Genomic DNA, 144179 nt, shown 5'->3' with positions numbered 1-144179 from the left:
CATTTATACACTAAGTTTTTCCTAACAACATAAATTATTACTTTCATTATTCTCACTAGGAGAACACGTGGTCAAAACGTGATAGGCAGTAAATGAACCTTACTGCAATGTTTTGCAACTTTTAAATCCTGCCTGTGTTCTCCCTTGAGAGGCTATTCCCATATGCCGGATAACAGTGAAAAATACTGAAAATTACTGATTGCATCTTTGGCGGATTCCGGTAAAAGGTTTCAAGACCTATACAGTCCCCTCAGCCTTCCTAGAGATCGCTGAATGCCGCGGTTAACGTGATCGGAAAATGTGAGGTCCTTTATCAAACAGAATGCCCAGCGTTTTGAATCTTGTCACAAACCTCAAGGCTTGCCTTTATACGTCACCTTCATACCACGCTGGCTGAGGGACTGTTGTGGAGCTATTTGTAGAACTTAAGACTTGCTGATGTCCAACTTGAAGCCGTTGCTGATTGACCATGTCATGATTTTGTCTAGATCAGAAGAGATATCAGCAACCGCGAGTTCCATATTTTAAATTTTATATAAAATATGTAACTGACAGTGGTCTGTATATAATGCATCTTCAGTTTGACATTTCGAGATGACTGTCGCATGCTAAATCTACCTTTATGTTGGCTGAGCCTGAAGCGAAATTTTACTATGGGCAAGGTAAGTAAGTTCAAATTATATAAACACTTTCTATTTAAAAGCTGATATATTTCTTTATTTTATGTTTATTTTATTTATAACTTACAATGCCTCTCATGTTGTTAAATCTTGTTTAAGCCAAAACCTTCTAAATATATTTATTTACTTAACTACATTCTAACTTGTTAATCTTCCGTTTTTAAGTCACTAATATATTACAATAGTTATTGAATTTTTAATTGCAACACAGAAAGTTTTCTTCAATTTATCAATGCAGCAGGCCAAATTATTAAAAAGTTGTATACTTTTATTTGATATGAAAATGTAAATACTTTTTTTTAGGCTTATTTAAATCAGTATCAATTTTTAAATCCATATAAAAACTCACCAGGTCATGTGACATATAGTAACTAAGACATGGTCAGCTCTTGTAGGTAACAATGTCAGCAGGTGCAATTGTGTTGACTTTGACAGAAGATTTACACAAAGCGTATAGGCATTACGAGATTGGATTTACTCACAGGTCCTAGCATATTAGCATGTATATTGCGCAACTCGGCTTGTGGAGAGGCTATTGGGAAGTGTATTCCTTCCACATACCTAACACGAAAGAAGTAGTTTAGAACTGCTTTTCTATCACTATGTATGATGTAATTTTTTATGCAGTTTTGGTCATAATTTTTTCATCTCAAAAATAAAGTGAAAGTTTCTTGTTAGAGACATGTAAAATTTAATGTGCGAGTATTTAAGACTTGAATCTTATCTTACAAATGATTTTGATAAGTGTAAACACGTTGGAATAGTGTAAAGACAATTTTAAGTCCCAAAAGGCTGTAAGACTAAGTAATAAAAGATCGAATGCGGAAGATGTATGTTTTATTGTACTGAGAGGTGTTTACATGAATACGATTGCTCAGTTCAGCTGGTTTTTATTTGTATATGGCTGAGATACAGAAACAAAATCAACAATAACAAGTTAAATTCGTTAACACAAATTCAATTTTCTGACATTCATAGACGAATTTTCACTAAGAAAGAAAGCGATCGTTGGTTGCGCTTTTTTAATGCATGTGGTCATAATAGGACATAAAAAGAATTTTAAATGGCTAATGATAATGCCTTTGTATGTTTATGACTTTCTTTGCTTGTTTTAAGCTATAATAGCAACCGTTAGGCACATAAATATATAATGAATCAACCAATACAGTATAGGTACTACATATAACTGTATGATTGTTATATCCATATTACTATACGAATATCTTAATTTTTGTGTTTTAAAATTATTATTTTATACAATCATTCAGATTAATAGCGATAGGAAGCTTTTACACTCTAAATGCGCCTTTTCTGGAATGGAAATTTATCCGAATTTAGGACTTTCATGGGCATCCAAAGATTCAATCGTAACCTTAAGATTGTTATATTTCTATTCCGTTCAAAATACCTTATAATTCACGTGCTAAATTTCTCTGGCAATTATTTTCAATCCTCTAAAATCTTAATATCAGCTGATTTAATTTATAGCAATTAAATTCCTTCAGACCCTAGTAAGGTCGACGGGGATGTTAATCCTCTTTTAGGAAGTTTTGGGAAATATGTCTCAATGGCTGCAGGACATATAGTGCTCCCAGCTCACAGGAAGCGTTTGCGCAGTAGGGTAGACTAGGAAGATTAACTTATCGAATATTTTCTTGAACAGAGGATTTCAATAAAGAGGCGATAAGGTAGGATGGCCAATCGGTGGTTCAGTGATGTCCGGGTAATGATGGTAGTCTATAGGGCGGGTCGTCCAACAGTGACCTAGGGCCTCTGCAGTTTCCAGGGTGGGGCACCCCTGAAGTCAACATGTGGCCCTACTCAGACTATTCCGGCGCTGAGTAGAGCCGACGCGTGGGTCCTTGATGTAGTTGTGGATCGATGGTAGACGCATGGTAGGAAGTACCACTGCGTTTCTGACATACCATGGCGACCCAGTCTAGAAACTCAGTGTGGAGTTTTGAAACCATTCTAGCCTTTTTCTGGTTGCTACAGATGTTGCAGCGTACCAGGCAGCCGCGGCGTAGGTAAGGACTAGACGAATGATGACCCTATACATCAGCAGCTTATTCTTCTCCGGAGAGGTAGGCTACAGCAGCGAGGAGAGCCTGCGGGAGGCTTTCCCCAGGTGGGCAATGGCGACCGGTGTGGTGACGAGGGTACAGTTTAACACGATTCCCAAATATTTAGTTTTAGTGTGTACCGTTATTATAGTACATATATTTATAGAGTCTGGAGCTAGTTTTCTATAAATCAGAACAACCTTTCGGAAATACTTAATTTATTCCGAATTTAAACTTCACCCAAAATTTAACAAAGTTGACAAAATCTTGATTTGATTTTCCTCAAAATTTCTCTCAATCAGTCAAATCTAATTTAGAGTCTGATCAAACTTAAAATGAAACTAAAAATGTATACTTCTCCTAAATGGTTTAAATTAACAAAATAAAATAGAAGGTTCTCTTTTCAAAATATTAAAAATCAAAATAACACAAAACTTGATGTTAACTTTACGATCAAAATCTAATTTACAATAATTAAAAAAACTGAATTAATTATCCAGACTCTGTTATATGGCAAACTTTAGTAAATTTAAACACAACAGTATAAAATAAAAGATGTTATACTAAACGCTGGTACGGGACTTACTACTTTGAAGACTATGGAGGCTGAAAAGAAACTATTACGCACTTAAGTAAAGAAAAGAAATTTAAAAAACTTGACTTAAATTACACCGGGTAAAAATTTTACTGTATATCCCAAAATGTATAGGATTAGAGGAAGTACTATCGCTTCTAAGCTGCACGTCTGGACGCTCTGCTCTCCACTCGAAAGAGTGCCCCTCTCTCCCCTCAAACCAACCGGCTCGGGAACGTATCACCGTGTAGATCTCTAACAGCTGTTTTACTTCTCTAACCAACAAAACAATGTCCACGCACCGCGTCTAGTTAACAAAGAGCCTACTTCCTACCGCGATTCAGCAGAATGATTATAACTACGGTACAAGTGGTTCACCGTAGCCTTTCGCCCTGGAGATAAAGGTTCTCACGAAGGACTGATCTCCACTTCTTCCTAGTGAAGCATATAGCTTCATATGGCAGTGTTCAACTATATTCTTCACTTCTTGAGCCACGGTATCAGGAGCTCGAGTTTTTACAGCATGGGCATGCACGTTTGCCGAAGATGATCAAATTCCAACTAAGCAATACACGAATAGTTTGTTTACATGATTAAAAATAATATTGAAAGGTGAAAAGTATAATTATGTACTCTGTATAAGCTGATATGACAATTGCAATTAATGTCATTGATCTTGTAACACTTATAAAGTCTATTCACGTGACTGTTTGGATTTTTGTGCTTATGTGAAGCAAAAGTTAGTATGTTTCAAAGTGTTGATATTTTAGATGTAGTTTGATTATAAATAATACCTTCTTCGTTCTAACTTTATTTAAGGGATACATTATATTATGCTACCACACAAATGATGTACCATCTATCCACAAAGGCATAGAATAGTACAAGTTTTACTGAAATTGTTGGGACAATTCCATAAAAAATTTATAAATGTTACATACAGATTTGATCTATATTAATTGTGCTTGTAACAACACTGTTTCAGTGTCGGCCATGAGGGCAGTGATACAGGGTACTTGTATCATTATAAAATGGATCAGGAATATCTCTCAGTGACCGTCACTTAGAAGTGAACATTTTCTTGTATTTAAAAAGATATGCTATTTTGTACTAGTAACACTATTATTTGTTTCAAGGACAAATTGCTCCCAAGCTTTATTCGTCAACCTTTCCCATCCAATGAACTACCAACGTCACACAGCTAGCCCCAGACTTTTGAGGCTGGGTTACAAAGTTTCACGTCAATTAGCCTTTTTTCGGGTCTTCAGCCATTCAAGCTTCAGGAGGCAGGTTCGTTCCATTCTCCAGAATGATGATAGGCCCTGAGCTGTGAGGCAGGTTTGGGAGATGATAATGTCGCAGATTAAGATTCACGAACGCTGTCTAACATCTTTATCTCATTTATTACCGATTTTCTTTATTATATTTGAGAAGTTTTAATCTATACGTGTTGCTAGTCATTTATCAAATAATCCTTATACTGTTATCGTTTTCATAATTTTTTTATCTTATATACTGCGTTAGGTCTGTTTTACAAGATAAGAAAACTATAACGTAAGAAAATTGTCGTGATATTGTTTAAGCAATCTGACTATAAGATATACAATTTAATTATTATTTAAACAGATTCTATTTAATTTTGTTTTATTTGTGACGCAAATTATACAAAACCCATTTGACTCACTTTGCAAATTCCTTAATTCTAATTACTTCCAGATACACTACACGCATAAATTAACACAAATTACTTAGTATTAATGATGCCTAAAATTTAGCGGAAGGGTTTGCATAAAACTTTAAGGTAAATATTATAAACCTATCAAGTCAATCTGTCGCAAGAAAGCTTAAAATAGATATAACAATGAAAATAAAGTTGTAAATTATTTGTTTAAAGTTCGTTTTTGGACGATGTAAAGGTTGTGAAGTTAACCGGGATCTTTAAATCTACTTTTATAGATTTGTAACCTACTTCTAGGCTGAAGTAGATTTAAATGTTGACACATAAGTACAATCTAGTTTAAAATAAGCAAATTATACCAAAGCATTGTGAGACGCATACGTCAGGAATCACAATAAACATGTGTGCCCTAAACACATTGACACTATTAGAGATTCACACAATCACGCACCTATTAAAAAACACAACTTAGTAAAACTTAACTAAAAAATATAGGTTAAAAGGGATCTGCACTCAATTACCAACCAATAAAAATTGATCATTGGCCAGTAAAAATAGCGATCGTTACGGCAAAAACAAATATTATTCCCTTACAATTGAGTGAATGTAACATACCATAAAACATTTCTTTAACATAAATATTCATACTAAATTAAATCTTAATTAAAATCGGTAAAAGGTTTCAAATTAAAACAAATTACGGCGTAGGCAGATACAGGATTTTCAATAAAGATTGGCTCACTGATCATAATAGTGATAAATATTGTGTTTCACTCCAGTTCACATTCCTCTTAGTACAGAATTTAGAATCTGACACTTTCACGGACTTGTCTCCTGAAATCTGAAGTCATGTTCTCCTGAAGAGATCCAAAAAAAGGACGGCAACAAAGAAGCAAAAACTTAACTCTTTACATAGTTTCGACATCAGAGACACGTAGACTACAGTTTAATCTACTCGAACATGACACCAGTTTCTAGGGGATGTCTATGGAAGCGTCAGATTCTAGAGGAACAGGAATGTAAACTGCAGCGAAATTCAATATTTACATTCAATCAACTCTTTTCATCATAGCTACGTTCTGTGTAGTACAAATAATGGTAGTAAAGTTTATGTTTGCACTACATTTGTAACAGACATTATGTGCCTAATGAAGCAGGTTGAGGTAAAAATATGTGTATCTAGTTTTTAATTAATTAAATAATATTAAATAGCCATTTAATATTAATTATTGTACAGGTACATTGGACCGGTAAATACTTTGGTATATTTTACGCTTTAAATAATACAATAAATTAACAAGATATGGTATGTTAACCCATTTTATCAATTCCTCTTTGATGTTGTAGTTTAAAGTGATTAGTGAGATCATTAATGATAACGTTGCGAATAAAATTAACATTTTCAAATATAATTACAGGATGTATATTTGGTTTATCTCATAAAACTAATATTTGGTTTTCACTGATGGTGGAGAATATATATGATCATTATAATACAACCATCAGTGGTAATTGGTGCATAATCAACCCTTGTGTATTGTACTAATTGATATAAATTACTACAAGTGGAGCGGTTACGATATGGTCTTCTTGTTTACTATATTTGAGGTTTTAATTAAACACTTTGAATAAAGTACCGGTAACACAATTTTCTTTAACTTCTCTATCTGTTTTTGTTATTATTATTATTTAATAAAATTAGTAGATTAGATTAACCATCAATATACATGCAATCGCTTAGGATGAGAGTTTTTTTGAAAGTTTGACAATAAGAAAAAGAGGTAATTCAACAGTTCCAGTAAATATTAAATTACAATAAATTAAAATAAGGTATTATGAATATTATTCACACATAACGTGGCTATGGTTGGAAGGGTTGATTCCAGTGTAACAGTGTCAGATTTAATACGCAGGACTAAGCGGAATGTAGGATGGAACTTAACGCAATATTCGAAGCTATTATTAGTTTTAGGTTGAAGAAAGGTTCCAATAGTGTTGTAGTTTATAATGATAACATTATAGACTACAACACTTCTTCTTTAAAACCCCAAACATACTTCCATTTTAAAATGGTCTGTTACATCTCATTTTCATCTCCATTCTGAGAAGGTTAAAAATCAAATTCATTGATTTTTTTTAAAAGAGAAGCCGATCTCCTTTTATGCCTTACTCTGCCCGTCCTCACGGGCCACTGGCGTGTGCGAGGATCTTATCAAACAGAATAAGGGAGAGAGTCGATGGTACTGATAAAAAGTGCAACGGTCACAGACAGGATTCGAACCTTCGCTATCTCTAACCCATACTCAAAGTTCAACGTCTTAGACCACTCGGCCATAGGCACTCACAAATAGAATTAGTAAACACTTCAAAAATTTTACTTTTAAAACACATAAAATTATCATATATGTCCTTTTTCTATAATTAGTACATTGAGCTAGATTTCTGAAGCTTTTACAGTATTTCCATTCATTTCCTTAAATTAAAATACAACTAAGACGTATTATTTGGTATATGATACAATATTTTACTTTTATTATTTGCCAAATAATTTCTAAAACAAATAAAACTTAAAGTAAGAACTACAGTTAATAAAAAATCTACAGTTCTTTCGTATTCGGATTAGTACCTTGATTGATACGTCTACGCGACTGCTATAGTGAAAAACAGAAAATCACCCTTCCTTGTACATAATAGTGACAGGTAGTTCCCGGTTGTGGTCAAACACAAACTCTTTAACGGCTATTATGAACTGCAAAATTCAACTTTTCCCATTCACTGTGTAGACTGCAGCTAAATAAATAAAGGCAAACGAATGTAAAATTAATTCCGTAAAAAGGATAAGTCAATATTATTTCAATAATCAAGTAAAATGGTTCTTAATAGACATATAATTCTAAGAGACAGGATTGTACAAACTTAAAATAACTACCGGTAGTTTACTCGTGCATGCTACTTTTAAATAAACAATCTTACAAGTGTATAAATGTTCATACTGAGCATTTAAATTATAAAGTATTCCTCATATTAATGAAATCTACATAAATCCCTTAATTACCCTTCGTAATTCAGCACTTAAACGGATAAAACCATCAGGATATACGTGAAAGGGTAAAATAATATATTTCTTATTAACCACCGGTTAGTTTTATGTGTACTACGATATCAAACTGATTTTAATTTTGCTGTGATGTATGAAATACAAGATAATGAATGTTACAAGGCATTGTTAGGTAAATATCTGAATTACATACAAAGTATCAAGCCCAGATGATATGATTTAAACTGAACGTAGACAATGAAATTAGCACAATTTTAAAAATTGTAAGGTTTCTGATACAGTATATGTCTACAGAGAAGTCCAGCCTCAGAGCTTCCTACATATAACGTATCTGTGTGTGAGTTTTTTTTTAAGTAAAGTAAGTTTGAACGTCTTAATTACACATGAGATTACACTGCTGATGTTTTAAGTTAATTTTGAACGTCTTAATAACTCAGAGTATCAATTCAAGAAAGTTAATTTCTCACTGGAACATTGTTCTAGCATTGGGTCTTATTTTGAGCTTGTTATTTTGATTGTGCTATCCTTATTGAGGATTTAAATACACAATAAAACCTTTACTTTGTAAGTAAAACACTTACTTTGTAAGTGATGACATACAAGTCTATGAATTTGACCTAAAATATTCAGTATATTTTCTCTTTATATCACAAACGGTAACAACATTTAAGATAATTTAGATTATTACGAAACTAATATAAGTACAACATGTGCATTAAAGCTAATAAGAAAGGTTATAATAATACTACTAATTGGTAAAAACATCTTAATGATCTAATAATCAGAATATTTAACAAAGAGAACATAAATGTTATGAGATAGTCGCGCCTATTGCCGTAACTAACAACCGAATAAAAATTTGATCAATATAAAGTGAATAGGACAAGTTCTAGTCGTCTAAATATTTTTGTAATAGAAACAGTAGACATATCTTGATTCGCCTTTATACATTTTTTGTATATAGTCAGTTGTCTTGCAAAAGAAATTTCAAACGTAACCTTAACATACAGAAAAGTTTATACCTCTATGCTCAATATTCCTTGATACACTAGTTCGAAAGGACTTATGGAGTGTGTAGTTCTTAGCAAAATATTCATATTGATCTCTCAACTCCCAATAAAACATCACTCGGTCAATGCTCAACACAGGTAATCGATAATAGTAAGTTTGCTAATCTGCAAGTACCCATGGAATATTTAGTGCCAAGCTACATATTACCAATCAATTCATACTGAAACTCTCAACTCCCAATAAAGCATCACATGGACACTGCTCAACACCCGGTCACCTACAAAAGTAAGTTTGTTAATATGCGAGGACCCATTAGGTGTGAATTTCCTACCTAAATATTAACGATCAATCCATTTTCATTGCTACATCAATACAAAATTACATAGTTAATTAGTTTTCAACTCGGATCATCTGCAGGAATGTGTTTTATTAGATAATACTTGTTTTAAATCTATACCTTGATGATTTGATTCAACATTCTATACCAAGAAATCATAATGAAAATAAATCACAAATTGAGGTGATTATCCACCATACTAAAAACCTTGGCGAATAAATATTGTATACAATATATTCTTGTTCATAGCATAACCAATGGATTTTACTGACTTTGATGACAATTACATAAACATTACAATAGAAATTGGATTTCTCCCTTAACGAACGTGATAATGACTCAAAGCCTTGACTATCACATAATTAGCCAATTATGTGATAGTCAAGAGATGAAAAAATTAAAAAAGACAAATTAACTAAGGATAAAGAGATATATCTTTCCTGCGGGACATATCTTGATTAACGCCAACCACACAGTGCACTGGGAGCATCCAGCAGACTCCAAGCAGGCCGATTAGACGTGACCATATGCAATGACAATCGGCAAATGGGGAAATGCAACTCAGCCCAGCTTACAGGACATTTTAGACAGAAAAGGCAAATACAAAACAAAAATAATAAAACAAAATATTAATCTAATCAAACATATTTTAATATTAGATACTCATTCTACATTAATAAAATATATGTAGTTGGAATTTGTAAACCGTTTTAGATACCAAATGGTACGAAAATTCAAATATATAACATAATTAGATGTAGTGCAAATGAACGATGTTAATAGGTAATATCTCCCGCTACTCAGAATATATATATTACAAAATAAGCATTCACTATATACTCAAATATAATAAATCAATTTGTTGCTTTATTGTAACATGTGAATGCCTACGTTATTAACTATTTCTAAAACTAGCATTTACTACTGCAACGCATTAAAGTTAAACTTTATTTTTATTGCAAGAGTTTGTTTTATTAATTCTGTTACTATATCGCAAAATATTCAATGATATTGTCATAAATTCATAATGCATTATTATTAGCAGGATGTAGCATTTAATATCCTTAATTGTTCTAGGAAACTACAACTGACGGTTTCCATTTACCTTCCAATAAATCCCAATAAATCAGGAACCAGTAATTGGTTTATTAATTTTCATCAAATCCGTTGACATAGTCCATCCGTGCATGTCATGCACCGTGTCAGAGTATTGAAATAAAACACTCGTATAGAGTGAATTATTGATATAAACTTTGTTATGTACAATGAAATTGAATATAGGTTCCATCCAAACCCAATTAAAATACTCTATTTTGGCTAGTGCATAATTAAATAACCCTGTGTGCCTTATCTCATGTTTTTTGAATTTTTTTTTAATTGACTGAAATTTTTAAATAATCATTTAATCTTTTCCTGGTGTTTATCACCCATTAAAAAATTAAACAATACTCTGAAAATGTTTTCTTAAAATTACAATTATTACAATTTTATTTGTATGTAATGCAATTTTTTCTATTGTTAAATATATAACATTCTTTTTACTAATACTCCAGAGAAGTAATATAAAGTAACTAATAAATGCTTGTTGGCGTCTGTAACCCCCTCCCACCATCGTGCAGGGGAAAATTAGAACGACTTGAAATTCTTGGACTAACGTAAACTCAGCTGACGATCAGTTACTGGCCTGAGTTGATAGCAAATTTTCTCCATCAAAGTCAGAGCCAACCGGGATTATGATAACATTCATCTACACTTCTCGGCTGACATGTTTAATGAAATTACCACGTTTTAAATTTATCTTGTACAAAAACTGGTCATTGGATAAGGATCCAATGGTTGGAGTCATAAAATATGTTCCTGCTTCACTATTTAACACCTATCTGTTAAATTTCATGTAAAATTGCACGTAAATAGTTAATATGCACCTAATCGGGTTTCTAGCTAATTTCATTAGATCTATTACTACAAAAGTATTAGTTCTACTACTCAAGATAGTTACATATGGCCCATCACAAGCTTTATGACACGGTTCATAAAACTACGTATTCGTTTCTTTAAAGGTAATTTTTCAGGATAAAATTATTATTATTTGAAATAATAACAAGATTTTGAATACGAATATTGAGTTATAATTGTTTGTGAAACATTTCTTTCATTATTTATAATGAAACACAGAAACACTACTTTTTGAGAACTGCTATCTTTCTTCTTATTTAGATTTTTAAAATTTGTATTTGTGTCTCAGCGTTACTTGTTACAATTTTTAAACAGTGTTCCACAAATCGTCTCGAAGCTTCCTTTCTTCCTGAATTATGTTCAAGGATCTTGAAACTAATTCATTCCAATTTACTAAGAAAGGTTCACATAAAACATTTATCAAATACTTAAGTTTGCGGACCATTTCAAGGTTTGCTTAAAAGTATAAAATGATTGATTTTGTACGTAAATGTTAGAAGTTACATATTCAATTACAAATGTTAAATTCAAATATTAAAATTAAAAAACTTAGTCGTAGACTTTGGTAAAGTCATTTTGAAGCAAAAGCTTATCCTAATATCTTTGAGACATCAACAGAATACTTGTAAATTAATTTAATTTTTTTATTAATATTTGCTTTATTTCGTCTCTGTTTTCACATGAACAAATTGCCTTATTTCGTTTTTACTTACATGTACAAGAAAGTAACCTGTATTCAGACCAATAATCAGTTTCCAGCCTCATACTGCACTAAAGCTCTTTGTAAATAACAAACCGTAAACATCAAAGACACAATATGTATATTGAAAACACAAACCTTAGAGGAACATCAAAAGGCTACTATCGGTTGTGTTTTGTTTTACAAGCATACACTGGCTGGTCGATTTTCATGTGGTGAATTTTAATTTTTTTCTTTGATCATTAATGTTATTGATAAGCTATCAACAGAATGTGAAGCTTTTAACATATTGGTCTCTAGTGTTTTTACACCTAAACAAATACTTTCTAGCTATTTTTAGTCATCAAAATATCCTTTTTACGTATCATTAATAAAATAATGAAAGGTAATTGCATCAAGCTAATTGTCAAAAATAACTCCATTAGTGGCATAATTAATTATTTCAAAATAATTCAAGTCAAACATAAAATAAAATCATGATGATGAGACTGTTGACCACATTTTTTACTTATATTTACACAATTTTAATGATGCTTTGGTGAAGTTTCCTGTATCGTCTGATTGTAACGGAATGTTGTAATAGTATCTAAATTTGCGTGAACTATATTAAAACAAAGTCATTTTTTACATACAAGTATACATTATATATTACAACATTATATATTATACACAAGTGTTTCCGAGAAGGTAATAACTTCGACTTTCATATTCCAGTTAGAGTTTCTCTACATTGGCATAAATCCCACTGTGGGAGAGTTCTAATGCAACTGTAATCACTGGAACTATCTAACAAAATATCATAAAATATTGAAGAGAAATGTAATAACATTCAAAGGTATAAAAACTGTTATCCTATCAGATTTCAGGGCCCCATATTTAAACCTAAATCTGAAATGGGCAATTGAAATATATTTTAGTTACTATCACCTATCTCAGGATTTTTAAACGTTATTTAAAATGAATATATTCAAGGTGTCCCTATTTTGTTATATAATTCTATGAAAAGACCTGGGTAATGGGTAGTGCAATATAATAATAGACGTAGGCCTACTGATTTAAATTGCACAGGATTTACTAACAATAACATTTTATTTGCTTTTGAAGCTTAGCAGGGGAACAATTACGAATTCCCATATCAGGCATTAATTTACTTCTTAGGAGACTCACAGCAGGAGGAGGCAGTCCAAGAAAAAAAATAAGGTCTAAACCTAGAACGGCCTTGTTAAAAATTTTTGATATCACATAGAATCCATCCACGACTCTAACATGTGAAATTGGGTTCATGAATCCTCGACCTCAGATGATTTAGGAAGCTCAGTCCCAGTGCAAGATAACATCTTTGGCTTATCTCAGAGGGTTATAACTCAAAACGGAACCTACATATTATTAACATGTATGGCGCAGTGAATGTTAACGTCGTCTGTTACTCTTTACTATTAACACCCTGTCTTTACCATCCATATTTCTGTAATAATTTTTTTTTATTCTGGTAAAAATCGAACAAAGATAAAATATTTTATTGGTTTCTTACATTTTTTAAAACATAAAACATATTATTGGGAAATCTTCTGCTATAAAATTACTCAACACTTTGAGTATATTGACTTGCATGTGGAACAGTTTGAAAATGAGTTATTGCAAAGTTAAGCTCTGCTAATTACATTCACGAGAAATGCAGAACACAATGTTAAAACTATTTATTCACAATCTGCTCATATCTGTAGAGAGTTACCTAGGTTAGAACCAAGTAGTAGTGTTGCAGTCCGATCAGCTCTATATTACAAGCGTATTAGTTACTGGTCTGATTGGCCCATCCACATTACTATACTGTTGGAGGCAAACTTCCTCTTCCAGCAACTTCTACACTCTCTTGTGTTTTCCTCTGGAGTGTTACTACAAACATTAATGTTACTGACTTCAATTAACTAATCAATTTTATAAATATGTTCTTCAAATCAATAAATAGTTTAAACAACTATCCATATTTTCTTGTTATAATAGTGATAATATATTTTTGAATGTAAAGGGACGCCTTACATAACATAACGTAAAACAAAACTATGAAACAAACATTATTAATCCAATATTTCCCAAACATCACACAACGCACACGACAAAGAGAACATGTTATTCATTATGAAGTGTGAATATCAAAGGGATCAAACTAATATGAATTTGATCAATGTTAACTCTTTATTGTCACTGTTAGTTAACTCCCATTGTTACAATCTATTTGAAATGTACACATTCACACATATTGTTCTCAATTGTTTACTTTTGATTTTATGTAGGTGTTGTTGAACAATTACCATATAATTTTCTTCAGTTGTTCTTTTTCAAAATGACTACTACTTTTCTTTATTATGGATGCACCATGAAGAAATTCAACCCACATTTAAATAATCATAACTCATTAGTATTTAATCTATCCTATCAAAACCTGCTCAGATCTGTCAATTATAATAACATAAATAATTTGTATTTCAGTCAATTGTTTAACAGAATAATGAAATACCTCCTTAATCGCAGTGTTCAAGGTATTTATATTAGATCAAGTTAAAAATAGTTGACGATGTTTAATCCAAGAATTTTCTGTAATGCTATCTAACTTTGATCCTAGTCAGTATTTTTAATCATAATTGAATTAAAAGTGTTTGCACATATGGTATGTTTGAATTTGAATACTACTGCCAAGCATGTATAAAGAATATATGTATATAATATGTATATATAACATTATATATAACAATAACTAAGCGAAACGTAAAATAAAAAAATTACGACGCAAAGTGGCTCTCGGCACCTGTTTCTTTGGTTAACGAATGTTGCTTCCTATTATTGATATTTTGCCGTATTTCAGCCAGAAGCAGTCAAAAAATAGTGGCATGAGCTATTTTATTCCTGTAAACACATTGATACAGTAACCCGTACATATGCCGCAGTCAACGTTTTATTATTCAGAACCGCAACCTTCCGAACTTCACTCTCTTAACACTACTCCAACGTCTTTGTACAACCTGTAGAATAATTAATATTCATTATATGGTGTTCTGTTTAGTCATATATTACATTTAATATTTCTAATATTGTTTATAAGATGAACAAATATTTTAACAGTTATTTCAATACTTGCATCCCAGAATACAATATTAAATTCCTAATAACACGGTATGTTTATTTTATTTCTAATATGAAACAACTTTGCAAACGTAGATTTAGAACAGCGCATCCATTTTTAACTTTGTTTATAAATATTCAAGACATCCATGATAATTCCTTGTAGCACAATAATGTTTTTTCTCAAATATATCTGGATAGAAACACAGTGTTCAATGTTTCAAACGTTTTGAACAATAGTAATAAACACCTTACTAGACACTCCACCACAGCCGAGTTGCGCAATATACATGCTAATAGACTAAGACACGTGAGTAAATCTAATCTCGTAATGGCTATACACCGTGTGCAGTTCTTGTGCCAAAGTCAACATAATTCCATGCCCTGGTAAGCTACTTACACTGACTGACTATATCTATATTTCACACAATTCTCGCATTTTCATGTGTATGTAACTGCTCATATAAGATACATATAGAAGATTTAAATCATTGTTTGAGTTTGCACATATGGTAAAAATATTACGTTGTCTATAACTAACCCTGCTATTGGTTCATAAACTAAAAAATGAAGTACAAATGTCTTATTTGCAATGAACATAATAATTAAAGCATATTCAAATCTTAATAATTATAAATGTACAATTAGATAGCCATATACAATTAATAAATATAAAAGGTTTTTACATAAAGCAAGACAGATATAATTTGCAGACGCACTTTGCAGATAATGTAAAAATCAGTCCATTTAATACTCTTCAGACAATTTAAATAGCCATGATATACGAGTAAAAACTCTCCCAATAGTCTATGAGTCATAAATTGACTGACACAAAGAGACATATACAGCCAGAAAGTCGGTCTCCCTGTTGTTAGCTAACGCTGATTTAACTTTTTAATTACACGTCTCCCTGTCATATTTAAGTTGTTTAAGCTAAGAAAACTATTACAAATACATCAAGTTAATTATTTTAACCTTTCAAATTATGGTTTATTTACGATTTTATCCAATAATATACTTTCAATACGTTGATTTCTTCTTTTAACACGTGATTAGGCAATATCAGACCGTAGTTACTAAACCAAGCAAACCTATTTATTACATGAGAATAGAGAACTTTAAAAATAATTTAGAAATAACGTACATTCAGCAATGAAGACATTATCAAACTGTCAAACATCTAGCAGTCTGTAATAGGTAAAATCTTTTATCGCTATCAGCTTTATTTTTACAGTTTTATTCAGTTACCCAAATACAGTAACGTACCCTCCACCATTGTAGGCAAATTTGCAGCAATGACTCAGTTTCAGTTTAAAATCTATTGTCAGAAGAATGTTCTTTACAAAGAGTTCTATGTAGCTTAAAATTTTTATTGCGTTAACCATTTTTTTGCTTGTTTTGAGCTTAAAACATTTAGGTGACGATATTGTTGTGTACACTTCAGAAGGAAGTTTAATGAGCACTAGATTATTATGCCATTAGGACATTCTGTTTAAAATTTTAATGAACTATAAGTAAAATCATTATTACTTATATGATAAGAAATAAAAAATTCTAATATCAGTCTTAGTATGGATTTTAGTATTACGACAGACTATTTCATGAAGAGCTTTATTCTAATATGTTTAATATGCACGAATAAAATTAAATTACATTTGTGATTTACTAAATTAAAATTAATTTAGATCCCACCTAAAGTAATACATAAAACAAAAGCATAATAAGATCCTTAAAGTTAAGTATGAATGCTTATATTTTCATTACAGGCATTCTAAAATTTAGGTGACCTAAATCTATCAATGTTGGCTACAGAACGTAAATCAAGATCTTACGATAGTAACTGAATAATTACTCATGTGATATTGATAGGTCTAAAACAGTCTACCTCAACAAGGATAAGGTTTTACTTAGGTGTAAATTATTTATTATTATAGAATAATATTGTATTGAGTACTAAAACAAATATTAGATCAAGTTTTATAGAAAAATGTGAACGAATTGTTGCTTTTAATGTGAACCTAAACTAACAAGTAAATATTCCGTTACAATAAACATGGTTTTATTTTAGAATCCACTATGTAAGTGAAAAAGACCTATAAGTGACTATCGTTAATTCTACTATTGATTTCTGTCATTGGTTTAGTTTATTATATTAAGTTTAAAAGTTATATTTCTGTATTAAAAAGAATATCACAGCTTATCATTAAATTTTGTTTATTATGATCTACACTGATTCTCCAACTCCCTGACATCCCCAATAAGTTTATGCTTGACACATGTATACCCTATGACATAGACAGAACAATTTTGTAAAGTTCTAACATTCATAAGGGTTAAAATTCTGTTGAATCCCCTGGAATCTAACTTTTTTGTTTTTCGGATTTTCTAGTGTCCAAGGAAGATGCAATTTTACACTCAAATTTGTCTTGGTTTACATAGAAAAATGCATTATAATGTATATCAACCACCCATAGGGGTTGAAATATGGCTCCAAACCTAAAAGAACCATAATTCTTTTCCAATTCCCTTTTAAGATTAAACTGAATAAATATTTTCTTACGCTTTCAATAGAAAGTAAAATGATTTTTCTTCCATATAAATCAGTCATATAGGCTGATATAAAACTGTAAGCCCTAGAAGAAATCGATTATTGATTTCCAATTTCCTGCTGCCCTGGATGATTAAATGTAACACGCACATTCCTCATCACAAAATAGAAAAACAAAAGCATTTTATTAAGGATCAACCACCTTTAGGCAGGCGTTTAAATAGAGTTGTAACCCTTTAGAAGTTATTCTTTTAATGAAATTCCTGAGCCCCTTGGACGATTAAATTGAAATAGACGTGTTATGGTTTATAGAGACGAATAAAATATTTCTTAAATTTAACCACCAGAAGGAGCTGAAATAGGCTTGCCTCTATAAGCACAAGATTTTTTCTCAACTGCCTGCTGTACTAGTAAGATGATATTTTATACATATGTGCATTATGACATAGCTAGAATACCCACACCGAAAATACTGTAGAACTGTACCCAGTTACTACAACTGGAAGTAGTCACTTTTGACGAAAATAGTCCTTTTTGGCTAGTATTTAAAACTTAAACTTCTGTTGACATTACTGTATATTTATATTTTGTGTAAACGGATCACGAAACCATACTCCAGAGATAATAATTTTAAAAGTATTTGTTAGCCATATAAAAAGGACATAACTACGTTGTACCACGCCGTGAATAACTGTTATTGCCAATATAAAATCATTTCTCTTTAAACTAAAAACATTGTTTTAATTAGTCTTCAATTGTGACATAATCACAGATTTACGTTAAAACATGATACGATGGCTTAGTACCATATTTCGTATAAGTAATTCTACAACTATATTACTTTGGAACAGTTATTTTACTTTAACACGAGTATCCAGATGGTAAAGGTATTAATTTGGATATGTAAAACAATCTTAAATTTCTCTTCTTAACAACAATAATAGAACTTAAAAGCTAAGTTCAAAAATGATTAGAGTTTATACACAGTGTAACTTTGAATGCCTAGACTACAGCACAGATGTTCTCAGTTACTGTTTAAAGTTTCATTGGCGCTGACGTACAGTTAAGTAATTAAACTCACATTACAGTAACATCTAATGTCTAGTGTGTAGCGTATAGTTTCGTTGTTGTCAGAAAATCCGAAGTAAGTAGCGTGTGTTAGTTTGTAGGTTTAACGCACGTTAATAGTTCTGCAGAAATGGTGTTATCTGGAGCTTATTTTATGGGAAAGGGGATTTCGAATGGATTTTATTCCTTCCCTCAGGGATGGTAAGCGATAATCAGGTGTTCATTTCAGTCCTCTTACTAATGCCCGAAATTGTAATCCAGCACCTAAATACGTATATATTATATATAAGTAACGATAGGCTAAGTTACATTGTAGTTGATTTTTGCTGTTCCAGATGACATTTTTATTTTTGGAAGTCACTTGTAACATGTCTAGGAATATGTGTAGTATGATGAATTGCCTTATGGTGTGCATGCAAATATGAGAGTTTCTCCCAATACTTATACTACTTTAACCATAAGAATAAATACAGTTTTTGGTCTATGTAGGTTAACACCGTCACCTCTGAAACACCACAGTTCATGTTACGTGTTGGTACGTATCATACGTATGCAATTGCTGTAAACTCAAAAATAAAAATTAGGAGTTGTCATATTCTCCAAAGAGAATCTTTTGGCCATTATGGAAATTACGATTAAGTTCTGTGGTGAGTTCCTATCCCCAAAAAATAATTTGAGGGGTTTAACTTTCAGTTGGTTTTCGGGAAAATAGACAATAAGGTACGTGTTTTAGAAAAATCCTTATTAAAATCGGACAACTTTATAAGAATTGGGTCACCTTACACCCCAAGAAGGAGTCAGGAGGTAAAATGATACAGTGTGGGGCAATAAAAACTCCACAATTTGTTTATGCTGTCATATGAAAAATTTTGCAACAAGCAATCATCTAATGTGTTTATAACCCTTCCAGATCGAAAAAAAAAATAAAAAAACGATTTCATCCTTATAATACTCAATTTGCGTAAGAACACAAGGAGCCAGACTATGGCAGAAGAATTCCCGCTATTCGCCAAGCCCCCAGCCCACAATGGCAGAAGCTGGGAGTTTGGAGTGCCCTGCCTGGCAGAATTCATTGCCTAATATTTTAACCTGTTGTTTAAATCAAATTAATCACATTTTTATCCCTCTGGCCAACAATCATAACAAGCGTTACTGGAGTGATCATAACGCCAAAAGCTTTAACACAGGCCTTTACAATGCCCTAACGTAACAGTAAGTTGTGCAATTACGACAGAGCGAATTTACCTCTTTGAAGATAACGGGGGAAAAGACGGTTACTGTGAACTCAGCGCGGCATATTGTAATGTTAAATACATTTTTTATTGCATTAATAGAGGAACTGCATATTGATACAGATGACCTGTACTTTCAGCAAGGCTGGACCACTGCAAACACTGCAGGCCTATCCATGACTACTCTCAGAAATGTTTTTAATAGCCGTTAAATTCCAAAATTTGTTTATATAAACTGGTCAGCTATATCACCAGATTTATCTGTTTGTGATTTTTTACATATTGTGTTACGTGAAGTGCAGGCTTTTTTAAACTCGTCTAAGAAATGCCTGGGCTGAAGCAAAGGATTACAGGGGAAGTTTAGGCAGTTTCTCAAGAAATGCTGCAATAACTGTTTGGCGGCTTTCTTAGCCATCTTGAGGAATGTCAGCGGTTTCAAGGTCGTAATTTAAAGAATATGGTTATCAAAAAATGACTTTCATGAAGTAAAATTCCTCAGTATTACCTACGCCTTTATATGATATAGCAGTAAAATATTAAAAGTATTACATTTTTGATATGACAAACATTTAGGATTCTCATTGCCTCATCCTGTATATTTACTACTGGGTACAGGAAAGCACCTGAAAAATTTCAAAAAGACCTAATTATGGGTAATAAGCTAACCCCCAGAATCTGGGAGTCACCTTTACATTCAATGGCATTTACTTATCTTTCACAGATACTGTACCAGGACAACTGTTCTTTGTTTGTGTAAGATTTCCAAGTGATTTTTGGAGGCAGTTAGAACGGTGTTACTGTGTTTTAAATATTAATATTTTAGTTGTGTATTTTAGTACAACAGTTATACAATGATTTGTGTACAATGGAATCTTGCAAAATATTGATGTGATATTAAGTAATTAAGCAAAATAACAAATTATATATCTTTAGTTTACTGTTCAGAATCTATGAACCATTCAATTATTTTTATAACAGTATGAGATGAACCCAGTTCGAAATATGTTTATGTTTATTCTCATTTTATGCATGGCTTATCTACAAATATGTAGAGTGTCAAGCCAATATACTTGACGTCCAATCAATCTAGCCCCAAACTCAATGAACCTTAACACAGTTAACCAATGCTTAGACAAACATCTCTGGTATGATGGATGGTGGAAGCTTGTTTATACAGGCCTTCAATTTTGCACCTAACAAATATGTTATTTTGGAAATTTATCACCGTCAGTTTTTCATTGCTCTTCATTTATTTTTTTCATATAGCCTATATTAATAATAAGTAATCTAATAAAAGTAAATGTTATTAAATCAAAATTTTTCCAATATACTTATAGTTTATTTTTAGTCCAAATTGCTATTTTAAATTTTTTTCAATTGCTCCAACAGTCTTCAATAATAAAAGTATTTGTAATTGTATTCCTAACAACAATTTCCTAAATATCATGAAGATTAATTAAATGTCTGTCTTACTATAAAGAATGAAACGAATAAATTTATTTTAAATGACTATATTCTTAAATTTAATAATTTAACAACTATTGTAGTAAAAAACCACATAAATGTAAAAAACTACTAATGAGTAATTCACTTGGCATTTTATAGTTTCTTTCAATGCCTGGTGATTCAGTGACGTAATATTAAATACACTTTACTTATAATTAAATGTTACGCTAACATTATAATGAGTTTATTATTACCTTTTGTCTTTTACGCTTCTACGGATGTATGGCAAAATTTTCCTTTTATTGTATGGCAAAATTTTCATATTTCCATCGCAGTGGAATATTATTTTATGAAAATGGTTTATATTTCTTAATTATATGCAATATATTTTTATACTGGATTAATAGGGAATGAAACATAACAAAGGAATATTTTTAATATTAAGGGGAAGAGAACAAATATTTATAATAAATGCTTTTAGGTGTTGGTATCGAAGAGCACTTGTTTACAAAATCTGAATGACCGAATGTTACATGAACACCAAGTACTATTTTAATTTGCAACGTTGTAAATATTACTGGATAGAACTTTTGGCTCGGGGGTTAATGAAAAGAAGCAATGTTGTGGGTTGAATAACTATGCAGCTTCAATTACGTCCGTGGCAGCCGAGTGTAACTAAGTTTAAGGATCTAAGTGGAGGAGTTGTCGAGTTGGAGGACAACTTGCAGACACTTCAGTTAGCTAGCTCGGGTTGTCAATCCTTACAATGATTAAAGTTACCGAGTCCCGAATAGTCACACATTATACGTCACATTCCTCTCTTGTATTAATTAATGAACGAGACTCGGATAACAAATAACATTCGTCTCCAGTGTATGAATAACGTGCTTGTTTGTAACTCCTCATCGTATTCGTCAGCAACTTAGTTCCTAGCGTGTTTTAATTCAAATGGAGCTACGTTTTTCGAATGGTATAATTACAAACCAGGGTCGTAGTTTTTTTACTGCCGCTACGCATAACAATATTTCTTAGTAAACGTGGGATAATAACTCTTCATACATGGCTGTGTCTTAATACATTCACATAGCGAAGGACATTGAAATATTTGAATAAGAATACATGAAATGTGTAACGTACATAATTTTAAGGTGTATTATCAACAGTATTGACGCAAAATAATTACTCACTTGGACAATAGTAGTAACAATAACAATTTAAAGGTTTATATTCTTGAAAAAAAAAAAATTCTGCACTATTTTTACTGACACTCATGAATTATGCATCATAGTCAGCTCTGAACTGTACACGAGGGCCACTTGTAACGGATGTGCGTTTTATGGAGAAATCGTCTCTTTCAAATCTAGCTGAAATAAAACTATTATTATAAATATTGCTATTATAATTAGATTGAATATTAAAGCTTAGTCAAAATAAAACTATACAATTACGTTTATGCATCATCGAATTTACAATGTCGTATTTAAATATGGGGAGGGGCCCACAGGTCTGTTTTAGATTCACTTATACTCTTTAAAAATATAGTTATCAAGGCTACGTTCCAAATACCCGACATACGTAAGATACCCGACAGTCTTCTATATATATATATATATATATATATATAAATGAATGTTTGTGTGTTTGTCCTTTATGGAATCGCAAAATATTAGACAGACCATTATGAAAATTTGTATTTATACGTATTTTTCCACGGAGAAGGTTTATAAGCTATGCCCATTGATGTAACTCACCACCAAGCGGCGCTGCAAAAGATAAAAGGTTTCAAAGCGCCTGCACACCTTAAACTGCAATTACGAGACAGTTACGTATATTACATAGCCAAACACTATTTGAAGGCGCTAATTTATTATGTATATTTGTCTTTAAGATACATTTCTGATTGAACTTAAAGTTTGAGTGTTAGACCACTTTATAATAAAGTACATGTACGTGCACAATGGCTATAAACATAAACATATTTTCTTGATCGTGGCAACAAGGCAAACTCTACATCGGCGTTGTAAATATAATTCAATTAAACCAGAAGTTCACATACACGGGCAAAGCTTACGAAAAGCGTGCAAAGCCGCGGGAAACAGCTAGTGCTTTATAAAGAAACATAATCGTTTCCGTTCGGCAATTATATATCGCTTGTTGGTTTTCGCAAGGAGTCACAGTCTTAGACCTTCACCTATGTCACAGATAGAAATTTTACAAGGAATTCGTTAGCGTAGGCCAGCAGGCCACCATAGTGGTAAAATCGTATAATTATACCAATCCATTATACATTGCAAATAACTTACTCATACATAGTCCGCAACACATACGAGACCTGTATTTCCCGTTGTCTGAATACAAAAATGTTGTCTCTATCCGGCTACCACTGTTCTCCTCTAATTACTACAATAATATTTTGATCTCATCTATTTACTGGACTAACTTTTTATACAACACGTAACCGCTCGTACTGTTTTACTATGGCCGTCTTGCACCATATCGTCTACCTTCTTCAATGGTTCTTAATACTTCTAAAATAAACTAAATCTACCTCTAATTAACGTAAATAATTACATATTATAATTCAATAACAAAACATACTCCTTTCTATCTTCTTTCATATATTTTTATATAAATATCATTAAATTAAAAAGTATTTGTGTCATATTTTATGAGGTCTGAGGTAAAAAAATTACAACTGCTTATTTTTTTAAATTTAGTTTTTATATATAGTAAATATTTTGATACAAACTTGTTTATTTTTATCAATGTAATCATTGTTATAATAATACGTATGCACATCGACGAGAAAATACACCGCGCACAAGACACTAAGGCCCATGTGGGACTAATTTCGTGTACATAAAATGTAGTGTGCGTGTTAAATTACAGATACAAATATTTTTTTAATATTATTTTATTTCATTTAAATCTGCCGATAAACTGCTCTGAATAAAATCAGCTGTCAAGGAACGTGTCTTCCGCAATATTCTTTTTGCCAATTTCTATACTACGCATCTATAAAATAGCCTTATTTCTTTAAATTTATTCACTGTGCACATTCCACAAAGCACAAAGTAAGAGTAGCTCCAGGGAAAGAGATTTGTAGTATTCAATTGGATTATTAACACTTCTCTCCCTTTCTCTTTATATCAAACATATCGTTGTACTTTATATTTGTTATCGTAAACTTACCCGAAACGGCAATCCCTAAAAATTCAAAGTCTGAGGCAAATACCAGACTTGTTTCTCATTTTCCTGTCTATGAAATAAAAAAATCCTTCTACGGCGCTCCAAAGCCAGATAAAGCGCGAGGTGCTTTTGACCATCTGTGTTTTATATGTATATTTATCTTGACATAGTGACGAATTAAACTGTATTCACATAAGAGCTACCTATTTTCAGAAGAACTTGGGTGTGCAGTAGAATACCATTGTAATTACCGTAGTCACACCTCAGCAAAAAGTTCATATTATGACCATGGTCATATTAAACAGCTTTTACTTGGTACAGTATGATAACAAAACCAACTTTACTGCACATTTTTAACCAGCAAACATCTCTAAAAACAAGATACAGAAAAAGTACGACGACAAAAGTTTAATAAATTACTTAAGATGTTTTCAATACATTTAATTTATTAGTTTTTAAATTGAAGAACTAGACGGGTTAAAACTTTTCAATTAATACAATTGGTCTCGTCTTGAATAATGTTATGTGTTAGCACTCATTAATTAATTTCATTACAAACTCGGTACATCTCCTTAAAGCTAAGATGTTCAAAGTTACTCCTCTTAAACAAACAAAGATGCGTCGCCTGGAAAGCTGTGAGATTCGAACTGTCGTTCCGTATACTAGTTAGAAACCATACCACTTTTTAAATCGAGCTAATTAAATTAGACCCCTTTACTATCGACAAATTAAATCTAAATACTTTTGCTTCATAAATATTTCATGTAGAATTATACAAAACATTATTACTTAGAAGTGTCTTCTAAAGTTCATATTCTGTTATGTTTATTACAGACGTTATAGAATGTTAGAAATCCTTTTATTTCGTAGTACAATACATGTAGTAAGTTATAATCAAAGTCTAATTGTTCATATTGTTATACAAGCAATACAAACATTGTTAAGGTTACATTATTGAAGCTCTTTTCTTATTGGAAATTATATATTAATTAAAAAAAAACTCTCCAATAATATAAGATTTTTTAATAAACAATTTAAATTTTATATTTATATTATAATAAATATTTATAAAAGCCTTATATTATTGGAGAGATTGTTTTAAATTAATATATTATTAAGGTGATTTATTTTGAAAAACACCCATGAGTAAAATATCGATACCAATTTCAAGCCTGTACTAATTCACATATTCATATTGAGATTGGGAATAGTTTAATTATACCTTAACTAAATTAGATTTAGTTTTGCATATTTTTCGATAATATAGAAAGACATACATAAAATTATAATAATTATAAACATACTTTAAACTAAATGAATTATTTTTGTAGAATTATTTGATAATTGGATTATGCAAACATAAAATATCATGCGAACTAGATATGGATTATTTCTAACAGTTTCAATAGTGCACAAATCATCGTAAAACTGTTGCACTAGAAAGCATAACAAAGGTAACCATATTTAAAATACAATAACTTCGTTCTAACAGCCTCTAACAGTAAAAATCGTTTGGAACTCTTACACAAACAAAGAAAAATGCCCTAATACAAATAAATGGAATGTGATTGTCATTGAAAATAAAGATGTCTATAAGCTCTTACAACGCATGTGTATTGGGGGGGGGGTACAATTTCTTATAGTTACAAAACCAAAAGACCTTCTCTTCGGGGAATACTATGATCCTTCATTTTTAAATTGTTGTGTTTATACAAAATTTTTAAATATGGTTTAATCAAATTCCTTGTGGTGTTTGCCCCTTTAAAATATACTAATACACTCTTTCACAACAGAAAAAAGATTTTAATCTTTAGCTTACTGATTTTGTGTCACCGTTCTTATTGCAGTTGTTGTATGTTTGTAAAAATGTAACTTAATATGTATCTGAAGCAATGGTGTATATTCCAAGTTATGACAAAAACATTGATTTCTAATTCCAAGGCCAGATAATGTTGTTCTACTTGACATCCAATACGTGGCGTTGGGTTCAATTGTCATTGATTACTGATGATATAGCGAGCGCAAATACAGGATCGCAGTGTGAGATAAAATCATTCATTTATCTCAAAAGCTTAAAGGATAACAAATCAATACAGATAGATCAGGTATTATTTCGTACAAGACCACCAGCAATGACAACTGCTTATCTGATGTTTATCTTAACACTATCATCTGTTACTATTTTTACAAACACACCCATTTACCTTCATTTCCAAATTAATTCGTTACAAACACATTTTTGTATTATTTTCTAGTATTGTTATAAATGGTTTCATCTACAGATTATCAGACACAAAACACATATTTTGCTAAACTTCTATGATGAAACTACTTCACTTATTGACATACTTTACTGGCGTATATGACACAGTTTGTGTTCATTACAAAGTTAAGCTCAAGCTGATAACATTCAAGAGAAGTAGAGCAACAATGTCTGAACTATGTAGTCACAATCCGCTTATGTCTGCAGAGAGTACCTAGTGTCAGAACTAAGTAGAAGAGCTCCAGTCCGATCACCTCTAGCTTACAAGGATGTCAGTCTGAACCACTCATTCTCATTATTCTTGGAGACAAACTGTCTCTTGCAACATCTGCTACACTTTTTGCGATTTCTTCTGTACAGTCTTGTTGAACATTTAAATAAAATTCTCTTAATTTTTTAACACAATTCATAAATATGTTAACAGTATCAACTAATAGGTTACAAAAAAGCAATTACAAAATATCCATTTATCACCTTTATTTAATAGTGATAATAAATTTTAGAATTTAAATATATACACTGAATAATACACCGACAACTGTCAAACAACCTTCAATATCCAAATACATTTCCAAATATAATGCAGAATGCACACAGCAATGAGAAACGCCCTGTTCGCTATGTATTATATAGATTAAAGAGATCAAATTGGTGTTAATTTTACCAATTGCGCTCTCACTTTCTCATTGGAAATTAGTCTCCAGTAGTATTATCAATTTTAAACATTTACACTCATACTGTTCCCATTTGTTACTTATGAGTTCATATTCGTGTTTGAGTCATATCATATTGCTTTCACGTGTGATAAAGTTATCAGTTTTCTTAATGTCTGTTATATCCTATTTGATTACTACAACATATATTGTGGATTATTATCATGAAGACTTGCTTTTTTATCCCACATTTAGGCAATAGACCTTCAAAAATGTAATCTATACGATATAACCTACTGAAATATCCAAATAATACCAATCTTATTTATGCAGTGTATTGCACTTTTTAAAATTAAATAAATACTCTGTAAATTTAATTCATAAGGCTAATCATGTTAGGTCATGTTAAATATATATTTAAAAATCGTAATTAAATAATTACTTATAAACCATCTCACTTCGATGAAACTCAGTATTTTATTAACAGTTCTTCTGTTAGCCGACGGTATTTGTTGTTTTTCACGTTATTTCCGTATCCCAGCCAGATTCAGACTAAAACCAGCTTACCTGAGTTGAGGTGTTTTATTCAAGTAAACACTTCGGCACAGTAAAACGTACATTTGCCGCGGTGCTTTACTTATTCAGACGCGCAAACTTCTGAACTTCAAACTGTCTATACTAACCCGACGTGTTTTTCCAACAAAATATGGGATGAGAGTCGACAAAGGATTCACTTTTTAGACTTAAATGCATTAGGTTTGCTATGTCTTACACATAATGGTTTCTTTATTTTTTATATTTAGTATTGAGTATTTTGTAAAAATAACCAGCTGGACTCTCAAACAATTCAAAATGAGCTGCGCAATATACTGTACATGCTAATAAACTACGTCACATAAGTAAATCCAATCCCCTAGTTCATATATGCCCTGTGTAGTTCTGAGAAAGTCAACATAATTACACAACCTGGCAATGCTGCTTACACTGTTTGAACACGTTTTTATTACGTAATTTTACATACGTTTTTGCATTGTATATGCACGGGACTCTTAGTGTTAGTTTAAGAAAGATTTTTTTAATTTTAATATAAAATGAAAATACTGATTTTCTGATTACTAGGACTACTATTGATTGATAAATGAAAAAGGTAAAGGTAAACTTCTTCATCATAACATATTTGTGACTTAACCTAATAACTGAAAACTACAAGGTTTTAAATAAAAGCAAGAAAAATGTGTTTTGCAAACTGTCCTTACTCATAATAAAGAGATCAACTCATTAACCCTTTTTGATGTTTGCCGACCACTAAAGGTGACAAGAAAAGTAGTGTGGCGGCAGGAGTAGGCTAACCACCCTGTCGTCTCATATGTCCTATCTGTCCTTAGCGATCCTCCAGACACTCAATGATCCTCTCAGGCTCAGGACGTTAGTAGGGCACCTATATGAGCCGTCGATTAAGTTTGCAAGACTTATGACCAATGTCCTGTAGTTCAAACCTAGCCCATGATCACCTCAGATAATCCGTCATCCAAACGTATCCGCCCACAGCATCTGCTACTAGTATTTCCCAATTATATTCTTACATGCGTAGCAAGGATTTGGGAGATAAATTACAATACGATCCGTAAAAACTCACGATCCCCCGTGTTTTTAATATGGTCAAGCAAGCTAATGCTAGCTATACAAAGCTACAGCAAGTCTATTGCTCCTTGATTTTTATTAGATTTTTATCTTTTTCCATCTTGCTATGATGTGGTATTTTGCATCTGTGCAACAAATCAGGTGAATAAACACTATTGAGTTGGTAATGATAGATCAACAGCAAGTGTAAAATTATAATGTTTACAAATGAAAACATTAAACTTGGTTTGTACGGAGTTCGTATCATAACCTCCACAACAGCAGCATACACTCAACAGCGACTTGCAGACCTTACAGTTGTACGCGCGTTGACACTATCAGCTTTAACGAATTTCGACAGGCAATATGTGCATATTAGAATAAACTATAAGAATAAGAATAAATTTATAGAATAAGAATAAATTTATTTTCTCAGGATAACATAAATACATACAGTAGTTACAGAGCGTGAAAAAAAAAACAAAACAAAACAAAAACTCTCCCAGGTCTGACCTTAATGAAGAAAAAAAAATATCAAATTATACAAACTAAAAAAAAAACCTTTGTCCAAATTGTTAAGTCTTAACTACTATGTACATTACAGCAACTACAATATGAATGTTAATTAAAGTATACATCAGATAAAAGGTAACAAAATACACAACTAGAGGAAGAAAAACTAATAACATTTTTAATATGTACATATAAAACAATATTTTAAATCCTGAGAAAATTTAGGGCCTCCAAGGCAAAGCCTGTTTAGAGGACACCGTGTAATTATATTATTAAAAACTAAAAAAAATAAAAAGTTCAGACAGTTAAATTTAAAAAGAAAAAAAGTCCCTATAAGCTATTTTATTGAAATTTTGTAATCATGTGTAAGATAATACATGCTACTGGAATCTATTTCAGGGTAAATTTTGTGGACCATGCTTGGAAAATTAATGAAAATTTAATTCATTTTATTCCTGAAACCTCAATTAAAACCTCAATGTCGCAGAAAGAAAACAACCATTGTTTTTAATGTCTTCAAAAAACAGAATTTTGACTTTTTAAATTTTTATTTCATTAGGAATTTTGTTAAATATTCTTGGGGCTAAAAAAAAGTAAGTTTTAGTAAAAAATGTTTTTTGTGGTTTAGGTGTTCTAAAGTTATTTGCATTGCGAAGTTTAAACCTATACTCATTAATGTCAACATCCGGTAGGTTTCCACTCTTATCGTAGAACAACTTTAAAGTTTTGTACACAAACATAAATCTTAGAGGTAAAATATTAAGGCTGACAAATAGAGGGAATGAGGTTTCAGTTTTAGGTTTGTTTACTATAATTCTAATAAAATGTTTTTGAAGTTTCAAAATAGGCTGTAGCTTTGTCTTGTAAGTGCCTCCCCAACACGAAATACCATAGTCTAACCGACTGTTTACCAATGAAAAATAAAAAAGACGTAATATCTCTTTGTCACAAAAATTCCTCAGAAAATAAAAACTCGTAAATAATTTTTTAATTTAGATTTCAATACTAATATGTGGTTATTCCAGTTTAATTCTCTGTCTAACACTACGCCTAGATATTTAACTTCACTTGCTTCTGCAACCGGTTTACAAGATAGATTGCAAATAGAATTATTGCAAAGACAATTAAAACATTTATAAATAATTGCACCGGCGTCAAAAGGCACTTGACCTCTTAAACTAAAATTAATATAACTTGTCTTCTCAGGGCTAAGAACCATTCTGTTTTTACAAAACCACCACTTTAGCGCTTTGAGATCAACATTCATAGCAAGCTCTATATCACCCCAGCTGGAGCTGGAATAACACAAAGCAGTGTCCCGTCAGCAAAACAAGTTATACTACCTGAAGACTAGCATTACAAAGATCATTGATGTAAATTAAGAAAAGAGTAGGGCCTAAAACTGATCCTTGAGGTACACCACACTTAATTTCACCCATTGCACTGAAAACTCCATTAATTTTTACACACTGTCTTCTAGAATTTTAAATAATCTTGAAACCAATTTAAAACAACTCCCCTTATCCCACAGTCAAACATTTTTCCCAATAATATTCCGTGATCAACAGTGTCAAAGGCTTTTTTTATGTCCAAAAACAGCCCACTAACATGTTTGTTTTGGTCAAGTCCCTCAGATATCAATCCAATGAAATTTTAAAGTGTAGTTTTTCGGTCCTCACACGCCCTCTCTGAACCCATACTGATTGCGACTAAAAAAAACTCCGTCAAAGTGAGGAAATTAATCAATTTTCGCTTCATAATTTTCTCTAAGACCTTAGATATGGTAGAAAACCAAAGAGATAGGGCGGAAGTTGCTACAAATTGTTGAGGGGCCTTACTTGTGAATCGGAATAACAACTGCTGACTTCAATTTTTCCGGAAAAAAACTCCTGTTTCAAAACTTAAATTTACTATAAATAAAAGAACATAAACAAATTTTAGGAAATGTGTGTTTAATTAAAGTTGAACTAATTCCGTCTAATCCGGGAGACTTGCCATTCTTTAATGAGTTGACAGCGTCTTGCAGGTCCTGTAAGAGTACAGGTTCCAGAAACATAGAACGCATTTCGTAATTCTTAGGGAATGACCCGGCATAAGGCAAAAATTCACAATTTGTCGGTTCTTCAATACTGTCGGCTAAGCTATCAACAACCGTTAGGAAATAGTTGTTGAATTTATATCAGCTATTATTTTAGGATCTCTAGTAATTTCATTTTTGTCCTATTTCCAATGAATAATCCATTTGTTTACTTTTTTGACCAGTTATTTCATTTAAAATATTCCAAGTTTGTTTTGGGTTACCTTTGCTTTTTTCAAACAGATTTTTATAATAAGCATTTTTTAGCTCTTTTATGTCTTTGTTCCGTTTATTTCGAAAGCGAATGAAAAAAAATATTAAACCTGTCACCTTGTTGGTTTCTGTGCTTTTTAAATCTCTTAAACAGTTTATTTCTAAATATGATACGCTTACAGATTCCATCGTTGATCCAAGGTTTCAACTTAACACATTTATTTCTTAGTTCAATTTCAGCTTTACTTGCACTAATCGCAACTTGCAACAAATCATAAAACTTATCAAAAGCATCAGACGCGTTTTCCGTTCCATACACTTGTGCCCAGTCCAGTTTGGTCGAGAACATCGTTAAGATATTTATAGTTGATGCGGTATTGTTTACTTGTGATATCAGCCGTTCGAGGACCGGGTGAGGAGGGGCGCCCCCCCTCAACCCACCCCCACACGGCTGTCAGCGAGTGGTCGGTTATGTGAGCATGCTCTACCGCAGCACTGATCATTGTCTTGTCTTTGCAGGCAAGTTTAACATAAACATGATCAATGCATGTCTCAGAACGCTCTGCAATTCTTGTAGGCTCATTGATCATCGACTCAAATCCATGACTAGCCATCAACATTTCGTAATCGTCTACTGCACTACTATTGATTAGTAAATTAATGTTCATGTCACCAATTATACAAGCACTTCTTTTTTAATTTTAGTTCATTTTCTAAAAATGTTTGTAGCTCAGATAAAAAACGCAGGAATAGAATAATGTTGCAACCTGTATATAGCCATAAAAAACCATTCATATGAATCAATTTTAACGGAGAACGATAAGACATCTGCTGTTTGAAAATACTTAGTAGTTGAAATAAAATTTACACTTTTTAAACAAGCGAGTCATGAACATAGACAGCGAGTCCACCACCAGCTCTATATTTATTATTACATTTTAAAAAATAGCGTATAGCCATTAATTTGGTACAGATTCGCTTCGGAATCTTTAATCCATATCTCGGAAAGGAATATAAAATCGGGTTCGTCTTTTTATAAGAAGATAGGTGTACTAGCAGGCTATCAAAGTTATGCCTCATGCTGCGAATATTTTGATGAATAACCATAAAAGTTCTATCGAAACAATTTATCTCCTTCAAAACTAGTATCATTAATTAAGTTAAATTTTTTTTTATTATTAATAAAAATTTGTGGACTGCCTTTAGAGAAAAAATTAAACTAAAATATTACAATACATGTCACAAAAAAATTCATAATTAATTTCATCAATTACACAGCAAATTAAAGTTATGGAATCAATAATTAAATACATACTTACAATACAAGAATAGTACTAAAGCCTTTCAAGGTCAGCCTGGTTACATACTTGTATGACAGGTGCATTGTCCTCTTTTCTTAGGAAAACTTTTCCTCCCGGTGCCACACATACTTGTACCCTTTGTCCCTTTTTCGCCTGACGAGCGAGCGCATACAACCTCCTCCTTGAAGGTGTCAGTGACTCGTTGAGGTAGATTGTGGAGTCCATAGCATTCCAAGATGCCGCGTTGAGAGATCCCTCTTCTGATGCTTCCTCTTCTGGAGTTCCTCCTTGTCAAGCCGACGGGACAAACTTCACAATGATGCCACGGGGTCCTCTGCGAGCCGCATCATTCTTTCTTCCCCAGACGGTGACAAGCGTCGATCATCGTGGCGTTGATGTCCATGTTAACCGCTTTCCCAACTTTAACCACGATGTCAACCACGTCGTCGACAGTCTCTGTAGGCTCCTCAGGGATGCCCTGGAACTCGATGCAGTTCCTCCTGGAGTACATCTCTTGTTCCTCTACGCGGGTCTCCAAAGCAGCAATCTCATTCCTCAACGCTTTATTCTCCGCCTCCAACTTCTCCATCCCTTCCCTATACTTCTTCATTTCATCCACCTGGCTCCTCAAAATAGCAGCAGTTTTCGGCGAGCTTGGTGTCAAGGCTCTCATGTGATTTATTGAAGTCAGCAATTATTACTTTCTGGTCAGATTTTATTTCATTGATTGCCTGCATGACATCTTCAAGTGACAGTTTACCTTGCTCAGCCTGTACTTCCAGTCTCATACTGCGACGTCGGATTGCAGCACATGGGTTGCACCTCCAGGCGATGTCCTCATTAGTGAGAGTCTCGATATCCACTTTGCTCATGTTAACACAGTTTCCATGAAACAAAAACGCCCACAGTCAGCACACAACAACTTTAGGTGTTTACCGGTGACGGCCTTCACACAAACGCCACAACTCGACATAATTAACAAATAAACAAACAAATTAATAAAAATATAGACAAATTGACGCTTCCTAATTTGCAATGTATTGTACGTAAGAGAAAATTAAAGTGTTCTCTGGCTCAAGTGTGATATTGATGAGGCATATCAGAAAATTGTTCATTACTGTCGTTACCAACACAACTTTGGAGAAGTTCTATGATATAATTGGTGAATGGACTGGAAAATGTAAAGTGTAAAGTAAATTGTAATGTGATGTGAATTACTGCAAAATCTCAAAACAGAAAATGTATGGGGTACCCATTGTTCTCGTTTAATAAGTCTTAAACAATGCTTCTCTGCACAAGACGTACGCAGAAGCCACGCCTAAGGCAGAGATTCCATACTGCAGCAAGGACTCGCAAATTAATTTCCGACAAAATCAATACAGAGCCTGATGAACTTATACATAATATATTTTTAATATACTGTATTTTTACTAACTTCTACTTAGTAACCATTGTAAGGACTATATATACTACAACTGTACAATATGTATACCATTAGTTTTTTTAAGTCAAAGTTATAATATTTCTTAATATAAAACGTATATTTATATATTTTTAAATAAATTTGAAATTATTTCATTTTGTATAAACTATAATTTTAAGCAAAATGTACAATAATTAGAAACTAACTGATGTATGTAGTTCTTTGTAGTATGTCACTTAATTTTTTAATTCTTTCATGAGCTGACATATTACATACAATTTTAACGGTGTCTGTCTGCGTGTGCCTTACTCAATCTTCTAAAAAGTACTAGAACTATTCGAAAAAACATCATTTATAACATCATAAGTGTGTTAGCTGAAAATCTAAAATTCAAGTTCTCTCTTCAACTTCAAGACGCAATATTATTTTCTAACAGGGGCTATCACTTATCTCAAGATGGTTAGAATCACGTTTAAAAATAATATGTGAATGATGTACCTCTGTTACACAATGTAATTGTGTGCAAAGACATGGGTAACTGCTACCTCTTTTATACATTTTTGTATATCTGATTTTTTAAATTACTCCAAGCATAAGATTAAGTTCCGAAGTTTTACAATACACCGAGCTAGAACTGTGGGGGTTAATGAAAATAACGTCGCAAAGTTAATTAGGTCTGAATAACTATGAAGCAACAATTATATCCGTGTCAACGGAGTGTAACTCAGTTGAAGGAGTTGTCGAGTTGGAGGACAACTTGCCGAGACGTCAGCGGAGCCAGCTCGAGTAGTCAACCTTAATATAGTTAAAGTTACCGAGTTTCCAATAGCCCTCATACGTTATACGTTATTATACGCACATTATACGTTACATAATTATTAACGTATCCTCTCTTGTAATTATTAGAGTATGGAACTTCTGAACAAAGAAAATTCATCTCAAATGTACGAGTTTTTGTGTGTGTTCCATGTCGTATCCATACTGGATGAACAACCCAATTCATAGAGTATTTTAATTCATATATTACGTGGAGCCACAATTATGTGACTGATAGAACAACTTAACAATCAAGGTTATATTTGTTTAATTGCCACTACACATAGGGATATACCATAATTGGGTCAAAAAGCAAGATTATAATGAGCTTAAATGAATTACACATAATCATTTTCAATACCAATAACATTTTTAAAGTAGATTACAAAATTCATCAAACTTTGTATTGACAGAGTCATTTCGATAATTCCACGTAGTGTTTTTAAAATGTCTCTTAAAATAAATTATACCATAAACGAAATTACTAGTTGATTCTGTTGTGGAAACTAAATGCAATGGAGCACATCAATATAATAAATCAAGATGCATGGTATTTAATAAAATAAAAGAGACATAAAAACGAAAAATTAATTCAACAAAAAATTTTTACAAAATAATTGGTGATTTGACATGTAATACGAAAAACGTAGTGTAATTAATCAATTGTAAAATATGCCAAAAGATTATATTGGTATCATTTCAAGCATGATGGTCAAGCATAATGATAAAACAAAACCATTATATATGGTACGATTTTAGGGCTCAGCCGTATAACACACAGTCCGCAGTACTGCTTAATGAGGATTTATGCCTAAAAATTACTTCCTGGAATTCTTATATGATTTCTTTTTGATTTTATACTTTGAGTCAGACAATACTACTAAGTTTTAATATTATTGTCTTAAGTAACTAGTACATTTCATAAATATATTCTTGAAATCAATAAATTGTTTAAAAACAGACAGCAGCTACAAATTATTCACCTATTTTTATATAATTGTGATAGTATATTTTTAAATTTAAATGTATACATTGAATAACTTAAAAGTCTACTGCGAAACAATCATAATTATTCCAATATTTTCTAAATACAATACAGCATACGCATGGGAAATGAAAACGCGTTATTCATTATATTTTAAACAAAAAGGATCAAATTATTATTCATTTTAATTTTAACTCTCTTTTTCACAGTTAGTTAATTCTCAGAAGTTCGATATATTTTAAAGGTACGCATTCACTCATTGTTCTCAATTGTTACTGATGAGTTCATGTTGGCGTTTGCAACCAAGTACCATATTATTTTTCTGTATTATTGTTGTTTAAAATGTCTATTATATTTCGTTATCAAACATCTTCATGGATTGCCATCATTTACAACTTGTATACCACATTTAAATACCCATAACGTAATAATTTCCTATATATCCTATCAACGCCTGCTGCAATTTTTCAGTGGTAATGAAACGAATATTATGTAGTTCAGTCATTTGTATTACAAAATCACGTAATACTTGGTCTATGTAAGTGTTCAAGATGTTTATATTAGATAATATTTAAAATAGTTGATAAAGTTTAATTCCAAAATGTCTCGTAATGCCATATGACTTTGATCTGAGTCAGTATTTTTAATGATAATTGAAGTAAAGTCTTTCCTAACATGGTATATTTGAATTCGATATTCTTTTATATTCGCCAAGCATGTATGAACAAAAGGACAATTTTCGACAATAAATAAGCGAAACCTAAAATAAAAATGTACAATCAAAGTGGCTCTCAGCACATGTTTCTTTGCTTAACGAATGTTACTTGTTATTATTGATATTTTATCCGTATTTAGGCCATATGCAGTCACAAACCAGTGACGATCTATTTTATTCCTGTAAACACATTGACACGGTAACACGTACATCTGCCGCAGCCGGCGATTTTTTATTATTCAGACCCGTAAGCTTCTGAACTTCCAACTCTCTTAACACTGCTCCAACGTCTTTATGTAACTCGTATGATGAGAATCAATAGACGGTTTGATTTTTAGTCTGAAATACGTTACATTTAATATTTCTTTATCTCTAAACTGTTGCATTGTTAATGAAATGAGAAAAATATGTTAACCGTTATTTCATAAATTGCGTTAAAGAATGAAATATTATATTCCAAATAACACGAAACGTTTACTTTATTCGTGAAATGAAAATATTATAGAAATATAGATTTAAAAACTTACATGCATTTGTTTTTCAATAATTTCATTCAAATATTCATAATATCGATGACAAGTCAATGTAACACACAATAATGTTGTTTCTCAAATAAATTTCGATAGAAAAGCACTGTTGAGTATTTCGAACGTTTTTAGTATGTGGTAATAAACGCTTCTCTACACACTCCACCAGTTCGTCAGACTATCACAAGGTGATTGTACATGCTAATAGACTAAGACGCGTGATTAATCCTCTCTTGTAATGGATATACACCGTGTGCAGTTCTTGTGTCAACGTCAACATAATTACATGCCCTCGTTAATAACACTGATTGATCCTATCTATATTCTATACAATTTTTTATGTTTATTTATGTGTTACTGTTTATATTAGTTTCGTATAAAATGTTATATATCATTGTTTGAGTTTGCACTTACAGTAAAAATATTGCTTTATTACTTTGTATATAACTACTCCTGATTTTGGTTGCTGAATTAAAAAGGTAACAACAAATTTCTTTACTACCATGAATATAATACTAATGCTTATTCAAAACTTAATAAATGTAAATTTAATAATAGGATGGTCACATGCAATTAATACATTTAAAGGGGTTTTTAAATACAAGCAAGAAATATATATTTTGCGTTCTCCCAAAAATATTTGATAGTGCAGAAATTAATTTATTTATTATTCTTCTAAATTTTGCAATGGGCATGCTGTAAAAGCTTTCTCAATGGCCTTTAAGTCATAAAGGGACTGACACAAAGAGAAATATACAGCCAGAAAGTCGGTATTCCTGTGGTTAGTTGACGCTGATCTGACTTTTGATTTCCGCGTCTCACAGTTTGATTTTGTTCAAGTTTTTGAATAAGATAAGAATAAGTTGAAGATGTAAAGATATACAATGATAATAGAATATTCACTTTAGATAATAACATACTTTTCTGACTAACATTTAAAACTTTAATTTCTGTTGACATTATTATATTTACCAGCATTGTTACACGTTAATATTACTATTAATACTTAAATACAATTGTACACGTATGCTAATATGATAATAGTAAGTAGATTTAAGTTTTCCCTTAATAATCAATTAGGTCCAGAAGATAATAGCCAAAATATTGGCATATTTTTACTTTTGTAGCAATATGCCAATGGCGCTGTGTAGCGGGTACAGCGGTTATCACAAGATAACCGAAGCAAGCAACGTCGAGCGTGCTGCTGCTTGGGTGGGTGACCGCTGAGTGATCCTGTTCTTGCCCGCCTGCCCGACCATTGGTGGTGGTTCGGAAGTCACCTTTAAGCCGTTGGTCCCCAGGTTAAGTGTTAGAGAGAGCTTTTTAGCCCTAACTTCGCCTGGTAAAATAAGACATCTTTACTTTACTTTACTTTGTTTCAAATGAAGGTTATATTGGAAATAATACTTCAGTACTACGAGTTTTTTTTTATTTTCATAATCATGATTTTCATTGGTATTTAGAAAAATTCTTACAATCTCAGACTTTAGGACCCTAAAATATTGCTCTTCAAACTTAAAGTCTACATATCCTGAAACGGATCACGAAACTGGAGTATCTTCCTGAGATCATTCCTTATATTCAAAAGTGTTTGTTTATCCTTTACCCATTTAAAAAGTACATAACTATGTTGTACCACGTTATTCAGTAGGCCATTACGTGTAAAACCGTAGATAACTGCTAGTGTCAATATAAAATCCTTCCTTATGAAACTAAAATTATTTCTTTAACTAGTCTTTAATGATGTTATAATGCAGCATTTCACATATTTGTGTTGGGAACATGATACGATGGTTTATAAGTAATGTTATAGTAGCAATATTTTGTATTACTAATACTGCAAAAATATTATTTTTGGATATAAATTGTAATTTCACACGCGTATCCAGATGATTAAGGTATTAATACCTGGATATTCTCAACAATCTTAAGATTCTGCTCTCAACAACGACAATATAACTTGAAAGCTAAGTACAAAAATGATTCGAGTTTATACACGATGTAACTTTGAACGTCTAGGATACAGCTAGAGATGTTCTCAGTTACTGTCTAAAGTTTCATTGGTTTTGGCGTACAGTTAAGTAATTAAACTCACATTACAGTAACATCTAATGTCTAGTATGTAGTGTGTAGTTTCATCGTTGTGAGGCAACGAAAAGTAAGTAACCCTTGAATGATTTGATGGGTTTAAACGTACATGAAAATTTGATAGAAAAGAGCTCATTGTATAGGAAATGGGATTTAGGATTTACCGCAGGGTTGGTAAGGTATATATAGGTGTTAATTTCAGCCCTGTGACTAACGTCCGACAGAATATTTTCGTCGTAGAGTTATTTATTTATTTTATTCATTTACGATTTAATTGGTAACAACAGAATATTATCCAATTGAAATGAATAATGCTACAAAATACTTAAATTACATCGCTGACTATACTATTATATTAATTTTAAAAATAGTTTTATTCTGTACATCACAAAAAATCTAAACGGATAAAATTGAGTAAAATAATAATAATAAATTTATATTAAATACAAATTTAAACACTTTTTTTAAAGGAGAAGCCTATCTCCTTTTTGCCTTATTCTGCTTATCCTTATGAGCCAATGGCCTGTGCGAGGATCTTATCAAACATAATAAGGAGGAGAGTCGATGCAGTACGAGGTCGATGGTACTGATAAAAAGTGCTACGGCCACAGACAAGATACGAACCTGCGCTATCTCTAACTCAGACTCAAAGTCCAGCGTCTTAGATCACTAGGACATCGACACTCCCTGTCGACAAACAAAAACTACAAAACAATATTCAGAATGATAGGGGATTAATTATCAACAATTTTTTAATCAGACTCACAACATCTACAATATCCGAAGGTGCCATCTGGACAAAGAAGCTTCTATATGTTTTTTAAACTTACTGTCTGACGGAGAAAAAAGTATCAATATCCATTAGTGAAAGGGCAGTATTATAGTTTCTTATTATAGAATTTACTGACGAATTCAAAGCATAACTAGTTCTGGTCGTTCTCAATACAAAAAAAAAATAATTTCTCTCCTGTAAAATTGCTTAATATGAAAACAATCTTTTTTGAGCGCTTGAAAATCATCAATCTTAACAAAACCAGATTTTTTAGATACATTATACATCAAACGTTTCTTCTAATTTTTTTATCGTTGACAATAAATATTGGTTTCAAATTTGTGTATAAAACCGAATAAGTATAAAAAGAGAAGGCCCTGTAAAACAAGTACCTTAAAAATCTTGTTGGACATTTCTAATAGTATTTAAATATATGTCGTTAAAAGGAATCCATATTGCCTGTTAAAAATTCAGGCTCAGACCTAAGCAAGAGCAACATATAACAATTTAGTACTTTCTGCTTTTTTATGTATACAGGTTCTAATGATGAATAAGCTGCCAAGAGACAGTTCTTTTTGTAAGACCAAAAATATGTTCTTTAAACTTTAACTCAGAACCCATTATAATACCTAAGTTTAAAATTCTTTCTTTGCGGATTAATTATAAATACTAACCACGATAAATATGCATACAGTATCTTTTTAGAAAATTCGATTAAAAGATTTTTATATCTATTTAAAAACATATTTTTTGCTGCTGACCAGCGCAGAGAAATCAACTGATAACCCCCTGCAGCGCTCGCGTATTCTCTTCCGAACTTGCATGCCAGTAAATCGTTAAGCTATCAGCGTAAATTAAGGCCTTGCATTCATTTAAATGTAAACGTGTAAATATATGCAACATTCAATAATGATTCAAACATCATGATGTACGTAGACATTATGTTATGAAAAATTAAAACTGAATAATTTCTGTGAACTTAACACTCAGAGTAATTCAATGTTATTATTTTAGTTATTTTATAAATAAATACTTACAAGTAAAATTAAAACAATTAAATCAAGTTTTTCTGTCATTATTTATGAAAATTGAATTTTACTATAAATTTCATAAACGCAAATTATTTTTTATCATGTAAAAGACCTAAAAACTTTTAGACAGGTAATATGAAAAAGTAACAATATGTCACATCCATCTCTAATGACTTCATAGCAAAAATTGTTCTTTAATTTCAAAAACTCAGTTGTCATTTCAAAATTCAAAAATTAATTACATTCTTGAAAAGAAACTAATTAATGTGTAAAATTAAAACTCAAAGTAATTAAGTTATAATATTTTAGTTACTCTATTAAGAAAGAATTACATGTAATAGTTAAAACAATTAAGTAAAGTATATTTCTGACGTTATTTAATAAAAATTGAATTTACTATCAATTTACTACACAACAGTTATTTTTTGTTAAATAAAAGACAGAAATCTTTTAAAACAATAACACAAAATGTAAAGAATTTAATATCCAACTCTAAGTATTTGATTTTAAAAAATATATGTTATTTAACTGACAACACTAAGTTGTCCTTTTCAATTCATAAATTTACTTACACTATTGAAAGAAAAACTCATTGAGATTATTATTATTACATTTAAATTTGTGATATAAAACACATGTAGGGTTCTTATTCCCTCATATTTGTGTACAGATATATACAGATATTCCCTTACCCTGATACAGATATTTACTATCGGCTACAAGAATGCACCAGAAAATTTTCAAAAATATTTAATCATGGGTAATGGGAACCATCATTTACTTTATATGACGTTTACTTATTTTTACAGATACTAGGGCATTTTTCTTTGTTCTTGTAAGATTTCAAGTGATTATAGAAAGCAGTTAGAACGAGTTTACTGTATTTTACATAAGAATATTTTGGTTCTGTGTGTGGTGACAATAATTGTAATATTATATTCTAAGCCGTCTGGTACCAAAAATATTAACTTTGAATACTACAGTTATAGTAGCATTGGTATTTAGCGTTTATAACACATTTTTAATTAGAAAGGTTTTGGAAACCCAAGTGGCCGATTCTCTGTTTAGCTTTATTATGGTCCTACTTATGGGCTAATAGCCTGTGGAAGTATCTTAATAATAACAATACGTAAGAGAGACGGTACTGTGCAACGCAAAAATTCTCATTTAAAGTGTATTAGTCACAGAAAGGACTTAAATCTTCAGATTCAGGAAAACTCCTTTGTAACTCATAAGTCTGATATATTGAATATTATGTCACTGAATCACTTTGTCATTAAAAGAAACGACAATATGCTAACTTCATTACTAATGAGTAGACTGTTTTGCTAGAATTTACACGTTTGTAAGGTTTGATTATAATAATTATTATATAATTAAAATATTATGATAATTCAAATATTATTGGTTTTCTTCGTTATACTAAGTTACAATTGAATTCATTGTAATGTTTTGTATGAAATCGTTACACGAAATAAAATTAGAAACACCTATTATACTAAATTAATAATATGGGCTATTTGAACATGATTAAATAAAGAGGGTGAAAATATTCAAAATACATATATTTACTAGGTGTAACATTGATGAACTGTACAAACATTAACCTGATAAGCGATCGCAATATGTCATAGCCGAGGGTAAGCAATGATTAACAGTGAGAAGGTTCATTGAGCTTGGGGTTAGATTGATTAGACCTTAAGTCTATTGGCTTGAAACTTTACGTATTTTTACATAAAATAAGATTTTAGACAAGCCATAGATAAAATTACAAAAATTATAAACATATTTTGAACTGAGTTCATCTCATACTTTTTTACAACATGGTTTATAGATTACGTAAACATAAAACGTTAGTAAAACTATAGATTGGTAATCTGTTATTTTGATCTGTTAAGAATTAACCCATCAATATTTTTTAGATTCAATTGTACACATATTGCTATAATATATTAATATTATAAGATTAATATAACACTGTATTAGAACACTGTAAAACTGTTGTGCGAAAATATGGAATTAATAAAATATTTTCAAATGGAATACACTTATTTAAAAAAACTGAAGAAAAAAAAACAAGGAAATAATTTACTAAAAACATTTTGTGCTAACTCTTATGGAAATTCCAAGCTATACAAAAATATTCATAACAATTTGTTTGAGTTCTAATTTTGAATGCTTAAAAATTTATATTTTTTGTTTTTAAAATATAGTTAAAATTTGTAACGAAAGCGCTACTAATTATTACGTTAACCCACCTCAGAATTTTAATGAGTTGTTAAAGCATTTGTAACTTAATTTACCTTGAATCTATTTATATATCTGTCTAATGGTGTCATGTTATTTTGTTAGACTTATTGAAATGAAGACATGGCCAACGATATTGTAAGTGTCTTGAGGGTTTGTCCAAATGGTGGATTGAATCTAATAATGATAATAATAATAAAATCTAATAATGAAAACAATTAAAGAAGATAAAGAGAATTGTGTAACTTAATTTCAAAACAGACATCATTAATACGTCAAACGATATCATAACCGCCCTATTTGCAGTAAATTATGTATAATTTTCAATTAGTGCAATACACAAATGTAAAATACTCAGTGGTTACCATTTATAGCTGTATTATAATGTGTATCAATCACAATAATAACTGGAAACAAAATATTAGCGAAATAATGAGTTAAAATCAGAGTGAAATCTTCTAATTACATATGAAAATTTTAATTTTATTCGCTCTTAATAACCATGCTAAGCCCTTTAATCTAAAACATCAAAGAGAACTTTATTTATATTCTTTAATGAAAATGAACGCAAAGTCATAAAAGGTTTTTTGTTTATTTTCATTAAATTGGTATGTTTGTGCGCACATAAAACAGGCAAATGGGATAGAAACTAATATTGTTTTATTTGCTAAACTTATTTATTCCTTATAATATATGAAAGTATTTTCAAGTCTATTTCTTGAACACAATATCTAATTAATATCATTGAATAAGTTTTTAAATATTAGTTAAATATATATATATATATATGTGTGTGTGTGTGTGTGTGTGTGTGTGTGTGTGTGTGTGTGTGTGTGTGTGTGTGTGTGTGTGTGTGTGTGTGTGTTTGTGTGTGTTTTTACGTACAAAACGTATCAGCGTACTAACGCGATCTGCTCCATTGGTTACTTTAGCATATAATAAACCAATGAGAATTCCCGAAGCAACACTGAAGACAAGATAAATAGCAAATTTGATTTTTATGGTTAGGTATTATTGTTCCGCATTGCTACATAAAAAGGTTAAATCCAAGATATATTAACTAAATTGTTTTAATCCGGTTAGTTCAGACGAATCTGCTCAAAACTGTTTTTTTTTTTTCGATCATTCTCATATAGCAAGAAGAGGTGTAGAAATTCTCGGTCACAGTCAGTGCTCTAATTTGGCTGATTTTGGAAACCCTTGTGTGCTCGCTGTTATATTTTGTGAATCTCATTATTCACGCACGTATAATCCGTTATCGTTATCGTATGTGGCATTAAAATGTATCAGGTTTGTGAGATTCAATTATTAACCATTAAAATCAGTTATTAATTAAAGTACACAGGAATAATGACGTTGATAAATATACAACTATTATACAAAATTATACAAATATTTGCTAGGTCAAATATCGATGTCCTGTATAAACATGTAACAAGATAAACTTCCACCATCTATCATAGCCGAGATGTTTGGCTAAGCATTGATTAACTGTGCGAAGGTTCACCGAGATTGAGGCTAGATTAATTGCAACTTAAGTATATTGGCTTGAACTTTGCATATCTGTAGATGAGATCGAAAACCATACATAAAATTATAATAACTATAAACATACTTTGAACTGATTAATGCCCTCTTTTTAAGGAATTATTTGATATATGGATTATGCAAACTTAAATTTTGATAGAGCTAGTGATTGATTATTTGTTACTTTACTGTGTAAATGATGACCCCTAAAATATTTTGAGCGTTTCAATACTACGCATGTCATTGCAAAACTGTTGTACAAAAAAACTATTAAGCCATCCGTTTCTAATACAAATTTACCTCGTTCTAACTGTCTCCCACAAAGATAGGTAAACAGTAATTTATCATCATTAATATTAAAGATGCCGCAAGGTCCTTACAACCGTTATTATTGGGGGTACAAATTCTTATACAACGTTATTACAGTCCGAGTAGACTATACTCAAAAACCTACCCTTTGGGGAATACTGACTCAATTTATTTAAGATAGTTTGATGTTTACCAAATCTGTAATTATAGCTAATTCAAATTCCTTGTAATATCCCCTGAAAAATGCACTTAAATCGTTTTAATCTTTAGATTACTGATGTTGAGTCAGCGTCCCTATTGTTGTAGTCTACGTTGTAATTTTTTTTAATATTTAAAGTTATAACACAAAAATTGATTTGTAATTCCAAGGCCAGATAATTTTGTTCTACTTCACTATCCAAAATATGGCGTTAGATTCAATTTTCCTTGACAATGGATGATTTAGCGAACGCAGATACAGCATCGCAGTGTGAGATAAAATCTTACACAAGACAATACAATTTTATTCGTTTCGTCTATAAGTCCCAACACATGTTAGGCTAAACTTCTATGATGAAATTACTAAACAAATTGACTCCCTTGATTGTCGTATGTGGGACAGTTTGTGTTCATTACAAAGTTAAGCTCTGCTGATAACATTCAAGAGAAATAGAGCAACAATGTCTGAACTATGTAGCCAAATCCGCTTATGTCTGTAGAGAGTACCTGATGTCTGAACTACGTAGTAACTACCCATCCTCATTATTGTTGACGACAAACTAGCTCTTTTAACATCTGCTGCACTCCTTTTGATTTAATTTGGACAGTCTTGCTGCATATTTTAATACACTCAACTTTAATAAACTGCAAATTTTAATTTTCTAAACATTTCATGAATATGTTCATGGAATCAACTAATAGTTTAGAAAAAAAAATCTGTTTCAAAATATCTCTTTATTACCTTCATTTGAAAGTGATAATAAATTATGGAATCGAAATTTATTCACTGAATAACACACAGGAAACTGACAATCATCACTATCCAAATATTTTGTTCAAAATATCATGGCAGCATAACCACAGCAATGACAAACGCGCTATTCGCTATGGAATATAAACATCAAAGTGATCAAATTGATTTTCATTTTATCAATTCTATTCTCTCATTCTCATTGGCAGCGAGTTCACAATAATAGTATTATTTATTTCAAAAGTTAATTTACACTCTTTCTGTTCCTATTTGTTAATGATCAGTTTATTTAGGTGTTTGATACCTATCATATTGCGTTTTGGTGTTATGAAACCACAGTTTTTTTTTCATAATTTATATTACTTTTAATTTTATTATTCAAACATTTTTTGTGGAGTTTGATCATGAAGAATTGCCTTCTTACCCTACATCAAAACAGTTAGACATTATGACAAATTTCATCCATATTATCGAAATCTCCTAAAATGTTCTAATAATATCAATCTTATTTATGTAGGGTAGTGCACTTTTTTTATGATTATATAAATACTGTATCAGTCTAATTAAACATTCTTATCACGATAGATCATGTTAAAAAATAGTTTAATCTAAGAATTACTGATAAACAATCTCACTTGATTGAAATTCAGTGTTTTTACTAAAATTTATTACCTTTATGCAAATTTAGTATTTAACTTGATTTTTTTCCTGAGTTAATAAAGATTTTTATTTCACGAAAATAAACTGAACGTAAAATTAAAAATATAAATGCAAAGTGTCTTTCGGTTATTGAGCTATAATGTTTCTTGTGTTAGCCGAACGTTGTTTGTTATTCTTCACGATATTTCCGTATCCCAGACAGATTTAGACTGAAAGAAGCTGACCTGAGTTGAGATGTTTTATTCAAGTAAACACTTCGTCACAGTAAATCGTACATTTGCCGCGGTGCTTTACTTATTCAGACGCGCAAACTTCTGAACTTCAAACTGTCTACACTACATACACTAACCCCACGAGTTTTACCAACGAAGGTATTGGATGAGAGTCGACAAAGGATTCACTTTTTGACTTAAATGCATTAGATTTGCTGTGTCTGACACATACTTACAATGGTTACTTCATTTATAATGAATCTATGTAAGCAGGAAATCAAAATCTTGAACCAATTATTAGATAAATATTTCTAATAAATCCGAAAATGTATTGCTGTACACAATAGAATTATTTTAAAATACACAAAAATTACATAAATATTCCAAATAAAACTGAAAATATATTTGTAGGGTAGGAATAGGCTAACCATCCTGGGGTCTCACATGTCCTATCAGTCCTTAGCGATCCTCCAGACATGTAATGATGGTCTCAGGCTCAGGAAGTTAGTAGGGCAACTATATGAAATTTCGATTAAATGTGCAGGACTAATGACCAATGTCCATTACTTCGAACCTAGCTAATTCTTATCGCAGGTGATCCGGCAACCAGACTTCCCCGCGCGCAGTACTTGGTACTAGCAATTCCCAATTATATTACTACACGCTTAGCAAGAGGTTGGGGAATAAACTGAGTCTACAATACGATCTGCAACAAGCATACATGTATAACCCTATGGATGGCATTAGTTCTAGACGAGCAGTATATGTGCAATATGACACAATAATTTACAGACCTACGACATGTATCTGCAGCCGACGCATTGGTCATGATTTCTAACTGTAATATTGCCAAGCAAGCTCAAGCCCGTTATATAGGCTAAAGAATTCTGTAGGAAAATCTATCATTTTAATCTTAATCGAGGAGCAATAGAAATAATACTCCTTTTTCCAGGTTGATCCATAATTTGGCATCTAGCATTAGTGCATCAAATCAAATAAATAAACACTAGTGAGTTGGTAATGATAGATCTACACCTTATAGACAATTATAAATTGATTCGCCTTGGATTGTACGGAGTTCAAATCAGCACCTCCACAACAGCAGCGACTTTCAGACCTTCCGGTTGTACGCGGCTACGCTGCTAATCTCAGCTTTAAAAAATGTCAACTGGCATTTTGCACAGAGTAAAACGAACTTAATGCTTCATATATTGCACCTTAATTTATTTAAATGAAAATAATTATATTTTCTGAGTGTAGTGTGATATTAATGAGGAGAAATTTGCATTACTGTCCAATAAACATTTGGAGAATTTGAATGGATATTATGTGAAATTTCATGACTGAAAATCTAAAAACGGTAACTATGTGGGGTACCCATTGTTCTGTTTTAATAAGTCTTTAACAATGCTTTTATGCGCAACACAGACGCTGTGATACGTACGAAAATGCCACACCTCAGGCAGGTATTCTATAGTGCAGCAAGGACTGCACACAGGGGAAGTGCACTACACAAATTAATATCTCACAATATCAATAGAGAGCCTGTTCTACTTATTGATATTGGTTTCCTAAAGGTGTTCCAATATTTTTTTATTTTGTTCTAGACGTAGAAATGAGCAAAAAACTTCATATGGAGGTACGATCGTTTAGTTTTCCGTCTATCTGTCTGTATGTGATTTTTACCAAAAAGATATATATATATATACCAGTAAAGATAAAGTTATGAAACTTTGCAGTTGTTTTGGCCTTTTTTATGCCCATTTGAGAAAAGAAATATGAACAAATTATCTTTACCCGTTTCAAAATGGCAGCCAATCATAAATTTTGATGTTAAATTCCGCAAAATCGATACCCTGTATGAAAATTGTACAGGGATATTAAAATGTTGTAACCTTTATTCTAAATCTAACAGTGGTTGTTTCATTAAAATTGGATAACAAACAACTGATTAGTTATCAGTGCCATAATGCCATGTTTTACACACTACACAACAGGAAGTATAGTTTTCTAAACTGTTTTACTCTGAACAGCTGATTTAAAGTCAATGAGCTGATTAATGTGAACAGCTGTTTATTTAAGCTATTGAAAGTTGTTTAATTCTGAGTTGGTAAAATTGGTAATATCATTATTTGCCATTCCTGTTGCTAATAAATGAAAATAAACTAATTAAAACAAACAATACATTATACTAAAGTAATTGGAATGGAGACAAAATAACTTTTACATTACAGAAGAAATACACAGCTGTTCACATTAATCAGCTCACTTTTAGGAACACCTTTAGGAAACACCCTGTATATCATATATTCCCATTATACTGCATTTTCAATAAATTTGACTTACAATGGAAAGGAATATGATTTTGGAGTCTGTAAAATATCATAAATCATGCTTTTTAGGTTTATGTCGAAACTATAAAGTCTTAGTAAATAAATTATGTATTTATATATTTTTAAGTAAATTTGATATTATTTAAATTAATAGAAAATATAAATTTTAAAACCAAATGAACAATGAATAGAAACTAACTGATGTATTTAGTTCTATGAAGTAGAAAAATTCATTTTTTAATTCTTTCATGTGCTGATATAATATTTTTAATATTATATAAAATTTTCATGATGTCTGTCTATGTGTGTGTCTTACTCAATCTTGTATAAGCTACTGGAATGAATTGAAAAACGCCCTGATTTAAGTGCCATTGGTCTTAATACTCAATTCTTTACTTAATCAGCAGATTTTAAATGTTTTTTCAATCGACTGTTAAGATTAAGAACAAGAATTGTAATAATCGTTGCTCATTTAAGTAGATAATACTAAATGTTTGTTGGTATTCGTGTGACAAATCAGTTGCAATCTAACAATTTCATTTAATGTGCATTAGTATTTTAATGTATGGGTTGGTTTTTTGGAAATTTTAATCGATTGCAGTATAATGCTATGATTCGTTACATCTTAAGTGTGTTAAATTAAATCCTAAGAACTTCATCTTTATTCTCCCTTTTGACTTAATATTTCCCTAAGCTGACGTAAAATACTTTAATTGTTTCTGTAACTCTTTGTAGCTATTCAATAGAATATTATAAAATATTGGAGAAAAATTAGAAAACTTTCGTAGGTACTTATAAAAATTAGTTTTCTCTCTCCAACTTAAGGGCCGCATATTATTATTTTTCAGTGGCTATCGCTTACCTCAGGATTGTTTCGAATCTCATTTTAAAAATAATATGCTATCGGTGCCTCTGTTTTTCAAAATGAAATTGTGTGCGAAGACATGAGTAACTGCTACCTCTTTTATAAATGTTATTATGTCTTAGTTTTAAACATTACTTTAAGCACAAGTTCATGTTCTAAAGTTTTACAGTAAGGCTAGAACTGTGGGAGTTTATTAAAAGAACTAAGCAAAGTTAATTCGGTCTGAATAACTATGCAGTAACAATTACATCCGTCTCAGTGGAGTGTAACTAGTTGAGAATTCTAAGTGGAGGAGTTGGAGGACATCTAGCCGAGATGTCAGTTGAGCTAGCTCGGGTAGCCCATCTTAACAGTGATTAAATTTACTGTGTCTCCAAACAGTCGCGCTTCATATGTAACATTCCTCTTTGGTAATCATTAGAGAACGGGACTTTGTTTGCAAACAACGTCCATCTCAAATGCATGAATAATCTGCTTGTGTGTATTCTATGGAATCAATGAAAGATAATTCAAAGCAACTCAAACTATGGTATTTTAATTCAAGTTTTTAGGTGGAGCCACATTTCTGTGACTGTTAAATCTATACTAATATATACTAATAAATCAACGATACAAGTTTTTAATTGCCACCGTACATAAGAATATATATTAGTAAATGTTTGTTTATAACTCCAGTGTCTAGCTACAGTATACTTGCTGGATCAGACGATAAAAAATGTATATAATTAGACGATATAGTCTATTATAAACAATACTGGGTCACATTGGAAAGTAATCTAATGTTTCTTCTCAATATGGTCATCAATATTTCACTGACATGAAATAAAATGCATCATAGTCTAATGTGGACTGTGTACGAGAGCCACTTGCCCTGGAGACGAGTTTTATAGACAAATTGTCTCTTGGAAACCTCATCTGTGATTGAACTGCTCTGGATGAAACCGGCTACACAGGAACGAATATCCCAGTGCATGCTACTTGCCCATCCTGTACGTCCTGGTCATGCAGAAAAAACGTTTGCGCGCCTAAGGCGTTCTAAAGCGTCGATTTGATACTTGTGACAATACGAGTATGTGGGGGATAAATCGATGTTATAATACAAAAGAGGTTATGAATGAAATATAACTATCAAAAAATGTTTTTTTTCATATTTTAATTATTAGTAATAGATTTTTTATTAAATTGAATTAGTAAAGTCCATCTGGTAAGGACCTTATTCTCAATAGATAGTTCCTGAAAACTAATTAATAATACAATTTCTAAACCAATAAACTGTATTAACGTTTCATATGAATACATTAATTTATTATTTAAAGTTTTTAAAAACTCCAAAAACCGGTAGGGACAAAAAAAACTATATAAGTTTTGTAAACTCACGGCGTATAAAACTATAGGCATCGACAAAAATGTGCGTTTTCTTCAGTCCATGGAAAACTTCAGTCATGCACACTGCTTAAACTCGACCTTATCATGGAACAACATAAAATGGTTTTTTGTGATTGTAAACATACTGTAAATACGGTTGTCGTATAACACACAGTGCGTAGAACTGACTATCCTTATATGAAATCATTCTGATTAAATATTTTGTAGTCAGGATATTCTTATACGTTCTGTGGATAGGAGTGACATGGGTGTAAAATCGGAGATGAAAATTACTAGTAATAAATTTGACTTGGGTTAAATTTTAAAATTATCCTCATTGATCAAACGGAAGAGGAATACCTTGTATCCTTAGTAGGGGATTACTTTTTTTTTTTTTTTTTGTCAAAACATCTGAACAGGTAGAATTTCTAGAAATAAAACTGAGTTTGACACTTCAACCTATTGACATCACATTTAAGAAACTGAAGATACAGGGGATCAATACAAACCGTTGGTAACCAGTTGATTAGCATCTATTTTTTTGATATGAGTACAAATTTCACTTTAAAATAACAAAAGTTTTACAGCAGTAATTACACATATTTTATGTATCTATATCTTTTTTAATGGGATATCCTAATACTAAAAGTCATCTTCATATTTTAAATTCTATGTGCATCCTTTATACGTTTACCAACTTTAAAATTTTTTTAACGAAACTAAACCGTATTATTTAACATCACTGGTATATATGCATCCTCTTGCTGCCACACTTTTAATATTTGCTATGGACGTATAATGTGATGATATAATCACTGACCAAAATTCAGTAAAGTGCCAAAAACTATGATTACAACAACTAGTATATTAAATAAGTTATTTAACGCCACCGTCTCCCTACCCAACCCTGCACATGCAATATACATGCTAATACTCTTGTACAAAGCCAATCACTTTATGTCTATATACTTCCACAAGTGTGTATTCTTGGTAACTCTAGATACCATCCCTAATCAACTCTTTCAAATAAAAGCTCGTCCCTTATTCCTTTTACGGCTTCATTCTTTCTTTAGGATTGTGTTTAAGCTAATATATTACTCATCAAGGTTTTTCAAATAGTAAAGCGTTTAAATTTAACATTAGATTTCTCATGTTTATTTTTTTTCGAAATATTTGAAAAACTCTCACAAACGCTGCCTTCTCACTTTAACATCGATACTATAACGATAATCATGTTCTAGTAATTTTGTTACTACCGTATTCACAACAGCTCGACTTGATATTGTCCCTAAGGTGTACAAAGGTAAACTTGAGAAAGATACACATTCGAAATTGATTTTTGGTTTGGTGATTGCGTGTATGCAGTAACAGGATCTAAAATCTTGGCCTGTGCCATGCCATTTTGCTATTAATTTTTTATTGTAGCAATATTCTTTGATTATTCAAAGTTCCGTGAATCGGCTCGTATTAATCAACGGCGTCTGTGTACCGACATTTCCCTTAGCATATGACAACTATTAAAAATATTAATTGCCTGAAAGTCATATTTATATAATCAAGACTAATAGTAAAATCAATAAATTTTATATAAGGTAACATGTGGTGACTGCCCACCACATATATCAGACCGCCGAATTAACGGTTATGACCGGTCTTTCTGATAAGCCGCGTGCTGATGGAGGACCGGTGGTCTGATAAGGGAGTCTAGATTGAGTGACGGAAGAGCGAAGACGTCTGATCGGCGAGTGGCGGTGACGGAGATTTTACTTACCTGTCGCAAGTCTTAGTTACATTATTTGTTTGTGGTATTGTGTGTTACACTATGGATTGATTTAATAATCAAGGGGGGGGGTTAGGTGCCGGAAAATTATAGGGGGTGATTGTAAATTCTAAATTGTTAGTATGTTGGGGCGGGTTTTGTCTTGATGGGAGGTCGGCGTGGGGTTGGTGTTGATATGTGTAATTATCTTGGCGGTTAATAAATTGTTTTACGATTTACTTTTACTGATTCGTCCTTAAATTATAACTTTAAATACTTATCAAAGCTGGCAGGAGGATATTATGTAATTAGGATTATGGTCGCTCCACAGCCTTCATCGTGCAGGCGGCTACAAGCCACTAAACAAGGTAATATCAATCTATTTATTTTACAGAATATTTTATTATCAACAGATTATTATTATCGCGAAACATTTATTAGTTTGCCTTTTAAATTGCCGTGTTGTTAGTGTTTAACAATTATCTCCTGCCAGCAATTAAATTATTTAGCCATACTTACGATTTTTATGTATTTCATTACTTTGATTATAATACAAAAATCGATATAATTAGTTTCAAACACAGCCGACACCACGCAGACAATGGAGAATTGGCTTACATTTCAAAATTATTTTGTTTAAATTAATATTAAAAAACCTTTCATTTTGCATTACAAACATATTAATAATGAATAATTTATTTTGGAAAGTTTTCGACCATATTTTAATAGAAATATATACGAGTATATAACTAATAAAAATGGGGAATTAGCATTATAACAAAAGTAATTACATTACAAAATTATTTTGTTTAAATTTGTACTAAGAAACTTGTATTTTGCAAACATATGAAATATTAAATATCAACACTTAATTTCGGTTATATTTGGTAATACTTCTAATAGTCAGATATGTAATTAATGTAAAACAATTGTTCAAATGGCATATTTTCAAATTAAATCAAAATTTCAATTCCAACAGCTATGCTTGGATAAGTACATATACAGACAGTACTGCTAGTCTATAAGAATACAGAGTTGCGATTGTTGTGAAAGTTTGCATAGTGCTATACAAACGAATACAACTGGATTGAGCTAAATTTATTTCATGTATCCAAAAAAATATATATAAAAATACCAAAAAAAAACCTCCTAATAAAACATCACGCAGTCAATGCTCAACACAGGTAATCGATAATAGTAAGTTTGCTAATCTGCAAGTACCATGGAATATTTAGTGCCAAGCTACATATTAACAACCAATTCATATTGATATCTCAACTCCCAATAAAACATCACGCAGTCACTGCTCAACACAGGTAATCGATAATAGTAAGTTTGTTAATCTGCAAGTACCATGGAATATTTAGTGCCAAGCTTCATATTAACAAACAATTCATATTGATATCTCAACTCCCAATAAAACATCACGCAGTCAATGCTCAACACAGGTAATCGATAATAGTAAGTTTGCAAATCTGCATGTACCCATGGAATATTTAGTGCCAAGCTACATATTAACAATCAATTCATATTGATCTCTCAACTCCCAATAAAACATCACTCAGTCAATGCTCAACACAGGTAATCGATAATAGTAAGTTTGTTTAATCTGCAAGTATCCATGGGATAATTAGTGCCAAGCTACATATTAACAATCAATTCATATTGAACTCTCAACTCCCAATTAAGCATCACATGGACACTGCTCAACACCCGGTCAGCTACAAAAGTAAGTTTCTTAATATGCGATGACCCATGAGGTGTGAATTTCCTACCTAAATATTAACGATCAATCCATTTTCATTGCTACATCAATACAAAATTACATCGTTAATTAGTTTTCAATTCGGATCATCTGCAGGAATGTGTTTTATTAGATAATACTTGTTTTAAATCTATACCTTGATGATTTGATTCAACATTCTATACCAAGAAATCATAATGAAATAAATCACAAATTGAGGTGATTATCCACCATACTAAAACCTTGGCGAATAAATATTGTATACAATATATTCTTGTTTATAGCATAACCAATGGATTGTACTGACTTTGATGACAATCACTTAAGCATTACAATAGAAATTAGATTTCTCCCTTAACGAACGTGATAATGACTCAAGGCTAATTATGTGATAATCAAGAGATGAAAAAATTTAAAAAGACAAATTAACTAAGGATAAAGAGATATATCTTCCCTGCGGGACATATCTTGAGCAACGCCAACCACACAGTGCACTGAGAGCATCCAGCAGACTCCAAGCAGGCCGATTAGACTTGACCATATACAATGAAAATCGGCAAATGGTAAAATGTAACTCAGCCCAGCTTACAGGAAATTTTAGACAGAAAAGCAAATAAAAACAAAAATAATAAAACAAAATATTAATCTAATCACTCATATTTTAATATTAGATACTCATTCTACATTAATAAAATATGTAGTTGGAATTTGTAAACCGTTTTAGATACCAAACAGTACAAAAATTCAAATATATAACATAATTAGATGTAGTGCAGATGAACGATGTTAATAGTTAATATCTCCCGCTACTCAGAATATATATTACAAAATAAGCATTTACTATAGACTCAAATATAATAAATGAATTTGTTGCTTTATTGTAACATGTGAATTCCTACGTTATAACTGATTCTAAACTAGCATTTACCACTGCAACGCATTAAAGTTAAACTTTATTTTTATTACAAGAGTTTATTTTATTAATTTTGTTAATATATCGCAAAATATTCAATGAAATTTTTATAAATTCGTAATGCATTATTATTAGCAGGATGTAGCATTTAATATCGTTAATTGTTCTAGGAAACTACAACTGACGGTTTCCATTTACCTTCCAATAAATCCCAATGAATCAGGAACCAGTAATTGGTTTATTAATTTTCATCAAATCCGTTGACATAGTCCATCCGTGCATGTCATGCACCGTGTCAGAGTGTTGAAATAAAATACTCGTATAGAGTGAATTATTGATATAAACTTTGTTATGTACAATGAAATTGAATATAGGTTCCATCCAAACCCAATTAAAATACTCTATTTTGGCTAGTGCATAATTAAATAACCCTGTGTGCCTTATCTCATGTTTTTGAATATTTTTTCAATTGACTGAAATGTTTAAATAATCATTTAATATTTTCCTGGTGTTTATCACCCATTAAAAATTAAACAATACTCTGAAAATGTTTTCTTAAAATTACAATTATTACAATTTTATTTTTATGTAATGCAATTTTTTCTATTGTTAAATATATAATATTCTTTCTAAATATACTCCAGAGAAGTAATATAAAGTAACTAATAAATGCTTGTTGGCGTCTGTAACCCCCTCCCACCATCGTGCAGGGGAAATTAAAACGACTTGAAATATTTGGAGTAACGTAAACTCAGCTGACGATCAGTTACTGGTCTGGAATTTTCTCCATCAAAGTCTGAGCCAACCGGGATCATGATTAAATTCATCTAAACTTCTCGACTGACCTGTTTAATGAAGTTACCACGTTTTAAAGTTACCTTGAACAAAAACTGGTCATTGGATAAGGATCCAATGGTGAAGTCGTAAAATATGTTCTTGCTTCACTATTTAAAACCTGTCTGTTAGATTTCATGTAAAATTGCACCTAAATAGTTAATATAGAATGAATGGGCTTTCTAGTTAATTTCAATATATTGTTATTACAAATTATTAGTTTTACCACTCAAGATTACATATGGCAATCACAATCTTCATCAAACTACATCTTTGTTATCTTAAATTTAGTTTTTCAGGATAAAACTATTATTATTTGAAATAATGCACGATTCTGAATACGAATGTTGAGTTATAATTATTTGTGTAACATGTCTTTCATTGCAATGAAGGAGGAGGAGCTCTTCTTATTGGAATATCAATTAACTATTATTTTACAAAAGAAAACTCACAATTCACCAATAATTTTTTGGAGATTTGTGAGTTTTTCTTTTGTAAAATAATAGAAACAAAATGTCTTTCATTGCTTACAATAAAACAAAGAAACACTACTTTGCGAGAGCTCCTATCTTACTTCTTATTTAGATTTTTAAAAGTTTTATTTATATATCATCGTGCCATGTTACAGTTTTAAATAGTTTTCTACAAATCGTCTCAAATCTTCCTTTCGTTCTCAGTTATGTTCGAGGATTTCTTTAAGTGATGAATTCCAATTTACTAAAAAAGGTTCACATAAAACATTTATCAAGGAAATTAGGTTTGCGGACCATTTCAAGGTTTTCTTAAAAGTGGAAAATGATTGATTTTGCCAATGTTAGAATTTACAGTATTAATTGCAAATTTTAAATTCAAATATTAGAGTTTTAAAAAATTTACCCGTGGACTTTGGTACAAGTTTTAAATGCGGAAAGTCTTTTTGAAGCAAAAGATTATCCTAATATCTTTGAGACATCAACAGAATACTTATAAATTAATTTAGTTTTTTTATTAATATTTGCTTAATTCCGTATCTGTTATGACTGTGGAACGAATTGCTTTATTTCGTTTTTACTTACATGTACAAGAAACTGAAAACTGCCGAGCTGTATTCAGACCAATAATCAGTTTCCAGCTTTATACTGCACTAAAACTCTTTGTAAATAACAAACCGTAAACATCAAAGACACAATATGTATATTGAAAACACAAACTTTAGAGGAACATCAAAAGGCTAGTATCGGTTTTGTTTTGTTTTACAAGCATACACTGGCTGGTCGATTTTCATGTGGTGAATTGTGATTTTTTTCTTTGATCATTAATATTATTGATTGATAAGCTATCAACAAAATGTGAAGCTTTTAACATATTGGTCTCTGGTGTTTTTACACCTAAACAAATACTTTATAGCTATCGTTAATCATAAAAATATCCTTTTTACGTATCATTAATAAAAAATCAAACTTAATGCATCAAGCTTATGGAGTCAAAAATAAACTCCATTGGTGATATAATTAATGATTTTAATATAATTCAAATCAAACATAAAATCATGATGATGAGACTGTTGTACCACATTTTTAATTATATTTACACATTTTTGATAACGTTTTGGTGAGCTTTCCTATATCAGTCGTAGTATCTTGTATATAACAAACACATAAATTGATATCATATACATTATATAAAAGAACAATCCAGTAATTATTTATCGTTCTTTTCCACGTCTGATTGTAACGGAATATTGTACTGGTATCTAACTTTGCGTGAACTATATTAAAACAAAGTAATTTATTACATACAAGTATATATTATATATTACAAACATTATATATTATACATAAGTGTTATTGAGAAGGTAATAGCTTCGACTTTAATATTACTTTAGAGTTTCTCTGTATTGGCCTTAATGCCACAATGGCAGAGTTCTAATGTCACTGAAATCGCTGGAGCTATTTAACATAAAAAAAAACTGTTTTACTATCAGGCTTCAGGGCCCGATATTTAAACCTAAATCTGAAATGGGTAATGGGAATATCTTTCAGTAACTATCACCTATCTCAGGATTTTTAACCGCTATTTAATATTAATATATTCAAGGTGTCCCTATTTTTTAAATAAAATTCCGTGCTAAGACCTTGATAACAGGTATTTTAATATAATAATAGACTTACTGATGTAAATTGCACAGGATTTATTAACAATAACAGTGTATTTAATTGATTTGCTTCTGAAGCTTGGTAGGAGAGTAATTACAAATTCCCATAGCTGACATTTACTTTTTAGGAGACTCCCATCAGGAGGAGGTAGTCCAAGGAATGTTAAATAATAAGTTCTAAATCAAGAACCACCTTGATAAAAATTTTGATATCACATAGCATCCTTCCACGTCTCCAACATGTGAAATTGACAACGGATGATTTAGGAAGCTCGGTCCCAGTGCAAGATAACATTTGTGGTTTATCTCAAAAGGTTATAACTCATCACGGAACCTACATATTATTAACATGTATAGCGCAGTGAATGTTGACGTCGTCTGCTACTCTTCACTAGTAACACCCTATCTTTACCATCCACATTTCTGTACTAACATTTTTTTATATTGTGGTACTCTGGTAAAAATCAAACAAAGATTAAATATTTTATTAGTTTCTTATATATTTTAAGACAACAAATATTATTGACAAAACTTCTGCTATAAAATTACTCAAAATATTGAATGCCTTTACTTTGCATTGGGGATAGTTTGAAAATTAGTTTATTAAAAGGTTAAGGTCAGCTAATTACATTCAAGAGAAATTCATAACACAAACAATGTTAAAAGTATTTATTCACAATCTGCTCATATCTGTGGAGAGTTACCTAGGTTAGAACTAAGTAGTAGTGATGCAGTCTGATCAGCTCTATATTACAAGCGTATTAGTTACTGGTCTGATTGGCCGATCCACATTACTATACTGTTGGAGGCAAACTTCCTCTTCCAGCAACTTCTACACTCTCTTGTGCTTTCCTCTGGAGTGTTACTACAAACTTTAATGTTATTGACTTAATTAACTAATCAATTTCATAAATATGTTCTTCAAATCCATAAATAGTTTAACAACTATCCATATTTTCTTGTTATAATAGTGATAACACATTTTTCAATTTAAAAGAACGCCTTACATAACATAAAGTAAAACAAAACTATGAAACAAATATTATTAATCCAATATTTCTCAAATATCACACAACGCACACGACAAAGAGAACACGTTATTCATTATGAAGTGTGAATATCAAAGGGATCAAACTAATATGAATTTGATCAATGTTAACTCTTTATTGTCATTGTTAGTTAACTCCCATTGTTACAATCTATTTGAAATGTACACATTCACACATATTGTTCTCAATTGTTACTTTTGATTTTATGTAGGTGTTGTTGAATAATTCCCATATAATTTTCTTCAGTTATTCTTTTTCAAAATGACTATTACTTTATTATGGATGCACCATGAAGAAATTCAACCCACATTTCAATAATCATAACTCATTAGTATTTAATCTATCCTATCAAAACCTGCTCAGATCTGTCAATGATAATAACATAAATAATATGTATTTCAGTCAATTGTTTAACAGAATAATGAAATACCTCCTTAATAGCAGTGTTCAAGGTATTTATATTAGATCAAGTTAAAAATAGTTGACGATGTTTAATCCAAGAATTTTCTGTAATGCTATCTAACTTTGATTCTAGTCAGTATTTTTAATCATAATTGAATTAAAAGTGTTTGCACATATGGTATGTTTGAATTTGAATACTACTGCCAAGCATGTATAAAGAATATATGTATATAATATGTATATATAACATTATATATATAAAACAATAACTAAGCGAAACGTAAAATAAAAAAATACGACGCAAAGTGGCTCTCGGCACCTGTTTCTTTGGTTAACGAATGTTGCTTCCTATTATTGATATTTTGCCGTATTTCAGCCAGAAGCAGTCAAAAAATAGTGGCATGAGATATTTTATTCCTGTAAACACATTGATACAGTAACCCGTACATATGCCGCAGTCAAGGTTTTATTATTCAGAACCGCAACCTTCCAAACTTCACTCTCTTAAAACTACTCCAACGTCTTTGTCCAACCTGTAGGATAATTAATCCTATATTATATACAGCCGCATGTGTAACTGACTGACTGACTCACTCACTCACTCACGTATACTAATTCTAACCTACTTCCAGATGAGTTAGAGACTTGAAATTTGGTACACAGATAGCTTTCCACGTGTAACCACCAGGAAAAGTCCGAAAAGTGAGAATTTTTCATTTCTAAACCCCTCAAAAAAATTCCCAAAAAATCGCGCATTCTTCACCCCTGCAGGCATTTTTTGTAAGCCCGATAGCGGGCGAACCGTTGGAGCTAGCTCGGATCTGACGGAAAATTCATGGTCAGGAATGAAGTGAACTACAAAAAAGGTCTAATGACTTTTTGCTCTATCTTCCATGGTTAAGCGACAAAACGCTCGAACATTTGAAATTCCAGAGATTTTTTCGATAAAAATAATGTTTCAAGCCCGATAGCGGCCGAACCGTTGGTCGTAGCTCAAATCTGATTGACCCATCAAATTAGCAAATTGCGCGATCTACAGAAAAGGTCCAGTAATCTTTTGCCCTATCTCGATTGGTTTGGCCGAAAAAACGTGATTATGTACAATTTTGTTGTAACTTTTACGCGAAACTTTTGTTTTTGGGGTCGATAGCGGCGAAACCATTGGTCGGAGGTCAAAATAAGACTAACGTTTTATTTAGGAAATAAGATGACCTACAAAAAAGGTCCAGTGACTTTTTACTATATTTCCCTTAGTTTGACCGCAAAACGCGATTAAGTGAAAATATTGGACATTTTCGCCTAAAAATTTACATTCCGGGCTTGATAGCGGCTAAACGGTTGGTCGTAACTCAAAACAAATTTTAAACGGGATTTAGGAAATCACGTGATCTACAGAAAAGGTTCAGTGACTTCGGGAGTTGGCTGAGCGTTAGCTAAGCGTCAATAGTAGATAGGGACAGAGGAATATTTATTATGTTCACAGACACAATACCCTCTAAAAAAGGCCCAAGTGTGTCATTAACCCCCGGTAATATTAACCCCCCCCCCCCGGGGATTTCCTGGTATGACCTGATAACCTCCTGTACATTCAACCCCCTGATGTGTTAACCCCCCTGGTAACATTAAACCCCCCCAGGGAATTTCCTGCCATGACCTCATGTCCGAATTTTACCAGTCACCAAATCTCTTAACCCCCCCCCCTGGGAAGATCCTGGTATGACCAGATAACCCCCTGGAGACTTATCCCCCGGTAACGTTAACCCCCCCTGGGAATTTGTTCATATGACCAGACAATATCCTGACGAAATTAAACCCCCTCTTGTCTTAACCTCCTTAACATTAATCACCCACCCAGGGAATTTCTCGCCTTGACTAGATAGTCTCCTGGTGATATTAAACCCCCTGTTCGACTTAAAATACTGCCTTGAGGTCGGTTTTTATTATGTTTATACTAAACAATTCAAGATAGCTGACCCGTGCAGACTTTTCTCCCGAGCTCATTTCTGGCTAAACCATAGGTCGTAGATCAGATCTGAGGGCACAATCGAAAGACAAAATTAAATTTCCAACAAGAAAGGTCCAGTCACTTTTTGTCGTATCTCTAACGGTTTAACCGCAAAATGCCCTCAAAGTCAAAAGTTTTTACGAATCCGGAAAAAAATCTATGAAAAAGGTCAATTTTTAAATCCCTTGTCATTTACTTAATGTCCGGACTTAACCAGTCACCGAATTCCGCTTATCCCCGAATTTGCAAGCGTTTACTTTGGGGGCCTGGGGGCGTAGCCCCCAGCGAGCCGAAGGCGAGTCCTATATATATACAGCCGCATGTGTAACTGACTCACTGACTGACACATAGGTAATACTAATTCTAACATACTTCCAGAAGTGCTGGAAACGTGAAATTTTGCACGCACGTCGCACGTATCTTCAAACCTCCGGGAAAAGTCTGAAAACCTGATTTTTTTACTTTTGAACCCCTCAAAAAAATTCCCGAACGGACCCCTGTTTTGCCCTAGCAGGCTTTCCTTTGAAGCCCGATAGCGGGCGAACCGTCGGAGCTAGCTTCGATCTGACGAAAAATTCATAGTCAGGAATGAAGTGAACTACAAAAAAGGTCCAGTGACTTTTTGCTCTAACTCCATCGGTTCGGCCGCAAAACGCGATTACATTAAAATATTTTGAAATTTTCGCCTAAAAATTTACCTTTCGGGCTCAATAGCGGCTAAACGGTTGGTCGTAGCTCAAAACAAATTTTCAATGGGATTTAGTAAATCGCGTGATCTACAAAAAAGGTCAAGTAACTTATTGCCCTATCCCCAATGGTTTGGCCGCATTACGCGTTTTAAAGTATCGATTTTTCAAATTTTACGTGAGTTATTGTTTTCTGGACTCCATTGCAGACAAAACCGCACGTTTAGGCCAAATTCAAAATTTTATTTTAATACTAAATAATGCTGTCTACAAAAAAGGTCCAGTGACGTTTTACTCTATCTTCCATGGTGTAGCCGTAAAACGTGATTATGTTAAAAATTTCACTTAAGAACTTACCTTTCGGGCTCGATATTGGGCGAACCGTTGGCCCTAGCTTAAATATATAATGTTTTATAATTAGCTATTCATAGGATCTAAAGAAAAGGTTCAGCAGCTTTCTGTCGTTTATCTTTCCGTAAGCCTCATAAATGCTATAAATGGCTAATTCTTTGTCGTCAATTTTAGGTGTTTTAAATTTTGCAACTATAATTAGTGCGATTCATGCTGGTTCCAGATTGACCTTGTATTACTACGGTAACGAGTGACTATATCCCCCCCTCCACATCGAAAGTTGGCTGAGCGTTAGTGAAGCTTCAAAAGTAGATAGGGACAGAGTGCTTTTTAATTAATTTAATGAAATAGTGATTCCTTATCAACAATTATCCCCCGGTAACGTTAACCCCCCCCTAGGGAATTTCCTGGCATGACCTCATGTCCGAATTTTACCAATAACCAAATCTCTTAACCCCCCCCTGGCAAGTTCCTGGTAAGACCAGACAACCCCCTGGTGTCTTATCCCCCGGTAACGGTAACCCCCCCCTAGGGAATTTCCTGGCATGACCTCATGTCCGAATTTTACCAATCACCAAATCTCTTAACCCCCACCCCCTGGGAAGTTCCTGGTATGACCAGATAACCCCCTGACGTCTTATCCCCAGGTAACGTTAACCCCCTCCCTGGGAATTTCCTGGCATGACATCATGTCCGAATTTTACCTATCACCAAATCAATCATATAACCGAATTTAAGGCACTTACCTTGGGGGCCTGGGGGCGTAGCCCCCAGCGAGCCGAAGGCGAGTCCCATATATATACAGCCGCATATGTAACTGACTGACTGACTCACTGATAGGGTATACAAATTCTAACCCACTTCTAGAAGTGCTGGAAACACCGAATTTTGCACACACGTAGCTGGAATCTTCAAACCACCAGGAAAAGTCTGAAAAACCGGAATTTTTTAATTTTGAACCCCTCAAAAAAATTCGCGAAGTGACCCCTTTTTGCCCTTGCAGGCTTTTCTTTGAAGCCCGATAGCGGGCGAACCGTTGGAGCTAGCTTCGATCTGACGAAAAATTCATAATCAGGAATGAAGTGAACTACAAAAAAGGTCAAGTGACTTTTTGCTATATCTCCATCGGTTTGGCCGCAAAACGCGATTAGATTAAAATATTTTGAAATTTTCGCCTAAAAATTTACCTTTCGGGCTCGATAGCGGCTAAACGGTTGGTCGTAGCTCAAAACAAATTTTCAATGGGATTTAGTAAATCGCGTGATCTACAAAAAAGGTCCAGTAACTTTTTGCCCTATCCCCAATGGTTTGGCCGCATTACGCGTTTTAAAGTATCGATTTTTCAAATTTTACGTGAGTTATTGTTTTCTGGACTCCATTGCAGACAAAACCGTACGTTTAGGCCAAATTAAAAATATGATTTTAATAGCAAACAATGTGGTCTACAAAAAAGGTCCAGTGACATTTTACTCTATCTTCCATGGTTTAGCCGTAAAACGTGATTATGTTGAAAATTTCACTCAAAAACTTACCTTCTGGGCTCGATATTGGCCGAACCGTTAGCCCTAGCTTGAATGTAAAATTTTTTGTAACTAGCTATTCATAGGATCTAAAAAAAAAAAGCAGCTTTCTATCGTTTATCTTTCCGTAAGCCTGATAAATGCTCTAAATGACAAATTCTTCGTCTTTACTTTTAGGTGTTTTAAATTTTTCAACTATAATTAGTGCGCTTCATGCTGGTTCCAGCTTGACCTTGTATTACTACGTTAACGGGTGACTAAAACCCCCCTCCACGTCGGGAGTTGGCTGAGCGTTAGTGAAGTTTCAATAGTAGATAGGGACAGAGTGTTTTTTATTATGTTCAAAGACACAACACCCTCTAAAATAGGCCCACGTGTGTCATTAACCCCTTGTAACATTAACCCCCCTCCCGGGAATTTCCTGGTTGATGCACTCCTGATTAAAACAAACCCCCTGATCAACTTAATAATCTAATAAAGGCAGTTTTAAGTTTATTTACACTAAATCTGTTAACACAACAGCTGACCGGTGTAGACTTTTATCCCAAGCGTTGTACCGACTAAACCATAGGTCGTAGATCAAATCTGAGGGCACAATCGAAAGAGAAAATTAAATTTCCGACAAGAAAGGTCCAGTCACTTTTTGTCGTATCTCTAACGGTTAAGCCGTAAAATGCTCTTTAAATCAAAACTTTGGTTAAAATTAGTAAAACGACTGACTAGTATACGTCTACTGGAGCACATCGTGAATTGGCTGAGCGTTAGCGAAGGTTACATTAAATACCCCTGGAATTTCCTGGCATGACCTTATGTCCGAATTTTAACAATCACCAAATCTCTTTACCCACCCTTGGAAAGTTCCTGGTATGACCAGATAACCCCCCTGATGTCTTAACCTCTAGTAACATTAAACCCCCCCCAGGGAATTACTTGGCATGACCTCATGTCCAAATTTTAACAATCACCAAATCCCTCTTTTTCCCGAATATGCAAGCGTAAATTTAACCGCTTATCCCCGAATTTGGCCAATACCCAAATGGGGGCCTGGGGGCGTAGCCCCCAGCGAGCCGAAGGCGAGTCTAAATACTTATACAGCCGCATGTGTAACTGACTGACTGACATATAGATACAAATTCTAACATAGTTCTAGAAGTGCTGGAAACTTGAAATTTGGCACGCAGGTACCTTTCACAATATGACCCGGAGGAAAAGTCTGAAAACCGGACTTTTTTACTTTTAAACCCCTCAAAAAAATTCCTCAAAAATCGCGCATTCTTCACCCCTGCAGGCATTTCTTGGAAGCCTGATAGCGGTGTGAAACCGTTGGAGCTAGCTTCGATCTGACGAAAAATCGTTAGTCAGGAATGAAGTGAACTACAAGAAAGGTCCAGTGACTTTTTGTCCTATCTCGTGTGGTTAAGCCACAAAACACGGAAATGTTTGACATTCCAGAGATTTTTTCGCTTAAAATAAAGTTTCGAGCCCGATAGTGGCCGAACGGTAGGTCGTAGCTCAAATCTGATTGATCCATCAAATTAGCAAATTACGTTATCTACAGAAAAGGTCTAGTGACTTTTTTCCCTATCTCCATTGGTTTGGCCGAAAAACGTGATTATGTGCAATTTTTTTGTAAATTTTACTTGAAAATTTTGATTATGGGGTCGATAGCGGCGTAACCATTGGTCGGAGGTCAAAATAAAACAAATATTAGATTTAGGAAATAATGTGATCTACAAAAAAGGTTAAGTAATTTTTTACGCTATTGTCATTAGTTTGACCGCAAAACGCGATTAAGTTAAAATATTTGGACATTTTCGCCTAAAAATTTACATTCCGGGCTTGATAGCGTCTAAACGGTTGGTCGTAGCTCAAAACAAATTTTTAACAGGATTTATGAAATTGCGTGATCTACAAAAAATGTTCAGTAACATTTTGCCCTATCCTCAACGGTTGGGCCGCATAACGCGTTTTAAAGTATTGATTTTTATGTTTTACGTGATATTTTTAAACTGCCCAGTGCAGTCTTTTGTCCTATACTCTGTACTGCCTAAATTATAGGTCGTAGCTTAAATCTGATGGCATAATCAAATCTCTTGACCCCCCCCCCCGGGAATTACATGGTATGACCAGATAACCTCTTGAGTAAATTAAACCCCCTGAAATCTTAACTCCTGGTAACATTAAATCCCATTAAACCCCAGGGAATTTCCTGGCATGACCTCATGTCCGAAATTTACCAATCACCAAATCCCTCTTATCCCCGAATTTGCAAGCGTACATCATGGGGGCCTGGGGGCGTAGCCCCCAGCGAGCCGAAGGCGAGTCTAATATATATACAACCGCATGTGTAACTGACTGACTGACTGACTCACTCACTCACGTATACTAATTCTAACCTACTTCCAGATGAGTTAGAGACTTGAAATTTGGTACACAGATAGCTTTCCACGTGTAACCACCAGGAAAATCCCGAAAAGTGAGAATTTTTCATTTTCAACCCCTCAAAAAAATTCCCAAAAAATCGCGCATTCTTCACCCCTGCAGGCATTTTTTGTAAGCCCGATAGCGGGCGAACCGTTGGAGCTAGCTCGGATCTGACGGAAAATTCATGGTCAGGAATGAAGTGAACTACAAAAAAGGTCTAATGACTTTTTGCTCTATCTTCCATGGTTAAGCGACAAAACGCTCGAACATTTGAAATTCCAGAGATTTTTTTCGATAAAAATAATGTTTCAAGTCCGATAGCGGCCGAACCGTTGGTCGTAGCTCAAATCTGATTGACCCATCAAATTAGCAAATTGCGCGATCTACAGAAAAGGTCCAGTAATCTTTTGCCCTATCTCGATTGGTTTGGCCGAAAAACGTGATTATGTACAATTTTGTTGTAACTTTTACGCGAAACTTTTGTTTTTGGGGTCGATAGCGGCGAAACCATTGGTCGGAGGTCAAAATAAGACTAACGTTTTATTTAGGAAATAAGATGACCTACAAAAAAGGTCCAGTGACTTTTTACTATATTTCCCTTAGTTTGACCGCAAAACGCGATTAAGTGAAAATATTGGACATTTTCGCCTAAAAATTTACATTCCGGGCTTAATAGCGGCTAAACGGTTGGTCGTAACTCAAAACAAATTTTAAACGGGATTTAGGAAATCACGTGATCTACAGAAAAGGTTCAGTGACTTCGGGAGTTGGCTGAGCGTTAGCTAAGCGTCAATAGTAGATAGGGACAGAGGAATATTTATTATGTTCACAGACACAATACCCTCTAAAAAAGGCCCAAGTGTGTCATTAACCCCCGGTAATATTAACCCCCCCCCCGGGGATTTCCTGGTATGACCTGATAACCTCCTGTACATTCAACCCCCTGATGTGTTAACCCCCCTGGTAACATTAAACCCCCCCAGGGAATTTCCTGCCATGACCTCATGTCCGAATTTTACCAGTCACCAAATCTCTTAACCCCCCCCCCTGGGAAGATCCTGGTATGACCAGATAACCCCCTGGAGACTTATCCCCCGGTAACGTTAACCCCCCCTGGGAATTTGTTCATATGACCAGACAATATCCTGACGAAATTAAACCCCCTCTTGTCTTAACCTCCTTAACATTAATCACCCACCCAGGGAATTTCTCGCCTTGACTAGATAGTCTCCTGGTGATATTAAACCCCCTGTTCGACTTAAAATACTGCCTTGAGGTCGGTTTTTATTATGTTTATACTAAACAATTCAAGATAGCTGACCCGTGCAGACTTTTCTCCCGAGCTCATTTCTGGCTAAACCATAGGTCGTAGATCAGATCTGAGGGCACAATCGAAAGACAAAATTAAATTTCCAACAAGAAAGGTCCAGTCACTTTTTGTCGTATCTCTAACGGTTTAACCGCAAAATGCCCTCAAAGTCAAAAGTTTTTACGAATCCGGAAAAAATCTATGAAAAAAGGTCAATTTTTAAATCCCTTGTCATTTACTTAATGTCCGGACTTAACCAGTCACCGAATTCCGCTTATCCCCGAATTTGCAAGCGTTTACTTTGGGGGCCTGGGGGCGTAGCCCCCAGCGAGCCGAAGGCGAGTCCTATATATATACAGCCGCATGTGTAACTGACTCACTGACTGACACATAGGTAATACTAATTCTAACATACTTCCAGAAGTGCTGGAAACGTGAAATTTTGCACGCACGTCGCACGTATCTTCAAACCTCCGGGAAAAGTCTGAAAACCTGATTTTTTTACTTTTGAACCCCTCAAAAAAATTCCCGAACGGACCCCTGTTTTGCCCTAGCAGGCTTTCCTTTGAAGCCCGATAGCGGGCGAACCGTCGGAGCTAGCTTCGATCTGACGAAAAATTCATAGTCAGGAATGAAGTGAACTACAAAAAAGGTCCAGTGACTTTTTGCTCTAACTCCATCGGTTCGGCCGCAAAACGCGATTACATTAAAATATTTTGAAATTTTCGCCTAAAAATTTACCTTTCGGGCTCAATAGCGGCTAAACGGTTGGTCGTAGCTCAAAACAAATTTTCAATGGGATTTAGTAAATCGCGTGATCTACAAAAAAGGTCAAGTAACTTATTGCCCTATCCCCAATGGTTTGGCCGCATTACGCGTTTTAAAGTATCGATTTTTCAAATTTTACGTGAGTTATTGTTTTCTGGACTCCATTGCAGACAAAACCGCACGTTTAGGCCAAATTCAAAATTTTATTTTAATACTAAATAATGCTGTCTACAAAAAAGGTCCAGTGACGTTTTACTCTATCTTCCATGGTGTAGCCGTAAAACGTGATTATGTTAAAAATTTCACTTAAGAACTTACCTTTCGGGCTCGATATTGGGCGAACCGTTGGCCCTAGCTTAAATATATAATGTTTTATAATTAGCTATTCATAGGATCTAAAGAAAAGGTTCAGCAGCTTTCTGTCGTTTATCTTTCCGTAAGCCTCATAAATGCTATAAATGGCTAATTCTTTGTCGTCAATTTTAGGTGTTTTAAATTTTGCAACTATAATTAGTGCGATTCATGCTGGTTCCAGATTGACCTTGTATTACTACGGTAACGAGTGACTATATCCCCCCCTCCACATCGAAAGTTGGCTGAGCGTTAGTGAAGCTTCAAAAGTAGATAGGGACAGAGTGCTTTTTAATTAATTTAATGAAATAGTGATTCCTTATCAACAATTATCCCCCGGTAACGTTAACCCCCCCCTAGGGAATTTCCTGGCATGACCTCATGTCCGAATTTTACCAATAACCAAATCTCTTAACCCCCCCCTGGCAAGTTCCTGGTAAGACCAGACAACCCCCTGGTGTCTTATCCCCCGGTAACGGTAACCCCCCCCTAGGGAATTTCCTGGCATGACCTCATGTCCGAATTTTACCAATCACCAAATCTCTTAACCCCCACCCCCTGGGAAGTTCCTGGTATGACCAGATAACCCCCTGACGTCTTATCCCCAGGTAACGTTAACCCCCTCCCTGGGAATTTCCTGGCATGACATCATGTCCGAATTTTACCTATCACCAAATCAATCATATAACCGAATTTAAGGCACTTACCTTGGGGGCCTGGGGGCGTAGCCCCCAGCGAGCCGAAGGCGAGTCTAAATACTTATACAGCCGCATGTGTAACTGACTGACTGACATATAGATACAAATTCTAACATAGTTCTAGAAGTGCTGGAAACTTGAAATTTGGCACGCAGGTACCTTTCACAATATGACCCGGAGGAAAAGTCTGAAAACCGGACTTTTTTACTTTTAAACCCCTCAAAAAAATTCCTCAAAAATCGCGCATTCTTCACCCCTGCAGGCATTTCTTGGAAGCCTGATAGCGGGTGAACCGTTGGAGCTAGCTTCGATCTGACGAAAAATCGTTAGTCAGGAATGAAGTGAACTACAAGAAAGGTCCAGTGACTTTTTGTCCTATCTCGTGTGGTTAAGCCACAAAACACGGAAATGTTTGACATTCCAGAGATTTTTTCGCTTAAAATAAAGTTTCGAGCCCGATAGTGGCCGAACGGTAGGTCGTAGCTCAAATCTGATTGACCCATCAAATTAGCAAATTACGTTATCTACAGAAAAGGTCTAGTGACTTTTTTCCCTATCTCCATTGGTTTGGCCGAAAAACGTGATTATGTGCAATTTTTTTGTAAATTTTACTTGAAAATTTTGATTATGGGGTCGATAGCGGCGTAACCATTGGTCGGAGGTCAAAATAAAACAAATATTAGATTTAGGAAATAATGTGATCTACAAAAAAGGTTAAGTAATTTTTTACGCTATTGTCATTAGTTTGACCGCAAAACGCGATTAAGTTAAAATATTTGGACATTTTCGCCTAAAAATTTACATTCCGGGCTTGATAGCGTCTAAACGGTTGGTCGTAGCTCAAAACAAATTTTTAACAGGATTTATGAAATTGCGTGATCTACAAAAAATGTTCAGTAACATTTTGCCCTATCCTCAACGGTTGGGCCGCATAACGCGTTTTAAAGTATTGATTTTTATGTTTTACGTGATATTTTTAAACTGCCCAGTGCAGTCTTTTGTCCTATACTCTGTACTGCCTAAATTATAGGTCGTAGCTTAAATCTGATGGCATAATCAAATCTCTTGACCCCCCCCCCGGGAATTACATGGTATGACCAGATAACCTCTTGAGTAAATTAAACCCCCTGAAATCTTAACTCCTGGTAACATTAAATCCCATTAAACCCCAGGGAATTTCCTGGCATGACCTCATGTCCGAAATTTACCAATCACCAAATCCCTCTTATCCCCGAATTTGCAAGCGTACATCATGGGGGCCTGGGGGCGTAGCCCCCAGCGAGCCGAAGGCGAGTCTAATATATATACAACCGCATGTGTAACTGACTGACTGACTGACTCACTCACTCACGTATACTAATTCTAACCTACTTCCAGATGAGTTAGAGACTTGAAATTTGGTACACAGATAGCTTTCCACGTGTAACCACCAGGAAAATCCCGAAAAGTGAGAATTTTTCATTTTCAACCCCTCAAAAAAATTCCCAAAAAATCGCGCATTCTTCACCCCTGCAGGCATTTTTTGTAAGCCCGATAGCGGGCGAACCGTTGGAGCTAGCTCGGATCTGACGGAAAATTCATGGTCAGGAATGAAGTGAACTACAAAAAAGGTCTAATGACTTTTTGCTCTATCTTCCATGGTTAAGCGACAAAACGCTCGAACATTTGAAATTCCAGAGATTTTTTCGATAAAAATAATGTTTCAAGTCCGATAGCGGCCGAACCGTTGGTCGTAGCTCAAATCTGATTGACCCATCAAATTAGCAAATTGCGCGATCTACAGAAAAGGTCCAGTAATCTTTTGCCCTATCTCGATTGGTTTGGCCGAAAAACGTGATTATGTACAATTTTGTTGTAACTTTTACGCGAAACTTTTGTTTTTGGGGTCGATAGCGGCGAAACCATTGGTCGGAGGTCAAAATAAGACTAACGTTTTATTTAGGAAATAAGATGACCTACAAAAAAGGTCCAGTGACTTTTTACTATATTTCCCTTAGTTTGACCGCAAAACGCGATTAAGTGAAAATATTGGACATTTTCGCCTAAAAATTTACATTCCGGGCTTAATAGCGGCTAAACGGTTGGTCGTAACTCAAAACAAATTTTAAACGGGATTTAGGAAATCACGTGATCTACAGAAAAGGTTCAGTGACTTCGGGAGTTGGCTGAGCGTTAGCTAAGCGTCAATAGTAGATAGGGACAGAGGAATATTTATTATGTTCACAGACACAATACCCTCTAAAAAAGGCCCAAGTGTGTCATTAACCCCCGGTAATATTAACCCCCCCCCCGGGGATTTCCTGGTATGACCTGATAACCTCCTGTACATTCAACCCCCTGATGTGTTAACCCCCCTGGTAACATTAAACCCCCCCAGGGAATTTCCTGCCATGACCTCATGTCCGAATTTTACCAGTCACCAAATCTCTTAACCCCCCCCCCTGGGAAGATCCTGGTATGACCAGATAACCCCCTGGAGACTTATCCCCCGGTAACGTTAACCCCCCCTGGGAATTTGTTCATATGACCAGACAATATCCTGACGAAATTAAACCCCCTCTTGTCTTAACCTCCTTAACATTAATCACCCACCCAGGGAATTTCTCGCCTTGACTAGATAGTCTCCTGGTGATATTAAACCCCCTGTTCGACTTAAAATACTGCCTTGAGGTCGGTTTTTATTATGTTTATACTAAACAATTCAAGATAGCTGACCCGTGCAGACTTTTCTCCCGAGCTCATTTCTGGCTAAACCATAGGTCGTAGATCAGATCTGAGGGCACAATCGAAAGACAAAATTAAATTTCCAACAAGAAAGGTCCAGTCACTTTTTGTCGTATCTCTAACGGTTTAACCGCAAAATGCCCTCAAAGTCAAAAGTTTTTACGAATCCGGAAAAAAAATCTATGAAAAAGGTCAATTTTTAAATCCCTTGTCATTTACTTAATGTCCGGACTTAACCAGTCACCGAATTCCGCTTATCCCCGAATTTGCAAGCGTTTACTTTGGGGGCCTGGGGGCGTAGCCCCCAGCGAGCCGAAGGCGAGTCCTATATATATACAGCCGCATGTGTAACTGACTCACTGACTGACACATAGGTAATACTAATTCTAACATACTTCCAGAAGTGCTGGAAACGTGAAATTTTGCACGCACGTCGCACGTATCTTCAAACCTCCGGGAAAAGTCTGAAAACCTGATTTTTTTACTTTTGAACCCCTCAAAAAAATTCCCGAACGGACCCCTGTTTTGCCCTAGCAGGCTTTCCTTTGAAGCCCGATAGCGGGCGAACCGTCGGAGCTAGCTTCGATCTGACGAAAAATTCATAGTCAGGAATGAAGTGAACTACAAAAAAGGTCCAGTGACTTTTTGCTCTAACTCCATCGGTTTCGGCCGCAAAACGCGATTACATTAAAATATTTTGAAATTTTCGCCTAAAAATTTACCTTTCGGGCTCAATAGCGGCTAAACGGTTGGTCGTAGCTCAAAACAAATTTTCAATGGGATTTAGTAAATCGCGTGATCTACAAAAAAGGTCAAGTAACTTATTGCCCTATCCCCAATGGTTTGGCCGCATTACGCGTTTTAAAGTATCGATTTTTCAAATTTTACGTGAGTTATTGTTTTCTGGACTCCATTGCAGACAAAACCGCACGTTTAGGCCAAATTCAAAATTTTATTTTAATACTAAATAATGCTGTCTACAAAAAAGGTCCAGTGACGTTTTACTCTATCTTCCATGGTGTAGCCGTAAAACGTGATTATGTTAAAAATTTCACTTAAGAACTTACCTTTCGGGCTCGATATTGGGCGAACCGTTGGCCCTAGCTTAAATATATAATGTTTTATAATTAGCTATTCATAGGATCTAAAGAAAAGGTTCAGCAGCTTTCTGTCGTTTATCTTTCCGTAAGCCTCATAAATGCTATAAATGGCTAATTCTTTGTCGTCAATTTTAGGTGTTTTAAATTTTGCAACTATAATTAGTGCGATTCATGCTGGTTCCAGATTGACCTTGTATTACTACGGTAACGAGTGACTATATCCCCCCCTCCACATCGAAAGTTGGCTGAGCGTTAGTGAAGCTTCAAAAGTAGATAGGGACAGAGTGCTTTTTAATTAATTTAATGAAATAGTGATTCCTTATCAACAATTATCCCCCGGTAACGTTAACCCCCCCCTAGGGAATTTCCTGGCATGACCTCATGTCCGAATTTTACCAATAACCAAATCTCTTAACCCCCCCCTGGCAAGTTCCTGGTAAGACCAGACAACCCCCTGGTGTCTTATCCCCCGGTAACGGTAACCCCCCCCTAGGGAATTTCCTGGCATGACCTCATGTCCGAATTTTACCAATCACCAAATCTCTTAACCCCCACCCCCTGGGAAGTTCCTGGTATGACCAGATAACCCCCTGACGTCTTATCCCCAGGTAACGTTAACCCCCTCCCTGGGAATTTCCTGGCATGACATCATGTCCGAATTTTACCTATCACCAAATCAATCATATAACCGAATTTAAGGCACTTACCTTGGGGGCCTGGGGGCGTAGCCCCCAGCGAGCCGAAGGCGAGTCTAAATACTTATACAGCCGCATGTGTAACTGACTGACTGACATATAGATACAAATTCTAACATAGTTCTAGAAGTGCTGGAAACTTGAAATTTGGCACGCAGGTACCTTTCACAATATGACCCGGAGGAAAAGTCTGAAAACCGGACTTTTTTACTTTTAAACCCCTCAAAAAAATTCCTCAAAAATCGCGCATTCTTCACCCCTGCAGGCATTTCTTGGAAGCCTGATAGCGGGTGAACCGTTGGAGCTAGCTTCGATCTGACGAAAAATCGTTAGTCAGGAATGAAGTGAACTACAAGAAAGGTCCAGTGACTTTTTGTCCTATCTCGTGTGGTTAAGCCACAAAACACGGAAATGTTTGACATTCCAGAGATTTTTTCGCTTAAAATAAAGTTTCGAGCCCGATAGTGGCCGAACGGTAGGTCGTAGCTCAAATCTGATTGACCCATCAAATTAGCAAATTACGTTATCTACAGAAAAGGTCTAGTGACTTTTTTCCCTATCTCCATTGGTTTGGCCGAAAAACGTGATTATGTGCAATTTTTTTGTAAATTTTACTTGAAAATTTTGATTATGGGGTCGATAGCGGCGTAACCATTGGTCGGAGGTCAAAATAAAACAAATATTAGATTTAGGAAATAATGTGATCTACAAAAAAGGTTAAGTAATTTTTTACGCTATTGTCATTAGTTTGACCGCAAAACGCGATTAAGTTAAAATATTTGGACATTTTTCGCCTAAAAATTTACATTCCGGGCTTGATAGCGTCTAAACGGTTGGTCGTAGCTCAAAACAAATTTTTAACAGGATTTATGAAATTGCGTGATCTACAAAAAATGTTCAGTAACATTTTGCCCTATCCTCAACGGTTGGGCCGCATAACGCGTTTTAAAGTATTGATTTTTATGTTTTACGTGATATTTTTAAACTGCCCAGTGCAGTCTTTTGTCCTATACTCTGTACTGCCTAAATTATAGGTCGTAGCTTAAATCTGATGGCATAATCAAATCTCTTGACCCCCCCCCCCGGGAATTACATGGTATGACCAGATAACCTCTTGAGTAAATTAAACCCCCTGAAATCTTAACTCCTGGTAACATTAAATCCCATTAAACCCCAGGGAATTTCCTGGCATGACCTCATGTCCGAAATTTACCAATCACCAAATCCCTCTTATCCCCGAATTTGCAAGCGTACATCATGGGGGCCTGGGGGCGTAGCCCCCAGCGAGCCGAAGGCGAGTCCTATATATATACAGCCGCATGTGTAACTGACTCACTGACTGACACATAGGTAATACTAATTCTAACATACTTCCAGAAGTGCTGGAAACGTGAAATTTTGCACGCACGTCGCACGTATCTTCAAACCTCCGGGAAAAGTCTGAAAACCTGATTTTTTTACTTTTGAACCCCTCAAAAAAATTCCCGAACGGACCCCTGTTTTGCCCTAGCAGGCTTTCCTTTGAAGCCCGATAGCGGGCGAACCGTCGGAGCTAGCTTCGATCTGACGAAAAATTCATAGTCAGGAATGAAGTGAACTACAAAAAAGGTCCAGTGACTTTTTGCTCTAACTCCATCGGTTCGGCCGCAAAACGCGATTACATTAAAATATTTTGAAATTTTCGCCTAAAAATTTACCTTTCGGGCTCAATAGCGGCTAAACGGTTGGTCGTAGCTCAAAACAAATTTTCAATGGGATTTAGTAAATCGCGTGATCTACAAAAAAGGTCAAGTAACTTATTGCCCTATCCCCAATGGTTTGGCCGCATTACGCGTTTTAAAGTATCGATTTTTCAAATTTTACGTGAGTTATTGTTTTCTGGACTCCATTGCAGACAAAACCGCACGTTTAGGCCAAATTCAAAATTTTATTTTAATACTAAATAATGCTGTCTACAAAAAAGGTCCAGTGACGTTTTACTCTATCTTCCATGGTGTAGCCGTAAAAACGTGATTATGTTAAAAATTTCACTTAAGAACTTACCTTTCGGGCTCGATATTGGGCGAACCGTTGGCCCTAGCTTAAATATATAATGTTTTATAATTAGCTATTCATAGGATCTAAAGAAAAGGTTCAGCAGCTTTCTGTCGTTTATCTTTCCGTAAGCCTCATAAATGCTATAAATGGCTAATTCTTTGTCGTCAATTTTAGGTGTTTTAAATTTTGCAACTATAATTAGTGCGATTCATGCTGGTTCCAGATTGACCTTGTATTACTACGGTAACGAGTGACTATATCCCCCCCTCCACATCGAAAGTTGGCTGAGCGTTAGTGAAGCTTCAAAAGTAGATAGGGACAGAGTGCTTTTTAATTAATTTAATGAAATAGTGATTCCTTATCAACAATTATCCCCCGGTAACGTTAACCCCCCCCTAGGGAATTTCCTGGCATGACCTCATGTCCGAATTTTACCAATAACCAAATCTCTTAACCCCCCCCTGGCAAGTTCCTGGTAAGACCAGACAACCCCCTGGTGTCTTATCCCCCGGTAACGGTAACCCCCCCCTAGGGAATTTCCTGGCATGACCTCATGTCCGAATTTTACCAATCACCAAATCTCTTAACCCCCACCCCCTGGGAAGTTCCTGGTATGACCAGATAACCCCCTGACGTCTTATCCCCAGGTAACGTTAACCCCCTCCCTGGGAATTTCCTGGCATGACATCATGTCCGAATTTTACCTATCACCAAATCAATCATATAACCGAATTTAAGGCACTTACCTTGGGGGCCTGGGGGCGTAGCCCCCAGCGAGCCGAAGGCGAGTCCTATATTATATACAGCCGCATGTGTAACTCACTCACTCACTCACTGACATATAATCATACTAATTCTAACATAGTTCTAGAAGTGCTGGAGACGTGAAATTTTGCACGCACGTCGCTTGTATCTTCAAACCTCCGGGAAAAGTCTGAAAACCGGAGTTTTTTACTTTTGAACCCCTCAAAAAAATTCCCGAACGGACCCCTGTTTTGCCCTTGCAGGCTTTCCTTTGAAGCCCGATAGTGGGTGAACCGTTTGAGCTAGCTTCGATCTGATGAAAAATTCATAATCAGGAATGAAGTGAACTACAAAAAAGGTCCAGTGACTTTTTGCTCTAACTCCATCGGTTCGGCCGCAAAACGCGATTACATTAAAATATTTTGAAATTTTCGCCTAAAAATTTACCTTTCGGGCTCGATAGCGGCTAAACGGTTGGTCGTAGCTCAAAACAAATTTTCAATGGGATTTAGTAATGGCGTGATCTACAAAAAAGGTCCAGTAACTTTTTGCGCTATCCTCAATGGTTTGGCCGCATCACGCGTTTTAAAGTTTTGATTTTTTAAGTTTTACGTTATATTTTGTTTTCTGGGTTTTATTGCGGCCAAACTCCTACTTGTAGCACAGAATAAAAATTTGATTTTATTACTAATCAATGCGATCTACAAAAAAGGTCCAGTGACATTTTCCTCTATCTCCAATGGTTCGGCTAATAAATGTAAATATTTCCTAATTTCTTTATAATAACTTTGTTTCTTGAGTCGATAGCGACCAAACGCTTAGTTCTAGCTTAAATGTAAAAACTTTTATGACTAAAAATTGATGGGATCTACAAAAACGGTGATGTAACTATTTATTGTATGTCCTTTAATAAGCCAGAAAAACGCTATAAATAGCTAAATATTTGTCGTAGATTGGTAATTTTTGGAGTTTTTAAATTATTATGTGACTAATATTTGTGTAATTCTTTCAGATTCAGTTTGCACTTGCTTTGCTACGTTAAAGAGTGAATACAACTCCACATTATAAACTGGCTGAGCGTTAGCTAAGCGTCAATAGTAAATAGGGACAGAGGAATTTTTATTATGTTCACAGACACAATACCCTCTAAAATAGGCCCAAGTGTGTCATTAACCCCCGGTAATATTAACCCCCCCGAGGATTTCCTGGTATGACCTGATAACCTCCTGAGTACATTAAACCCCCTGATGGGTTAACTGTTAACCCCCCTGGGAACATTAAACCCCCCCAGGAAATTTTCTGGCATGACCTCATGTCCGAATTTTGACAATCACCAAATCTCTTTACCCACCCTTGGAAAGTTCCTGGTATGACCAGATAACCCCCTGATGTCTTAACCTCTGGTAACATTAAAACCCCCCCAGGGAATTACCTGGCATGACCTCATGTCCGAATTTTAACAATCACCAAATCCCTCTTATCCCCGGATATGCAAGCGTAAATTTAACCGCTTATCCCCGAATTTGCAAGCGTACATCATGGGGGCCTGGGGGCGTAGCCCCCAGCGAGTCCTATATATATACAGCCGCATGTGTAACTGACTGACTCACTCACGTATACTAATTCTAACCTACTTCCAGATGAGTTAGAGACTTGAAATTTGGTACACAGATAGCTTTCCACGTGTAACCACCAGGAAAATCCCGAAAAGTGAGAATTTTTCATTTTCAACCCCTCAAAAAAATTCCCAAAAAATCGCGCATTCTTCACCCCTGCAGGCATTTTTTGTAAGCCCGATAGCGGGCGAACCGTTGGAGCTAGCTCGGATCTGACGGAAAATTCATGGTCAGGAATGAAGTGAACTACAAAAAAGGTCTAATGACTTTTTGCTCTATCTTCCATGGTTAAGCGACAAAACGCTCGAACATTTGAAATTCCAGAGATTTTTTTCGATAAAAATAATGTTTCAAGCCCGATAGCGGCCGAACCGTTGGTCGTAGCTCAAATCTGATTTACCCATCAAACTAGCAAATTGCGCGATCTACAGAAAAGGTCCAATAATCTTTTGCCCTATCTCTATTGGTTTGGCCGAAAAACGTGATTATGTACAATTTTGTTGTAACTTTTACGCGAAACTTTTGTTTTTGGGGTCGATAGCGGCGAAACCATTGGTCGGAGGTCAAAATAAGACTAACGTTTTATTTAGGAAATAAGATGACCTACAAAAAAGGTCCAGTGACTTTTTACTATATTTCCCTTAGTTTGACCGCAAAACGCGATTAAGTGAAAATATTGGACATTTTCGCCTAAAAATTTACATTCCGGGCTTGATAGCGGCTAAACGGTTGGTCGTAACTCAAAACAAATTTTAAACGGGATTTAGGAAATCACGTGATCTACAGAAAAGGTTCAGTGACTTCGGGAGTTGGCTGAGCGTTAGCTAAGCGTCAATAGTAGATAGGGACAGAGGAATATTTATTATGTTCACAGACACAATACCCTCTAAAAAAGGCCCAAGTGTGTCATTAACCCCCGGTAATATTAAACCCCCCCCCCCCCGGGGATTTCCTGGTATGACCTGATAACCTCCTGTACATTCAACCCCCTGATGTGTTAACCCCCCTGGTAACATTAAACCCCCCCAGGGAATTTCCTGCCATGACCTCATGTCCGAATTTTACCAGTCACCAAATCTCTTAACCCCCCCCCCTGGGAAGATCCTGGTATGACCAGATAACCCCCTGGAGACTTATCCCCCGGTAACGTTAACCCCCCCTGGGAATTTGTTCATATGACCAGACAATATCCTGACGAAATTAAACCCCCTCTTGTCTTAACCTCCTTAACATTAATCACCCACCCAGGGAATTTCTCGCCTTGACTAGATAGTCTCCTGGTGATATTAAACCCCCTGTTCGACTTAAAATACTGCCTTGAGGTCGGTTTTTATTATGTTTATACTAAACAATTCAAGATAGCTGACCCGTGCAGACTTTTCTCCCGAGCTCATTTCTGGCTAAACCATAGGTCGTAGATCAGATCTGAGGGCACAATCGAAAGACAAAATTAAATTTCCAACAAGAAAGGTCCAGTCACTTTTTGTCGTATCTCTAACGGTTTAACCGCAAAATGCCCTCAAAGTCAAAAGTTTTTACGAATCCGGAAAAAATCTATGAAAAAGGTCAATTTTTAAATCCCTTGTCATTTACTTAATGTCCGGACTTAACCAGTCACCGAATTCCGCTTATCCCCGAATTTGCAAGCGTTTACTTTGGGGGCCTGGGGGCGTAGCCCCCAGCGAGCCGAAGGCGAGTATTCATTATATGATGTTATGTTTAGTCATATATTACTTTTAATATTTCTAATATTGTTTATAAGATGAAAAAATATTTTAACAGTTATTTCATTACTTGCATCCCAGAATACAATATTAAATTCCTAATAACACGGTATGTTTATTTTATTTCTAATATGAAACTACTTTTGCAAACGTAGATTTAGAACAGCGCATCCATTTTTAACTTTCTTTATAAATATTCAAGACATCCATGATAATTCCTTGTAGCACAATAATGTTTTTTCTCAAATATATCTGGATAGAAACTCAGTGTTCAATGTTTCAAACGTTTTGAACAATAGTAATAAACACCTTACTAGACACTCCACCACAGCCGAGTTGCGCAATATACATGCTAATAGACTAAGACACGTGAGTAAATCTAATCTCGTAATGGCTATACACCGTGTGCAGTTCTTGTGCCAAAGTCAACATAATTCCATGCCCTGGTAAGCTACTTACACTGACTGACTATGTCTATATTTCACACAATTCTCGCATTTTCATGTGTATGTAACTGCTCATATAAGATACATATAGAAGATTTAAATCATTGTTTGAGTTTGCACATATGGTAAAAATATTACGTTGTCTATAACTAACCCTGCTATTGGTTCATAAACTAAAAAATGAAGTACAAATGTCTTGTTTGCAATGAACATAATAATTAAAGCATATTCAAATCTTAATATTTACAAATGTACAATTAGATAGCCATATACAATTAATAAATATAAAAGGTTTTTACATAAAGCAAGACAGATATAATTTGCAGACGCACTTTGCAGATAATGTAAAAATCAGTCCATTTAAATACTTTTCAAACAATTTCAATATCCATGATATAAAAAACTCTCCCAATAGTCTATGAGTCATAAAGTTACTGACACAAAGAGACATGTGCAGCCAGAAAGTCGGTCTCCCTGTTGTTAGCTAACGCTGATTTAACTTTTTAATTACACGTCTCCCTGTCATATTTAAGTTGTTTAAGCTAAGAAAACTATTACAAATACATCAAGTTAATTATTTTAACCTTTCAAATTATGGTTTATTTACGATTTTATCCAATAATATACTTTCAATACGTTGATTTCTTCTTTTAACACGTGATTAGGCAATATCAGACCATAGTTACTTAACCAAGCAAACCTATTTAGTAAATGAGGATAGAGAACTTTAAAAATAATTTATAAATTACGTACATTCAGCAATGAAGACATTATCAAACTGTCAAACATCTAGCAGTCTGTAATAGGTAAAATCTTTTATCGCTATCAGTTTCATTTTTACAGTTAATTTTATTCAGTTACCCAAATACAGTAACGTACCCTCCACCATTGTAGGCAAATTTTCAGCAATTACTCAGTTTCAGTTTAAAATCTTTTATCAGAAGAATGTTCTATACAAAGAGTTCAATGTAGCTTAACATTTTATTGCGTTAACCATTTGATGCTTGATTTGAGCTTAAACCATGTAGATGACGATATTGTTGTGTACACTTCAGAAGGAAGTTTAATGAGCACTAGATTATTATGCCATTATATGATAAGAAATAAAAAATTCTAATATCAGTCTTAGTATGGATTTTGGTATTACGACAGACTATTTCATGAAGAGCTTTATTCTAATATGTTTAATATGCACGAATAAAATTAAATTAATTTGTGATTTACGAAATTAAAATTAATTTAGATCCCACCTAAATTAATACATAAAACAAATATAATAAGCATGATAAGATCCTTTAAGTTAAGTATGAATGCTTATATTTTCATTACAGGCATTCTAAAATTTAGGTGACCTAAATCTATCAATGTTGGCTACAGAACGTAAATCAAGATCTTACGATAGTAACTGAATAATTACTCATGTTATATTGATAGGTCTAAAACAGTCTACCTCAACAAGTATAAGGTTTTACTTAGGTGTAAATTATTATTATTATAGAAAAATATTGTATTAAGTACTAAAACAAATATTAGATCAAGTTTTATAGAAAAATGTGAACGAATCGTTGCTTTTAATGTGAACCTAAACTAACAAGTAAATATTCCGTTACAATAAACATGGTTTTATTTTAGAATCCACGATGTAAGTGACCTATAAGTGATTATTTTTAATTCTACTATTGATTTTCGTCATTGATTTAATTTATTATATTAAGTTTAAAAATTATATTTCTGTATTAAAAAGAATATTACAGCTTATCATTAAATTTGGTTTATTATGATCTAAACTGATTCTTCAACTCCCTGATATCCCCAATAAGTTTATGCTTCACACATGTATACCCTATGACATAGACAGAACAATTTTGTAAAGTTCTAAAATTCATAAGGGTTAAAATTCTGTTGAATCCCCTGGAATCCAACTATTTTGTTTTTCGGATTTTCTAGTGTCCAAGGAAGATGCAATTTTACACTCAAATTTGCCTCGGTTTACATAGAAAAATGCATTATAATGTATATCAACCACCCATGGGGGTTGAAATATGGCTCCAAACCTAAAAGAACCATAATTCTTTTCCAATTCCCTTTTAAGATTAAATTGAATAAATATTTTCTAACGCTTTCAATAAAAAGTAAAATGATTTTCTTCCATATAAATTTTCTTTCAGTCATATAGGCTGATATAAAACTGTAAGCTCTAGAAGAAATCGATTATTGATTTCCAATTTCCTGCTGCCCTGGATGATTAAATGTAACACGCACATTCCTCATCACAAAATAGAAAAACAAAAGCATTTTATTAAGGATCAACCACCTTTAGGCAGGCGTTTAAATAGAGTTGTAACCCTTTAGAAGTTATTCTTTTAATGAAATTCCTGAGCCCCTTGGACGATTAAATTGAAATAGACGTGTTATGGTTTATAGAGACGAATAAAATATTTCTTAAATTTAACCACCAGAAGGAGCTGAAATAGGCTTGCCTCTATAAGCACAAGATTTTTTCTCAACTGCCTGCTGTACTAGTAAGATGATATTTTATACATATGTGCATTATGACATAGCTAGAATACCCACACCGAAAATACTGTAGAAACTGTACCCGATTACTACAACTGGAAGTAGTCACTTTTGACGAAAATAGTCCTTTTTGGCTAGTATTTAAAACTTAAACTTCTGTTGACATTACTATATTTATATTTTGTGTAAACGGATCACGAAACCATACTCCAGAGATAAGACTTTTAAATGTATTTGTTAGCCATATAAAAAGGACATAACTACGTTGTACCACGCCGTGAATAACTGTTATTGCCAATATAAAATCATTTCTCTTTAAACTAAAAACATTGTTTTAATTAGTCTTCAATTGTGACATAATCACAGATTTACGTTAAAACATGATACGGTGGCTTAGTACCATATTTCGTATAAGTAATTCTACAACTATATTACTTTGGAATAGTTATTTTACTTTCACACGAGTATCCAGATGGTAAAGATATTAATTTGGATCTGTAAAACAATCTTAAATTTCTCTTCTTAACAACAATAATATAACTTAAAAACTAAGTTCAAAAAAGATTAGAGTTTATACACAGTGTAACTTTGAATGCCTAGACTACAGCACAGATGTTCTCAGTTACTGTTTAAAGTTTCATTGGCGCTGACGTACAGTTAAGTAATTAAACTCACATTACAGTAACATCTAATGTCTAGTGTGTAGCGTATAGTTTCGTCGTTGTCAGACAAACCGAAGTAAGTAGCGCGTGTTAATTTGTAGGTTTAACGTACGTTAATAGTTTCGCAGAAATGGTGTTATCTGGAGCTTATTTTATGGGAAAGGGGATTTCGAATGGATTTTATTCCTTCCCTCAGGGATGGTAAGCGATATGCAGGTGTTCATTTCAGCCCTCTTACTAATGCCCGAAAAATGTAATCCAGCACCTAAATAGGTATATATTATATATTGGTAATGATAGGCTAAGTTACATCGTAGTTGATTTTTATTGTTCCAGATGACATTTTTATTTTTGAAAGTCACTTGTAACATGTCTAGGAATATGTGTAGTATGATGAATTGCCTTGTGGTGTGCATGCAAATATGAGAGTTTCTCCCAATACTTCTACTACTTTAACCATAAGAATAAATACAGTTTTTGGTCTATGTAGGTTAACACCCGTCACCTCTGAAACACCACAGTACATGTTACGTGTTGGTACGTATCATACGTATGCAATTGCTGTAAACTCAAAAATAAAAATTATGAGTTGTTATATTCTCCAAAGAGAATCTTTTGGCTATTATGGAAATTACGATTAAGTTCTGTGGTGAGTTCCTATCCCCAAAAAATAATTTGAGGGGTTTAACTTTCAGTTGGTTTTCGGGAAAATAGACAATAAGGTACGTGTTTTAGAAAAATCCTTATTAAAATCGGACAAATTTATAAGAATAGTCATCTTACACCCCAAGAAGGAGTCAGGAGGTAAAATTATAACAGTGTGGGGCAATAAAAACTCCACAATTTGTTTATGCTGTCATATGAAAAATTTTGCAACAAGCAATCATCTAATGTGTTTATAACCCTTCCAGATCGAAAAAAAAATAAAACGATTTCATCCTTATAATATTCAATTTGCGTAAGAATACAAGGAGCCAGACTATGGCAGAAGAATTCGCGCTATTCGCCAAGCTCCCAGCCCACAATGGCAGAAGCTGGGATTTCGGAGTGTCCTGCCTGGCAGAATTCATTGCCTAATATCAATATCAATCATTCTAATCAATAATTCAACACCTGTTGTTTAAATCAAATTAATCACATTTTTATCCCTCTGGCCAACAATCATAACAAGCGTTACTGGAGTGATCATAACGCCAAAAGCTTTAACACAGGCCTTCACAATCGCCCTAACGTAACAGTAAGTTGTGCAATTACGACAGAGCGAATTTACCTCTTGAAAGATAACGGGGGAAAAGACGGTTACTGTGAACTCAGCGCGGCATGTTGTAATGTTAAATACATTTTTATTGCATTAATAGAGGAACTGTACAGTATATTGATACAGATGACCTGTACTTTAAGCAAGGCTGGACCACTGCAAACACTGCTGGCCTATCCATGACTACTCTCAGAAATGTTTTTAATAGCCGTTAGATTTCAAAATTTGTTTATATAAACTGGTCAGCTCTATCACCAGATTTATCTGTTTGTGATTTTTTTCATATTGTTTTACTTGAAGTGCAGGCTTTTTTAAACTCGTCTGATAAATATGCATGGGCTGAAGCAAAGGATTACAGAGGAAGTTTAGGCAGTTTCTCAATAAATGCTGCAATAACTGTTTGGCGGCTTTCTTAGCCATCTTGAGGAATGTCAGCGGTTTCAAGGTCGTAATTTAAAGAATATGGTTATCAAAAAATGACTTTCACGAAGTAAAATTCCTCAGTATTACCTACGCCTTTATATGATATAGCAGTAAAATATTAAAAGTATTACATTTTTGATATGACAAACATTTAGGATTCTCATTGCCTCATCCTGTATATTTACTACTGGGTACAGGAAAGCACCTGAAAAATTTCAAAAAGACCTAATCATGGGTAATAAGCTAACCCCAGAATCTGGGAGTCACCTTTACATTCAATGGCATTTACTTATCTTTCACAGATACTGTACCAGGACAACTGTTCTTTGTTTGTGTAAGATTTCCAAGTGATTTTTGGAGGCAGTTAGAACGGTGTTACTGTGTTTTAAATATTAATATTTTAGTTGTGTATTTTAGTACAACAGTTATACAATGATTTGTGTACAATGGAATCTTGCAAAATATTGATGTGATATTAAGTAATTAAGCAAAATAACAAATTATATATCTTTAGTTTACTGTTCAGAATCTATGAACCATCCAATTATTTTTATAACAGTATGAGATGAACCCAGTTTGAAATATGTTTATGTTTATTCTCATTTTATGCATGGCTTATCTACAAATATGTAGAGTGTCAAGCCAATATACTTGACGTCCAATCAATCTAGCCCCAAACTCAATGAACCTTAACACAGTTAACCAATGCTTAGACAAACATCTCTGGTATGATGGATGGTGGAAGCTTGTTTATACAGGCCTTCAATTTTGCACCTAACAAATATTTTATTTTGGAAATTTATCACCGTCAGTTTTACATTGCTCTTCATTTAATTTTTTTCACATAGCCTATATTAATAATACGTAATCTAAAAGTAAATGTTATTAAATCAAAATTTTCCAATATACTTATAGTTTATTTTTAGTCTGAATTGCTATTTTAAATTTTTTTCCAATTGCTCCAACAGTCTTCAATAGTAAAAGTATTTATAATTTTATTCCTAACAACAATTTCCTAAATATCATGAAGATTATTTAAATGTCTGTCTTACTATGAAGAATGAAAGAAATAAATTTATTTTAAATAACTATATCCTTAAATTTAATTACTTAACAACTATTATAGTAAAACCACATAAATGTAAAAAACTCCACTAATTAGTTATGCCCTTAGCATATTATAGTTTCTTTCAATGCCTGGTGATTCAGTGACGTAATATTAAATGCACTTTACTTATAATTAAATGTTAAGCTAACAATATAATGAGTTAATTATTACCTTCTGTCTTTTACGCTTTTACGGATGTATGGCAAAATTTTCCTTTTATTGTATGTCAAAATTTTCATATTTCCATCGCAGTGGAATATTATTTTATGAAAATGGTTTATATTTCTTAATTATATGCAATATATTTTTATACTGGATTAATAGGGAATTAAACATAACAAAGGAATATTTTTAATATTAAGGGGGAAGAGAACAAATATTTATAATAAATGCTTTTAGGTGTTGGTATCGAAGAGCACTTGTTTACAAAATCTGAATGACCGAATGTTACATGAACACCAAGTACTATTTTAATTTGCAAGGTTGTAAATATTCCTGGATAGAACTCTCGGCTCAGGGGTTAATGAAAAGGAGCAATGTTGTGGGTTGAATAACTATGCAGCTTCAATTACGTCCGTGGCAGCCGAGTGTAACTAAGTTTAAGGATCTAAGTGGAGGAGTTGTCGAGTTGGAGGACAACTTGCAGGCACGTCAGTTAGCTAGCTCGGGTTGTCAATCCTTACAATGATTAAAGTTACCGAGTCCCGAATAGTCGTGCATTATACGTCACATTCCTCTCTTGTACTAATTAATGAACGAGACTCGGATAACAAATAACATTCGTCTCCAGTGTATGAATAACGTGCTTGTTTGTAACTCCTCATCGTATTCGTCAGCAACTTAGTTCCTAGCGTGTTTTAATTCAAATGGAGCTACGTTTTTCGAATGGTATAATTACAAACCAGGGTCGTAGTTTTTTTACTGCCGCTACGCATAACAATATTTCTTAGTAAACGTGGGATAATAAAATAACTCTTCATACATGGCTGTGTCTTAATACATTCACATAGCGAAGGACATTGAAATATTTGAATAAGAATACATGAAATGTGTAACGTACATAATTTTAAGGTGTATTATCAACAGTACTGACGCAAAATAATTACTCACTTGGACAATAGTAGTAACAATAACAATTTAAAGGTTTATATTCTTGAAAAAAAAAAATTCTGCACTATTTTTACTGACACTCATGAATTATGCATCATAGTCAGCTCTGAACTGTACACGAGGGCCACTTGTAACGGATGTGCGTTTTATGGAGAAATCGTCTCTTTCAAATCTAGCTGAAATAAAACTATTATTATAAATATTGCTATTTTTATTAGATTGAATATTAAAGCTTAGACAAAATAAAACTATACATTACTTTTATGCATCATCGAATTTACAATGTCGTATTTAAATATGGGGAGGGGCCCACAGGTCTGTTTTAGATTCACTTATACTCTTTCAAAATATAGTTATCAAGGCTACGTTCCAAATACCCGACATACGTAAGATACCCGACAGTCATCTATATACAGTATATATATATATATATATATATATATATATATATATATATATATATATAAATGAATGTTTGTGTGTTGGTTCTTTAAGGAATCGCAAAATATTAGACAGACCATTATGAAAATTTGTATGTATACGTATTTTTCCACGAAGAAGGTTTATAAGCTATGCCCATTGATGTAACTCACCACCAAGCGGCGCTGCAAAAGATAAAAGGTTTCAAAGCGCCTGCACACTTTAAACTGCAATTACGAGACAGTTACGTATATTACATAGCCAAACACTATTTGAAGGCGCTAATTTATTATGTATATTTGTCTTTAAGATACATTTCTGATTGAACTTAAAGTTTGAGTGTTAGACCACTTTATAATAAAGTACATGTACGTGCACAATGGCTATAAACATAAACATATTTTCTTGATCGTGGCAACAAGGCAAACTCTACATCGGCGTTGTAAATATAATTCAATTAAACCAGAAGTTCACATACACGGGCAAAGCTTACGAAAAGCGTGCAAAGCCGCGGGAAACAGCTAGTGCTTTATAAAGAAACATAATCGTTTCCGTTCGGCAATTATATATCGCTTGTTGGTTTTCGCAAGGAGTCACAGTCTTAGACCTTCACCTATGTCACAGATAGATAGAAATTTTACAAGGAATTCGTTAGCGTAGGCCAGCAGGCCACCATAGTGGTAAAATCGTATAATTATACCAATCCATTATACATTGCAAATAACTTACTCATACATAGTCCGCAACACATACGAGACCTGTATTTCCCGTTGTCTGAAAACAAAAATGTTGTCTCTATCCGGCTACCACTGTTCTCCTCTAATTACTACACTAATATTTTGATCTCATCTATTTACTGGACTAACTTTTTATACAACACGTAACCGCTCGTACTGTTTTACTATGGCCGTCTTGCACCATATCGTCTACCTTCTTCAATGGTTCTTAATACCTCTAAAATAAACTAAATCTACCTCTAATTAACGTAAATAATTACATATTATAATTCAATAACAAAACATACTCCTTTCTATCTTCTTTCATATATTTTTATATAAATATCATTAAATTAAAAAGTATTTGTGTCATATTTTATGAGGTCTGAGGTAAACAAATTACAACTGCTTATTTTTAAATTTAGTTTTTATATATAGTAAATATTTTGATACAAACTTGTTTATTTTTATCAATGTAATCATTGTTATAATAATACGTATGCACATCGACGAGAAAATACACCGCGCACAAGACACTAAGGCCCATGTGGGACTAATTTCGTGTACATAAAATGTAGTGTGCGTGTTAAATTACAGATACAAATATTTTTTATATTATTTTATTTCATTTAAATCTGCCGATAAACTGCTCTGAATAAAATCAGCTGTCAAGGAACGTGTCTTCCGCAATATTCTTTTTGCCAATTTATATACTACGACATCTATAAAATAGCCTTATTTCTTTAAATTTATTCACTGTGCACTTCCCACACAGCACAAAGTAAGAGTAGCTCCAGAGAAAGAGATTTGTAGTATTCAATTGGATTATTAACACTTCTCTCCCTTTCTCTTTATATCAAACATATCGTTGTACTTTATATTTGTTATCGTAAACTTACCCGAAACGGCAATCCCTAAAAATTCAAAGTCTGAGGCAAATACCAAACTTGTTTCTCAATTTCCTGTCTATGAAACAAAAAAAATCCTTCTACGGCGCTCCAAAGCCAGATAAAGCGCGAGGTGCTTTTGACCATCTGTGTTTTATATGTATATTGATCTTGACATAGTGACGAATTAAACTGTATTCACATAAGAGCTACCTATTTTCAGAAGAACTTGGGTGTGCAGTAGGATACCATTGTAATTACCGTAGTCACACCTCAGCAAAAAGTTCATATTATGAACATGGTCATAAACAGCTTTTACTTGTACAGTATGATAAAAATAACCATCTTTACTGCACATTTGTAACCAGCAAAACATCTATAAAAACAAGATACAGAAAAAGTACGATGACAAAAGTTTAATAAATTACTTAAGATGTTTTCAAAACATTTAATTTATTAGTTTTTAAATTGAAGAACTAGACGGGTTAAAACTTTTCAATTAATACAAATGGTCTCGTCTTGAATAATGTTATGTGTTAGGACTCATTAATTAATTTCATTACAAACTCGGTACATCTCCTTAAAGCTAAGATGTTCAAAGTTACTCCTCTTAAACAAACAAAGATGCGTCGCCTGGAAAGCTGTGAGATTCGAACTGTCGTTCCGTAGACTAGTTAGAAACCATATCACTTTTTAAATCGAGCTAATTATATTGGACCCCTTTAGTATCGATAAATTAAATCTAAATACTTTTGCTTCATAAATATTTCATGTAGAATTATACAAAACATTATTACTTAGAAGTGTCTTCTAAAGTTCATATTCTGTTATGTTTATTACAGACGTTATAGAATGTTAGAAATCCTTTTATTTCTTAGTACAATACATGTAGTAAGTTATAATCAAAGTCTAATTGTTCATATTTTTTACAAGCAATACAAACATTGTTACGGTTACATTATTGAAGCTCTTTTCTTATTGGAAATTATATATTAATTTTTAAAAAATCTCTAATAATATAAGTTTTTTTTAAAATAAATAATTAAAATTTTAAATTTATATTTAAAATAAATATTTATAAAAGCCTTATATTATTGGGGAGATTGTTTTAAATTAATATATTATTAAGGTGATTTATTTTGAAAAACACCCATGAGTAAAATATCGATACCAATTTCAAGCCTGTACTAATTCACATATTCATATTGAGATTGGGAATAGTTTAATTATACCTTAACTAAATTAGATTTAGTTTTGCATATTTTTCGATAATATCGAAAGACATACATAAAATTATAATAATTATAAACATACTTTAAACTAAATACACTATTTTTTTAGAATTATTTGATTAATGGATTATGCAAACATAAAATATCATGCGAACTAGATATGGATTATTTCTAACAGTTTCAATAGTGCACAAATCATCGTAAAACTGTTGCACTAGAAAGCATAACAAAGGTAACCATATTTAAAATACAGTAACTTCGTTCTAACAGCCTCCAACAGTAAAAATCGTTTGGAACTCTTACACAAACAAAGAAAAATGCCCTAATACAAATAAATGGAATGTGATTGTCATTGAAAATAAAGATGCCTATAAGCTCTTACAACGCATGTGTATTGGGGGGGGGGGGGTACAATTTCTTATATTTACAAAACCAAAAGACCTTCTCTTCGGGGAATACCGTGATCCTTTATTTTTAAATTGTTGTGTTTATACAAAATTTTTAAATATGGTTTAATCAAATTCCTTGTGGTTTCCCTTTAAAATATACTAATACACTCTTTTACAACAGAAAAAAGATTTTAATCTTTAGCTTACTGATTTTGTGTCACCGTTCTTATTTCAGTTGTTGTATGTTTGTAAAAATTTAACTTAATATGTATCTGAAGCAATGGTGTATATTGAAAGTTATGACAAAAACATTGATTTCTAATTCCAAGGCCAGATAATGTTGTTCTACTTGACATCCAATACGTGGCGTTGGGTTCAATTGTCATTGATTACTGATGATATAGCGAGCGCAAATACAGGATCGCAGTGTGAGATAAAATCATTCATTTATCTCAAAAGCTTAAAGGATAACAAATCAATACAGATAGATCAGGTATTATTTCGTACAAGACCACCAGCAATGACAACTGCTTATCTGATGTTTATCTTAACACTATCTTCTGTTACTATTTTTACAAACACACCCATTTACCTTCATTTCCAAATTAATTCGTTACAAACACATTTTTGTATTATTTTCTAGTATTGTTATAAATGGTTTCATCTACAGATTATCAGACACAAAACACATTTTTGGCTAAACTTCTATGATGAAACTACTTCACTTATTGACATACTTTACTGGCGTATATGACACAGTTTGTGTTCATTACAAAGTTAAGCTCAAGCTGATAACATTCAAGAGAAGTAGAGCAACAATGTCTGAACTATGTAGTCACAATCCGCTTATGTCTGCAGAGAGTACCTAGTGTCAGAACTAAGTAGAAGAGCTGCAGTCCGATCACCTCTAGCTTACAAGGATGTCAGTCTGAACCACTCATTCTCATTATTCTTGGAGACAAACTGTCTCTTGCAACATCTGCTACACTCTTTGCGATTTCTTCTGTACAGTCTTGTTGAACATTTTAATAAATTTCTCTTAATTTTTTAACACAATTCATAAATATGTTAACGGTATCAACTAATAGGTTACAAAAAAGCAATTACAAAATATCCATTTATCACCTTTATTTAATAGTGATAATAAATTTTAGAATTTAAATATATACACTGAATAATACACCGACAACTGTCAAACAACCATTCAATATCCAAATACATTTCCAAATATAATGCAGAATGCACACAGCAATGAGAAACGCCCTGTTCGCTATGTATTATATAGATTAAAGAGATCAAATTGGTGTTAATTTTACCAATTGCACTCTCACTTTCTCATTGGAAATTAGTATCCAGTAGTATTATCAATTTTAAACATTTACACTCATACTGTTCCCATTTGTTACTTATGAGTTCATATTCGTGTTTGAGTCATATCATATTGCTTTCACGTGTGATAAAGTTACCAGTTTTCTTAATGTCTGTTATATCCTATTTGATTACTACAACATATATTGTGGATTATAATCATGAAGACTTGCCTTTTTATCCCACATTTAGGCAATAGACCTTCAAAAATGTAATCTATACGATAAAACCTACTGAAATATCCAAATACTCCCAATTTTATTTATGCAGTGTATTTCAATTTTTAAAATTAAATAAATACTCTGTAAATCTAATTCATAAGGCTAATCATGTTAGGTCATTTTAAATATATATTTAAAAATCGTAATTAAATAATTTCTTATAAACCATCTCACTTCGATGAAACTCAGTATTTTATTAACAGTTCTTGTGTTAGCCGACGGTATTTGTTGTTTTTCACGTTATTTCCGTATCCCAGCCAGATTCAGACTAAAACCAGCTTACCTGAGTTGAGGTGTTTTATTCAAGTAAACACTTCGGCACAGTAAAACGTACATTTGCCGCGGTGCTTTACTTATTCAGACGCGCAAACTTCTGAACTTCAAACTGTCTACACTAACCCGACGTGTTTTTCCAACAAAATATGGGATGAGAGTCGACAAAGGATTCACTTTTTAGACTTAAATGCATTAGGTTTGCTATGTCTTACACATAATGGTTTCTTTATTTTTTATATTTAGTATTGAGTATTTTGTAAAAATAACCAGCTGGACTCTCAAACAATTCAAAATGAGCTGCGCAATATACTGTACATGCTAATAAACTGCGCCACATAAGTAAATCCAATCCCCTAGTTCATATATGCCCTGTGTAGTTCTGAGAAAGTCAACATAATTACACAACCTGGCAATGCTGCTTACACTGTTTGAACACGTTTTTATTACGTAATTTTACATACGTTTTTGCATTGTATATGCACGGGACTCTTAGTGTTAGTTTAAGAAAGATTTTTTTAATTTTAATATAAAATGAAAATACTGATTTTCTGATTACTAGGACTACTGTTGATTGATAAATGAAAAAGGTAAAGGTAAACTTCTTCATCATAACATATTTGTGACTTAACCTAATAACTGAAAACTACAAGGTTTTAAATAAAAGCAAGAAAAATGTGTTTTGCAAACTGTCCTTACTCATAATAAAGAGATCAACTCATTAACCCTTTTTGATGTTTGCCGACCACTAAAGGTGACAAGAAAAGTAGTGTGGCGGCAGGAGTAGGCTAACCACCCTGTCGTCTCATATGTCCTATCTGTCCTTAGCGATCCTCCAGACACTCAATGATCCTCTCAGGCTCAGGACGTTAGTAGGGCACCTATATGAGCCGTCGATTAAGTTTGCAAGACTTATGACCAATGTCCTGTAGTTCAAACCTAGCCCATGATCACCTCAGATAATCCGTCATCCAGACGTATCCGCCCACAGCATCTGCTACTAGTATTTCCCAATTATATTCTTACATGCGTAGCAAGGATTTGGGAGATAAATTACAATACGATCCGTAACAACTCACGATCCCCCGTGTTTTTAATATGGTCAAGCAAGCTAATGCTAGCTATACAAAGCTACAGCAAGTCTATTGCTCCTTGATTTTTATTAGATTTTTATCTTTTTCCATCTTGCTATGATGTGGTATTTTGCATCTGTGCAACAAATCAGGTGAATAAACACTATTGAGTTGGTAATGATAGATCAACAGCAAGTGTAAAATTATAATGTTTACAAATGAAAACATTAAACTTGGTTTGTACGGAGTTCGTATCATAACCTCCACAACAGCAGCATACACTCAACAGCGACTTGCAGACCTTACAGTTGTACGCGCGTTGACTATCAGCTTTAACGAATTTCGACAGGCAATATGTGCATATTAGAATAAACTTGACGCTTCCTAATTTGCAATGTATTGTACGTAAGAGAAAATTAAAGTGTTCTCTGGATCAAGTGTGATATTGATGAGGCATATCAGAAAATTGTTCATTACTGTCGTTACCAACACAACTTTGGAGAAGTTCTATGACATAATTGGTGAATGGACTGGAAAATGTAAAGTGTAAAGTAAATTGTAATGTGATGTGAATTACTGCAAAATCTCAAAACAGTAAATTTATGGGGTACCCATTGTTCTCGTTTAATAAGTCTTAAACAATGCTTCTCTGCACAAGACGTACGCAGAAGCCACGCCTAAGGCAGAGATTCCATACTGCAGCAAGGACTCGCAAATTAATTTCCGACAAAATCAATACAGAGCCTGATGAACTTATACATAATATATTTTTAATATACTGTATTTTTACTAACTTCTACTTAGTAACCATTGTAAGGACTATATATACTACAACTGTACAATATATATATATATATATCATTTGTTTTTTTAAGTCAAAGTTATAATGTTTCAAAATATAAAACGTATATTTATATATTTTTAAATAAATTTGATATCATTTCATTTTGTATAAACTATAATTTTAAGCAAAATGTACAATAATTAGAAACTAACTGATGTATGTAGTTGTTTGTAGTAGGTAGGTCACTTAATTTTTTAATTCTTTCATGAGCTGACATATTACATACAATTTCAACGGTGTCTGTCTGCGTGTGTCTTACTCAATCTTTTAAAAAGTACTAGAACTATTCGAAAAAACATCATTTATAACATCATAAGTCTGTTAGCTGAAAATCTAAAATTCAAGTTTTCTCTTCAACTTCAAGACGCAATATTATTTTCTAACAGGGGCTATCACTTATCTCAAGATGGTTAGAATAATATTTAAAAATAATATGTGAATGATGTACCTCTGTTACACAACGTAATTGTGTGCAAAGACATGGGTAACTGCTACCTCTTTTATACATTTTTGTATATCTGATTTTTTAAATTACTCCAAGCATAAGATTAAGTTCCGAAGTTTTACAATACACCGAGCTAGAACTGTGGGGGTTAATGAAAATAACGTCGCAAAGTTAATTAGGTCTGAATAACTATGAAGCAACAATTATATCCGTGTCAACGGAGTGTAACTCAGTTGAAGGAGTTGTCGAGTTGGAGGACAACTTGCCGAGACGTCAGCGGAGCCAGCTCGGGTAGTCAACCTTAATATAGTTAAAGTTACCGAGTTTCCAATAGCCCTCATACGTTATACGTTATTATACGCACATTATACGTTACATTCGTCTCTTCTAATTATTAGAGTATGGAACTTCTGAACAAAGAAAATTCATCTCAAATGTACGAGTTTTTGTGTGTGTTCCATGTTGCATCCATACTGGATGAACAAACGAATTCATAGAGTATTTTAATTCATATATTACGTGGAGCCACAATTATGTGACTGATAGAACAACTTAACAATCAAGGTTATATTTGTTTAATTGCCACTACACATAGGGATATACCATAATTGGGTCAAAAAGCAAGATTGTAATGAGTTCAAATGAATTACACATAATCATTTTCAATACCAATAACATTTTTAAAGTAGATTACAAAATTCATCAAACTTTGTATTGACAGAGTCATTTCGATAATTCCACGTAGTGTTTTTAAAATGTCTCTTAAAATAAATTATACCATAAACGAAATTACTAGTTGATTCTGTTGTGGAAACTAAATGCAATGGAGCACATCAACATAATAAATCAAGATGCATGGTATTTAATAAAATAAAAGAGACATAAAAACGAAAAATTAATTCAACAAAAAATGTTTACAAAATAATTGGTGATTTGACATGTAATATAAAAAACGTAGTGTAATTAATCAATTGTAAAATATGCCAAAAGATTATATTGGTATCATTTCAAGCATAATGATAAAACAAAACCATTATATATGGTACGATTTTAGGGCTCAGCCGTATAACACACAGTCCGCAGTACTGCTTAATGAGGATTTATGCCTAAAAATTACTTCCTGGAATTCTTATATGATTTCTTTTTGATTTTATTCTTTGAGTCAGACAATACTACTAAGTTTTAATATTATTGTCTTAAGTAACTAGTACATTTCATAAATATATTCTTGAAATCAATAAATTGTTTAAAAACAGACAGCAGCTACAAATTATCCACCTATTTTTATATAATTGTGATAGTATATTTTTAAATTTAAATGTATACATTGAATAACTTAAAAGTCTACTGCGAAACAATCATAATTATTCCAATATTTTCTAAATATCATACAGCATACGCATGGGAAAGGAAAACGCGTTATTCATTATAATTTTAAACAAAAAGGATCAAATCATTATTAATTTTAATTTTAACTCTCTTTTTCACAGTTAGTTAATTCTCAGTAGTACGATTTATTTTAAAGGTACGCATTCACTCATTGTTCTCAATTGTTACTGATGAGTTCATGTTGGCGTTGTACCATATTATTTTTCTGTATTATTGTTGTTTAAAATGTCTATTATATTTCGTTATCAAACATCTCTCATGGATTGCCATCATTTACAACTTGTAGACCACATTTAAATACCCATAACGTAATAATTTCCTATATATCCTATCAACGCCTGCTGCAATTTTTCAATGGTAATGAGACGAATATTATGTAGTTCAGTCAATTGTATTACAAAATCATGTAATACTTGGTCAATGTAAGTGTTCAAGATGTTTATATTAGATAATATTTAAAATAGTTGATAAATTTTAATTCCAAAATGTCTCGTAATGCCAAATGACTTTGATCTGAGTCAGTATTTTTAATGATAATTGAAGTAAAGTCTTATTCCACATGGTATATTTTTATTCATTATTCTTTTATATTTGCCAAGCATGTATAAAGAAAGTCCGTCGATAAATAAGCGAGACCTAAAATAAAAATGTACAAGCAACGTGGCTCTCAGCACATGTTTCTTTGCTTAACGAATGTTACTTGTTATTATTGATATTTTATCCGTATTTAGGCCATATGTAGTCAAAAACCAGTGACGATCTATTTTATTCCTGTAAACACATTGACACGGTAACACGTACATCTGCCGCAGCCGAGCTTTAATTATTCAGACCCGTAAGCTTCTGAACTTCCAACTCTCTTAACACTACTCCAACGTCTTTATGTAACTCGTATGATAAGAATCAATAGACGGTTTGATTTTTAGTATGAAATACGTTACATTTAATATTTCTTTAACTCTAAACTGTTGCATTGTTAATGAAATGAGAAAAATATGTTAACCGTTATTTCATAAATTGCGTTAAAGAATGAAATATTATATTCCAAATAACACGAAACGTTTACTTTATTCGTGAAATGAAAATATTATAGAATCATAGATTTAAAAACTTACATGCATTTGTTTTTCAATAATTCATTCATTCAAATATTCATAATATCGATGACAAGTCAATGTAACACACAATAATGTTGTTTCTCAAATAAATTTCGATAGAAAAGCACTGTTGAGTATTTCGAACGATGTTTAGTATGTGGTAATAAACGCTTCTCTAAACACTCCACCAGTTCGTCAGACTATCACAAGGTGATTGTACATGCTAATAGACTAAGAGGCGTGATTAATCCTCTCTTGTAATGGATATACACCGTGTGCAGTTCTTGTGTCAACGTCAACATAATTACATGCCCTCGTTAATAACACTGATTGATCCTATCTATATTTTATACAATTTTTTATGTTTATTTTTGTGTTACTGTTTATATTAGTTTCGTATAAAATGTTATATATCATTGTTTGAGTTTGCACATACTGTAAAAATATTGCTTTGCTAATTTGAATATAACTACTCCTGATTTTGGTTGCTGAATTAAAAAGGTAACAACAAATTTCTTTACTACCATGAATATAATACTAATGCTTATTCAAAACTTGTAATATGTAATAATAATTGTAAATTTAATAATAGGATGGTCACATGCAATTAATACGTTTAAAGGGTTTTTTTAAATACAAGCAATAAATATATATTTTGAAGACTCCCAAAAATATTTGATAGTGCAGAAATTAATTAATTTATTATTCTTCTAAATTTTGCAATGAGCATGCTGTAAAAGCTTTCACAATGGCCTTTAAGTCATAAAGGGACTGACACAAAGAGAAATATACAGCCAGAAAGTCGGTATTCCTGTGGTTAGTTGACGCTGATCTGACTTTTTAATTCCGCGTCTCACAGTTTGATTTTGTTCTAGTTTTTGAATAAGATAAGAATAAGTTGAAGATGTAAAGATATACAATGAGAATAGAATATTGGCTTTAAATAATAACATACTTTTCTGACTAACATTTAAAACTTTAATTACTGTTGACATTATTATATTTACCAGCATTGTTACACGTTAATATTACTATTCATATTTAAATGCAATTGTACACGTATGCTAATATGATAATAGTAAGTAGATTTAAGTATTCCCCTAAAAAGCAATTAGGTCCAGAAGATAAGACAAAATATTGGCATATTGTTACTTTTCTTTCAAATGAAGATTATATTGGAAATAATACTTCAGTACTACGTGGTTTTTTTATTTTCATAATCATGATTTTCATTGGTATTTAGAAAATTTCTTACAATCTCAGACTTTAGGACCTCAAAATATTACTCTTCAAACTTAAAGTCTACATATCCTGAAACGGATCACGAAACTGGAGTATCTTCCTGAGATCATTCCTTATATTCAAAAGTGTTTGTTTATCCTTTACTCGTTTAAAAAGTACATAACTATGATGTACTACGTTATTCAGTAGGCCATTACGTGTAAAAACCGTAGATAACTGCTAGTGTCAATATAAAATCCTTCCTTATGAAACTAAAATTATTTCTTTAACTAGTCTTTAATGATGTTATAATGCAGCATTTCACATATTTGTGTTGGGAACATGATACGATGGTTTATAAGTAATGTTATAGTAGCAATATTTTGTATTACTAATACTGCAAAAATATTATTTTTGAATAGATATTGTAATTTCACACGCGTATCCAGATGATTAAGGTATTAATACCTGGATATTCTCAACAATCTTAAGATTCTGCTCTCAACAACGACAATATAACTTGAAAGCTAAGTACAAAAATGATTCGAGTTTATACACGATTTAACTTTGAACGTCTAGGATACAGCTACAGATGTTCTCAGTTACTGTCTAAAGTTTCATTGGTTTTGGCGTACAGTTAAGTAATTAAACTCACATTACAGTAACATCTAATGTCTAGTATGTAGTGTGTAGTTTCATCGTTGTGAGGCAACGAAAAGTAAGTAACCCTTGAATGATTTGATGGGTTTAAACGTACATGAAAATTTGATAGAAAAGAGCTCATTGTATAGGAAATGGGATTTAGGATTTACCGCAGGGATGGTAAGGGATATATAGGTGTTAATTTCAGCCCTGTGACTAACGCCCGACAGATTTTTCTCGTCGTAGAATTATTTATTTATTTACGATTTAATTGGTTACAACAGAATGTTATCCAATTGAAATGAATAATACTACAAAATACTTAAATTAAATCGCTGACTATATTGGTATACTCGCCTTCGGCTCGCTGGGGGCTACGCCCCCAGGCCCCCATGATGTACGCTTGCAAATTCGGGGATGAGCGGTTAAATTTACGCTTGTAAATTCGGGGATAAGAGAGATTTGTTGATTGATAATATTCGGACATGAGGCAATGCTAGGAAATTCCCTGAGGGGGGGTTTTAATGTTAACTGGGGTTAAGACATCAGGGGGTTATCTGGTCATACTAGGAACTTCCCAAGGGGGGTTAAGAGATTTGGTGAGTGGTAAAAATTCGGACATGAGATCATGCCAGGAAATTCCCTGGGGGGTTTAAAGTTACCAGGGGGGTTAACACATCAGGGCGTTTAATTTACTCAGGAGGTTATCTGAGGCCCCTTTCGGGTATTAGCCAAATTCGGGGATAAGAATGATTTGGTGATAGGTAAAATTCGGACATTATGTCATACCAGGAAATTTCCCAGGGGGAGGTTGTAACGTTACCGGGGGGTTAAGGCATCAAGGGTGGATCTGGTCATAACAGGAACTTCCCAAGGGGGGTGAAGAGATTTGGTAAATTGGTAAAATTCGGACGTGAGGTCATGCCAGGAAATTGCCTGGGGGGGTATAATGTTACAGGGGGAGTTAACACATCAGGAGGTTTAATTTACTCAGGAGGTTATCTGGTCATACCATGAAGTCGCCGGAGGGGGGTAAATGTTACCGGGGTTAATGACACACGTGTGCCAATTTTATAGGGGTTGCTCAGGAGTTAATATAGCCATGCCAGGAAATTCCCAGAGGGTAATGTTTACCGGGGAAATGTTATGTCCGAGCTTAAGATTACTGGTTTGGGAGTGAAAAAAATTGACCAACTTTATCTACTTTTCCAGATTAATTCAAACTTTTGACTTCAAAGGTATTTTGTGGCTTAACCGTTAGAGATACGACAAAAAGTGACTGGACCTTTCTTGTCGGAAATTTAATTTTATCTTTCGATTGTGCCCTCAGATTTGATCTACGACCTACCGTTTCAACCACTATCAGGCAGAATGTTAAAGGGGGTTAAGACAGGGGATTTAATTTAGTCAGGATATTGCCTGGTCATATGAACAAATTCCCGGGGGGGGGGGTTAATGTTACAAGGGGTTAATGGCACACACGTGGGCCTATTTTAGAGGGTGTTGTGTCTGTGAACGTAATAAAAACTCTGTCCCTATCTACTTTTGAAGCTTCACTAACGCTCAGCCAAATCCCGATGTGGAGGGGGGTTTTAGTCACTCGTTAACGTATTAAAAACAAGGTAAATCTGGAACCAGCATGAATCGCATTAATTATAGTTGCAAGATTTAAAAACCCCTAAAATTGACGACAAAGAATTAGCCATTTATAGCATTTATGAGCCTTACGGAAAGATAAACGACAGAAAAGCTGCTGAACCTTTTCTTTAGATCCTATGAATAGCTAATTATTAAAACATTATATATTTAAGCTAGGGCCAACGGTTCGCCCAATATCGAGCCCGAAAGGTAAGTTCTTAAGTGAAATTTTTTAAACATAATCACGTTTTACGGCTACACCATGGAAGATAGAGTTAAAAACGTCACTGGTCCTTTTTTGTAGACCGCATTATTTAGTAATTAAAATAAAATTTTGAATTTGGCCTAAAACAAAAGGTTCTGTCTGCAACCTAGCCCAGAAAACAAAATCTCACGGAAAACTTAAAAAATCAATATTTTTAAAACACGTGTTGCGGGCCAAACCATTGGGTATAGGGCAAAATGTCACTGGACCTTTTTTGTAGACCGCGCTGTTTTCTAAATCGTAGTGAAAATTTGTTTTGAGCAACGATCAACCGTTTAGCCGCTATTTGAGCCCGAAAGATAAATTTTTAGGCGAAAATTTCAAAATATTTTAACTTAGTCGCATTTTGCGGCCAAACTAATGGATATAGAGTAAAAAATTACTGAAGGTTTTTTGTAGATCACTTCATTTCCTATACCTATCTTTTGATTTTATTTTGCCCTCCGACCAATTGTTTCGCCGTTATCGACCTCAAAAACAAACTTTTCACGTAAATATTACAAAAAAATTGTACATAATCACGTTTCTCGGCCAAACCAATGGAGATAGGGCAAAAAGTCACTTGACCTTTTCTGTAGGATCGCGCGATTTGCTAATTTGATAGGTCAATCAGATTTGAGCTACGACCAACGGTTTGGCCGCTATCAGGCTCGAAACATTATTTTTACCGAAAAAATCTCTGGAATGTCAAATATTCGAGCGTTTTGTCGCTTAACCATGGAAGATACAGCAAAAAAAATCACTGGACCTTTTTTGTAGTTCACTTCATTCCTGACCATGAATATTTCGTCAGATCCGAGCTAGCTTCAACGGTTCGCCCGCTATCGGGCTTACAAAAAAAGCCTGCAAGGGTAAAAAATGCGTGTTTTTTTGGGAATTTTTTTGAGGGGCTTAAAACTAAAAATTCCCGGTTTCAGACTTTTCCTGTTGGTTACACGGCAAAAGGTACCTGCGTGCCAAATTTCAAGTTTCTAGCACTTCTAGAAGTAGGTTAGAATTTGTATACATCCATCAGTGAGTGAGTTACACATAAAAAAAACTGTTCATAAAAAATAGTTTTATTCTATACATCACAAAAAAACCTAAACTGATTAAATTGAGTAAAATAATAATCATAAATTTATATTAGATACAAATTTACACACTGTCGACAAACAAACAAAAACTACATAACAATATTCAGAATCATAGAGGATTAATAGTCCAATTATCTACAATTTTTTAATTAGACACACAAAATCTACAATATCCGAAGGTTCCATCTGGACATACTTTTTTAAATCAAGTACTTAGAGTTGGATATTACATTTTTTACATTTTGTGTTATTGTTTTAAAAGATTTATGTCTTTTATTTAACAAAAAATAATTGTTGTGTAGTAAATAGATAGTAAATTCAATTTTTATTAAATAACGTCAGAAATATACGTTACTTAATTATTTTATCTATTACATGTTTTTATTTCTTCATAGAGTAACTAAAATATTATAACTGAATTAATTTGAGTTTTAATTTTACACATTAATTAGTTTCTTTTCAATAATGTAAGTATTTTTTTTTAATTTTGAAATGACAACTGAGTTTTTTTTCAATTAAATAACAATTTTATGTTATTAAGTCATTAGAGATGGATGCGAAATTATGTTTATTTTTCATATTACCTGTTTAAAAGTTGTTATGTCTTTTACATGATCAAAAATAATTTGCGTTTATGAAATTTATAGTAAAATTCAATTTTGATAAATAATGACAGAAAAAAATTGATTTAATTGTTTTAATTTAGTTGTAAGTATTTGATTATAAAATAAATATTTAACTGACAACACTAAGTTGTCCTTTTCAATTCATAAATTTACTTACACTATTGAAAGAAAAACTCATTTAGATTATTATTATTACATTTAAATTTGTAATATAAAACAAACTGTAGGGTTCTTATTCCCTCATATTTATGTACAGATATATACAGATATTCCCTCACCCTGATACAGATATTTACTATCGGCTACAAGAATGCACCAGAAAATTTTCAAAAATATTTAATCATGGGTAATGGGAACCATCATTTACTTTATATGACGTTTACTTATTTTTACAGATACTAGGGCATTTTTCTTTGTTCTTGTAAGATTTAAAGTCATTATAGGAAGCAGTTAGAACGAGTTTACTGTATTTTACATAAGAATATTTTGATTCTGTGTGTGGTGACAGTTGTAATATTATATTCTAAGCCGTCTGGTACCAAAAATATTAACTTTGAATACTACAGTTATAGTAGCATCGGTATTTAGCTTCTATAACACATTTTTAATTAGAAAGGTTTTGGAAACCCAAGTGGCCGATTCTCTGTTTAGCTTTATTATGGTCCTACTTATGGACTAATAGCCTGTGTAAGTATCTTAATAATAACAATACGTAAGAGAGACGGTACTGTGCAACGCAAAAATTCTCATTTAAAGTGTATTAGTCACAGAAAGGACTTAAATCTTCAGATTCAGGAAAACTCCGTTGTAACTCATAAGTCTGATATATTGAATATTATGTCACTGAATCACTTTGTCATTAAAAGAAACGACAATATGCTAACTTCATTACTAATGAGTAGACTGTTTTGCTAGAATTTACACGTTTGTAAGGTTTGATTATAATAATTATTATATAATTAAAATATTATGATAATTCAAATATTATTGGTTTTCTTCGTTATACTAAGTTACAATTGAATTCATTGTAATGTTTTGTATGAAATCGTTACACGGAAATAAAATTAGAAACACCTATTATACTAAATTAATAATATGGGCTATTTGAACATGATTAAATAAAGAGGGTGAAAATATTCAAAATACATATATTTGCTAGGTGTAACATTGATGAACTGTACAAACATTAACCTGATAAGCGTTCGCAATATGTCATAGCCGAGGGTAAGCAATGATTAACAGTGAGAAGGTTCATTGAGCTTGGGGTTAGATTGATTAGACCTTAAGTCTATTGGCTTGAAACTGTACGTATTTTTTACATAAAATAAGATTTTAGACAAGCCATAGATAAAATTACAAAAATTATAAACATATTTTGAACTGAGTTCATCTCATACTTTTTTACAACATGGTTTATAGATTACGTAAGCATAAAACGTTAGTAAAACTATAGATTGGTAATCTGTTATTTTGAACTGTTAAGAATTAACCCATCAATATTTTTTGAGATTCAATTGTACACATATTGCTATAATATATTAATAATATAATATTAATATAACACTGTATTAGAACACTGTAAAACTTTTGTGCGAAAAAAATAGAATTAATAAAATATTGTCAAATGGAATACACTTATTTCAAAAAACTGAAGAAAAAAAACAAGGAAATAATTTACTAAAAACATTTTGTGCTAACTCTTATAGAAATTCCAAGCTAAACAAAAATATTAATAACAATTTGTTTGAGTTCTAATTTTGAATGCTTAAAAATTTATATTTTTTGTTTTTAAAGTATAGTTAAAATTTGTAACGAAAGCGCTACTAATTATTACGTTAACCCACCTCAGAATTTTAATGATTTGTTAAAGCATTTGTAACTTAATTTACCTTGAATCTATTTATATATCTGTCTAATGGTGTCTTGTTATTTTGTTAGACTTATTGAAATGAAGACATGGCCAACGATATTCTGGCCAAGTGTCTTGAGGGTTTGTCCAAATGGTGGATTGAATCTAATAATGATAATAATAATAAAATCTAATAATGAAAACAATTAAAGAAGATAAAGAGAATTGTGTAACTTAATTTCAAAACAGACATCATTAATACGTCAAACGATATCATAACCGCCCTATTTGCAGTAAATTATGTATAATTTTCAATTAGTGCAATACACAAATGTAAAATACTCAGTGGTTACCATTGATAGCTGTATTATAATGTGTATCAATCACAATAATAACTGGAAACAAAATATTAGCGAAATAATGAGTTAAAATCTGAGTGAAATCTTCTAATTACATATGAAAATTTTAATTTTATTCGCTCTTAATAACCATGCTAAGCCCTTTAATCTAAAACATCAAAGAGAACTTTATTTATATTCTTTAATGAAAATGAATGCAAAGTCATAAAAGGTTTTTTGTTTATTTTCATTAAATTGGTATGTTTGTGCGCACATAAAACAGGCAAATGGGATAGAAACTAATATTGTTTTATTTGCTAAACTTATTTATTCCTTATAATATATGAAAGTATTTTCAAGTCTATTTGTTGAATACAATATCTAATTAATATCATTGAATAAGTTTTTAAATATTAGTTACATATATATATATATATATATATATATGTGTGTGTGTGTGTGTGTGTGTGTGTGTGTGTGTGTGTGTGTGTGTGTGTGTTTTGTGTGTGTTTACGTACAAAACGTATCAGCGTACTAACGCGATCTGCTCTATTGGTTACTTTAGCATAAAATAAACCAATGAGAAGTCCTGAAGCAACACTAAAGACAAGATAAATAGCAAATTTGATTTTTATGGTTAGGTATTATTGTTCCGCATTGCTACATAAAAAGGTTAAATCCAAGATATATTAACTAAATTGTTTTAATCCGGTTAGTTTAGACGAATCTGCTCAAAAGTGTTTTTTTTTTCGATCATTCTCATATAGCAAGAAGGTATGTAGAAATTCTCGGTCACAGTCAGTGCCCTAATTTGGCTGATTTTGGGTACCCTTGTGTGCTCGCAGTTATATTTTGTGAATCTCATTATTCACGCACGTATAATCCGTTATCGTTATCGTATGTGGCATGAAAATGTATCAGGTTTGTGAGATTCGATTATTAACCTTTGAAATCAGTTATTAATTAAAGTACACAGACATAATGACGTTAATAAATATACAAATATTATACAAAATTATACAAATATTTGCTAGGTCAAATATCGATGTCCTGTATAAACATGTAACAAGATAAACTTCCACCATCTATCATAGCCGAGATGTTTGGCTAAGCATTGATTAACTGTGCGAAGGTTCACCGAGATTGAGGCTAGATTAATTGCAACTTAAGTATATTGGCTTGAACTTTGCATATCTGTAGATGAGATCGAAAACCAAACATAAAATTATAATAACTATAAACATACTTTGAACTGATTAATCCCCTCTTTTTACGGAATTATTGGATATATGGATTATGCAAACTTAAATTTTGATAAAGCTAGTGATTGATTATTTGTTACTTTACTGTGTAAATGATAACCCCTAAAATATTTTGAGCGTTTCAATACTACGCATGTCCTTGTAAAACTGTTGTACAAAAAAAACTATTAAGCCATCCGTTTCTAATACAAATTTACCTCGTTCTAACTGTCTCCCAAAAAGATAGGTAAACAGTAATTTATATCATTATCATCATTAATATTAAAGATGCCGCAAGGTCCTTACAACCGTTATTAATGGGGGTAAAAATTCTAATACAAAGTTATTACAGTCCGAGTAGACTATACTCAAAAATCGACCCTTTGGGGAATATTGACTCAATTTATTTAAGATAGTTTGATGTTTACCAAATCTGTAATTATAGCTAATTCAAATTCCTTGTAATATCCCCTGAAAAATTCACTTAAATCGTTTTAATCTTTAGCTTACTGATGTTGAGTCAGCGTCCCTATTGTTTTAGTCTACGTTGTAAACTTTTTTAATATTTAAAGTTATAACACAAAAATGGATTTGTAATTCCAAGGCCAGATAACTTTGTTCTACTTCACTATCCAAATTATGGCGTTAGATTCAATTTTCCTTGACAATGGATGATTTAGCGAACGCAGATACAGCATCGCAGTGTGAGATAAAATCTTACACAAGACAATACAATTTTATTCGTTTCGTCTATAAGTCCCAACACATGTTTGGCTAAACTTCTATGATGAAATTACTAAACAAATTGACTCCCTTAACTGTCGTATGTGGGACAGTTTGTGTTCATTACAAAGTTAAGCTCTGCTGATAACATTCAAGAGAAATAGAGCAACAATGTCTGAACTATGTAGCCAAATCCGCTTATGTCTGTAGAGAGTACCTGATGTCTGAACTACGTAGTAACTACCCATCCTCATTATTGTTGACGACAAACTAGCTCTTGTAACATCTGCTACACTCCTTGTGATTTCCTTTGGGCAGTCCTGCTGCATATTTTAATACACTCAATTTTAATAAACTGCAACTTTTAATTTTCTAAACATTTCATGAATATGTTAACAGTATCAACTAATAGTTTATAAAAAAAGCTGTTTCAAATTATCTCTTTATTACCTTCACAAATGAAGGTGAATCACTATCAAAATAGTGATAATAAATTATGGAATCGAAATTTATACACTAAATAACACACAGAAAACTGACACACAATCATCACTATCCACATATTGTGTTCCAAATATTATGGCAGCATACCCACAGCAATGACAAACGCGCTATTCGCTATGAAATATAAACATTAAAGTGATCAAATTGATTTTCATTTTATCAATTCTATTCTCTCATTCTCATTGGCAGTGAGTTCACAATAGTATTATTTATTTCATAAGTTCATTTACACTCATACTGTTCCTATTTGTTACCCATCAGTTTATTTAGGTGTTTGATATCTATCATATTGCGTTTTGGTGTTATGAAACCACAGTTTTTTTCATAATGTATATTACATTTAATTTTATTATTCAAACATTTATTGTGGATTTTTATCATGAAGAATTGCCTTCGTACCCCACATCAAAACAGTTAGACATTATGACAAATTTCATCCATATTATCAAAATCTCCTAAAGTATCCTAATAATATCAATCTTATTTATGTAGTGCAGTGCACTTTTTTATGATTATATAAGTACTCTATCAGTCTAATTGATCATTCTTATCACGTTAGATCATGTTAAAAAATAGTTTAATCTAAGAATTTCTGATAAACAATCTCACTTTAATGAAACTCAGTATTTTTACTAAAAGTTACATTTTATTATCTTTATACAAATTTAGTATTTAGCTTAATTTTTTTCCTTAGTTAATAAAGATTTTTATTTCACGAAAATAAACTAAACGTAAAATTAAAAGTTAAATGCAAAGTGTCTTTCTGTTATTGAGCTACAATCTTTCTTGTGTTAGCTGAACGTTGTTTTTTATTGTTTACGTTATTTCCGTATCCCAAAGGGATTTAGACTGAAAGAAGCTGACCTGAGTTGAGATGTTTTATTCATCTAAACACTTCGTCACAGTAAAACGTACATTTGCTGCGGTGCTTTACTTATTCAGACGCGCAAACTTCTGAACTTCAAACCGTCTACACTATATACACTAACCCCACGTGTTTTTCCAACGAAGGTATGGGATGAGAGTCGACAAAGGATTCACTTTTTTACTTAATGCATTACATTTGCTATGTCTTACACCATAATGGTTACTTTATTTATGATTAATCTATGTAAGCAGAAAATCAAAAACTTGAACCTATTATTAGATAAATATTCATAATAAAACTGAAAATGTATTGCTGTAGTAAATTTCACTCTATCTTCCTATAAATCTAGATAGAAAGGCATTCTCAAAGAAATCCCAAAGTATTGAGTTTATTGTAAAAATAACCAGCTGGAATCTCTAACAATTCATAATGAGTAGCACGCAGTATGCTGTACATGCTAATAAACAGAGTCAAATCAGTAAATCGAATCCCCTAATTTATATACGCCCTGCGTAGGTCTTCTGAGAAATTCTACACAAGTACACACTCTGTCAATGCTACTTACACTGTTTGAACACGTTTTTATTACGTAGTTTTACATAAATTTTTACATTTGAATTTGCACGGAACTCTTAGTACTAAGTTAAAGAAGATTATATATTATTATTTTAATATAAGACAAAAATATTAATTTTCCGATAACTAGGAATATTATTGATAAATTAAATAAGTTACAGGTAAACTTCTTTATTGCCCTTAACATAATATATAACATATTTGTGACTTTACTTAATAACTGAAAATTTTCAAAATGGATAGAGATATATTTTAAGGAAACCTACAAATGTTTTAAATAAAAGCAAGAGAAATTTGATTTTTAAATTCTCCTTACGCATAATAAAGAGATAATTCATTAACCGTTTTTAGTATTGGCGGACCACGAAAAGTGACAAGAACAGGAGTGAGGTGGCAGGAATAGGCTAACCATCCTGGCGTCTCACATGTCCTCTCAGTCCTTGGCGATCCTCCAAACACTCAATGATCCTCTCAGGTTTATAAAGTTATTAAGGCTCCTATATATACTTTCCATTAAGTGTGCAGGACTTATGAACAATGTCCTGCAGTCAGGACCTAGCCCATGCTCACCGCAGTTGATCCAGCAACAGACGTCTCCGCCCACAGTACCTACTACTAGTATTTCCCACTTATATTCCTACACGAGTAGCAAGGGTGTGGGAAATTTACAGTACGATCCGTAACAAGCATACATATATAGCCCTATGAATAATAGGAGGTTTATATAAACAGTAAAAACGGAATATGATACAATGAGTTATCAATAATTTTCAGGCCAAATAGATATATCTGCAGCCCACGCGTTTATTCTGATTTCAGTATTATTTAGCCAAGTAAGATCAAGCCAGTTATATAGGCTAAAGAATGCTGTAGGAAAAGTCAGATCATTTTAATTTTAATAGAGGAGCAATAGAAATAATACTCCTTTTTCCAGGTTGATTCATAACTTGGTATCCGGCGTCAGTGCATCAATTCAGATGAATAAACACTAGTGAGTTGGTAATGATAGATCAACACCTTATAGACAGTTTTAAAGTGATTCGCCTTGGATTGTACGGAGTTCAAATCAGCACCTCCACAATAGCAGCATATACACTTAGCAGCGACTTTCAGACCCTCCGGTTGTACGCGGCTACGCTGCTAATCTCAGCTTTAAAACATTGGAAAGGCATTTTGAACAAAGTAAAACGAACTTAATGCTTCATATATTGAACCTTAATTTATTTAAATTAAACTCATTATATTTTCTGAGTCGAGTATGATATATAATGAGGCATATCAGAGAAATTCGCATACATGTCCAATAAACATTTGGAGAATTAGAATGCATAGTATGTGCAATTTCATGACTGGAAAATCTAAAAACGGTAAAGATGTGGGGTACATTGTTCTGTTTTAATAAGTTTTTAACAATGCTTTTATGCACAACACAGAAGCTGTAATACGTACGCAGAAGCCACGCCTCAGGCAGATATAGTGCAGCAAGTATTGCACACAGGGGAAGTGCACTACACAAATTAATTTCTCAAAAATCAATAGAGAGCCTGTTCTACATATATATCATATACTTCCATTATACTGTATTTTTCATTAAATTTGACTTACTAAGGATTGTAAGGAATATGATTGTGGAATCTGTACATTATCATATGCCACATTTTTTTCAGGTTTAAGCAAAGCTATATGGTCTCAATAAATACATTATATAATTATACATCTTTAAGTAAATTTGATTTTATTATTTCATTTTGCAGGAAATGAATTTTAAAACCTAATGAATAAAAGTTACTGATGTATGTGATTGTTTGAAGTAAGAAAATTCACTTGTTAATTCTTTCGTGTTCTGATATAATATCTGTACTGTTATATAAAATGTTAATGACGTCTGTCTGTGTGTGTCTAACTCAATCGTATAAAAGCTACTAGAACGATTTGAAAAAACACCCTGAGGTAACCCCTATTGGTAAAAAATACTCGCTTTTTGGCATAATCAGCAGATAGTAAATGTGTTTTCACCAACTGTAAAAATCAAGAACAATAAATATAATAATCTTTGCTCGTTTGAGTAGGTAACATTATATGTTTACTGATATTCGTGTGAAAAAGCAGTTGCAATCTAAAAACTTTATTTAATGTGCATTAGCTTTTTAATGTATGGATCGGTTTTTTATATTAACCAATTGCAGTACAATGATTTATTACATCGTAAGTGTGTTAACTGTAATCCTAAGAACTTTATGTTTACTCTTTCTTTTGACTTATTATTTCCCTACACATAAATAAAATACTTCAATTGTTACTGCAACTCGTTTATGCTATTCAATAAAGTATTATAAAATAGTGGAGAAAATTTTGAAAACTTTTGGAGGAGGTACTTATAAAAATTAGTTTTCTCTCTCCAACTTAAGGGCAGCATATTATTATTTTTCAGTGGCTATCGCTTACCTCAGGATTGTTTCGAATCTCATTTAAAAAATAATATGCTATCGGTTCCTCTGTTTTTCAAAATGAAATTGTGTGCGAAGACATGAGTAACTGCTACCTCTTTTATAAATGTTATTATGTCTTAGTTTTAAACATTACTTTAAGCACAAGTTCATGTTCTAAAGTTTTACAGTAAGGCTAGAACTGTGGGAGTTTATTAAAAGAACTAAGCAAAGTTAATTCGGTCTGAATAACTATGCAGTAACAATTACATCCGTCTCAGTGGAGTGTAACTAGTTGAGAATTCTAAGTGGAGGAGTTGGAGGACATCTAGCCGAGATGTCAGTTGAGCTAACTCGGGTAGCCCCTCTTAACAGTGATTAAATTTACTGTGTCTCCAAACAGTCGCGCTTCATATGTAACATTCCTCTTTGGTAATCATTAGAGAACGGGACTTTGTTTGCAAACAACGTCCATCTCAAATGCATGAATAATCTGCTTGTGTGCATTCTATGGAATCAATAAAAGATAATTCAAAACAACTCAAACTATGGTATTTTAATTCAAGTTTTTAGGTGGAGCCACATTTCCGTGACTGTTAAATATATACTAATATATACTAATAAATCAACGATACAAGTTTTTAATTGCCACCGTACATAAGAATATATATTAGTAAATGTTTGTTTATAACTCCAGTGTCTAGCTACAGTATACTTGCTGGATCAGACGATAAAAAATGTATATAATTAGACGATATAGTCTATTATAAACAATACTGGGTCACATTGGAAAGTAATCTAATGTTTCTTCTCAATATGGTCATAAATATTTCACTGACATGAAATAAAATGCATCATAGTCTAATGTGGACTGTGTACGAGAGCCACTTGCCCTGGAGACGAGTTTTATAGACAAATTGTCTCTTGGAAACCTCATCTGTGATTGAACTGCTCTGGATGAAACCGGCTACCCAGGAACGAATATCCCAGTGCATGCTACTTGCCCATCCTGTACGTCTTGGTCATGCAGAAAAAACGTTTGCGCGCCTAAGGCGTTCTAAAGCGTCGATTTGATACCTGTGACAATATTTGGGGGATAAATTGATGTTATAATACAAAAGAGGTTAGGAATGAAATATAACTATCAAAAATGTTTTTTTTTCATATTTCAATTATTAGTAATAGATTTTTTATTAAATTGAATTAGTAAAGTCCATCTGGTAAGGACCTTATTCTCAATAGATAGTTCCTGAAAACTAATTAATAATACAATTTCTAAACCAATAACCTGTATTAACGTTTCATATTAATACATTAATTTATTATTAGTTTAAAGTTTGTTAAAAACTCCAAAAACCGGTAGGGACAAAAAAAACTATATAAGTTTTGTAAACTCACGGCGTATAAAACTATAGGCATCGACAAAAATGTGCGTTTTCTTCAGTCCATGGAAAACTTCAGTCATGCACAATGCTTAAACTCGACCTTATCATGGAACAACATAAAATGGTTTTTTGTGATTGTAAACATACTGTAAATACGGTTGTCGTATAACACACTGTGCGTAGAACTGACTATCCTTATATGAAATAATTCTGATTAAATATTTTGCAGTCAGGATATTTTTATACCTTCTGTGGATAGGAGTGACATGGGTGTAAAACCGGAGATAAAAATTACTAATAATAAATTTGACTTGGGTTAAATTTTAAAATTATCCTCATTAAGCAGACGGAAGAGGAATAACTTGCATCCTTAGTAGGGGTTTTTTTTTTTTTTTTTTTTTGTCAAAACATCTGAACAGGTAGAATTTCTAGAAATAAAAACTGAGTTGACACTTCAACCTTTTCACATCACATTTAAGAAACTGAAGATACAGGGGATCAATACAAACCGTTGGTAACCATTTGATTAACATCTATTTTTTTGATATGAGCACAAATTTCACTTTAAAATAACAAAAGGTTTACAGCTGTCGTTACACATATTTTATGTATCTATATCTTTTTTAATGGGATATCCTAATACTAAAAGTCATCTTCATATTTTAAATTCTATGTGCATCCTTTATACGTTTACCAACTTTAAAATTTTTTTTTTAACGAAACTAAACCGTATTATTTAACATCACTGGTATATATGCATCCTCTTGCTGCCACACTTTTAATATTTGATATGGACGTATAATGTGATGATATAATCACTGACCGAAATTCAGTAAAGTGCCAAAAACTTTGATTACAACAACTAGTATATTAAATAAGTTATTGAACGCCACCGTCTCCCTACCCAACCCTGCACATGCAATATACATGCTAATACTCTTGTACAAAGCCAATCACTTTATGTCTATATACTTCCACAAGTGTGTATTCTCGGTAACTCTAGATACCATCCCTAATCAACGCTCTCAAATAAAGGCTCGTTCCTTATTCCTTTTACGGCTTAATTCTTTGTTTAGGATTATATTTAAGCTAATATATTACTCATCAAAGTTTTGTACAACGTAAATCATTTAAATTTACCACTAGATTTCTCATGTTTACTCTTTTCGAAATACTGCAAAACTCTCACAAATGCTTCATTCACACTTTAACATCGTATACTATAACAAATCATGTTCTAGTAATTTTTTATTACCGTATTCACAGTAGTTCGTCTTGATATTGTCCCTAAGGTGTACAAAGGTAAACTTGAGAAAGATACATATTCGAAATTGATTTTTGGTTTGGTGATTGCGTGTATGCAGTAACAGGATCTAAAATCTTGGCCTGTGCCATGCCATTTTGCTATTAATTTTTTATTCTAGCAATATTCTTTGATTATTCAAAGTTCCGTGAATCGGCTAATATTGATCAACGGCATCTATGTATCAAACTTTTCTTTAGTATATGACAACTAGTAAATAATAATATTAATTGCCTGAAATTTATATTTGTAAAATCAAAACTAATAGCAAAATCAATAAATTTCATATAAAGTAATATCAAGACCAAATTTAAAATTTAAATTTAAAAATAGAAAATATTTCCTTTAAAAATTCTTTACAGATATTTTTATCTATTTTAGTGTTCCTGAAGAAGAAAGAAATATTTGTATTTAGTATGTTAAGAACAAATATCTTAAATATTTTAGCAGGCTGATCAGTTCTTTTAATCGTTCCCAGCGTAATTTACTATGGCAGGAAAATTTAATAAATTAAAATTAACATAAAATTGCATATCTGAGAACTACATTTTATAATTTTTAAAACTTAATCCCCTCAAACATTTTTCTGGCTACGCCACTGCGAAGAACTGGTCTCTTTCCTCTTCTTTCGATACAACAAGAGTGTGTTATCGTATCTTATATTTACATTTTCCATTTTTGACCAGTTTGTAGATATGGGTTCAAAGGTTCCTTCTAAAATTTCTTTCAGTATTTCGTCAGACTTAATAATTCTCTTCGAAATAAAAATATTATGCTGTGAAAAGTTAATCATGGAATTTTGCACAATGTTTAAACACTGAGAGCCATTTTGAGGCTACTTTAATAGCTTGTGTTTGACAGCAACACACATTTTGTGAAATAATATGGTTTTTAATTAATATTCCTTTCATTCAGTTAGTGTTTAAATAGTCCAAGTTGTATATTTTGTACTTAAATATTAAACAAACCTAAAACTATCAAATTTTACTCAGGACATTAATCAGTTTCCGGCTCCATACCACATTATACCCCTTTGTAGATAGCAAACTGTAGACATAAAAAACAAAATTAGTATCGGTTGTTTTGTTATGCCAACATACATTGACCGATCCATTTCCATACGGTGAATTAGAATTTTTTGCTTTGATCATTGGAATTGATGATAAGCTTTGACTAGAATGTGAACCTTTTGGAATATATTGTGTCATTAAATCCATGTGTAATAGATATTGTCAAACATCAAAATATTCCTTTCATATTCAAGTAATTTAAAATCCAAAAGAATGCTTTAAATTCTTTTTAGATTCGTTTACCTATATTTTCATCAGCTTTTATGTATTATATAGTAAACTCAGAAATATTTATTGCTCTTAATTAAAATTATTTTAATTTACAATAATATCCAAAAAAAATATAGTATAATTTTCCCGCTCTACGTCTTAAGCACTTTCACGTCTATTTAGGCCTATAGAGGAATGTTGTAGCACGTAAAACTTTGCGTATTAAGATACAAATTATAACCAATAAATGTTGATATATTTACAATTACAATAGTCAATTTAATTTAGTAGTATTTTTGTGTGACACATCTATGTAAGATACAAGTCCAATTTAGGAACTCTTATTTCAACCTTAAATTTGGATGGATTTCGCTACATATACACATATTGTATACATAGTCATTTACACTGTTTTTAACATTTACAACGTTTTCTATCTATTTCCAAATTGTATTTATTCCCACGTTACAAACCAATTTTTACAAAACTATTATGTTTTCGATGGCGTAACAAAATACATGGTTGAATTATAATAAGTCGCTATTAACAAACACACATAACATGTCCAACAACTTAATAACGGTAATCTATCCATACCTAACGTGAAATTACAAAATAATACTTGTGAAAATGCACTATCTATTCAAAAAACATGACTCACATAAAGTTGTAATTTATAAACAAGATGTAACTAATTAATAAGTAGCCAAAAGTACTATTCCAAGTAAACAGTGACAAATTCAGTACATCCAAAGGACAACTCCGGCAATATAAATGATATGCAACAATAATCAGTAACAATTAATAACAAGGGTACAAATAAAGATAGATAAAACAACATGATAATATTTTGGGCAAAACACAAGACACAGATGGTTGTGTTTTGGCACATGGCACAGTAAGATAACGTCTCACATGACAACCAGTGTGGCCATCTAAAGGCACGAACTAGACAGCACCAGACACACCACACTGCACCACCGATCTCCTGAAGGCAGCCTCGGAGTCAGCGAAGAAGTCCATGAGCCATGCAACACTGTTGCCCTCCCGCTGTAGCCTTGGGATGGGACTGTAAAGATGATAGTTTGTGCCAGATTGGCCAGTCGCGAAAAAGTGTTGCCCCGGGTTCCATCACCCTGGTGATGGAAAAACGGAGAAGAACCGGGCAGTCCATTTTGGCGTTCAGAATCTTGTGAAGCAGAGGCAGGACATAAATTTAACGTCTAGAAGAGAGGATATGAGCTTGTAGTAATTTTGAATTTCAGCAAATGGGGACGTCAAAATAGTTGAATCCCATAGACCGCCCTAATACTATAATGAACCTCCTCTGAACGAATTAGAGTCTATCGATTTGTCCGTTCTTGTAAGGTGTCCAAAAGGCAAAAGCAAATTCCAGGAACTAATGCCTTGAACAGAGCCACCAGGTCCCGCGAGCTAAGCCCAAATCCAGCCGACCTGGCAATGAATCCCAGCATTTAAGAAGCTTGGGGACAAATGCTCTCGATGTGCTCATTGAATTCCAGCGAAGAGTCAAGAATAACACTGAGGTTTCTTATACTGTCAGACCTTTCAATGTCGATTCCGTCCATAAGGTAGTCTATGATGATCTGGTTCTTTTTGATGGAAGGTAATTAACTTGGATTTGGCAGGGTTGACTAACATGAAATCCTTCCTACACCACAACGACAGTTGAATCGAGGGCCTTTTTAAGCAAGTGGCAATCCTCGGCGGTGTTAATCTCCAGGAAGAGCTTCGTGTCGTCCGCGAAAATCAGGTACTTTATTCCAAAGTTTTCACAAATATCGTTGTTAAATAGGTAGAAAAGGAAAGGTCCCAAATGAAAGCCCTGAGAAACTCCAGAAGTGGCAGTGAATGGAGAAGAAGTTTCCGTAGTGAATCTAACTGTTAATGACCTGCTCTCATGGTAACTCCTAAACCAATTCCACAAAACTCAAATGACACCATACTCCTTCACTTTGACCAAGAGATATGTGTGCCTCTACTTGTCAAAGGCCTTGGTGAAATCGAAAAAAAACAGCGTCGACTTGGCTCCTTCTATTACACGATTCCGTGACATAATCCTGGAGCAGCATCACATTGGTGGCCGTGGACAACCCCCCCCCCCCGAAATCCGTGCTGCTCCTCTACAATAACTTTATCAAACATAAGTTTTACACCCCCAGAACCAGGCTCTCGAACACTTTGCCCACTGCAAATAGTATGACTATGGGCCTATATTTTTTAACGTTAAATTACGTTACTTCGTAGGAACGTTCATTCATATTGAATATGTATCCAAATTTAAGGTTAAATCATACAAATATGTCACTTTTACAAGTATTTTTGTAGCAGTTAGTACCTATTTATTCCTATGGCTATAACACGAAGCAAGAGTGGGTGAATCCCAGATCAGATAATGTTATTTTTTATAAATATTGAAAATGAATTTTTGAAAGTACGTAATAGTTTATTATTATATTTTATGACATATATATAAATGGGTAACATACAAAACAAAGAGCCGGTGTAAGTAGTACGAGAAACTTTGTAATAATATAAGTGATATATCACAACCACCTTGTTAAAAATGTTGGGTACTATAACATAGTAGCTTTACACTTCACCAGCATATCGGGTTGGGTACATTAATCTTTGACCAAAGATGCTTTAGGAGCTCAGCTACAGAGTCGCAACGTAAGATAACATGGTTTATCTCTAGAAGATATTTAATAATAACTCAACATACGAGAGGTTATAAACCCGACCAAGACCATTCACAAGTACATTAACGTCGTCGTCTGTTACTATCTGTTACTTCCACCTTATCGTTAATATTCTTTCTAAAGTACATACTAAGTAGTGTTTTATTTTATTTTTATATCTGGTGTCATTAAAATCAAACAGATACAATTTTCGTTTTCTTCATACAAACTTCTTCAGACACAATACATATTTGCAAAACTTCTACGTTAAAATTACTCAACGTCTTGATTGTCGTATGTGGTATAGTGTATTACTAAGTTGAGTCTGCTGATCACGTTCACGAAAATTAGAGCTAAATTTTCTGAACTATGTAGTCACAGTTCCCTCATTTGTGTAGAGAGAACCCGAAAGGATCTGAGTTTATTGTGGGAGAGAAACTTTCTCTTATTACAAACTGCTACGTTCTCTTGCATTTCTCTAAGCGGTCCACAGTTTTATTACAAGCTGCAATATCATAGCTTAAGTTTTATAATAGATTTAATAAACTTATTGAAATCAATGAATAGTTTCACAAAAACACTATAACTGTTTCCGGTTATAGTTTTGTTATAGTACTGTTATAATGCACTATGTCACTGCTACAGAATATTACCTCTTCCTGTTTTATAATAGTGATAATACATTATTGAATTGGAATGTATACGTAGAAAACACAGACAACTGATAAACAGTCATCATTATTAACATGTTTTTTTTTCTAAATATCATGTAACGTACACACGACAAAGGGAAACGTGTGTTGTAAACGTGTAAAAGTGTAAACATCAAAGAGATCAAATTAAATTATATTTTACCAATTGTACTCTCTCTTTCTAACTGGTAGTTAACGCCCTGAGATACGATATATTTGAAACGAACATATTCATTATATTTTCCTCATTTGGTTTTATTATGGTCTATAATGTTTATTGTGTTCGTTTATCGAAACGGCTATTATCACCATGAAGACTCCTTAGACTCCTTCCTTCCTTCTCAACTCACATTAAGAAAATTCAACCACTAAATAATTATCTCTCCAATTAAAACTGATGAAATTTTTCCATCCTTTATACACCAACTTAATTATGTGTACATAGCGTACTAGAAGATTTTTCAAATTAAAGAAATAAGTCATCAACAAATTGATCAACCTAGCTGTATTAGACGTCATTAAAAGTTAGTTGACGAAATCTGACAGAAGAGTATCCCATAACCAGTCTCACTTTGATCTAACTCAGCATTTTAATTGTGATGAACCTTTTTATACACACAGTATTTTGGAATATGTCATGTTTTGTATTTTCCTGATTTATAAAGAATTGTCTATCAATCAATTTCTATTCTTCTAGTCTATAAAGTTTCTTGTGTGTTTATAATGCCAATTTGTATATTTGTTTCAGTATCTCAGCCATATCCAGACAAACCCCAGCTGACCTGTGCTGTTTTATTCATTAGCATACATATTTCTGAACTTTGAACTATCATTACACTAACGCGACGTTTTTTTCCAACGAATTTATAGATTAATATTATTTACCAAATGATTCACCTCTTAGTCTAATATATATTAAACGTTGATATACTTTAAACAAGAATAGGTAACATTGTATTCAAGATAAGAAAACTATCAAAACATTGGTCACCAAACCGTGCGTCTAAACATTATATCAATACTCCTATATTCTTAATAGTCTAAAAATAGAATTTTGTAAACAATATCATTCTTACTTCTCAAATATATCTAGATATAAAAAGCAATCCAAAACAATTTCCATAACGTGTTTAATATGCAGTAATAAACACGCCACAAGACACTCCACAAGTTCAAGTCGGATCATTACATGCTGATTGTGCATGCTAATACAATAGGACACGTGATAGGACCTATTACAATAGGACCCTGTCTTGTAATAGCTATACACCGTGTACAGTTCTTTTGCCAAAGTCAACGTAATTACACTACTTGGCAATGCTACTTACGTCTAGATTACGTAATCTCACATATATGGTCACAATGTGTTGTATGTATGTAACCGTTGAATTAGCATAAAGAATATTATAACTTTTGTTATGAATATTAATATCCAATATAAATATTATTTGGCCATAGCTAAGCCTGATATTATTAAATAAATTACAAATAATAAAAAAAATGTCTTTATTGCCATTAAAATAGTAATTATAACAAATCTGTCACATCTAATTATTTGAAATTTACAAATTAGATGGTCTCATCAAGGTAATTTTAATCAAAGCAAGAAATACATAAATTGCAAATTCGCCTAGCTAGTAATAAAAATATCAATTCATTTACCCTCTATCAAACAATTGCACTGACCGTGCTATAAAATTCCTCCCAATATTCTGGAAAACAAGAATATAAAAGACTGACAAAAATAGACTGATACAGCCATACATTCGACCTTTAAATTGTTTTCTGACATTGAATTGACTATTAATTACGTATCTGATGGTTGGTATAAATTTTTCAAGATCCATTCTTAAAACCTAATGTGGTAACATGAATATGACAAATTGATTATTGCTTCAATATAATTTAGTTTTAAGACAGTGATCTCCCATTTCAACTCGTGATGAGCAGCCGTAGCAAAAATCAATGGCAAATCGAGAACAAGCAAAAATAATTCAAACATCGTCGCACAGCATCTATATTGTTTAACTAAAAATGATATAAGAACTTTTAAATGTTGGTAATAAATTAAATACATTATACAATGAAGACAGTATCGAATTAACAAACATCTGGCAGCCTATAATAAATACATTGCTTTTTGTCACTGATTGTCACAGTACAGTAACGTCCCCTCCATTCACAACTCCACCTTTTGTAAACTAATGTACATCACTGAGTGCGCGTTGAAACGTTTAATATCTTTTAATTAATGATTCTTCTCCACTATAAGGTAATATACCCCAGGAAGTTTATTTTGTTACTCATGTTTTATAGCATTTGAGCTAGAAATCTTTGGTGATAGACATGACATTGGTTGTGTAAACTTCAGAAACAAAATTTCAAAAGGAGTGGTATTATTAGTTCTATTTATACGTAGTGTTTAACATTTGAATGCATGATAAGTGTAATCGTCAATGTTTCGTATAAAAATATATGAAAAAAAGTAAATACTTAAGTGGTACTTCTTAGACATATTTACGTTGTACCATAGATTGAATTTGAATATCATGTCTAAACATTTCACCAAGCAACTTATTGCTATGTAAGAAATGTCTGTAATAATAAACAGTATTCACACATACAAAATCTAGTATTGTGTAAGCCTGAATTATTGTTTGCGTAATACAAAAGCATGATACCATCAGCATAATAAGGGTCTTGGAGAAAGGTTTATATTCTTAATACTTTTATCACAGCTAATATCAAAGTTTAGCTGTCCCAAATCTACCACGTTTTACTACGGATGGAAAACTATTACGAGTTGCAAAACTAAACTCGTATACTATGGGCAAAGCTCAATTATCAAACATGTGATAACCAAAGGATTGAAAGCCAGCTGGCTCAACAAGTATAATATTTTACGAAGCTACATCAAGCAACATTCAATATAACGTACTAAAACAAATAATAGAGCTAGTTTTTTTTTAATACAAACAATCTGTCTTTTAATGAGAACCTCAACCAACAATATTAAGTATTCTATTGTGATAATCATAATTAAATGACATAGTCCACAACGTTACCGTTACAAACTACTAATAGAGTATCGTACTGACCGGGATAACTATTGCAGTTATGCCTTTATACCTACTCTGATTAACGTTTATAGTAGTTTCTATTGTGTAAGTTAAGCTAATGATTTTAATCACTGGTTTCATTAATTATATTAAGTTTATACATTACATTTCTACTTTAAAACATAATTCTAGGTAATCATTAATATATTACCTCTTTTTTATTACCTTATTAATGAATATGATCATTTATCTATTTAATAAGCACTAACTGAAATAAAATTTGAATCCCAAAGTCTGGAAAACGTGTATTAAATATCACAACTGTAACCTGATGTTTATGAAAATAGTTCGTAGCACTGAGTTAAAGACACTTTTGCTATTTCACTCTGAAATATATTCTTATTGAATTTGAAGTTATTTTACCTTCGCATTCCATTTTATCATATTCTTGCTATCTTACAGATTTATATTGGGAACATGCTACTATAGATTATCAGCTATATTTTAAAATAATAATTATTTTATTTAATTTTACTCGCGGATCCGAATGAGATAAATATTATTATTTGGATTTGCTCAACAAATTTAAGTTCGTCTTTACAACAACAACAATAGAACTTTAAAGCTAACTACAACAAGGCTTTTTGTTTATACATGATGCAACTTTGAACACCTAGCCTACAGCTGAATATGTTCTAAGTTTCATTGGAGCTTGCGTAAAATTAAGTAATTAAACTTACATTAAAGTGTTATGTAGTGTTAGAGTGTAGTTTGAAGGGTAATCGTTTGGATTAAACGAAGAAATGATATTATCTGTACTCATTTTTCGAAAAAATTAGTTCCAGATGGGTTTCATATTAAACTGATTACTTAAGTAATGTTCGTTTATAGTGAATAAACAAAAAAAAGCGTAGAGATTACTATTTTTTAAATAATCAGTTACCTCAAAGATGATAAATGATATTTTGTTGTTCATTTAATCCGCTTGAATGAAGTCTCACTGAGACATTTGATGGAATTTAAATCCAGCCCTGAAGAAGATTTTATAGATTTATATTAAAATACGAGCTTAATTACCTCGTAATTACCAGCTTAATGGTGTTTTATATCATGTTGCAGTTGCTTGCGCTTTGCCAGGTGACATCCAATTTTTTGGAAGTAACGAGTACCATGTCTTAGGAATTCCATGTAGGGTAGCATGCAGAGATGGGAGTTTCATAATACTAACAATACTTCTAGTCTACCTCAGTAACTGCAATATTGTACGCATTGCCGTTTCCGAATAACACCATCGTTGAGTTCTTTTAAAAATGCCTCTAAAACCTCAGAAATACAAAGGTTAATTATTTCTGGTTTTTTTCAATATTTCTCTAGCAACGCTTCTTCAGGAGGCCTTTGGAAGTAGAATGCGTCATCGAGACTAAACATGTTGCAAATATTGAGCTTTCTTGACGATCATTCTACTTTTCACTGTTGCTAAGACATATTCATGTAAGAGTTTCAAGTGATTTCCCCTGTTGGAGGCAGTTCTAGTGATGGACTTTTTAAAACGGTCAAGACATACATTAGGTATGCTGAGATAAATTGTACTTGTCGCGCTCCAACACGGAGTAAAGCCTACCTATCATAATATGAACAAATATAGACACAATATGGACCAACATGGAAGAATTATATTTTATTGGAAAAACCTACTATTTGACACATAAATGGAAGATGCTGAATTTGTTTTTCTCGTTAATACGCCGGATGCAGTCTCTGTTGGAGGCTTAACGGTATCTTTCTTGCAATGGTGAGACCGGATAAAGCGAATATTTTTTTGATTTCTGTAGCTCTGTGGGCCATTCCGCTACTCTTGTTGCAGATATATCATCCTCATACCATAATGAGTCATTCTATAGACACGAATCAGAGATTAGTATCGTCCTCATTGTGTTCCAAGACATTATATGAGCAGATTTCTAACAGAAAAAAGAACTCTGGGATAATTAAGTTAGTATATTCTATATGCTTTCAGTAACCATATAATTTGGTGGGATGTATTTAATGTACCAGATAAATAAATTGAAAAGGAAGTTTACCTAGATATTTTATGCCATGAATGAAAAGAAACAGGAACTTTAGATATAAACCGTTAAGGAATTAATGAGTTGGTGATGGCATCATATATATATATATGATGATATATACAGGGTGAATATAAAGTCAGGACCCCCCCACTCTACTTTTTTCTCTAGGTAATATAAGGAGATATCATTTGGGTAGTGGTGCAATATGGAAAGGAAGTTTCATTTTATGATATTGAAATTTTTTTTTGTCCCCAAAAATGCGAAATTTTGGGGGCAACCCAAAAATTTCAAATGTAAAACCCCTATCAAGTGACCCCTCATGTTAAAGAGCATGAAAAAAACTTAAATAGTAGTGAAAACCAGAGATTGCTATCTCTTTCCTAATCCGAAATAATAGCCAGTATTACCAAAACAATTTTAATAACTCACCACGCCACGAAGTCAAATCAAATGTTCAAACTGAAGCCCTCCTACTATTTGGCAGTGATACAAGCGTAGGGTGAACGCCTCTCTGACGTTTATGAAAGTCTGAGGTGGTATTTTGGTTGCAAGAATTAATAATCCTGTTTCTTAAATCTTCAATGTTTGCTACTTGGTGTTTTGTAAATTGCGGATTTTATGTGACCCCATAGAAAAAAGTCCATGGGTGTAAGGTCCGGAGACCGTGCAGGCCATTCTATTACACCACGCCTACCAATCCACTGACCACGTAGCTGAGTTCCCAGGAAATGTCGTACAGCACTATGATAATGTGATGGGGCACCATCTTGCTGGAAATGAACGAGTTCTTCTTCAAATTCATGTTGATTCTCCCTAATAACAGTATTTATTGCAGGAAAAATTGATTCTTGTAACATTTCCAAATACAGTTGACCATTGAGATTTCCACTAATAAAAAAATGGTCCTATAATGTGATTCCCAAAAATCCCGGCCCAAACATTAACTTTTTTCTGGGTACTGCGTGCAAGATTCACGGAAAAACATGGGGATTTTCTGTGTCCAGTACCTGCAGTTGTGTTTGTTCACATCTCCATTGACGAAAAAACTACATTCATCACTAAACACAACGTTTTCGAACAAACAATGGAATGAGCAGAAATTAGTGCTTCCATTTCTTCACAAAATTGTAGACGACGGTCTCCAGACCGTCGTCTACAATTTTGTCTCTAGATGTCTCCAGATGTCGTCTAAATTTAAACGAAGACGATCCATCGTCTTCGTTTAACTCATGGATAAGCTTAGTTTTATAGGCGTGAAATTTATTTTTTTTTCAGTAACTTTACCACAGACATTTTGGGAAAACATCACAAAGATTTGCTGCTAATCTGGTGGACTGCTGCGGGATCTTCAAAAAATTGTGCAACAATTTCGAACTGTTTGTCACCACCTAAAGGAGGCCGACCTGAGCGTGGGGCATCTTTGATGGAACCAAAATTCTCGGAAACTAAAGTTCTTAAGTATTTCCTTGTCACAGGTCTATCAGGATGTGCCAAATTAAACCGCCTTTCTGCCTCATGATAATTTTCATTCGAAGCCCCGAAAGTAAATATCATTTCTACTTTATCTTCGTGACTACGTGCCATTTTTACTCGTAATCAGTATTAGTTAGATAATATTATTTAAAACTCACATGCGAAAGTGCATCTAAATCAATTATTGTAATAACACTAAAAACACATATAACCTTCTCAAAAATACTTCACGGAACAGTAACCACACAATACCACTGGATAATAATGTTCTACTAAGATAATAACTACTCGCTACCTTGGCTTGGCAAGGTTTCCAACTAATATTTTTATGAAAATTGAGTTTATTTTGCAATTATCTATTTAAAACACTCTCTATCTAATGCACTAACTCTCATTGTCGTATGTTTCATAATAATAAAGATACGAAAGTGACAATGTTCCAGCTGCATGATCAGCTGTTGGTGTCAGCTCTACTGTCTATTATAAATAATAATGCATCAGCTGACTCATACTGCTTATTGTGTTCTGACGATTTATTTACATTGAGGTTATGTATACTGATGATAGTCCAGTTGATTTTGATGTGAATATTTCTTAATTTTTGAAATTAAAAAATGGCACAGAGTGATTTAGAAAGTAATTCATTCAGTGATTTATTTGGAGAAATAAAAAAAATATCATAAAGAAAGTATTACTTTCTGACTTAGAGAATGTCATTACATGTCCCAGAGCATCTATAAGTTCATTTTTCTATTACAAGAAAGTTGAATGTGTACAATATGACAGCTTACAGTGTAACCAAGCAAGTATATTGTGCTATATGGAATGAGACAATGGCTGGAGAAGTGGGAAAAACATTGCAAGCGCAAAAATATTCTTCTGGGAAAAGTTTTTGTGCACAATATTTAAATAAATAAAAATAGTCTTAAATGGTTTCTGTTTACTTTACATCCTTCTGGAAATTCCTATCCCAAAAAGTTGAGAAATTATAGTTTGACAAGTTTTTAACTGCAAAATTGCATATCCAGAAATCATGAAATTACTTAAATTAATTTTATTTTACTAGTGGACAGGTGTAGCTATTGACCTCAAGAACAAAACCTACTGAAAATTACGCAATAATTACAATTAATGTACGTTTTTGTACAATATCAAAACTTTGAACGAGATTTTCTCAAAATAAGCAAAAATGGACTAGTTTTTACTAACTGTACTTCGAACCGGGAAAAGCCCAGTCACTCATTGACAATAAACTCCTTATCAGTTTACTTTCTAATATTGGATTCTTCATCCATTGCATGCCTCACTCATTGAGAACAGAAACAACCAATAAAGCTGTTTCCACGCAGATGGAAACTGTACCCAAACAAAATAAATTTAGGTGTAAAGACTTAATTACAATTTTTATTGGCTATGTTGTTGGAAAACAGAGATAGCGATCTCTGGTTTTCACCACTATTTAAGTTTTTTCATGCTCTTTAAAATGAGGGGTCACTTGATAGGGGTTTACATTTGAAATTTTTGGGTTGCCCCCCAAAATTTCGCATTTTTTGGGGGGACCAAAAAAATTTTCAATGTCATAAAATGAAACTTCCTTTCCACATTGCACCACTACCCAAAGGATATCTCCTTATATTACCTATAGAAAGAAAATACAGGGGGGGGGTCCTGACTTTATATTCACCCTGTATATTGAAAATTCTGTCGTATTTTAGATTAAAATAGAGAAATATTATGTTTAATTTTTCTGTTTTCATTGAAGATATATATGATATCATGTTCGGATATCATATCTAATTTTGTTCATATTTAATTTTTGGATTCAATCGGAATACAGTTATTTTTGGAGAATATTAAGCCCGTGTTGTTATTTTCATCTTAATATGAACTGATGTGGCTCTTCATATTTTTGGGATTTAAATCGTTACTACACGTGAGCTAGTATAATAAGATTTTCATAAAATAATCATTAAACCTTTTGTCATAGTGAATAGTGTGTGACTACTAGCTTGTATATTTTTATGATTTATTGAAAAAAGATTAACAGGTAATTCTTACTCAGATGAAATTTGAGGATATCAAAGTTTAGTCCTTAGGTCATAACCTAAAAGTTAGTGGATAAACTTCATTTCCGAAAGTACAATACAATTACTAGCTATAAACTGATACAAACTATATATTTTATACTGAAATTTAAACATAGTTTTACTTCTATCCTTTTTACGAATATTTCTTACTTTAATTGTGGGATGAAATCTAATTTAATATTTCAATCGAAGTTATAAAATAGAGTCACATTGCCTTTATAAATTTATACTTACGTTACTTTATTTTGTCAATTGTTTGTTTACTTTTTCAAGGCAATGTAATTTTAGAGACGATTAATAGACGAATAGATAATATTTATAGTATTTTGATATAGGGCATAAATTTACATGTAAACATATATTGTTAGCGCAGGTAAGGAACAGTACTTTACACAAATACCTAAACGACTTGAATCATTGCAACGAGTATACTGCAATTAAACAAAAAATACAATAAAATTCCCTTCCTCAATTTTAGTTTACTTTATGGTATGTGAACAAGAAACAACAAGTGTTGTTGAAATAAAAGCCAAAGTTCAATAAAGTGGTTGTTTTAAATAATTAACCACTCTGTTATGTTTTGCACAAAGAATACCTCATAGCGTTATATATCTTTAAAAGTTTCCCTTTCACTCCACGTAGAGACTTTCGCCAAAATATGTTCACAAAATGATTAATATTACGTTAGTTTTGTTATTTTAACGCATAAGTGACAGATACGGTCAAATACAAAATAATTTAATTGTAAAAAGTAAGGGCTCTGTGGTGTCACGGTAGCACATTCACCCGGCAAGTGAGAGATCCGGGTTCGCGTCCCGGTGGAGCAAGTACTTTTTGTGATTCAACGTGATTCAATAAGAAACTATATATACAATTTTGTCTCTGGTTTCCAAACTAGTGCTCTGATCATGGTAGCGGAACTCCATTCCTAGGGAGACACGACATGGTCAGGTGGTGTCCGAGACGTTGGTACCGAAAGCACGAGGAGGTTCCAGGGCATGAGAGATAGTTTAATGTTTAGATATGTTTAATACAAATTTTTACAAAGTTTCAGCCTAAAAACATATTAAACTCAATCGATTTCTCAAAATAGTTTAAGCTACTAAAACCTTGTACCAAAAAAAAAAAAAACAGATGTATTAGCATTACATGACTAAAACTTTGATTTAAAGAAGCATGTCTATAAAGAGTACTGAGTAGTGACATGTTTAACATATATCAAAGATTTTTATTTTTCTTAAGTTGGTTGGGTGGGCTAAAAGTTATTCATCAATACCTTAAGAATGGGACAGGATAAGAGGAAAATATATTTAAAATCGTAGAATAATTATAAACCTTCTGAAGCTATATACAGTACTCCCCATGATACCCCTGCAGCACGCAATAAGCTGGGACCAGTTTTAGTATTACCTCACAATAAGCCGGGGTTGACAAAAAAAGTAAATGAAACTTAGCATTTCCCCGGCAAAAACACAATAAAAACACCGACTATTGCATTAATATAACACAGTACGCATAAAATTACCGAACGTATTACACTTATTACCGGTAACAAAATAACCGGAGCAGTACGGCAGCTACTAAACAGCTCGGCCAAATAATTAATGGCACACTAGAAATATGGGGGGTTATTGAAAAAAGTAACACTTTGATAATTGGTTTTGGATAAGTAATTAGCCTCATTACATCCATGTCAACGAAATTTAACTAAGTTGAGAATTCTAAGTAGAGGAGTTGTCGAGTTGGAGGACAACTTGGAGAGATGTCAGTTGAGCTAGCTCGGGTTGTCAATCTTAATAGTGATTAAAATTACCGAGTCTCTAATAGTCGCGCATTATACGTCACATTCCTCTCTTGTAATCATTAGAGAATGGAACTTCTACGACGAAAAACCTTCTTCTCAAATGCATGAATAATTTATTTGTGATTATTCCGTACCATCTGCTTACTCAATCAACTACTAAATACATAGTGTATTTTAAATAATGTTTTAGGTAGAGCTTCGTTTTGCGACTGGTAGACGTTATTAAAACGTACTTAAAGACTGGTACATTAAACCAGTGTAGCAGATTTTTAAAATTCCATCTATGCATAAGAATGTTTATTAGTAAACGTGGGGTTTAGGTCTAATTACGCGTATATTCACACAGTTATGGCCATTAAAATATGTTTATGAGACGAATTATAACATATGCAATTTGAAGAAACGTTACAAAAAGGGAGTATGTAACGTTACATGTCTCGTTAATGTCACGTTATGAGGCTTTAATGAGTTTGTTTGTCCAGTATTAAATACATAGCTAATTTTAGTCTCGAGATGTTTTCTGAACAAATACACAGACAATTATACAGAAAAAGCACTAATCGCCTACCAGACTAAAGAGAAATTGTTTCAGCCTACATACTCATTCCAAGCTTCACTGACGTTAGCCAATTCCATGGTTGAACAGGCACCATCGTAGAACTATTCCTGTTAGAAATGAGGTTTCATTCAAATTTTATAATCTACATATGAAATCTTTCTTCAGATATCTTGCCCCATGATATATTCATATTTCTGTCCTTTTCTTCCAAGTTAGGTTTCAAAGCGGTAATTTGTTTGAAAATATATTTATTCTGCTCTTGCTATGTTACCATCATGGTCATCCGTAAATCCGAAGTAAAAATAATCGTAAAATTAACTTAATCATATGAAGTGATAATGGACCACTATCAAACTCAATGCTGTCTATATATAGAAATAGAGCTTTATGCAAACTTTCAAATATATAGGTTAGTTTGTTTGTTTTCAACATATCATGCGGATAGACAGCCAAATAGTCAAACAAGCAGGATAAATGAACATTTTTCCGGGCCCTCAAATTATAGAGGCAATATTCACGCATAAAAATACTCGATAATAATTGTAGTAAAAATTAAAATTTGGAAGATTATCACTTATTAAAACGGATTTTCATTCTTTAAAAACGAGTCAGAGATTATTATCTTCCTCATTGTGTTCCAAAAGGTTCTATATATTTACCATATCTGGTATATTAACCCTTGGAAGCATGATATTTGTTCTGTAGCAAGTGATATTATTAGATTATTACAAGTATATTATCATCATTTTTTGTTTTGTATACTCGAATATTTTTAACAACCATCACATTAATATGTAGAATAGGAGGGGTTTTATGTATCCCTATGAACTCCAAGACAGTACTTCATTTCATTCTAGTGCTTATTTTATCCATAATAACTTGATAATAAACATTAATTTATGAAAAATGTTTAAAATGTAACGTTAATAAATCACTGGACAGTGTATTTCAGTTTCATTTTCGTCAGAACAAGAGCTAATTAAAACGTATTGCGTAAACGTTTTCAAATTTGCGCTTTATTTTCTTCATTTTCTCTCATACATTACATTTATTTCTTTCAAGGATTTACTAAATATTAACTATACTACCACCACTTAGCATACTCCCATATCATTGTAATTTACTGAAAACGATGTATTTATTTGTAGAGGTAACAGTATGTAATACAATATTTAAGGAAGAAAATTAACTAGAATTTTGAGAAATAACACTTCTTGTCTTTGTTTTAGGATTCATGATATTATATTTTATGCCATTTTATATAATTAAAATTAAATTTAAAAGACTTTACTGAGATGCAATGTTAGGGTTATAACTGTACTTATAACGTATTAAACTAAATTTTGATTTATTAACTTTTAGTTACTTAACTCTAATTCCATTTCTATAAATGAATAAACCAGAAACTACTGTTGATAATAAAACATAAGTAATTGTTTTTTACCAACCCATATATGAAATCTTAGTCTTAATTAGCATTGCTTTTATTCAGCTTTTATATCAACGCAAAAGTCCTATACCTAAAGGTTACCTGGCGCTACACCCGGGATCACACGGAACAAAGATTAGGACCTCTATTACGAAGCAAGTGCCTGATGTTTGCTGAAAAACCGATCCATAGGTAAAAAGTGTGAACGATTTATATAATGAGTTGGGTTGTAGAAATAGAATAGATAATAATGATGTTCCCTTTGATTGTACTTAGTTTGCTTATTTTAGGAATCGATTGAAAACTATTTTAACGTTTGTATTTAGACGAAATTCTGAACGATGTTTTTTAGGGAATTAGGGAAATTTTAATATGAAGGGACTAACGATTATTAATATTGTAATTGCAGTAACTTAAATCGGCCATTCCAAAGCTCATTGGAGCAACTGAGTCTTCTACAAATAATGCAGCTATGGTGGGAAGAGCTGATTCGATGTGAGTGTTAAATTTAGTTCGAGTTCATCTCCCTTTTACCTGAAGCATCTGAAATCTGATGCTACTGCAGATTTGACTCCTGAAATCTGGAGTCAAATTTGAAGGAATCCAAAAATAGTCGGTGTCAAAGAACTAATACTCTTAAAACGAACCCCTTGTATCGCTTCGACATGAGAGACACCCAGACTAAAAAAAGTAGTTCAATCTAGGTGAAGAGGTACTCTCGTTGTCTCATCAGGTGCACAATTTAGTGCACTACGACGTTGACTTATACGATCCCAAAGCAAGGTGAATCAACAGAGTTTTCTCCATACAAAGCATCATCAGTCTCCTTATTCTGTATCCTTGTTACTTCCAACATCGCAGGCTAGTTAGCAGACAAGTTGAGCACGTTCTTATGCAGCCTCTTCATCTCTTCTTGAAGGGGATTAATTCGGCTCGGGTGGATATCTCGTAAAGGTCATATACATGTTCCCTGAGAATCTTAAGAAGCACAATATGATTTTCCAGCAACCCGGGTGATTAGCTTCGATAACGCTCCATCTTTGAGACATCTCCATTATTCTATAACTAAACATAACAAGTGCACGAAGCTTAATATTGTTCTTTTGCGGTTACAATCAAGATGGCCACCAGTACTGCCAGCTAAGAATCAATGATCAACTCAGGTCAGCTACAGGAGTATGTTTTATGATCCTTAGTAAAAGATTCCTTTAAACTGCTTTATATTTTGGTTTTCTAACAGGCACCAGAGATTCTTATCATTTTAATAAAAGCACACACTGTGTTATCTATTACTTTTTATTATACAATACTTGTTTCTGACCTATACTTTTATGTTTTGTTCGAACAGTCCATATTGAAATAATAATAAAAATAAATGACAAATGCATTTAAAGAGCCGCCATGCTGAAACTTAGCTTGCAAAATCGTTCATTGCACAACATATCGATTGCGACAAAGTGCTGGATTTGCAATCATATCAAACCTGTATTATCAATTACGTTCCCTTATCATACATTACATAGTTTTGTACGATTACAATTTTGGTACCTTTGAATTACCAAGTGGTAAACAATGTTAAACTACGTATAAATATGCAGTTCTTATAAAGGATATTTGTGTCCTGTTCTGTGTACTAAACAAATATTTAAATAACGTTCATTTTAGCGTCAAAATATAATAATTTAATGTTCTTATTCTATATGATATTGTTCAAGGTTTTGCACAACAAAACAAAAACATTATGTATATTTTTATAAATTTGAATTAAAAGTTTAATTTGCAAACAGGATGTAACAGTCTAATAAATCAGGAACCAGTAACTGGTTTATATAATGTTCGTCAAACTCGTCATATAGTTTATCCCTGCGTGTCATGCACCATGCCGGAATATTGAAATTAAACACTCGCGCAGAGTGAGTTATTCATATAATTCCAATTAAAACATTCCAATTTAGCTCTTGCCAATTTAAATATCTCTTTATCTGCTATTTCATGACTTCAATTATTTTTTTAAATAATTTAAAACTGAAAAATGTTATATATTGTTTACCTGACACATAGGCATAGGCACCTTCACACTTTAAAATTATACTAACAAACTTTAACGTTAATGTTACCTTTTACTGTAATGTTACTTTTGGCATATTGTTCTTTCTCTGTTATTAAATGGATCATTTTTTTGTAACTAACATTCCAGAAAAGAATTATAAAGATATATGTAACTATACTATAACTATACTAATTATAATATACCTAAATAGATTCATTATCAGAAACCCCTCTCATAACAGTGCAGGGGAGATTGTATCGAGTTAAGATTCTAAGGGAGAGAGTTAGACTAACGTAAACTCAGCTGACGATCAGTTACCGGTATAATTTGTTGGCAAATTGTTTCCAACAAGCTTTGAGCCAATAGGGATCATCATTTCTCTAACCTTTCTATGATTTGATAATATATTTCAACTAGAGTCGTTAAATTTATCTAAACGTCTTCGTTGATATGTTCAATAAAGTTATCTACTTTCCAAATTACATTGTATTAAACCAATTATCTGATCTTTTAGATTCAAATTCAAAACATATATTTTCTACATCACTGCTTAACGAATGAATGTCCTTTAACTCACGTTTTGCCGGAAACTGCATTTTAATTATTATTCTTGTTGTCTTTTAAGAGAACTTTTTAAGGCTCATCATGCCTTCCTAATGGGTCAATGACCTGTGCGATGATGTTAACAAACATAGCATCTGTCAACTTCTCCAGTATGTAAGGTTGGGTATCTCAACGCTTGGCCAAAGATGATTTAGAGAGCTCAGCTGCAGAATAGCCGTGTAAGATAAGATCTTGTATTTATCTCAGGACATTATGTAATAATGACTCACATACTTAGTACAAGTTGTTAACCCGTACAAGACCATTCACAATTTATGTTAACATCATCGTATGTTGCTATTTGTTACAAAAAGCCTGCCATTACTGTCCTTTCCAAACCCTACATTATATTTGTTATTATTTATATTTATGGTTAAAATCCAAAAAAGAGCAGTATTTTATAAATGTTATACATAAACTCTCAGACTCAATTAAACAAACAGGTCTTGTGCGGTGAAATGACTCAACGTCGTGACTGCCAAAGATAAGTCTGCTGATAACATTCACGAGTACAGATACATTGTCTGAACTAAGCAGTCACAATCCGCTCGTGTCTGAAGAGAGTATTCGAAGTCTGAACTGAGTAGAACAGCTGCAGTCAAACGGCTATAACTTACATGGATGTCAGTTACTAGTCTGTGTAAATGGCCCATTCTGATTATAGTTGGAGGGAAACTGTCTCATAAGAGTATAAACCAACTACTACAATAACTTGCACTTTCTATGCAGTAAACCGTTTTACTGCAAGCTTCAATATTACATTTAGTAATTTTCACATTACATTTAGAAAATTCACTTAATTTTCTTATTGATTTAGGAAATATTTTATCAGAATCAATGAATACTTTCACAACGAAAAATGGTACAAAGTATTATTTCCTTGTGTTTTATAGTAGTGATAATACATTATTGAATTGGAATTATACATTGTTATCCCTTGAATAACACAGTTAACGGATAAACGATCATTATTCCAATGTTTTTCCAAATATTATGAAACATACACTTGTCAAAAGGAAACGTGTTATTTTCTGTGAAGTAAAACAACAAAGGGGTCAAATTAATTTTCGTCTTACCAATTGTACTCTCTCTGTCTCACTGATAGTTAATTCCCAGTAGTGCAATATATATGAAACATACATATTCTCTCGTGTTGTTCTTAGTTGTAACTGTTGAATTCATGGAGGTGTTTGAGACATTTTATAATATTGGTTTCTGGTTATACTGTTGTTCATAATGACTAAAGTGTTCGGTTATCCAAATACTTATTGTGGATTATCGCAATGAAGAAATGCCTTCTTAGCTCACCCTAAGGCAATTAGACTTCATAAAAATTGCTAAAATCTGTCAATCTTTTATTCCTACTTCATCAACTACTTCAGTAACTTTTAATCACAGATTATATTTAACGATAGTTGCCGAAGTTTGATCCAAGAGTGTCTCATAACACTTGTTTCACTTTGATCAATTTTAAGACTTTTATTGATGAGTACATTAAATGTTCTTATACACATGGCATTAGTCATTTGTAATTTTATGTAATCACCTGTATTTATAAATTAATTATAATTAAATGTATATTGCAAAGTGGTTTTCGTCTATTTGATATAAGTTTTCTTGAATGTTTACAGAAGCAACTGTTGTTTATGTTCAATATCTCAGCCAGATGTGGACAGATCGCAGCTAATCTAGGCTGTTTAACTCATGTAAAAACCTCTACATAGCAAAACGTACATCTGCCGCTGCCAAATTTGAATTATTGAGGCACACAAACTTCTGAAAATCAAACTATCCTTACATTATCCCGACGAATTTTTCCAACGCAGTTCTAAAATAATATTTGACATATTATTCACTTTTTAGTCCTAAATAACTTATATTTGATATATCTTAAACACGAAATGCTTACTTTGTTTTTAAGATAAAAAAAAACTATTGAACAGTTATTACTAATCGTGCGTACAACCATTACATAAATATTCGTAATGGCCTAAAAACAGATGTTCGTATCTAATTTTGTTTCATACATAAACCTTGATATTATAACAGCTGACCTCCACAAATTACTCAAAGTGTTTACTCTGTAGTAATACACACCCCTCTAGACACTCCACCATCTTAAGTCGGATTATCACACGTTAATAGACACACGTGATTAAATCCAATCTTTTAATCGCTCTACGCCGCATGTAATTCTTCTGTCAAAGTCAACGTAATTACATGCCCTGGCAATACTGCTTACACTGATTTAACAAAGTTAATATATTATATGTAATATAAAGTAAATAAATAATTCTTTATAATCTTCTTTATACTATAATTTTTACATCCAATATAAATATCGATGTCAGTAACTAAGCCTGCCATTAGTAGATAAATAAATAAAAAGAAAAATTTTTATTCCCATTACATAATAATGAAAGCATAGTCATGACTTAACGTCATAAGTGGAAATTTACAAACTGGATGGCCACATGCATTGAATAAATATAATTAAAACGTTTTTACATCAAGTAGGAACGATATAATTTTCAGACTAACATTACTTATGATTATAAATTCAATTCACTTACCTTTCTTCAAACAATTACACTGACCGTGCTAAAAACTTATGCCAATATTCCGGAACACAAAAGATGGAGAGACTGAAAATAGATATATACACCCGTAAATTCGGCTTTCCTATTGTTTTCTGACGCTGAATTGACTTTTAATTACGTATCTGATGTTGGTTTAAACTTTTAAAGTTGAAAACACCATTCTTAATACTTTAGCTAATGTGGTACCATTATTACGGTGAAATGATGAATTTTTCCAATACATATTTTTAATAAAATATTTCTTCTTACAACTCGTGATGATCAAATAATGAAACCAAGTGCGGCACAGTGAACTACCGAACAAACAATAACAACACATATACTGCCACAATATCTATATTTCTTATCCAAGAATAACAAGAGAACTTTTGGATATTATTAGCAAATAAAATACATTATAAAATGAAAGATGTATCATCTTACCAAAACATCTAGTAGCCTGAATAAAGCAAAAGATTTTAGATCGCTGATTTTTTGAACTTCAGCCAACCTACTACGTCTACAACCTACGTCCCCTCCATTCACAACTCCAACTTTATAAGCAAACGTGCATCACTTACTGCTGGTTTCAGTTTAAAATATTTTGACTGAATATTTTTCTCAAAATGGTTTCGATATATTACAGACTTTTTATTGCATTAGATTTTTTCTATAGCGAATTGAGCTAGAAATCTTTGGTGGTGGACACGACACTGGTTGTGTAAATTTTATAAACAAGATTTCACAAACAGTATGTAGTTTTTATTCTATAAGTGGATGGTGTTTAAAAATTAAATGAATAATAAATGAGATCATCAAAGGATTAGACAGTAGGATATGAAAAAATTAAATCATTATGTTTTACCACAGTTTGGACTAGTATGTTCGATTTGAACACTTCAACAAGGATTTTGTTAGTATATAACGAATGATTATAATAATAATAATATTCTTTATTGCAGGAAACAATTAACAATAATTGTATTGCAAGCGTCATGTAGAAATTAAAGTCCTAATCTAATACGTAGCACAATTTTAATTCTTGGTAAAAATAATAGATAAGTTAATTTAAGATAAAAATTACTTTTTTTGTACGTGCCACCTGTCGCCGTTTCCTCGATAGTGGCCAAATTTTCTTGGATATCAGAAGGGGAGTTGGATTTTTTTTAATGTTAGTGAAGACTATCCCAGCGACCCATCGCAAACATGTGTTCTACAATATTTTTTGCTAGCTAAACTTTAGCTAACACAAACAATCTGAATGGTTTGGCCACTCGAGACCATGCCACATATAATTGCCAGTGTGAAAAGCAATACTTCTACACGGATGCTTTTCTACAACCTACGGTACAAAACCGTATGAGGACTTCTGGTTCGTGTGAATTATATGTCCGACGCTAATTTTAAGCTTCCCTTCTTCCCAAGATCAAGAAAAACATTTTAAAACTAGTTTATTTATGGTCATTGTAATTTACTTTGATACCTACCAGTGTTTTTTTTATTGTTGATTTTGCCTGTTTCTGATCAAAAAGAAAAAATATATATACACAGCTCTGATAACCCTACTTTTGTAAAAAGACAAATAATTTAAACCTAAATGTAAAGTAAACGTCAGACTACATTTTCTCTTATAACTGCACTTCTAGCAGTTACCCGCTCCTTTGCAAGGCGTTGTACGTGTATGACCACTACTGATTTGAGTGAATTTTATTTCCGACGCCAATGTTGTTTGCCTTGTTGCCATGATCAAGAAAACACGTTAAAATGTTATATGTATGGCTATCCTAATTTACTTTTTGAGATAGTAACATTATCTTTTAGATCTATTACTTAATATATGATTTAAATGCACAGCTAAAAGTACGTTAAAAATTACACTATGCTTTTGTTTCCTTTTAACTGAAAAATATTGTTAATATTTTAAAACATTTAAAGCTGGAATTAGTACATTAGTTCAAGAGCACAGTCCAGCGAATATTCATCTAGCATAGTTCTTGCCGACTGCTTCAAAGGGCGTTTCAGTGTCAAGTTCTAGCCATTTTATGATTGGGATACTTTGTAAAATAGATAAGTACTTACCTAATCCCTGAAATCTAAAACGACGTTAAAAATATTTTCACTTAATATAAATGTAAATAAATTTAAAATAACAAACAATGTTTACACAAAACAATTGATAACATTAGAAATTATTTCAGAACTTTAGAGGGATTATATTGCTACTTACAAGACCAGTGGAGCGTAGCCCGGAGGGATTTTAGAAATGAGAATATGCACATATTCATAACAGGGACCTTAAGAATCTCCATGTCAAATTTCAGAAAAGTCGTTTGAATAATTTATGGTTGAATAAAAGATTTAATTTAATTTTTTCAGACATACAATAATAATTGAAGTAACGTTTAATAAATCATTCACATTACTTAATGATGTTAATTACTGCTCATATTTAAAAACTGAATGATAGAAGATTTACATTTTCTGTAAGCTGAGTTGTCCTGGGAGAAACAACAAAATTTAAAAAGATGCAAGGTACACGTACATGTTTATTATAAAGTGGTCTAAGATTCAAGCTTTAAGTTCAACCATAGATAATTTATTTTAAACACAAATATACATCTTACCTTCAAATAGTGTTTGGCTATATAACAAACGTAACTGTCTCGTATTTGCAGTTTCAAATATGCAGGCGCTTTGAAAATTGTGATCTTCTCAATTTAATTGGTGGACCACTCTGAACACTTCAGGCTGTGAAAAATAGATAGCCGATTCTCATACGTACTAAATATGTATATACAATTTGGTAAAAATCGGTAAAGCCGTTTCGGAGGAGTAAGGTAATTAACATTATGACACAAGAATTTTATTTATAAGATAATTTATAATAAACCTAGTTTAATGCAAATTAGATCGTCTCAATTCGAGTTTTTAACAACGTTACAGCTTTGAAACTTAAAATGTAAAGGTTAAAACAATTCAATCAATTCTCAAAAATATTATGAGCCCCTAAAAGTTAATAAAAGAGGTGTGCTAGTATTAAATGTCAGATATTTTTTACGCATGAAAATGCGTAGTAATTTGTTTTAGGTGAACCAGAGTTTTTTTAGTTTTCTAAAATTGGATAGGTGGCTAATAAGTTATTTACTAATACCTGAGGAATGGGACAACGCAAGAGTAAAACAATATATCAATTAAAGGGTAGTTATAAAACCTACGCCTTCTGAAACTACACAAATATCCTCATTATTTATTTCTGCAGCACGGAGGAAGCTGGAACCAGTTTCTAGTATCTCACAATAAGAACGGGGTTCACAAAACCTTAAATCAAACTTACGAAGTAAGGAACCAGCAAAAACATCGACTATTACATCAATATAACAAAGCACACAATAAATAGCAGAAGTAGCCTATAACCAGAACAGTATGGAAGCTGCTAAACAGGTCGGCCAAAGAATAACACACTGGAACTCCGGATGATTAATGGAAAGAGGGAAGCTATGTTAATTGTGCCTGAATAACTAGGTAACCTCATTTAGTGTGTGTCGGAGAAGTGTAACTAAGTTGAGAGTTCTAAGTGGAGGAGTTGTTGAGTTGGAGGACAACTTGCCAAGACGTTAGTTGAACTAGCACGCACAGTCAATCTTAATAGTGATTAAAGTTACCGAGTCCCGAATAGTCGCGCATTATACGTCACATTTCCCTAATGTAATCATTAGAGAATGGAACTCGATGACAAACAACATCCTTCTCAAATGCATGAATAATGTATTTGTGTTTACTCCGTACCATCTCCAGACTGGAACAGTAGAAATTCAATTTGTAATAAATGTAATAATATATTTCAGATTTAACTATGTTTTGTGACTGGTATACATAAGCTGCTTGCAAACCAGAATAGTTGTTTTTAATTTACTTTACGCATAAGAATATTTATTTGTAAATATCTAGCTACGAGTACATTCACACAGTTATTGTGATTAAAATATATTTATGAGAAAATGAATAACGGTTATAATTTAAATATATGTTAGCAGAAGGGAGGGAACACGTAACGCGTCATGTCTCGTTAAAGGCTTTCTGATGTTGTTTGCAGCTTGAAATATATAGGTAATCTAATTTCATACGGGCACATACACAAGCAAAAATATATACAAAAATTTAATTACATCCCTCAGCTCATTAAAGAGAAAATGTGTACGCCTATTTAATGATTCCAGGCTTCACTGATGATTCGCTAAATTCATGGTTGGGCATGCACCATTATTGAACTCATTTATTTCTATGTATATTTGTAATTTATATATTTATATGTATATGTAATTTATTTCGAACGAATTTTAAAGTCTACATATGAATCCTTTCTCGAGATATCTTGTCACATGATTTATTAACAGTGCTGTTTTTTTCGTTTTAGTTAGGTTTCAAATCAGTGTTCAAACAATAACAGTTCCAGTGACATGGAGAAGGTGTTACTACGCAAGAGTGCGCTAAAATCTTATTATAAACTTTTAACATTTAATTTTAATATTTTCTATACCTATTCTACGTAGAATGATGCGCTATGATAAATTATGACAGGATTTTACGTATTTTGTGTATAAAAATTTATCAATTTTTTTATTGTCACATTGCCACCATGGTTACCTGTAAAATCAAAGTAAAATTAATCGCAAATATCAATCTATTCATATGGAGTGAAATGGACCTCCATCCAACTCAGTGTTGCCTATATAAAAATAGAGCTTCATGCAAATTTTAAATACTATCGGTCAGACTGTTTTCAAATTATTATTTATACAGGTATAAAAACAGTGATAAAGTCAGTACTCACGCATAAAGTAATTCAATGATGATTTTATTGTAGCGTTAAAAATTGAAAATTTAGAAGATCATCTAGTGATTGGTTTTAAAATGGGGTGTGTATTTAGGGAAAAATTAAAAAAAACAGTACTTTTAATATAACAGTTAACTAGTACTAATACTATAAATGATGTGTTAACTGGTAAAATAATATAATATTAATTATTAATAGTCACACTAATCTTGCAATTTTTAAACGGTGGTGAACTAAAAATGCAGGCTTATTTTTCAAATATATGCATTATTCTTTATCTAACAGCTACAGACATATTTTCCAATCATGTCATGCAAAAGAGGATAATTTTGTTATCAGAGTCAAAGAACGACGTTTTCCACTGGTTTAATATCAAAATACAAGCAGGATATTTGCAGTACAATGGTATAAAGGAAAATGAAAATGTAGAAGCTAATCTACAGTTACTTGAATAAAAAATATATATTTTTAAATGCTTTCTCTTTTTTTATAAATAGACATCGTTGTACAGGCACTATTAACTTAAAATATATTATATTAAACACAAACAACCTGCTACGTGTCCAAAATGTTTAAACATGTTTAAACATGGAAACAAAAATGTTTCCATAATCTATGCATATTTCTCAAATATATTCTGCTGTATGTAACAGCTACAGAGATATTTGAAAATCATGTCATACAAAAGAGTA

This window comes from Homalodisca vitripennis, chromosome 6 (genome assembly GCF_021130785.1).
Source record: "Homalodisca vitripennis isolate AUS2020 chromosome 6, UT_GWSS_2.1, whole genome shotgun sequence".
Lineage (NCBI taxonomy): Eukaryota > Metazoa > Arthropoda > Insecta > Hemiptera > Cicadellidae > Homalodisca > Homalodisca vitripennis.
This window is presented reverse-complemented; position numbering follows the sequence as displayed.